We start from the raw sequence: 131,981 nt of genomic DNA on the forward strand, positions 1-131,981 counted from the left end.
CCCTGTGGTTAGGGCAGCCATTCAAGGAAATGGAGTCTTCCAGACATAGCTGCTGTGTATGCTGCAATCCAGCTCACCCACCAGGTGAGCTGGTCCTAGATGGATCTCCCAGACTGGCCCCAGTGCATCTCTCCCATTGGTCATTGCCATTACCTCTTCTTTGGGAAGCCTCAGCAAAAAGTGGCAAATGGCTCAGAGACTTGTGTCCCTACAGGGGTGGCAGGGGGTGAAGAGCCACTGCTGTACAGGAGATACCTCTGTCATACCTGGGTCCACTTCAAATTCGATGCTCACCTCTTGTTTCTGGAGGGGTGTCAAGGCCTTCAGCAGGTTGTCTGCTCAGGGGAATATTATCCTGGTAGGATTTCACCTGTGCACCTAAGTAAGTAAATCATTTTAGCATGCTTTAGCCTGTTAGGTTTGATACTGCCCTCCAAACACTGCTCTACTTTTGCTTTGCACAATGACAAATGAGGAAAAATTTTGCTATTTTTTTCCTATTTCACTGATAGCTTGTTTCTAATCCTCATACACTGTCAGTGTAACTTTCACACCAAGTCATATTTGTGTACTTACAACTTCACATTTTGGGACAGGGAAGCCTCTCTCAGGTTATTTTCCTGTTATTTTTCAGCCTTGATGCTGAATGTTCTGATCTGGAATCAACAAAACAGTTAAACATATGCTAAGATGGAGGAATAACTGTCTAGCAAACTAAGCTCTCTCATTTTATATATGTGCCATGTAAGAGCTAGATAAATATGCCTATAAATACGGTCAATAAATGCTCACACTAAGGTAAATAAGTCTCATATGGAAGGCAACTGGATGGAGTAAAATTATCACAGTATGCTGAAGAGCTTTATTGAATCAGGAGCAGGGTGCTCGTTACTTTGAAGGATCACATTGCTGAAGAGCCTGGGTGACGATTTCAAAGACAATCCATGACTTTTCCCCATGGATTCCTACTAAAATGCACGGTAACTGGGATTCCAATTCTTCACACTAGTATTGATGGTTGTGCCCTACATGCATCTTTCACTTTCTTCAAGATTCGAAACGTACTTTGATACTGAGAATGATTTTGACTTTGTTGAATCACATTCTCTTCTTAGCTGAAATACAGAGTCATTCACAAAGAATTAAACGGAATAAATAAGAAAAAGGATCTAATGCAAATAGCCAGCAGAAGGTAATACTGATTCATACAACATACTGTTAACCTGTAGAAATCATTGCCATAGGATGGAGTCAATCCCAAAAGCATGGCAAACCTTAAACCACAGATTGAAGAGCATTTGTGAAAGATTCTGAAAGGACTTTAGAAAGGCTATAAAACTCCCTGTTTCAAGATTAAATGAAGAATTAATTATTAGGGGTAAACAAAGGTCAACAAGGGGAGGGACAGATTCTCTCCTATCTGTAGTCCCTCCAATTCTTTTTGGCAGCATCCACGGCTAGGCACAGTAAAAGCCAGAATACGGTCAGACAGACTAGTCACAGAACTGGGAATGGTATTGTTATATATACCTGCCCCTGCAAAAATAAAAATTTAGAAATCCTTGCAGAACTTATCTTTCAAGGTCTTCCTACCTTCCTGCAGTTTTTTCAGCTCAGAAAATGAAAAGTGTGTTGAGACAAGGAAAGCTGTAAACTCTGCAGCTAGGTTTGGGAGTGTTTCAGCTTCCCCACTGCTTTCAGTGTCTCAGTCTCATGATAGAAATGTAGTGCAAATGAAAAACTGGCGCATACCCCGAAATAACATTTAAAAATGAGAAACAAATTATACTGTTATTCGTAAGTATTATTTTCTATGTTGACTGTGAAAAATCATTCTGAAGACATTTTTATTGATTTTAGCAATCAAAATACCAACTGTAGCTATCTGTAAGATACACTTCCTGTGAAGACAGGCACCTTACAGTTCCCAGGCACTCAGTTTTTAAAATTTCTTAAGACAGAATTTTTATTTTTATTGTTATATTGCCTGGACTTCACAATTTAGCACCATGTCTTCATGTTCTCTGCTGTGCAAACATACATGACAGTATTTCGAAAATGTCTGTCTCTAGAAGACCACTGAAGAAGAAAAACACAGAGGGAACAATTGCAAAGATTTATTTAGCGCATTCTGTGCTTGGCACTTAGAAACAGAGTTCCGTGCATAGGGCAAATCTTTATACACCTTTTTCTTCATACATATTTTACATATCATTTTTATTGCCCTCTTTTATATTCATAATATTGAATCCCTCACTAGGCATATAAATACATTTATCTACAACACCTCACAACAAATCTCAATAATATCTGTATTCTGTTAGTTGGTATTTGCATTTTCACACAACTTAAATGCATAGCTTGCCCCAAGCTACAATTGTTTTCTTATTTTAAAACAATTTGAAGGAAAGGAAAAAAAAAAAAAAAAAGAGAAAAAAAAAGAAAATAAAGATGTCAAAAGGCGATGATCTATTTGGTTAAACAGAGATCATGTGGCAGGCAGGAGGTTGGCAAATACTCGACCTCACTGTTACTGAAATGCTAATGGTTTTCTATGGCAACTCTTGCATGCAAGGTGAGGGAGGCCGGCTGCACTTCTGTAGAGCAGAGCTCTCTTTTCTCATTGTTCTTCCTTGTGAGCTCAGTCTGGACAGTTTCTCCCCATTGGGTTGAGAGCTATGGGACACATGTTCTCCACAAAGCCTGTCATCTGCTCGGTTTAGGTACATCACTTTGGGTCACGTCAACAGGAGCTGAGCCCCCCTCTCCCCCATGCATCTTTCCGAAGATCAGTCCCTGCTTATGTCTAAGGCTCACTTGTGGGTTAAAACTTTTGTCTCTCTTCTCTCTCTCCCATCTCCATCTGCAGGCTGGGTGCTGGTAAGCTTGACCCTTGCAAAGAAACCACCAGTCTGGCAGAGTTGTGGTGAAAATGCAGAAACCTGTTTGAGAGGAGAAGCTCCAGCTCAGCACTGCCATTCCTGTGCTACAGTGGGAGAAGAACCCAAGGGCACTGTTGGCTTCAGAAATGGGCTGAGGTGCTCCAGCAGTGAGGAACAGTCTGTGAAGGGGGAGGTTTTTAAAGCTGTGGGCAGTGCAGCTTCAGAGGACGAAGCCTTGGGAGACTGCCTTTCTTCAACACCTGGAGGAGACAGCACAGGGGCACAGGCCCGTCCACACTGAGAGCTCACACTAGCTGAGAGTTAATGCATAAACGGTGTATTCAGCTGCTTCTCTCCAGCTCCTCGCTAAAGTCATGCCCTTCTCTCTGCAATGTCCAGAAAGAGCAGACACTCCGCACCAGGTCTGGAGGCCCTGGGCTACAACAAGCTGCGATGGCTGTCAGTCAAAACTTTCCACAAGATTCTATGGCGCATACCTAGATGACTTGTGTTCTTATTTATCATTACAATACTAGTTCCTATATAAGTTTGAAGGCAAAAAGGTACTGGGATGGGTTTACCCCTAGAAATGATGAAGGTCCAGCTGCCTTCGGTGCCAAGGAGAGGCACAGCTTGTTAGACCATGTGCACAGACATCTGTGAGGAGGAGCCCTGTACCGCACTGTACTGTCTGTTGTCACAGGCATTGGCCGTCTGCTGGTTGCTGGAGGGAGGGCTGATCATGTGCATCCCGTGATCCATCCCTGTGGAAAGATATTGCCTCTCTCCGAAGGCCCCACTGGACGGGGAAGAGCAGAGTAAAGTGCTTTGGGAGGTGGTGAGTTTCTCTGGGCTTGCTGCCAGCCTGGGGGAAGCAGGGAAATTGTATCCATAGAGGTTGTAGGGATTGTGCAGGGAGAAGGCATTGTAGGAGCTCTGCTGCATGTGGCCACCACCAAACATGTGTGAAGAAGAGGAGGTGGAGGCAGGGTTGCCTGCTTGCATAACATACTGAAATTGGGAGCTGGGGAAGGATCCCAGCTGGCCACTGTACGCCTCCATCTTGCTGTTGCTGGGCAGGGAGGAAGGAGTCGGCATTCCTGAGATCAAGGATGGAGTCCTCTGAGGCATGAAGGTTTCAGAGGGCTGCGAGGCAGAAGCAGTGCCACTCTGCAGCCGGTTGTAGCCGCTGTCACCCAGCCCTGGGTAGCTCTGCAAGGCGGCCATGTTGCTTCTGGCACACGGGGGATAATCAGACAGGTTGAGGTTGCAAAGCTGACTTTCCCGGCAGCCAACGTTGAAAGTGTTGGGAGCCAGATGAAAGGCTGGAGGGGAGCAGGATGGAGAGAGAAGGTGAGAGGAAGCAGAGGGCGACGGGGTCCCTGTGCTGGAGGTGGTTGGGGAGGTGCCTGTGCTGCCTCCTGCAAAACAAAACACAAGGTAGGATGTTCAGAGCCCAGGATCACATCTGCAAAATGAGATGGTCTCATTAAAAAACAGCTTAGTTTAATAAAGAAACAAGGGTGGTAAAATGGCCGCTGGAAAACTCAGCCTTTCTTGGCAAGGGCCTTCACTTTATTAATAGCATCCCTTGGTCTTTCCTGCTGCTTTTTTGTTATGACTTTGTTCTTCAGCAGAGGTTTTCTTCCCTTTTAAAATAGGAGAGAGAAGCAAGCCTTCCTGCAGTGGGAAAGCTGCAACAAAGCATCACTCCATCAGTCAAGAGATCTACCATTTTGAGCTATGTTTGTCTAGTCCGTTTTTTTGGAGGAAAAAAAAAAAGTCTTTTCTCCTCTCTCCTGATCTTCAGGAAGACTACCAGCCAGTGAGCTATACGGCCCCACTGCAAACATGCTTTATCTTTCACTCAGGGGGCTTGCGGCAGGAAGTGGCTGAAAGCATGTTAGGCTTCTGCACCATTCAACAGTTTTTTCGGACGGCTCGTGGTATAGTGGTACTGATTTAAGCCAGAAGTAACACTAAAATAAAGGAACACAGTTTCAAGCTATAGCCTGTTCCACTGAGCAGAGAAAGGGGATGTGTCAGGATTTTCAATCATGTGCTTTAACTTCAAAAGGGATATTCCATATGCTATATTACTGGCATTAACAAAATGTTGAGATATATGCACCTCAGTAATATCAATGTATTATACAATATTTATGCTATGAATGATAGCCTTGGGTAAGCACAGTGCGGAGCGGCTGCTGTCGACCCAGACAGCATCAAGAATATCATAGAATCACGGAATCATTTTGGTTGGAAAAGACCTTTAAGATCATCAGGTCCAACCATTATCCTAACACTGCCAAGCCCACCACTAAACCATGTCCCTAGGCACCAAATCTATACTTCTTTTGAACACCTCCGGGGATGGTGACTCCACCACCTCACTGGGCAGCCTGTTCCAATGTCTAACCACTCTTTCAGCAAAGAAATTTTTCCTAATATTCAATCTAAATCTCCCCTGGCACAACTTGAGGCCATTTCCTCTTGTCCTGTCATTAGTTACTTGGGAGAAGAGACCAACACCAGGCTCACTACATCTTCCTTTTAGGTAGTTGTAGAGAGCAATAACATCTCCTCTCAGCTTTCTCTTCAATATGCCTGTTTCTGTGTTGCTAAGTCAAAGCAGTTATACCCATTACCAGCTATGGGGAAGAATCTTATTGCTAAGCCACTGACTCCTTTTGTCATTCATTCAAAAGCGTCAAAGAGAAACATTGTGTCAGATCTCTATTAAAAATCAACGAGAAAATTTGAAGTTTCAAATGGCATCATGGACTTATATTCTCTTCCTGACAACACTGAAATGCTCAAACTTGCTAGTGCATTTTAGCTCCAGAGTTCAAAGACTTTTTGTGTAAATTTGTTATTTAGCATTTCTTTTAAAAGGTATGTTTCCCTGGTTCATTTAAAGCCTCTGACAGACAATCTCTGGCTGATTTTTTTGTGGTAAGTTAAGATGGTACCTCCTCCAGCCTTTCTCCCTGTCTCTGTCACAGGTTGTCAATATTGCAGCAGGGTCAGTAGAAGGGAACCTCTGCCTCTACATAAGTAGTTTCATTGCAATGTCTAAAATAGTAGCTGAAATTGCTGATAAAGGTGAGATTGAAATGAGGTACACAGCTACAGACACGCATTTTCCTGTTAGCCCTGCACTAAAGAGGGTGACCTCTGACAGAAAGGGCAGGCAGACAGCTGAGTTTGCACATCATCACTTATCTATTAAAGCCCAAAATACAGAGGTCACATAATCACAAAGCAAATACAGCATAAAGTGAGATGTATTTAACCCACAGTAATCCTGCATTTGATTCCTTACACCACATATTTCATGAACAAACTTCAGATGATGACTTACTTGCTGACAGTGTCTGGAGAATAAGTAAAAATACATATGTATATATGTATGAGCATTTAATGATCTGTTTGAAATAAAATACGTAGAATAAATTATTAACTGCAACGTCTTCATTTCAGCCTTCTTTTATCCCATAGTTAACTTTTAAAAACTACGCAGGAGAAGAGCAAACACACCAGTTACCTTGAGCATTAGGCTTTAAACATCTGCTAAGGAGTTATGATCTAGTCATACCCATAACTAAGGCTTTGGCTACACACAGTAAGAGTAAGTAAATATCTCTGACTAGCAATTGCCAGGGTCATTTAATGGTTCCAAAACTGAGAACTGCACATTTCAGGTTACCCCCAAAGAAGGACTGAAGTGATTCTGCTCTGAATTATTCCTATTTACAGGCAAACAGAAAAACCCTGAAGTGACAACACAGCAACTAGGAAACAAAGTGAAAAATATTTCTTTTTCTCTGTGACTTTAAAATGATGAGGAGGTGAGAGATCTATCAATGGGAGCAAACACCCAACCCAACGACTCTCAAGAGCGCTTTCTGCCAATGCCAGCCACAAGCATAGGACACACCATGCTTCTGCTACAACAGAGCGTAACGCAGAAGCCTGAAGTTCCTGATCATTTGTAGAATAATCCTTACACCTTTAAGCGCAACGGGAAACAATACAAAGCAAGGCCCATCTCAGCTCACTCTCTTTAGAAAGTAGACAGCTCCATTCTGCTCTGAACAATACTTCTTATCCATCTTTGCTGGCAGCACTAAGTATGGACCAAACACAACCTAGACTTTTCTGAAGTTATAACTTGGACTTTAGTTGTTACAATGTCAGCCAAATACCCCTAGAGATGGCAGCAAGCCCAGCAAGTGTATCCACACCACACTACAGTCTCAGATACACAGATGTGTATGTCGTTTAATGGAAGGCATGGATACAAACCAATCCAGTTAAACTGACACACAAGGCTATGTTTAGGTCTGGTTTAAGTCAATTGAAACCGCATTTAAGCAAGAACAAAATTAATCCCTCAATAATTCTCTTCTGTTGCTTTTCTCTACCCACTGTTCCGCCTGGAAACAGTTGCCAGCACCAACAGCATTTACCAGTAATGTCACAGTATCTCTCAGCGCCATACTTACCATGATTCCAAAGTGATTAATTGGTTTTGTGTCCGGTCTCCAGAAGATCATTTCTGGCCCTGCATACATCAGTCCCACATACGTGCGTTTAGCAAGTCACATTTTTATAAAATACAAGGTTCATAACTTCAAAGCCCTCTCCTTTGTATCTGAACCCTGCCCTGCATGGCAGATGAAAGTGTCCATCTTCACAGTATCCTGCCATTATGTCCAGGGCTTAGGGAAGCACTGGTGCCACCCTGGAAAGAGCCTGCTCTCTGTCTGGGCATACAAGTGATAACTAAATTGACCTTATCAAAGGGACAGGACCATTTCCAAAGAGGGGAAGTGGAGAATGATCTAGTGCAAGAAAGGTCAAAATTACAAACTAGGCCAAGAACTAAGAATTCGTTGGTAAGGAAGAATGAAAAAAGAAGAATGAAATCATGGTGGAAGACAGGGAAACCCTGTGAAGAGTGTGCGATGTAAAGGCAAACCTTCTTCCTCATGCCAGCGTTCCCTTTTGTGACACCATATAGAAACACTGGCTGTGCAACAGTGTCAAATATCTGCCCACAAAAATTAGGAAAGAAACTACAGTTTCTCATCTGGGTGCAAATAAGAACTGCCATTAAAATTTCACCTCGAGTAGCTTATGACTGGTCTTTCCTTCCTGTCACCTGTGTCCTTCTAAGCCTTGGTAACAGTGCCGTCTCTATGTTCCCAATAGACCCTTGCTTTTGCTTTTACTTAGACTGAACTTGTGTTAAGGACAATTTCAGATCAAACTGCAAGCCCAAACATACCCAGTCCATGGGTATGATGTGCCTTAAAACAAGGAGCTGGAGTATTCTTGAAATATTGAGCATGCCAGGGCATCTGAAAGGCAACGGGGACCTCTTCCACACAGGACAGATCACGCAGAGGATTTCTAACACTGCAATGTAAATGGAAAACACATCTGCCAGCAGCCAACGTTAGCCAAGGAAGCTTTCTGGCAACAGGCAGATAGAGGGGAGAGCATCAGTGCCAAGGGAGTCTGAAGCAATTGTGCATGGAAAATTTTCTGGGATGTCTCTTATGAATACCACCACATTAGTCAGTTGACCCACAACTTATCCCAACCTTTTTTATCTGAAAGGTGCACACAAATCACACTTTGGACTCCACTGGAGTATATTTTCCTTGCTAATGTTTCCAGACATCGTTGCTACTATCACCTGCAGTACCTCTGTACAAAACTCTCAGTCCTTGAAGACCTTGTTTAGTGCAGAGGAGGACATCAATTGCAAGATGAAGCTACAGTCAGCACAAGATATCCGAACATGAGTGCCATGCCCTGTGCAACATCAAAGTCTCATCAGACAGGCAAGAGTTTTATAGTAGTTTGGGCAACTTCTTTACTACCATTATCTGACCACATTAGCAGCCTGCAGCTCTTAGCATGGTTGGGCTCAGACAGTGATAACCTGATATTCACTGTCTCGTTAAGAACAGATGTGGCTGAGTTTCCTCGGAGGTTATGCCTCAGCTTTCTAACAAGGATGGGAATCTCAAGGTGATTTGTCTTAAGATTTTACATTTTGATGTGTCAGTCAGTACAAAGTTACTATTCTTTGAGTGCAAACACTTCTTAAACAGCTCAGCCCACTTCAACCTACAAGTTGAAGCTTAGCTTAGCTTAGTTTAGCTTATCATGGCCACAGATATGAGCTGCAGGTTCAGCATAGCCAGCTTATGGCCCAGAAGATGTACTCACCAGGACAGAATAGTCTCTGGCAATAGCCTCAGCCCAGTCACCTTCTCCTAGTTGTTCATCTGGCTAACGGCTCTCCTCCTGGCACTTAACTTGAGAAAATAAGCCCTCCTGAGAGGCAGTTTATGTTCACTTGGGCACAGAGCCATGCTAACGTAGCTTTCCAGCTTTTCAAAAGGAGCTGGCCAAGAGCTGGCATGTGTTTGGCCAGCACAGAGCACAGACAGAGGAGCCTGTCCATGCAGTTGTACTCTAAGTCACTCCTGAATGGTCTGTTTTTTGTGAAGACTCTACAGACATGTACATATATGTAAAGCTACTTTCTAAAGGATGGGAGAGACCAAGCCTTACCAGTTTTTTGCAGTGTTCTACCCTTTACAACAGTAAATAAAAAAATGTGACAGTGTGCATGCAGGAAAATTAATTAGAACAAAAAGCTGAAATCCCATTCCCGTTCTGTGCACTCATACGTGCATGAACCCTAAGTATGGCTTATGAAACTTACTCCCTGTCTTCCAAGTTACGGCACTTTTGGTCACAGAACAAAAATTAAATACTTGTCCAAAGATGGAAATCTGAGACAGTAACGAAGGAGGATTTGTGCAGATTCTCAAGTGATCCGACTGATAGATTATCAGGCCAGAGAGTGCCACCATAATCATCTGCTCTCATGTCCTTGAAGAGCCAGGCCTAGCACAAACCTGGATTCATTTCTGCTTCAAACACCACATGCTTCAGTCCAGGCATCTAAATGTCACAAAATCAAGTGTCATTCCTGCTCTCAGATATCATGACAACTTTTACCTCGCAAGTATAACTGACAGACCAAGGTCTCTCTTCCCATTCCTAGCTTCCAAAACTCAAGCCTAAAACCTTCAGAAGGACTGAAAGATTCTTCATCACATCCTTCTTGCACAATTACTACCCCTTTGAGTTCCCTTTTCACCACCTTGGAAAACTGAATAACTTTGATGCCTCTTCCTCGTCTTCTCACCAAGCAAGAGCAGGTCCGCCTGGTCTGTGATGTGCTGGACTCTCTCTTCATTCTCTCCTCATTTCTAGGAATGAAAACTTCCCACTTTCATGGGAATGAGAGACATTTCTGTCTTCACAGAGTGTAGCTGCCTGTTTTCTTCCTAGAGCCCTTGGTCAATTATCAAATTATGAATCCATTGGTAAAATGTTTAAAAGGCCCAAATCAGACCAGAAATCTACCACGTGCCAAATTGCTGAGTTGGTAGGGGAAACATAAAGAGTGCTTTGTAGTTCTTTGAGATACACCTCAAAGAGGGCAAAAAAGATGATCACAGCAACAGATTTAAGGGGAAAGCATGTACTGTATGGTATAAAAGTGAGGAATGAAAGGAAATTTTATTTAAGATTAGAAAATTATAGAGAAGGACCTTTTTTATAAGTTTGCCTCAAATTACAAGAACACTGGACTTAATGGTAAATCTAGAACAACTCAGAATTAGCACTCTACTTCCCTTTGGTGCTCACAGATTTCTGCAACATAAATGGAGCAGTCAGAAAGTTAGAAATAAAACTTGCCTCAGTCATCCTCCAAGATAAAATATTTGCAAGATCTAATGGTAAAAAACAACCCTCTTTTTCTAATGTGGACAAAAAGTACAATTCAGGATTTCTGATTTCCATTCCCACCTATATCCAGAGCACCAAGAGAACTTTCCCAAAAATACAAGACAACATCCCCTTCCCAGTCCCTCCAGACTGTCTTTAATACAAGGGTTTCTGCTCCTCATATAAACACACGATATTCTTGGGCCAGCTCCATGCTGTCTCAGGAGAAGGCCTGTTGGATGTGACTTTCTGTCTTGTGTGCAGATAGTTGTAACGTAACATACACAACAATTCCATGAGCTGTACATCAGCTCCTACAGAAATGTCTCCTCTTTCCCTACTTCAAGTACAGATAGATCAAATCAATTCATGCTTGAAGGATGATGAGCACTCCATTTTAGTGGAGAAACTTGCTCATCAGTGATAATTATGCACTGTCCCTCACATTTACAACTATCAGCTGGGCACAGACAAGGGAGTCACATAACGAAAGCTCCCGCAGGAGCTGACACTGAGTGAAAACAGGATGCATAAAAGGACTCCACGTGGCACAAATCCTTCAGAAAGTCGCAGCAGAAGGTGCTGCAACTTTGCAGCTGAGATTAACTGAAATTGTGGCAATTTTTTTGGCAGTGACAGGAGTAAACTGAATTGCAAACCTCTCCTGCCATTCTTGATGAAGACTGCTTTGGTCCAACACAGCCCCTGGAAGCTCCAGCACTTTAAACAATAAAAAACACGATAAGCAACTATAAACCACCAGAGGCACTGTGGTTCAAAATTTCTGAACTAAGGAAAAATGTCACAGTACTGTAGCAAGCTCAAAGCACATGCCACTTTCTACTTGGAAGAAAACAACGTACTGCTCTGAGGAAATTGTGCAAATCTTCGAAGTATCATTGCTCCCCTTAGTTCATTCATGTGAAATCTGATCACCACCCATGAGATAACAGAGATTTAGGCTTCAGTAATTAGACTTTGGGGTAAACACTTCTCTGGAGTAACAAAGTGCTTCAGGCTCCTTTCAGGTCGTCAGGGAGGGGCAGAGACTTTGACTCTCAGCCCCTCATATCACATCTGGGAGGGTATTTTAGATTTTCACTGTGAAAGATGAGACCTTGAAGCTCCAGAAATACACCTTCTCTAAAGAAAATCTGTCTGCGGCTCAACCAAGAAGAAGCCGGAACAATTTGTTCCCTGTTGCTTCGTTTAAATGAGGCGATCTATGAGCCATTTGAAGTATGCAGCAGAAACCATCGCTTGATCCCAATAACTCTGGCAACAGCTGCTCTGTTTCCAATCTCCCCTTCAAGGTCAAAAGAACCAAGAAGATAATTGAGACCAAACCCAGATATCTGACCTCTGCCAATAGCCTAGACTGTCCATAATTGATTTCAAAAGGGAAGCAGCACCCAGATTATTCTGGTGGCATTGCTGAGAGAAGCGATGGCTGCCATTGGGAGGCAAATGGCTAAGCAGATGTATTTGTAGGTTGTTCAGCCTCCTTTGACATAAGCAGCTCCACTCTTTTGGAGGACACTATTTTGGGGCTCTGGCATCTCAGATAAAGCCAAAAAGATCTTAATAGTTATTTGTTTCTATCTGCCTCAAAGCACCTGTGATGCCTTCAGATGAAGTTCTGGAGGGCTGTCTTCCCTCCACTTGATACCAATACACCTTTGTACATTCACAATACTGTTTTCAGATAGGTGCAGTAAGGGCTGCTCTCTGAGTATGACCCCCAACACAGAGAAGAGAAATATATCAAAGAAGAAATGAGGAGCAAGGAACAAGCAGTACAGACAAACTTTGACAAGACGGAGTTGATACCTGCCTGAAAAGGGTAATGTTTACAGACATGGAAGATGGAAAAGCAGCAACACCTCAGCTCAGAGTATCTGTCTCCCATCTGCTGATACATCATGCAGCCCTAGGGACTGTCTGGACTCATTGTTACTACAAGAAAACATTGTTCCTTTCCAGCAGTAAATGAGAAGATTGAACCACTTCCACACAGAGGAGAGGAAGCCTTTTGTGCATATCATTGTCAACACAAGACTGCAGGGTTGCGATGTTCCCTTTTAGAGGAAGACAGCAGGAGCTGTACTCAATCACCAGTTCATACATGCATGCTGCTCTAGAGATAGCAGCATACCTGCTGCTACCAGAGGTATCTGCTTATACTAGAGATAGCAACAGCACACCCTTCTTTGCCTCCAGTACCCTTTTGGACAAATTTCAAGCCCTTTTTGCTAATCTCAGCAACCATTAACAACTATTTTGCAGACTTTCTAATAGGTAGCCTCTCTACCTCAGTTCTCCAGTCCAAGATCACAGAATCACAGAATGTTAGCAGTTGGAAGGGACCTCAAAAGATCATCTAGCCCAACCTCTCTGCCAAAGCAGGACCACCTAAATCAGATCACACAGGAACGTGTCCAGGTGGGTTTTGAATGTCTCCAGAGAAGGAGACTCCACCACCTCTCTGGGCAGCCTGTTCCAGTGCTCTGTCATGCTCACAGGGAAAATGTTTTTCCTTATGGTAATGTGGAACTTCCTGTGCTCCCCTTGTCCTATCATGGGCCATCACCGAGAAGAGCCCAGCTCCATCCTTCTGACACTCACCCTTTACGTATTTATAAACATTAATGAGGTCACCCCTCAGTCTCCTCTTCTCCAGGCTAAAGAGACCCAGCTCCCTCAGCCTTTCATCATAAGGGAGATATTCCACCCCCTCAATCATCTCTGTGGCTCTGCACTGGACTCCTTCAAGCAGTTCCCTGTCCTTCTTGGACTGAGGAGCCTAGAACTGGACACACTATTCCAGAGGCGGTCTCACCAGGGCAGAGTAGAGAGGGACGAGAACCTCTCTTGACCTACTGACCACAACCCTTCTAACACACCCCAGGATGCCATTGGCCTTCTTGGCCACGAGGGCACACTGCTGGCTCATGGCCAACCTGCTGTCCCTTTCCCCTACACTACTCTCTAACAGCTCAATGCAGATGCTCAGGTTGATGGAGAATGCGTTTAATCTACTGAAAGCAATTGGTAGAATCCTCAGCAAAGGCATTTACTCAAGCAAAGAAACCCTATTTGAAAGGAAAGCTGCCTTGAGAACTCACCAGTCAAAGCTAAGACATTTGCCTCTTGCGGATTTGGTATGCATGTATCAAAACAGTAGTTTAATGGTGAAGTAAAATTTTATGTGCTGCAAATTTGCTGATATACCACATCATGTGACTTTCATACTGGTCCTCAAACTCTGCTTAGGAGGCAATGCTTTTTACCAGCTGCCAGGGTACCTTCAGTCTTACATCTTGCATAAGTCATCAGTTTTTGCAGGACAGATCAGATACTGATTACTATTCTAGTATTGTCATAGTGCCTTTCCAGTCTCTATGTCCTGGCAGAGCTTACAGTCACTGATAGTGATCCGTTCATCACAGTATCCTGTGGGAAACTATATATCACATAGGAGCCACCAATGGCTCTTTTTACTCTTGGAAAGCGACAAAATCCAGAGTTACTGGAACTCTTATTTTCTTTTTCCTCTTTTTTTTTTTTTTTTTTTTTTAATGTTCCCTGTTAAAATCAAGAAACTGAGCCACATATTTTTAATAATGAGAATCTGGATGAGGTTCAATCTAAATTTTGAAAATATATTCCAATTAAAGACTTTAATAGATTCTTGGCTTTCCCCACATCTCATTGCCATGTGCTTTCAATAATCCCAAGCTCCCTTTTTCACTAGTAATAAGTAGAATGCAGAGCATGTGACATTCTCCAGAAGGTCAGCCTCTTCTGGACTGCTGTTTTCTGAGCATTTCTTGCAAAGGGTTTGTTCAGCGGGGACTTCTTTTTTCCAAACTTGCTGCAGATCTGCTGTGATTGTATCAAACATGGTGCTTGCCCTTGTAAAGCTGCAATGACTTTTGGATTGTGTGCTCCAAAATAGAGGTTTTATTCTCAGGCCAGAGGGTTTCACTGACAGAAATGGCGTGTTCTTCTCCTTGGTAAGACAAAATGACGACCACTCAGGTCACAGACCTGCAGAGACTTACTGATGTGCTTTACTTCAGCAGCAACACGTGCAAATAAAGCTCATGGACTGCTAGAGTCAGTTGCACCAGGCATCTGTGTGACTGGTCATGATATCAGGCTCTCCCATTTGTGTGGCAGCTGAAACCTATCATTGTGTAGATTAGAAAGTTATTTAATCCTTGTATGAAACAGCTGCATCCAGCGCACTGAGTATTAATTTGATGTGTCACTGTGGCCCCTGCTCAACATACAGCTTGGGCCAAACAAATGAGCAAAGCACTAGGATGTATGTTGAATGGCAGAATAGATAATGTGGAAAAAAATTATAATACCTTTAGAGAATTGTGTTATGTGGATGCATCTGGAATACTCCGTGCAGAATTGTTTTTAAAGAAACAATTAAGGACCTGGGAAACTTCCCACTTGAAGAGAAATTAAATGACTGACGCGATTCACTGTAAGAAGCATAGAAGAGGGACATAAAAACCTGTAAAACAATTAAATGTATGAAGGTGGATGAGGGGGAACTTCTGTTCTCCTTATCTCTTATCCCACAAAAAATGATGAACATTCAGTTAGAGTAGAAATATCAGAGCCACTTGAATGAAGCGTATTCCACATGATTGTCTCATAAAAACATGGAAATTGCAGTCACAAGAGCCTGTTGAGGATGGATGACACAAAGCTACTGTGTATTCTTCTCTCTGCAAGATAGTATAGGCTGTAAAGATGTGGTACTTGGTCTTTTTGTTTAACTATGCAAACTAAGTTTTCATTCTCAGGCACCTTCTCCATCCAACAAAACATTCTACTTTTTTTTCCCTGAATCTTCTTCAGTCTCTTTAAAAATACATACGATAGAAGACCATATTGTAATGTCAGTTTGCAGATAGGAAATTGTCTCCCCATTGCTTACCACTATTTTTTTTTCTACACCAGATATTGCATGTCTTTTTATCACAGTATTACGTACATTGTCCCTTGCCTGTGCAGTGGCTTATCCACTGAGACCTCCAAATTCTTGTCAGTGCCAACACTTTCCAGCACACTTGGTGTTTATGTGTGTCCTAATTTTTTTTTCTAGACACATGGTATTGTATCTGGCTGAAGTAAAACTCACACTTCATTTGAATGCATGTAGGTTACCAAGCAATCTCTATTGCTCTTCATACCTTTGTCCCCATCATTACTGACCACTTTGCAGTCTTTATGAGATTTATACCTTTTGGTAACTGCACTGTTTCATTTAGTTCTGGGCAAGTACTGGAACCAGTCTCTACAGAGCAGCACTGGAACTGTCCTCACTGGATTGTGTATTCACGGTTATCATGTCATCTTTGAGACAGTCAGCTACTCATTTCTTAATACATGCTAATCCTAACTTTTCCAAGCTGGCACATGTGGCAATAAGTTAAATGGTCTCCAAAAATCCATCACACCTATATAGTTATTTCTATCAGTCAAATCGCTAACCTAACCAAATCATTCAGTTGGATTTGTTTGACAAAACTGTTTTGGAAAAGGCAGATAACACTTTTATTTCATGAAAAGATTACTAAGTGATAAAAGAAAAGCTAGGAATCCATAGTAACCCATAGTACAGAAAAGTCTAGCTGGAAAGCAGCAAAGGTGTCATATTTATGCTGCTGAAGCCCCAAGCTTATGCCCTCAAAAGCATCATTTTTCCTGCCACAGTAAGGGGGATTCATCTCTAGAAAATCAAGGCTGAATTCCACAGTACCTACAGGGAATCTATTCCAGCACTTCACTAGATTTCATATAACTGGACCCTATTGCTTTTTTCCTATCCACCACAGACAGCATCTTATTTCAGTACTATTACGTACTCTCTCCCTCACCAGGCTGAACAACCATAACTCGCTCATCAATGACATTTCTTCCTAGGCATGTGGCCACTTTTTCTGCACTCATCTTGTCTCTCTGCAGTAAATATGCACTCCTCTTAAGCTCCAGTGGACACATCTAATCCTAAAAGTCTCCTGTAGCACCAGTGCAGTTTCCCAGCTAACAATTCAAGGGATAAAATGGAGGCTTGCAATTCCTCAACTGTTTGTTCAGAAATGCCACATATTCACCCAGCTTTGGAGACAACAACAAGACCTAGAATCAAAGTGTCTGTTTATTAAAATAATACCCTGAAAACCTCTAATTCATAAATATGCAAGGATATGAAATAATAGCATGCAGCTCAGACAACTGAAGCTTCAAGTGAGAGAGAGGAGTAGAGTCCCAGGCATGTTACTTTCGTGAAAAGACTGGCTAAGGCTCAGAGGAGCTGATGTGTAATAACTTATGCTGAACTCAGCTGTTAAATACCAGTGATTTACTCACCTGTCATACAGTTCATGTGCTTGAAAGCAAGATGAAGAGGTATGGGCACTGTACATCCTGGTTATCTTAGGTTTGGAGGGAAGAATCATATGTGGCTTAAAGCCACCTGGGCATTCCTTGCTCTTTCTGACAGCAATTCCAAGGCCTCCAGACCAGCATATTTGTGCTGGCCCTTACGGGCTGGCCTAGCAGCCAGAAATTAAAACAGAGTGTGTGTGTACCTTGTCTTTGCACCTATTGCTGAAATCAGGGGTCAGCTTGTTACAGCAACCACTGGAGAGATGAGCACTATGATGGAGGGAGTATTTCTTATTATCTTGGGTTTGTTTCACATGGCTAAATGCAGAGCTCAAGAACACTGTTTTATAGTGAGTTTTAAGTTTTGAGACTGACTTGTGGACTTCAGTTAAGGGCTGCCCTAAACCTAGCAGTCTGTGATGCAGTGGTGGTGGTCTGCACAGAGCTAGCTGGTCATAGGGTACTGGCTTACTTCCTGATTTTTCAGCTGCCAAACTATATTAAAACAAGCTAAAAATATATTAAATATTTTCCTTTCCTAATATTACCTTACCACGTAAGCAATAGCTGGACTTGCCACTAGGATGTTATCTGATAACCGAGGGGAGGGGAGGGGAGGGGTGCAAGCCCAAATAGGGGCTGAGATGGAGGAGGGAGCCTGCTTCAGCAACCGTGACCAGGAGTCTGTTATGTTTCTATTTAGGTGGGTGATGAAAACGTTTCTGAGTTCCTGTTTTAACCCATCTCTGACCACCTGCCCCTCCACAAGTGCTCCTCAACACAAGCCCCTGAGTTTGTGCAAAATCTCTCCTGCTCTATGCTGCGCTGTTTAAGAAGGGTTGGGTGGTTGCGTAAAGACCACACATGGCGAGTCTAACAAAGCCGACAGGAGTGTGCTCTGTCCTCCTCTGGTGCCGTGCCATCAGAAAAATGGTTTAGCAGGTGACCTGGGCTCTGAGATGTTGCACAGAGAACTGGTGTGGGGGACGGATGGACAGAAGAAATTCCTGCACTACATCCCCTTCTGAGTCTGCCCTGGTGATGGACAGCCCTGGCAACCACTGCTGCTCCCCTCCCTCTGGAGGGAACCATGCCGTCCCCAGATGGATTGAAAGTCTAGAGGGAAGTTTTGGGTTGATGTCAAGCTCAAGTGTGAGAGTCTGGAGAATCTGCTACACATGGTATGCATTTGGTTTTGATTGTTTAACCTCATAGGTGTCGCATTTGAACATAGTTTTGAATTGTTTCTTTTCTTGCATGTATGTTGGAATAAAAAACGTACCAGGTTGCCCTGATACCTCTATTCCAAGTGATCACTGTGTTTTTTACCAGAAATAGTTGCAATGAAGTGAATGGGGAAGGCCTATCCCTGCAAAAAAAAAAATAGTAACACAGCCTGAAACTAGAGATGAAGCCCTACTTAACAAATGAGAGACGTAAAGGGCAGAAGCTATGAAAAGACACAGCATGAACAAGCAGAAAACACTTGGCCTGACCAATAATTCCTCCCAGACTCATACTAATGGAAAGTCTCTGCAGCAAAGCCACGAGGTTTTGAAAGCAAGGCAGCATGATCCTGGGGGGAGGCGCATTTCTGGTCTCCTAAAGCTTCCAGAGGACATACACCCCTTTCCCCTTGTGTTTTCACACAAATGACAAGCATTAACTGTAAATGGAGAACAATGTGTCTGATATGCTGGAGCATTTCTTCAGTCTCTCTGAGCTCTCTTCATGCTTAACTCATGCCATGTACTTAGGCTTGTTCACCTAACCCTGTGCTTCTTCCTGCTCCTCCTTATAGCTCTTAGGACGCTAGCTCTAGCACTGGGGACACCAGGGAGATGAGGCGGCTCCAATGCACCTCATAAGGCATGGCCTGTCCACTGTTTCCATCCATCCTCTCTGCTCTGTGTCCTTTCACAGCAGTCAAGACCTCAACAAGGTGTGTGACATCCACATCCCAGCTGCTGGATGCACAGCAAAGTGTGTTACTGCTCTTGCACCCTCTTCTCCTGCTCTTTCTACAGTTCTTTGCACGCCCTTTTTACACTCACCTTGCTGCTTCTGCATGGTAGTGAAGTCTTCAAAGGTGAGAGTGCGCACAGGGGGCCTCCAGAAGGCATAGGTCTCCATAATGGCCTCCAGCCCCGTCCTGTGCAACGAAAAAAAACAAGGAGAGAAGAATGTCAGTCAGCTGCCAAGAGTATCTGCACTGGGCGAAGAGGGCTCCGACCTCACTTGACAGGCTGCCAGCAGCCACCGAAAGGTCACCTTGGCATCTGTGAATTCCTCAAGCAAGCCTTCCCGCACAGGTGCTGGCCAATGCAGTAAAATTAAATTTCCCCAGCCCAGGATTACAAAAGCTCCTAACAGTCTCTCAGAGCCTTTTGCTTTTTTAACAAGGATCCCAAACTTTCTGACTGCTTTGCAGGGGACACATGACTGTCAGATCCTCAAGGCATGCTTTAGCATATAGCAGGCTTCCACACTTTGTGGATGCAAGCTGTTATGAGAATGAGGTAGGTCTGGGTTTCAGCCTACAGAATCAGAAAGATTTTGTGAACTGCTTTCCCTGCCACTTCGTAGTTTTGGACACTGTTCTGAAGTGCTTTGGGAAGCCATCAAAAATGGAATCTCCTTGGTTTTGGACTTCAACTAGAAATTCATAAGAGGCTTTTTATAAAATATCAGTGGCATCTCTGCTTTGAGTCCCTAACTCACCTCAAAGACAGTACCAAAGAGAAAAAGCCAAAAATGAAGTGAGAACTTTTCCTCTTGAAGGGCTGGGGTTTCACATTTGTTCTTATTTTCACCGCAGAATGCTAGCTCTGCTGAAAGCCTCTAACTCTACAGGCTCAGTGAGGACATAAGTACATTATCAGGAAAAGACCCTCATGTTCTTTATGGGACAACCCCCTGGAGTTTCTTCCCAGGAAAGGCTCTCCTCTGTGGAAGCTGCACATTGCTCTGTTCTCCACTCCTCACCTTCCCCTGACTCTTTTCCAGCAGTAGGTTATAGCTCACACTGACTGAACACGACTAGAGATGCTTCGTCAAAAGCGAGAACATATCCCCTTTCAATGCAAAAGGCTCTAACATCCCCAGAGCCTCTCATCAGATGTTGAGCTGATACTGGAGCTGCCCTTCACTTCTGAAAATGTCTTTCTGCACGTGCCTCCACTCACTCAGTTAACTTTCCAAAGTCTCCCCGGAAGCTCGGATGCTTTAAATACATTGGAGTTGGCAAACCAAACTCTGTATTTTAAGAGGAGGTTTAGAAGAGAGGTTGTTGCATGGTGTTTATTAGCTGCTAAGCTGTTAGAAGTAGAAACAGAAGACATCTCTGCATAGCAGTCTCACACTAGTGCTGAGCACATTACAACGAAACTATTTGGTTAATACAGTGGCCTCTGCCAGCTCATGGAGCTCAGAGACAACAAGGCAGCACAGAATGTGAACCCATCTGCTAAGCTAGGCTCTATATGCAAAAGTAGCACTCTGACTACCAGTACCACCCCGAGGATTTCCTCCACTCCTCGTGTAAGAAAGCCACATATGTTCAGATTCCATCTGCTTCTTGACATACGCAGCCAGGAAGGGAACAATACCTTTTTGCAGCCTCGTTAAATGATCCCCAAGACCAACACTGATGGAGGACTTTCTGGTACCCTATATCCAAGGGGCATAAAATGCCCTGAGCAAGTTGCAATGCAACAAGACCTCCTGTTGAAAGGACCTGCCTTGGTGATTAAAACCAGGTAATACATCCATCCAGAAATGCAGACTGAAAGTTCCAGCTGTGCTAATCCAGCTGCTCTGCATCTGCCACAAGGATCATGTGGGGAAATAGGGAGGCCAGCTCACTAAAACCAGTGTTCACACACTCTGGCTCAGTCATTAGTTCCTCGTGCATAGAACCCCATTCTGCACCAGCACTTGACTTCTAGTTCTGCTCTTATTACTCCCTTCCAGTAAAATCCAACCCCTAATGGGAAGTGGTTCAGGTAAAGAGTAAAGGCGGGTTAAATCTATTACCCCTGCCTCTGCCTGGAGCCTGCATCATTCTTGGCTCAGCTTGACTCATAGTTCAAAGTTTCTAGCTCTCTGTGTACCTCTTTCCACTGTATCAACACAGTTCTCACAAGTATTGTATAATATGTACTTCTAAAAGAAAAGGAAAAATAGAATAGTTGGGAGATCATAAAAAGAGTAAAAGAGTAAATCAGGAATAATATACTGCTTTCAAGGGTTGGACTCCACTGTGCCTGAGTTGACAGATGGTAAATGGCAGCACTGAGTGTACCAGGGCATCTTGCAAAGTTGTTCTACTCCTGCCCTGTATGCCAGGGAAAGGAGGGATGCCACCAGGGACCCGCCTCCTCCTGCTCCAGGGAAATAGGTCTAGAACAGCCCCTTTGCTGTGGACACGGCTCCTCTCACTCTCCCCTTTCCACACTGCAACTGCCGGCAGCAACACTGTGGCTTCACCAGATTCACAGATTGCCCTGTAATGCTGAAGGCAGCACTGCAGCTACAAGTACCTGAAGAATGGATGCCGAACTCCACAGCTGGCTTAAAGCCACCTCTTTCCTCTTTCTGCCCGAGATGAAAGTCCTTTACTCCCTGAGAGGTTTGGACATGTTTAACATGCATTATAAAATGCCCTCTCTAAGCATGTGGGTGACAGATCTCAAAGCTATGTCCAGTTCTCTTCTGCACAGATTTAGGTCCCTATATACGAAATCATCCTTTTTTCCCATTTTTTTTTTCCTTTGTGCAGAACAAGTGTTGTGGGTGTTTTTGAAATAGCGTCTAGGCAGAACACTGAATTTTCACATCCTTCCATGCATCAGACAAGATCCAGGAGATAGCCGTCTCATGTGCTAACCTGCTAGGCACCTACCACCCCACATATGGAGTCTTGCAGAAAAAGAATGTGCATCCATGGAAAAAACAGCTTTGGTGAGAATCACAGAATGGTAGGGGTCAGAAAGGACCTCTGGAAATCATTTAGTCCAACCACCCTGCTAAAGCAGGTTCGCCTACAACAGATTGCACTGGACTGTGTCCAGGTGGGTTTTTAATATCTCCAGGGAAGGAGACTCCACAACCTCCCTGGGAAGCCTGTTCCAGTGCTCTGACACCCTTAATGTAAAGAAGCTTTCCCTCACATTCAGGTGGAACTTCCTGTGCTTCAGTTTGTGCCCGTTGCCCCTTGACCTGTCACTGGGCACCACTGAAAAGAGTCTGGCCCCATCCTCTTGACACTCGCCCTTTAGATATTTATAAACGTTGATAAGGTCCCCTCTCAGTCTTCTCTTCTCCAGGCTAAAGAGTCCCAGGTCTCTCAGCCTTTCCTCATAGAAGAGATGCAACAGTCCCCTAATCATCTTCATATGATGAGCCCTCTGCTAGAGTCTCTCCAGTATTTCCCTGTCCCGCTTGAACTGGGAGGCCCAGAAGTGGACACAGTACTCCAGATGTGGCCTCACCAGGGTAAAGTAGAGGTCGGGGGAGAACCTCCATCGACCTGCTGGCCACAGTCTGCTTAATGCACCCCAGGATACCATTTGCCTTCTTGGTCACAAGGGCACATTGCTGGCTCATAGTTACCTTGCTGTCCACCAGAACTCCCAGGTTCTCTCTGGGAGACCAGCAGGAGTAGGGAAGGGATTTTACTCCTGTACTCAGCACTGATGAGACCACACCTTGAGTACTGTGTCCAGTTTTGGGTGCCACAGTATAGGAAAGATGTTGGGGTCCTGGAGCAGGTCCAGAGAAGGGCAACGAAGCTGGTGAGGGGTCTGGAAAACATGTCTTATGAGGAGCGCCTGAGGGAACAGGGATTGTTTAGCCTAGAGAAGAGGAGGCTGAGAGGAGACCTTACTGCTCTCTAAAAGGAAGATGTAGTGAGGCCGGTGTTGGTCTCTTCTCCCGAGTAACTAATGACAAGACAAGATGTAATGGCCTTCAGTTATGCCAGGGGAGATTTAGATTGGATATTTGGAAAAATTTCTTTGCTGAAAGAGTGGTTAGGCATTGGAACAGGCTGCCCAGGGAGGTGGTGGAGTCACCATCCCCGGAGGTGTTCAAAAGAGGTATAGATGTGGTTCTTACAGACATGGTTTAGTGGTGGGCTTGGTAGTGTTAGGATAATGGTTGGACCTGATGATCTTAAAGGTTTTTTCCAACCAAAATGATTCTATGGTTCTCTGCAGGGCTGCTCTCCAGGAAGTCAACCTCTAACCTGTATTGGTGCATGGGGTTATTCCTCCCCAGATGCAGGACCCTACACTTGCCTTTATTGAACATCATTATGTTCCTCTCCGCCCAGCTCTCCAGCCTGTCTAGGTCTCTCTGAATGGCAGCACAGCCTTCTGGTGTGTCAGCCACTCCTCACAGTTTTGTATTAGCAAACTTGCTGAGGGTGCACTCTGTCCCTTCATTCAGGTCGTTGATGAATGTGTTGAACAAGACTGGAGCCGGTACTGATCCCTGGAGAACACCACTAGTCACAGGCCTCCAACTAGACTCAGCACCACTGATCACAACGCTCTGAGCTCTGTCCTTCAGTCAGTTCTCAATCCACCTCACTATCCTCTCACCTATCATACACTTCCTAAGCTTACCCATGAGGATGTGTTGGGAGACAGTGTCAAAAGCCTTGCTGAAGTCAAGGCAGACAACATCCACTGTTTCCCCCTCATCAACCCAGGCAGTCAGGCCATCATAGAAGGCTATCAGGTTGTTCAGGCATGATTCCCCGTTGAGAAATCCATGCTGACTACTCATGAGAAGGCACACCACCTTTGTGTGACTGATTTTACAACTCTATCCCCAGCTCTTCAATATATTTTTTCTTCTGTCTGATGTATTCCTATTTTTGAAAGAAAATGTTGAGGTAAAGAGGTGGGAATCAAGAAACTCCATTGCTGTTCCAACTCTTTCTCCCATAGCAGTTTATGACATTTGTGTGGTATCAAGATGTCCAGAGCCACATCACAGACCTCCAGCACAGGGCAGAAAGGTAGTGCTCTCCTAGTCAGCAAAAATACTGTAGTGCTATTCTGTGTGTGTTCCAGCCCCTAACAGGGAAAAAAAAAAAAACACCTGGCCAATGAAGAGACATTTTGGGACAGCAATAAATGCTGACAAAGGAAAAGAATTGTTTTCAGCATTTCTGGAATCTCAGCAACTTCTTTTGGTCTTTGGTAAGGGCTGCTGGTACCAAGTGTGCTGAACATTATCCATGTGGCATCCACTTTCTCTTCCAAAGAGCTGCACAGAAAAATTGACTTCAAACTGTCTATCAGGCCATAAACCCTCCCCTCTCACACCATCTTTATAAGGAAGTAAAAAAAAAAAAAGTATCAGAAAAGGACTGACTGCCAGCTTTATTTTAATAAGGTCAGTCCTTTAAAAGGTATCCAAAATTCACTCTCTCTTTTTCATTCATTCTTTTATTTTTAGTGCTATAAAGTTTTAATAATAGGCAATAAACTAAACAGTTCTATTGTCTGAAAAATGAAAAAAGATGTACAAGCTATCTGTGCACCTCCATAATCCATGCCATATGGCTGACCTTGCCATTCCCACTGCACACAGGATTCAGGTCATTGTTTCATTGTTCACTGGGGAAGCCAAACTATTGCCTCCAAGCACCCTCCTGACTTTCTTACCCTAGACAAGAGCTCAAAGAGCATTTCCAACACAAACAATTTTTATTCACCTCAGCTGCCCACATCTGAAAGGAAAGTGCTGTTGCTTGCCTTCAGCTTGGGGTTTTTTTCCTTCCGTCACCCTGCTGGGTTTCCTGACTGTTGTCCCTTCTGGCTTCCTCCTGGATAAGCAGCTCCCATAAGCATCCCACTGTCAAATGAACTTTACTCAGTCTCCAAAAATAGGCTCTGTGGCATTAAACCTGCACCCTCACTATCCAAACATTTGGCTAGCTGAGCTCCATATGTCCAAAATTCTGGTTCTCAATTTCTTGAAGTTCAGGAAAGCAACAGAGTAGTACCTGCCTTGTATATACATTACATAGGTACCCTTTCACCACCAGCACCGAATTTTGTTTCTCTTGCTCTTGCAGATAAAGCAAAGAGGGACCAAAAATCATGTAGAGGGAATCTCTAATAAGCAGGAACTAAGACTCAGCCTTCTAACAGAGGCTAACTCCCTAATCCATCAAGGCTAATGGCTAGATTTCTGAACACTATTAGTTAACACGGTTTGAGCGCTCCAAGACTACAAAACAATGTCCAGCTGCTGAGCTGTTTGCATCCTTCCCTCTGAAATACCTCATTGCTCCTTCTCCCAGTGAAAGGACTGAGGCAGCTGTAAAGGAAGACAACCATGAAAGCAACTGAAGGAGATCCAAGAAGGGATCCATGAAAAGATTGCTCCCCAGATGGATATAGGCAGTTATATGGTCATGGGGTGTCCCCAGGGCAGCAGGATTTTAACAGTCTGTTGTACTAACGAAGGCAGAGCACACTCATAAGGAAACATATGGGAAGGTTGTGAGCTGATGGAAGTGAAAGATTTAAAAGGGAAACTAGTTATAAAAACAAGTCAACCCCATAATTTCTGCAGGAGGCAACAACGGTGAAACAATAACAGAATAAGAAATAAATGAAGGAAAAACATCCATCTCCATTTCATAGAAAAGCCTCAACACAAAGCAAAAAGGAAACGTCCTAGGGAAGAAGTGGCCTGAGAGTTCCTCTTCTCCCACCATGCTCTGGTTTTTTCCAGTGGGTTTTCTTTACCTCCATCATTTGCTGGGAAACTCTAACCAAGGATCTGATTCGGTATCCCAATGTCACTGGGATATGATGCCCTGGAGCAGCATCAAATATTCTGTGGGCCCTGCTGCTGCCACACTATTTTTATTTTCTTTTTCCAGAAAACCTCTTGGACATATACTACACTTGCCTGCTTCACAAATGGCCCCTTTTTCAAATTACTCTGTTTCTTTTTCAAAGGAGGCTTGCATTTTCAGTGGGACACTCTCCAGCTACAGCCTGATGCACTGTACCTGACCAAAGTTGTTGTGGGGATGTGGGAAGCTACAGAGCATCACAATCGTCACTCCAGTTGACCAGTGACCCTGATGAGGTTAGAAAGTCACAAGGGGAAGGGGAGCCAACCAGCACAGTTAAGTCCCATTTGGAGAGTCCTTTCCACACACAGCTTGGACCTTAATGCTTTAGTCCCTCCTATATGTACATCTATGTACGTGCCCTCTTTAAAGGGAGCAGCTGAGCACTTGAGAGTCCTCCACTAGTTGACAACAGCAGTGCAACCTTAGCCAGACCACTGCTTGTGAGGCAGGCGTCTGACTGCTATATATGCTTGCAAATACCTTTGCCTGTTTTTTCTTCCTAAAGCCTCAGGCTGATCTCTTTGATGTGTAATACCTTAAAGATTTTAATTCCTCTTTACATCAGCAGAGAGCCTTACTGAGCTCTCCCCACAGCTGCAGCAGTGTAGCAATTTCCTGCCCTTTCTTAAATCAACGAGCTACAAAGATCAGTAATTCCCAACCTTTTCAGGAAACTGTCCAAATTCACTGGGCTAGGACCTTATTAATGCCTTCCACATTAATCTGGCCCACCATGTACCTGGAACTGCATCAGTCCCTATTCTAAGCCCAGACTCCAGTGCAGCTGTATCTTTGCACACAGGGAAGATGTTGTACTCTGGTCACATACTACTTCCCCTAAGCAGGAGAAAAGAGCAGAGTAAAAGTCACACATGCCTCAAGTACTAGAACTGATGCTCACAGTGGGAATTAAATAAGGAAGGTAAAATCTTTTCACATAGCTACATTAAGATGAGAACAGAGGAGCTGAGCTAGGAAGCCACTAGGTCAGTAAGATGTCTTCTTTATGGTCATGGAGACTGTAGCATTTACAGGGGTGATGGGAAACACGGGCAGTTGTCCATTTACTGAATGCCTCCCATACCAAACCATGAATGAGGTCCTGGTGAACACACAAGAGGAGCATGCAAGTAAAAACTGAATTATAGTGCCCATGGGGACAATGAGGGCCGTGCACATGAATTTCACTCTGTTCTGCACACTCAGAGCCTTGCTTTACAACCCTAGGGTTCTTGTAACGTGGTCATATATGTCTAATTCTGTAATTAATTTAGTGTTTAAAGCCTTTGTCAAGCTGATTTAAAGGTTACCCTCATCATTTAGATCTGAAAAATTTAGATCTGCTGCACACTCTGCTGGATTCATGGATGGCAGAAAAAGTTGACTTTTGTCAAAAAACTTTTTGTTTGGACTTTCTTATTCTTTTTTGATAACTCTGTAACACTTTTTACTAATAGAAAGGGGAGTTTAACTAAAGTTCCTGATTTACTATTACATTATTCTGAATAATATTTAAGATGTTCTACTTAATCCTTTCGTTAAAACCCTGACAAAATTAAGCAGCACGGTCAAAGTGAAACAATTTGACATCACTAGAGAAAAAATGAAATTCTTTGAAACTAGAACACTTTTGAACTTTTATCCTGCAAACCTCTCTGAAACTCAATTTTTTCTTCCAATGTAAAGCAAGCGTTTGTGCTCCAAGTTTGGGAATTTCCTGTGAAAATTAAAATTTAAAAATGCCCCTCAGCCAGCTCTACATTGTGTCCAGTTCTGGGTTCCCCAGTTCAAGAGAGACAGGGAAATACTGGAGAGACTCTAGCAGAGGTCTACTAAGATGATGAGGGGACAGGAGCATCTCTCCTATGAGGAAAGGCTGAGAGACCTGGGGCTCTTTAGCCTCGAGAAGGGCAGACTGAGAGGGGACCTTATCAACACTTACAAATGTCTAAAGGGCAGGTGTCAAGAGCATGGGGCCAGGCTCTTCTCAGTGGTGCCCAGTGCCAGGACAAGGGACAATGGGCACAAACTGGAGCACAGGAAGTTCCGCATGAACATGAGGAAAAACTTTATGTTAAGGGTGTCAGAGCACTGGAACAGGCTTCCCAGGGAGGTTATGGAGTCTCCTACTCTGGAGATATTAAAAACCCACCTGGATGTGATCCTGTGTGACCTGCTCTAGGTGAACCTGCTTTAGCAGGGGGAGTTGGACTAGATGATCTCCAGAGGTCCCTTCCAACCTCTACCATTCTGTGATGTAATAATGAACAAACAAAAGCATCTAGATCCCCTTTCTTAGAACTTTCATTATTTTGCAGAGTGTTAGCCTGTGACCTACTTGTCTGTTTCACAACCTGCAATCCTCCGTTTTTCTATCTCTCTTCTTCATTCTAGGTGAAAAAAAAAATTTAAGAAACTCTGCAGTATCTTTACAAGTTCATTTATTTTACCAAATTCTTTGATATGGTGGCATCATATCAGCAATACACGAACAGTTTACTGATAACTTATCAGAGATGTTAAAGAACATATCAATTGTGTTTCTCAACAATAAACTGAGAAGCTCAAAAGAATACAAAAATAGTAGAAATGAGCATAAATAAATTAATAATGCAGCAGGAAAAAAAAAAAAAAAAACAGCAAAGCACACGTACAGAAGAAAACAACCTTGAAAGTAATGCTAACAGAATGGGTACTGAGGTAGCAGTGAATGGGGAATTAAACATATGACAGCAAAAACATACGGCCATAGAAAAAAAATGTTGTTGAGGAGGAAAGTGATAAGCTGCATTTACAGGTATGTTGTTTAAGAATATCTAAACCCCTCTGTAAGGGTTTAACACTGCATGATCCAGGCAGAGGTAGGAGCATCACTGGAGAAGACTTCTGAAAAGAAATGGGGTCAGTCTAGCTGGCTAACCTGGAAAGTATTTTCTAAGGAAACCATCATTATACATTGGATCTGTTTAGGCAAAGTAAAACAGTCTTCCTAATTCCTCTAAGAACTAGTCTACAGCAAACTTCTCCTATAAAAAATAATTAGGATCACAAACCATCTTCCTCAGCCTTAGACACATGCCCTGTGCACATATCAGGGGAAGGAGACAGGAGATCAGAGAAGGAAATGCAAACAAGCTCTGCTTACCTGTTTCTCCCGGAATCTCTGAAACCTTTGGCAAAGGGGTTTCTGTCAATTTTTAATCTGGTGATCTACAAAGGAAGAAAAAGAGAATTAGTTGATCTCTCAAAATTTTTTTTCTTTCAACAAACGAAAATGGCTGACGATAACCACTCTTGCCCAAACCGCCTGTACAATGATCTTTCATACTTATTTCCCCGGACTTATATTAAAGTTGCCCTTATGTTGTCCATGAACAGATTATCTGCTTAGCAAATGAACGGTGCCGGAGGCAGAAACTTGGCAGCATTGAAAAACCAGGCACAATGCTGGGGCTGAGAAGCTGTTCCCAAAGGAGAAGAACGCCTTGGATGCAAGTGCAAAACCCCAAGAGCTATAATTCATCAGTGGCAGTGTGGTTCAGGACGCAGGCATACTGCTCACCTTGGGCTGGTGTCTAGGTTATCCCAGCCTCAACACTCTAGATATCCAGCAGCTGGATGCACTCATGGACCTTCAAACAATGCTGAGGAGAAAAAGCCAAGCCAAGCACAGGCTGCAACCTCCAAAGACAGCAGCTGGCCACCCAGTCATGTGCACAAGGTGCTGTTGTTCTGGTCAGCACCTGGGTGGCCCTTGAAGGGTTTTCTGGTATGGAAACCATTTGGGTTTTTTGGATTTTTTTTTTTCTTTTTTTTCCTCCTCTAAACAAAGAAGATGACATCCAGACTGAGTGCTTTGGGGGAGTCTTCCTTCCTGCTTTATTTTTAGGCATGAATTCCATGTTGGTAAATATGGAAAAGAATACTGGGATTTTGACCTTGCAGCCCATGGTATCATACTCCCTGTCAGCTATTCCCCAGCCTGGTGCAGCACAAGAGCTTCCCTCTGTCAGCCTTACCTTATCCCTGTCTCTGGAGTGAAAAGAGAGCAAGATCTCCAGATCTTATAGAATTTGAAGTGTTTTTTCTGAAACTGCTCAAAAGGGACTAGTTTAATATAGACTGATCTGAAGCGGATTTGCAGGTCTTTTGCTTCTGTCAGAACCAAGCCCTCACTCTGGATATTAACCTCAGATATGGAATGCAGCTCCTATTTTTGCAGAAGCTTAATTTGTGAACTTAATTTCCGCTAGCCTGACTTTGCAGCTGTCCTGGGACTTGTGTGTACAGAGACAGATATGTTCTGTGGAGGATGGAATTACAGCAGAGGGAATCCCTGTGGTGGGTTTGCTAACATTTTACAATTGTTTCCAGAGACGCTTCTCCCAGTAAGGCAAAGTTTTACAGCCACTGGAGGGCATGAAGGCAGATTCAGGGTTTTTAAAATTATTTTTCATGAGAAGATTTCTCCAACCCATCAAAAATCTCCTTTACTTGTATTATAAAAAAACACCCTCCAATTTTTCTGGGGGAAAAAATGCCCAAATGTTTGGAATTCAGAGAGACGAGGAAATTTCAGTGCCTCTTTACAGGGAGGAGACTTATAGAGCTACTGTCTGATAGACATCCCTCCCTTAGCACCTCCCTTACCTGCAAAATTATGACTTATAAGTGGTCATTAGGGAAGAACGATAGGCTTCTTTCCAGTCATTTCTTCTCCTTTCTCTATCCTCTTTCCACATCTGGTCTACACTTAAAAGTTTGTGGAGTACATGTATTTGGACAAGGGTGGCAGGAAATTTCAAATACTGCAGTGACAGCAAACCCACAATTGTGTTGCAGTATTTTTTTCTGCTGGAATAGTTAATCCGTTCTGGGTCCTGATTTAAGTCAATTCAAGGGGACCAGACAGAGAAAAAGTTAGGAGTGGGCATCCAGCAGCAGTCCTGGGAGCACTGTAAGCAGGTATGCTCTCCCTTATATGTTGCAAAATATAAACTCTAACAATTCACTGAATTGTTACAATTCACAGTTGTTACAAATTGGCTAAATATTACAGTCTTCCTTGAGCTGACTTCACATGGGTCTGTCTTTCAAGTCCAAGAATAGTAAATATAATGACGTCCACTGAGTCCATGAAATCATTCTCCAGAAGCACAGATGTTGTCATGGTAAAAATAGTTACTTCACCGTTTCTGATTCAAGACTCCTCTGCAATTTGTGGCAGAAGATTGTATAACTTATTTCCCTAACAGGCTTGATAACAGATTATTTTTCTTCCAAGCCTGTTTGTACCTTCATTCTAGCTTATAACAGTACCTTGCGCTAAGTGGCCACACTATTAACACAGCGAAAGGGTTCATCAACTAAGATTCTGTTTCACGTGGCTGGGAAAAAATTACCTTACGCAGATGTTTTAATGACATCAAAATCCCCACCCCAGTAGGGAGGAGAATGGCAGGAAAGGGAAATGGGATGTGCCCAGTACCACTCACCCGAGAATAAAATAGGGATTATGTGTACATGAACAACAGAAAGAGCACACTAACCCCAAAGCATGACAGAAGTGGTATGAAGGCTAATGGGAATCCCCGAGGCAGAGGTACCTGACAGATGGGAGATGCATAAGGAGCTGGAAGATGAGCAATACATAGGAGACTACAAAGGGAATTAGTAGATATAAGGAGCTCTCAATATGTGCAATGAACATGCCTGCAGAAGCAATGAAGCAGGCCACCTCCTCAAAGACCAGGACACTGTCTTTCACTGGCCACTGAAGGAGAAGGGGGAGCAAATGTTTGTAATACACAGCAAGGCCTTTCCAAATCTTCCTTTTTTGCTGCTGTCTCATATGCTTACATTCTCAAATGCTCACATTTTCCTAGTAATTAATTTGCTCTTAAAGATATCATATCTTTGGGGAAAATAAGGATAGACGGGGAAATGTGTATTCAAACGCTAGTGTGCACGGAGATTACATTTCTTAGTGTCGTGAAGTCTAGTTTAAGAAAAAGGGCAGATGAGTAACAAAGCTCAGTAGTCAAGGTCTCTACGGATAGAATCCCACTGTGGCAACATCTTTTCTTTATGATTTCTGGAGTCAATGGCAGCACTCTTCACTGGGAACTGTGCATGATCTGAATCAAACATGAATTATGCATGAGAATTTCAGTTCATATGCAATACATGGACTGCTGCTGCTTATGTTCAAAGGCTTCTTTTGTCAGCAAATTGATGACATTGTCCTTCTCTAAAACTTCTCCCTTCACTGCTAAAAAAAGAAAAACAACTATGTGTTTTATCTGAGAGATAACAGATCCGGACTAGTTGTACTGTCTTAAAATTACAGTGCAGACAGAACACTATAGTTTGCACAATGAGACAGCAAGGAAATATGAACACAATACATCTCTTTATAGTTGATCTCATCTACTTACTTTACAATAAAAACTGCAGGCACCTTATCTGCAAGGTGGTTTTCTGCCTAGATACTTCATGTCCACACACCACTCTATTGCAAGAACTCTCTTTTTGTGCCGAAAAAAAAAACAGTGAGCCTGTAAAGCATACACTCCTCTTGAGCTATGTTTCTTAGCTAAGTTAATGTCTCAGACATGAAGAGCACACTGATATTTTTATGAACATCAAACACAAAAGGAGCCTGAAGGCACTCAGCTTTACCTGTTGATTTTGGTAGGCTGTCACTGTGGTGAAAACTGTCTCAGGGAAGTTGAAGGTTTTCACCCCATCTCCTGAAGGAACTGGCTTTGTAGGAGAAAGATCACTGCTGAAATCCTTGCGGATGACATGAACACGGGGCTGGTACTTATGCATTGAATGTAAGATTATCTGAAGAGAAAATAAAAGGAGAAGGAAAAGGATTATTTTCTTCCCCAAATATTCTACATTACAATCACATGCACAAGGAAGCAGGGATGGAGTAAGGGCTAACATGAAGAAAATTACTCTTTTCTTACAAGCACATATGAGACAAAGTTTGTGCTACGTGAGGAGAGAAAGGGGCTTTATTGCTTCATAGTGTCAACATCAGGCAACATTTTGAGGAAAAGCACTGAAGTAGGGAAAAAATGCTTCCTAACTCTGGAGAGTGACTACAGACACATGTGCCTGGCAGGACATAGGAGCATCAAAGCAGCAGCAGCAGCACTCTTTTGAGTCTGAGAGGAGCAAAGCTAGGGCAGCAGGCACCAGGTCTAGCTTTTAACTTACATGGCCTTGATCATCAAGCTCGTTGTTGGTCAGCTTGAGCTTGTCAAAACTGACAACCTGCCTCATCCAGGTGTCTCCAGAAGCCAGGGAGTCAGGGTGGATGTAAACCCTCGGGGGCACTGGGGAGTCAGCATTACCAGCCACCATCCACTTGGAGCTGTGATACACATACCTGAAAAGGAATGGGAGATGACTAAGGGAAGTCATCACTCACTCACTCACACTCACACTCACTCTCACTCTCTCACTCACTGGAGAAACATTTGCAGGGTTCCTCCTCCCCTGCAACCCTACCACACACACCCCAAGCTCTCATTTGCAGTCAGGGGAGAATGTGCTTTATTGCAACCTCCTACCTTCTAAATGAAAGCCAGATTACCCCTAAGCCACTTGTTCAGACTTGATTCCTTATTAAAACCACCTTTGCAGTTATTTTCTCTGTAAAACTCTGCCACATGTGCCTTCTCAACTCCTTAACCCTCTCTGAGCCAGAGTAAGAGGCTAGAAAATATGGGTAAATAAAGCCCTCTGAAAATACTAACAAACGCCCTGTAATTTCTGGAAATCTGCACTGGCTCCCATGCTAGATTGTGCAAAACACATGTCTCTTCACCCAGAAAGGGCAAAATCTAATGGACACCACTAGAAAAATTAATAAAACAGAATTTCTGGTTTGAAATATTGTAAAATAGGAAATTCCATATAGTATTACGAATGTTGGGATTAAAAGGAAAAAATAATTTTTTGTGTTCCTGATCTTTTGTGTTCCTGATCTAGTCATCCTATATCTGCCATAAATTTCTCCACAACAGCTTTGCCTAGACACTTTTTTCTTTCTGTCCTGTGGCTTCTTCAGCCTAAGGCATTTCACACACAGTCCTGCTAACACCTCTGAGTTCTGCCCTGTGCTGCCCCTCACTGGGTCTCTACTTAGCTCTGTTAAGCTGTTTCAGTCCTTACCTACAAACAGTGATTCATTTCCTGTATTTTCACAAGAAATGCAAAAAAAATGAAACTGTTCCTTTCGCTGCTAGTTTACTCTATGTAGCTGCACAAGCTAACAAGGACAGAAACAACGTGTAAGACAATATATTTATTGCGGTCAGAACCACACTCAAAGAAAGGGGAAAAACCTCTAGCTGAGTATCAAACACTACCTTGATGCTTCCCAGGAAAAGCATTTTCCTGAGAAACACTCTCCACAATGTGAGAGCAAAAACGTAGAATTTAGCATTTGAAAGAGAGGATCAGTTCTAATCCTTGAAATGTGGTGCAGTCAAAACTATTTGGGAAAAAGACTTGGTCCAGGGGTCTTTTAATGAATATTAATAAATCAGCTCTGTCTGGATAGTTTTCTGGGATGCAGAGGACCATGAGTTTTCCAGACTACTTTCTAAGATCAGAAGACCTTTAATATCAGAGGAATCTCTTCCTGTCTCTCAGGTCAGTGGTGGAGATTCACCAGAGTGTTTCTCAATGGCTCCAGGCTTTAGGTCAGGGCCCATATCCCCTGTGGCTGCTATGCTGGACAGTGAACGCTTTTAAAACAAAAGTCGTCCAATTCAGTTCAGGCCAGACCTGAGGTGCCCATCTTAGTTCAGCTGCTGTTTGTCCATTCCTTTCTTGCTGAAGTAGTTCTAGAGGCTCCAGAGTCCTCATTGATAACTCCAGTTATTGGTTCCCTCAGACAGTCGCTGCTAGTCGTGTCAATTGTGAAATGCATGCTAGGGATCTCCCTAGTTAAAAACTGTTATTTGGAAAGAGCAAGACTTCAATCCAGAAGTGCAAGAGAGTATGTTAAACCTCTGGGTTTGTGTCTCATGATTCTGATCAAATCAACTATGTTGGTGTAAATCAAAATGGTCTCCTCCAGCATATGTTTGCAATGGTGTATAATGGCATCTGTCTTTCCTAGGCTGTTACTGACAGTAAATTATCACAAAGTTCCTACCTCTGCACCTAAAAAGCTTACCTGTATCTCTTGTTATCCACAGGCACAATGTCCATGGCAATATAATATTGCTGGTGGGGATCCAAGCCTGTAATTTTCACTCTCATGGCTGGAAACATTCTCCTGAGAATATAAGAGTAGAAATGAGGAAGAAAATGGTGAATAAGGAAGCTGATGGGGCTCCTTAGACCTCTCTCTGACACTAGGAGCATGCTACTTTACATAGCCAATTTCTTGGCATGACTTCTCTGGGCTTGGCATGGGTAGCAAAGACTGTGCTGGCAGTGGTTTGAATTTTCAAATTGTTCCCACTTAAGAAAAGGGAGAACAGGATAACAATCTGTGGGTAACAATAAAACACTCTCAGCTGAGCACTCTATCTGTTCCAGCTCCTAGCAGACACTTCTCCTATGCTCCACACAAATTGTGCTCCCTAGGCTTTTCCAGGGTGTGCAGTGTACCTCCTTGCAGATGACAGCAAGCTGGGTGGAAGTGTCAATCTGCTTGAGGGTAGAGAAGCTCTACAGCAGGATCTAGACAGGCTGGATTGCTGGGCCAAGGCCAATCCCATGAGTTTCAACAGGGCCAAGTGCCGGGTCCTGCACTTCAGCCACAACAACCCCCAACAGCGCTACAGGCTTGGGGAGGAGTGGCTGGAGAGCTGCCAGGCAGAGAGGGACCTGGGAGCGTTGATTGACAGCCGGCTGAACACGAGCCAGCAGTGTGCTCAGGTGGCCAAGAAGGCCAATGGCATCCTGGTCTGTGTTGTCAGCAGGAGCAGGGAGGTGATCATTCCCCTGTACTTGGCTTTGATGAGGCCACACCTCGAGTGCTGTGTCCAGTTTTGGGCCCCTCTCTACAAGAAGGACATTGAGATGCTGGAGAGGGTACAGAGCCGGGCTACCAAGCTAGTAAAGGATTTGGAGCATGTCTTGTATAAGGAACGACTGAGGGATCTGGGGCTGTTTAGTCTGGAGAAGAGAAGGCTGAGGGGAGACCTTATTGCTCTGTACAACTACCTGAGAGGAAGTTGTAGTGAGGCGGGGGTCGGTCTCTTCTCCCTAGTAACAAGTGATGGTACAAGGGGAAATGGCCTTAAGCTGCACCAGGGGAGGTTCAGGCTGGATATTAGGAAGAATTTCTTTACCGAAAGGGTTGTCAGGCATTGGAACAGCCTGCGCAGGAAGGTGATGGAGTCACCATTCCTGGAGGTGTTTAAGAGACAGGTAGATGTTGTACTTAGGGACATGGTTTGGTGGTGTTGACAGAATTAGGACAAAGGTTGAACTCGTTAATCTTGAAGATTTCTTCCAGCTGAAACTGTTCTATGATTCTATGATTCTGTGATTCTTGGTACTGCTTTTCCTGCTGGCCGTCCATCTATAATTATTCTCTCATATTCCATTAAATGCAGGATCACTTCAGTTCTCTTTTTTGAGAAAATCATATTTCAGTATAGAGTTTGATAGTACTGCAGTAATATTTAAAGCAGATCCATCATCCTGAAAGATCCTCTTACCCTTATGCTTGTAGTTATTTAAGAAAAAATGTCCCTCAGTCTACTTATTAAGCATGTATTTCACATTTAACAGAAACACTGGCATTGTCATCATGGTTTCCTTGAAGTCCTGGTAGTATTTTGTGCAATCTTTTTCATAAGTGTTGTCTTTTCTACATCGTATGATCCAGATCTGTCTTATGCGTTTTCTCTTGATAGGCAAGTTAGGAAACTCTACACCAGCAAGAATCAATTCCCAGCCTTTGTTTTCTTGTCTGATCACAAGTTTAGCTCTGCCGTGCACTAGTCACTGTTCTGGAGGTGTTGGTAGCTAGACAATTATTTCATAAAAGAACAGCTCAGTACAATTTTAACCTCAAAGCATGTCAGTGTTAGTATGGCTATGGTGTAATTACTCCTGAAAAAATTTCTGATTGCCAGCAGTCCAGTTGCCATTCTACGCTTCCTTCAAACAGCATGCTGAGTGAATTGTTTATGCCATATTATATTTGCAACTAACGTGGTATTTTAATATCTTCATAAAATCTGAGGAGCAGAACTGGGTGAAGCGCAAAAGGAAACGAGCAGCAGAGCAGAGCACTGAAAGAAATCCTGTGTTTTGCTGTTAACTCAAACCTGAGCTTTACTTGAGTGGCTTCTCAACCCTTATCTGAGAAAACCTTGAGCTGAGGTCCTACGAGATGGTGTTACTCTATTGCATGACTTCTGCCCAGAAGATACAGAGCTTTGGTAGGACACACTCTGAAAGTACTGGATGCTCACATGGAATTACATTCTGCTTCTCTGAGAAGTAAACATATACTTATGGAATGAGTCTAGTTTGGATGGGACAATATTAAAGGGGAATTTAAAACCACAACGACAAAATCATGGAAAAGTGTACAAGAAATGTTTGCCTGCTGTTTCTAGGGGCCATCCCTAGAAACTATCATGAAACTTTGCTTTCTATTTAGTGAGGAGCAGTCAAATGTCAGAGAAGATTTAGATGTCCTCCCAAAATTTCTGTATCTCAAAATATCACCAGTGGACACAACCTGGAGGAGGAAGAAAACAGGAATGTTTATGTCAACATCTCCAAACATGTAGCTCAAACTTTGCACTGAAGGGACACAACCACAAGAAGCTATTTTATTCTTTCTCATCCAGGCCACATATATCCACTTGCAGAAAAGCATGGGAAGGAAGAGGTTGGTGCTCAGCCTTTGTCCTACCTGCAGCTCTTCCGTTTCAGGTCACTGAGAAGGAAAGCTCTGACAACTGCATCTACCTCAGAAAAGGACATTTGTCGTGGGGGGCGGGGTCAGCACCACCCCACAGCTGCAGGAGCGCAGCTAACCCAAGTTACGAGAGATATAAAACTATCAGAAAAATTGTCTGCAGAAACCCTTCAAGGAGAGAGCAGATTTGTCCAACTGATGGTGTAAGTTTGCTAGCTGAACGACTGGGGGGGGGGGGGGGGGCGGGGGGGGGGGGAATAATGGGTTAGTCTTTAGTGGCTTGAGAGCATTGCCTTTTTTCTACCACAATGGCTCATTAAATCTGCCAAGCCAAATGGGTACAGGATGTGGCATTTTACACTCCAGCTCTCCTTAATTGGAGAGAGGTGGCTTGGGAGCAGCTTAAGAAGTAGATCATGTTTCAGAGGGTGGATGAGAAACCCAGGATTAAATCTGAGTCCCTTTGTGTCTAAATCTGCACCCTGTATTGGGAAAATTGAATGCTGTGTGTCCCAAGAAGCTCTGTCCACATCTGCAGCCCCATGTAAAGTTGCCGTATAGCCTGTGGGGTTGTTTGCTTATGAAATACCTTGTAAAAGATTACCGCAGACCATTCAACAGGCTTAGAGGCTAATCTCTAAAATGATCGGAGAGAGCTCGGCTGATCCCACTGCTTTCTCTAAGGTTTAAGTGTACTTTTAAAGTTTTGTAAATTATTACTGGTTTTCTTTTTCTGTGGGTGTAAAAGTAACTCAGATTTCTTTGGCATAAGAATGTGGCCTGGAACTATCACAGCAGGTCTCCAGCAGCACTGCTGTTTGGAAAGGGGAAAATGGAAAAGTCAGAGACAAACAGTGCTGACTTAGGGATGTATTCAGTGTAATCCTGGTTAAGTCCCTGTGCTCTGTGTTTCCTCTCAGCTGGCTCTTGGCCCCACAGAGACACCAGCCCTATAGAAAATGTGAGACTCGAAAGTTTGGAAGGAATTCAGGCTATTTGAATATGGCTGTATTAATAAACAGGCAAGAACCTTTCATCCAGAAAGATATCAGCTAGCCTTATAGTCAACAGCTACAGACACAAAAGCAGTCTGTTTTCATAGGAAACATGATGACATCTGATATATTTTAGGAGGAGGTTTCATATCAGCAGCAGTTTGGGATGATCAAGTTATTTATATGTTAGCTTTACCACTCCACAAGAAAACAGTCTCCCTAAACTTAGACTGTGAACTTACACACAGAACCCTTTTAGGGGAAATATGATGCTACAAGAAATAAGTTATTACAGTTATTTTAGGACCACTTAAAAGTGTTTCAAAATGCGTGTTTGTAACAACTATGTGCCTCAGTCTACTCAATTCCTGTCTCCTTCCATAAGGAGAATGAGGATTATGAAACTCTGAATGTGAAGAAAGTTTATCATATACAAAGATCTATAAAATGTGATTAAAATATTATTTGCCAGCATAGTAGTGTACTGATATTAAGAACCACGTTTGGGAACTTTCAGCAACAGAAAGAAGTAGTTGGATTGTGGTAGCCAGGATTATTTTGTTGTTGTTTAAAATTTTTATTTAACATAAAATCTAGCTCAATTTTCCTTTGTGAAAACTGTTCAAAGAAGGAGGATCACAAGTATATTCACAAACTGGACTTTTTTTCCAATAGCATAAAGCTTCAGGTTCTAACCCTTAGGAGTCCTAAGGTGCCAACTCTTATCCCTGCCCTTTGAACTAGCTTGTGTCAAGTTGCATCTGTCTTCAAAGTTGTCGTGCTCTGAGTGGAGACATGGGCCAGATGACCCCAAAAGATCCCTTCCAACATAAATTTGGTCTCTGTTTCACAGCTTAGTTTTAGAGAGGGCAATTCCCCATTAGGGGATAGGAAATTAAAAGGTACCTGGCAGCTTGTCTCAAAACACAAATGCAATTCCTTGAAGCTCTTCAGACATTGGAAATACTCCTGTACAGACAGCTTAGCGAGCAGAAGTCTGATGAGAGTTTAAAAGGATTGACACAATTTACTGTACAATTTTCATGACTGTTTAGTGTGATGATTTATACACTGCGTAAACAACAAATTAATTTAAACAAGATTAAACTTGCTTAAGGATGACATCTGCTAAATGTAAACCCCAAAATGAAGGGGTGTGCTCTTCAATTGTAGCAAAAGACAATTTGTCTATTGACAGTAACAGATAGAGTAGTCATTTCTCAGTCATAAAAAAATCTGATTGAGTAACTCCACAAAGTAATCTGGTTTAGGTGTGCAGATTAAGTGTGCTCAATATTTACAATGTGCATGAGTTTACATCGCTATTTTATACTTCATATTTCCTTTCATTTAAGACTGGTGCCAAATGTGTATTTCATTTAAAAAAAAAAAATCCTGTGGGGAGTGAAAGTGAGGCAAGGCAAGAGAAGGCAAGGCAAGAGAAGGCAAGGCAAGAGAAGGCAAGGCAAGAGAAGGCAAGGCAAGGGAGGAATGTCTTTCTGTTTGCCTCTGCAGCACAGGATCATGTAGAGATGTTTGTGCTGAGAGGAAAGGCTGAGGGCAGGATTTGGGAGCAAAAGGGTTTATTACTTATGAGGGAGAAGTAGCCCAACAGATCTTCTCAGCAGCTCCCAAAGTGGTCATTTTTCTGGAAACTGGAGAAAGTTTATCTGTCCCACTGGACCAGGACCTCTGGGCAGCAGTTTGGTAGTTGTAGCCTGCCAGCCCTCACTCTGAGAAGTCCTCTCCGTGGGTCCCTTCAGCATCAACAGAGCTTTGCAACAAAATCCCTGCTACTGTCTCTAACTGAAGAGCACTCTAGGGCCTTTCCTTCCTTCCACTGGAAATAAAATAAAAAAAAACCAACAACCAAAAAAAAAAAAAAAAAAGACCCAGAACCATTTGGTGATGTAACAAACAGCCCGAAGTACATGTTTCAAACAACTCAGACTCATGGTTTCAGGGAGGCAAACCCCAGACAAAACACCATTTAACCTATCAGGAGTCACAGAGGAGTCAGGAGAGGACAAGGTCACTTGTTACACTCACTGCTGGCTTTTTCCACTCCTACAGCTGAGCCCAGCCTCAGCACTTAGGTTTGAGCCATCCCACAGTACAGATATGATGACTATGATATGACAGATGAGATCATTTCCCTCATTGTTGAGATGAGATCCTGGATCTGTGACAGGTAGAACCTCAGTCCTCAGAGGAATACCTCCTGGCTGTGCTTATGTGTGTGATCACACTCATATAACCACCTCCATAAACAGTATGCAGCACTTCCCTTCCAGAGCAGGACTCCAAGCATTCTTCGTAGTATATTCCCCCAGCAATAAGTGCACATCACTTTCGCCTTTGGGCAGTGTTTCTATGCAGCATTTAACTAATAGTTATCCCTGCAACTCAGGTGACCATGGACTTTATCTAGTGATTGTAGGCATGTGGGAAGAGATTCAAATTCCTTGGCTGATGTCGCCTGGGTACATGTGTGAAGGAGAGTAGAGAAAAAGAGTTAAAGAAGTTTTTAGGACTAGGTGCTTAAATCAGTATGGGCCTTAAGCTGAATTTATTTTACTTTGTACGGAGTCTAAATTTACCTTTCAAACAAAAAAGAGATAAAGGTGATCGCAGATTTGAATGCACTACAGCTGACAGAAAGCTATTTACATCTTTTGCGCAACAAACAAAGAAGTCTTGTTATAAGCATCTTATTAAATTCTGAAGATCAACATTCTGATGGAAAGGAAGAAAGGAAAAGTTCTAAGAGGACTGAAGTAGGTTTATGGAAACAGACGAAAAAAGACATCTATAAATACAGCATGAAGAAAAGAAAAAACAAAGCAGAATTAAATGTGAGTGGGAGTGGAAGCCTGAAAGCTAAAAAGTGTAGTAGGCCTGACGTAGGCAGGATATAGCTCCAGAAATATGCTTGAAATGAGAATGTAGGTTAGAAACTAGCATTACACGGTAAAAGCAGAAAGACATTGTGGGGTCAGGCAGGAACTAAGCAGTGCCTTAAGAGCCATAGAAAATTAAGGAGCAGCTGTAGTTATAGGCAACTGAGTATGTAATTATAAGGGCTTTCAAAACAAGAAGGCCTTACAGGACCCAAACAGGGTTTCCAAAGAGAAAGCAACAGGAAGAGCAAAATCTTCCCTGGGGAAGGAAGAAGCTGCAAATTGCACTCTGCATCTCTCACAATTTCAATAAGTAGTAGGAAATCTTCAGGAAATAACATCAGTTCTGCTATTTTTGCCAGAAATTATATAAACTAATCTACAGGATGCATCATTTATCATGCATCCCATCTGGAGAAACACAACTGCTAGACTCAGCTCTCACATCACAGACACATCCTGATTGAAAGAAAGATGTTTAATCTGAGAGGTTACACTCTTAATTTGTGAATTTTATCATGTCTGTAAGGACCATCCCAAATAAACAGATGTACCACCTAAAGAAACTGCCCGACTCTTCATTATGCTTTGCAATGGTTAACCTACAAATGTAGTCAGCAGAAAAAAAAATCCCTCCAATATTGTTAACACCTCTTTGGGAGAAGAACATCATCAAGTGGAAAAACTACATGTATCTAGTAGCTACATAGATTTTGTGTAGGCAGCCAGTGATGAGCCAGTTGGCCATCAGGACTCAAGTAATGATTAACATCTACTTTCAGGGAGAAAGAATATTATTTAGGATTGTAAAAAATACATGATTTGCACAGTAAGTTATGACTCTGTATTGTGCTACATGGTCTTTCATAAGTGGAAAAATTATCAACATTGGAGCTTGCAAAGGCACTTGAGAATGCTAATAGTGGTGTTACAGAAAAAAAATCTTGGAAATAGAAATATTCTTTACAGTCCTTACAGGTTTCCCTACATCTATTCCATACTAAAAATTACCAAAATACATATTGTTTTGGACTCCTTAAAATAAAGTTGTGGTGTCTGCCTTTCTTAACACATGCTGTTAAACACTTCTGATAGCTGCAGAAATAGGGAAAGAGAGATTTCACCAGAAAATGCAGGCCAAAGTTTTGCCAAGAGTATAGAGGCCTCTCCTCCAAAACATTAAAACCAGAATCTTTGAGCTAAAATCTAAGATAGTCGAAACATTTTTTTTTTTTTTTTTAATTTGGGGCCAGGTTGGAACAAAGAGAAAAAAATCAGATAGGGGAAGTGAATCTGAATGTTTTGGTTCAGGCTGCTTCTTCATAAAATGGGTCTCATTCTTCCTGGCATGGGGCGTCACTGGAATTGTAGTTCAGCTGCATCATGTACCAACATGGAAGGACCAATGTAGATCTCACAATAATTCTGAATCAGCTTCCTCTTATTACTGTGTAATTGGGGATATGTATCTACTGCTTGTTACGATGCTATGTGATGTGGGAAGCCATATTTGTCAGAAAGGCAACATGAATGGCAAGTTCCATGAACCATTGCTGACATGAAACCTTTCAATTCATAAATGTCGGAACAATAGTTTTATATCAAAAATGTCAAAATACAGAGTTCCAATCAACAAATAAGCGTTTCTAGCCTGAAGACAGCAGATGACAAATTTCAAGAAAAAGTTGTTTTTTAAAAAAAATACAGCAATGTATTCAATATTGTGATTTTCTAAAAAGTTTCAAGGAAATACAGAATCTTTTTTGTATAACTGCATCAGTCTGACCCAATAGAAAATTTTAGTTTTGTTAACTAATCCAAAGTATTTCATTTTGTTGTGTTGTATCTTCCCAGAATATTTCACTGTGGTTTTTTCCATGAACCCTTCCTTCCCCAAGACCTCTGCCAATGCTGTCAAGGCTTTTATGAGGAGTTGCATTGAACTTTTTGCAAAATTGCCATGGCATTGATGTTGCAACCTTTTTGGTGACTTTTTTTAAAAAAAACAACTGTGTAATCAGGGTATTCCTTTTTAAGATTCCGGAAAAGTCAGCTACTTCATTCAGAAATGTGTGAGCTACTGAGATCAAATTCATACTACTAAGCTCTGGGCACTTTAGTGTGCACTGGTGTTGGTAGGCTTTGACTGTTAAGTCTATCTACTCCATGTATCATAAGAGAATTAATCATAGTTAATCCAACAGATAGCAATATATTATTTTAATTTGCTGAGACAACATGGCGCAGGCACCAGGACAAAAAGGTCAGAAGCAAGGAACTTTGTTCTGCCGGTGTCGTGTCTAATGATACTGGACAGATCACTTAATAAGACTGTTTAGGTCTCCATTTTGCCCACTATGAAAAGAGGATAATAATAATTTTCTCTGTATCTGCTTTGACATCTACAGAGAAAATGTGTTGCATAATAGCAAGTATTGTAATTCCTGTTACTTTGCCTCTTCCATTTGAGGCAGAAGGGCAAAACCAGCAGCCCACTCTGTACTCATGCAAGATGCTTCCTGTGCCAATGAGATCGCATATCTAAAACGGGAGCTAATCTGGTTCTGATAATCTTCTTCAGGGATTATCTGGCTTGTTTGTCAGATAAAACTTTCCCCAAATTATCTGTACCTCCTGGAGCTACAGGAAAATAATGCTCACTTCCCAAGAACATAAAACAACAAGTCTAGCTGTTCTGGCAAAATCTGAGAGCACAGACGTGAAACAAAGTTATAAACAACGGAGCACCGTGGTTTTTTCCGCGGATTTGGGGGAAATTCCCCGCTGCATGCCCGCGGCAGGGGCAGAACAGCTCCTGGGACGGTCACGTGGTTTGGTCGCGTTAACCGGCGCTGTCCGTGGTGCTGACCCCCGACTCCACTGCATTCGTCGGAATTAAAACGTCATTAGGTGGAAGTAAGGAACATTATGTTAACGCAAACATGGCTAAAAATCCTAGTTTGAGGCATCTAGAGATTTACAACTGGCTTCAGGTTGCGTTTTGGCAAACAGACTTCTAGCCATTTTTTAACAGTAGGCAGCAATGAAGATCTCACTCTTGGCCTAGAGCATGGCAGGGTGAGATTTTCTTTTTTAAAGAAATCTGGCTTTCTAGTGGCTCTTCCTAACCTCAGCTGACGTGGTATCAGTTGCAATAGCTGAGAGAAACCTTAAGCCTGCATGGTTTTTATACAGGAAGTCATTAACATTTTATCTGTTTAGAATTGCAGGAAGACATTCATGTGGTGCAGAGGTGAGTTTGAATTTCACCATATATGAGATTAAATCAACTGGTTTCTGAAGTGCTATGGGAACTTGAAAGGAAATTCAGATGATTTACCCCCAAAATCATAATTCATCTTAAATTCAGAACAGCCAACAGTATGATGATAATTTCCTGATTTATTTGCTCAAAGGAAAGACTACACTGAACGGTTTCCTGCAGCTGCTAGGTCTCCTTTGGAGTCACTGATTCAAGCATAATATGAAACAACATTACCTGGCTTAAGAAAGCTCATAGGAGATACAGCTGTAAAACTCTGGCAGCCATTTAGTTTTTCCTGCATACTTATTCCTTTGCTTATCAAGAAGAAAAAAGGGTTTCTTTCTTCAAAAAAAAAAAAAGTATTTTTTAATTTGTTTTATTAGGATCCTTTTTTTTTAACTAGACAGAAATTCAGAGATATCTTACCTGCCTGCTTTCGTGATGATCATCTCTGTCCCAATGTCATGAAATCTTTTCCAGAGGTCAGCACACTGCAGCTCTACCTGAATCTCTTCCATGGATGAAGGTGGAGGAGGCTGAGGGCCTGAGCCACCAGATGTAAGGTCAGAATGGGAGCCAAATGAGCAGGACGTCCTTTCTGCCAGCACCTCTGTGTCTGACCCAGTGCTCTGCTCTGAGTCTGAAAAGTAAACACACCAGGTAAGACATTTTAATTCTACCTGTTGTGAGTGTTAAACGGAGGGAAGAGGAAAGTCAACAAGCAAAGTGCTAAAGAACAGTACAATGGACTTTTTCATATCTATAAACACATATATATTTATGGTTTGTTGTGATTTATGGCCTGATTTGGGGCTTTGGGTTGCCAACGTGACATCTGGCATTTTTGTAAAATTTTAGAAACAGCTGAAAAAAAGGACCCTCAACAGAAAATATAAATAGTAGCAAACAATGCTGGGAATGGAGTACAAAATATAGATTTAAAATTTTTAAAAAAAAAATAGAAATTAAAAAAAAATTAATTCAACCTATAGTTTCAACCCAAAATTAGATGGGGTCACTGGAAAACTATATTCCATTTAATCGAATATCCTCCTGCACTACTATTGAAGAGTTGGTTATTTTTAAACAACACATTTTTTTCCATTTAATATCCCTGTCATCAAAAATAATGAGCACTTTTTTTTTTGCTATTTGGCAGCACCATTATGAAAATGTGTTTTATTTTCTCCTACAATATATCTTTTGGAACAATGATATGTCCTGGGAAAATAACCATGCAGCTTTTGGTGAGGAAAATGGTCTGGGCTACTGAAAGACAAAAAGGGAGATAATAAACATATGGAATATGTTACCAAGGAAAGCAATTGAAGCAAACTGCAGAAAGAGCACATGATACAACCACCTTTCTTTATGGGGGAGAAGAAGAAGAAGAAGGCTTGCTCAAAAAATAAACAAACAAAAAAAAGTGACAATATGTGTTAAAAATCTGATGAAATCACCCCAGCTAAGATTTCTTCCATTTCAAGCAAGTGCCAGAAACTCTTTAATAACCCTGAGGTCATGAAGGCTGAGTTCCAGATTTACAGTGTTTCTGAGAGACATTGTCTCCTGGAGCAGCTTTGCACATCAGTGCAAAGTTAAGAAAAGGCTGAGGGTGAAGATGCCACCTGCAGAACCACCAGCCCCACCTCCTGCCACATAGAATATTTTGGAAAATTCATATTGCTGTTGTGGCATGGACATAAACTGTTTGGCTTATAGTATATGAGAAGCTTCCAGCCCAAGTGGATCAGGAAGCATTTATCTTTTATGAGAACCCTGGGTGATATGTCATTTTGCTTGAAGGTTGTTTTCAGTAAACCTTGCCTGTGATTTAGACAATCTGCCAGTACAATATAGAAATTCTGTAGGACATTAGAAAAGTTTCGTATATATTGCTCCCAATACATTTTGAATATGGAGTCTTTTATGTCTCCCACTGAATTCCAAGCTCGGCTGAAACAGTAACAGGTCCATCCTTCTAAAGGAGTAGCACAAACCCACCAACAGAGGATTGTTACAGGGAGACCAGTAACTGATATCCCAGAACTGATATCCTAGACACAAGCTGATTCAGGATAATATGATATGGGGTTCTGTGACCATAGAACAGAGAATCAGTCTAAGAGTACAGAGAGGCTGAGACATTTGCTCCCTGCTTCAGGAGCCCAGTGATGCAGCAGCAAAGTGATATATGTCTGCTTCCTCTAGCTCAAATTATTCCACATCAAAGGGTTGAAGTGTAAGCTTGATAGGAGTCACTACGCTTAGGACATTTGTTTTCCTGGTGATGGTTAATCACTTTATCCTTCAAGAAAAAGCAAAAGTATGCTTCACAAATCACAGTAGAGTCTTTTTGTATATCTACTCAAGTGCTGAACCATTAACCAGAAGTCTTACATCTTCTCTGAGGTCCTAAGGAATTAAAGGTAAACTACACTGGGAGTCTGAAGAGGCTGGACCTAGGGAAAAGCTTCCGTTATAGAGTCCTCCTTCCAAAACGAGGTACTAAACTGCAGGTTTGAACCTAAAGAGACCTGTTTAGGCCACCTCACCAGTGCTTAGTTCAGGCACTCTGAAACTCTGCATCCCCTGAAGCAGTATGGTAAACGGCCAACAGATGGCATTTGGCTAGATGCTGTCCCCACATCATTCCAGCATTTCCTGGACAGCCTTTCAAACTGGGCATGTGGCTGGAGTCTTGGGGATCCTTGGGAATTGACTGGAATTGCTGCAGAAAAGTAAGTATCAGGGGCTTAAGACCCCTCTCTCTGATTTTATGCTGATATCACTCCACTGACTTTACAGATTTTTGGAGGGTTTTTTTGACAATAATGGAAGTGGAAGGAGAGCCACAACCTTGGATATAATTTGCCATGCTGGCACAAATCAAAAATTGCAAAAGGAATTCACTAATTACTGATAAGTTGGTATCTACCTAACCATGCAGTACCACACAAAGGAGAAAAGAACTTTTTTTCTTTCACGGACTATTTTTTGTGTGTCTTGAATTATGATCTGTAATTACCCCCAAATTAGTGCACAGAACAGCAAGTACCTCTCCTTCCTCCAATTTTGGAAATGGGAGAGGGAGAGTCACTAGTGTTGCTGCTCTTAGTTCAGTCTCAGTAGGCACTGAGATGGGTTTTGTGTTTTCTTCAGCCTTTCCTGAGCTCCTCCTTGCCCTCCTGAATGGTGTCATCCAGTTGGAGACACCGATTTCATTCTAGACCCAGGGAATTCAGGAGAAGTTAAGTGCATCTGACGTACAAAAATCGTCCCTAATGACACCCAGCTTTATAAGACTCTGTGACTCCTAACTAGAGTTCTGTATATGCGTTAGGATTCTGGATTAATCAAGAGTCAGGTGTCAACATATGTAAGTGAGCAACATACAGAGGGGTGCAGGATGAACCAGTCTCAATATGTAGTAATCACTTGCGGCAGCTGGCAGCTAGCACAGATCAAGCCACTCTGCTGTGCATACTCACTCACAATGAAACAAGACAGGAAGATCTGAGTTTTATTCTGGCATTCGAACTGGGAGCTTGGTTTTGTTCATGTGCAAGCTTCGGTGAGGTGCAACTTCACTAAAGTCAGAGAATTTCTTCTACTTTATATTGGTGTAAGGGAACAGCTCCTGAAGATCCAACAAAACAGCATGCCTGTGAACACCCTAAGGCGCAGATTGTGGCTGGTACTACATATTGTGTCTGACTGAAGTACAAACAGAAGGATTTCTGAGGAAGATAAGCTTCCTATAATTTCTTCTAGCTCCAAAGTGAACAATATAAGGTTATTTGCCTTTCCTTGAAGAGATGCCTTGTACAAAAGACCACGTGCTGAATTCAAGGTCCAGCCACAGGGAAATGCAGACTACCCATGCAGTGGCTTCCTTTCAGAGTTGAGACCTTCTCAGACTACTACCATAAGAATGCTGGCTCTCTGGTGCCATGTTAGGTTGCAATCTGTGCCACTTTTGGCATACATTAGGCAAGAAGCAATTAAAATAGTTTTATGGTTTTTGTTTGCTAGGGTAGAGTACAGTCCTTGAGAAAGGATACTTCCAAAACAAGCTCATCCATTGCTGGCAAATAGCAAAAGTGGGAGCAGATACAACTGAGGTTTGTAAATCTACAGTATTACACTGGACTTTCAGTTGAGGCAGTCTCAGGTCAAAATGTTCCTCATTGCTTTTACAGGTACCCATGAACTTGCGCTTTCTGATCTTACCTAATTTTCTGTACAGGGTCCTTGCCCTCACTTGTCTGCTTGAAAAAGGGCCCTTCCTGCTACACCATAGCTATTGAGGTGAGCATCTCCAAAGTTCCTGCTCACAGCACAGTTCATATCACTCTGCCTCTTTCATTTCCTCCTTGCAAATTTCTTCTAAACCCATCCGTTTCCACTCTTGCTCATTCCTTATGTTCTTTTTTTCTGCTCTTTCCACTGATTATTTCTGCTTTTCTAAGGAGTGACGTGTAGCCAGACGAAAACACAGCCATTTTGGTCTATGTGGAGAAGGACCCAATGACCACAGGGAAACGCCAATGCTTAACTCCTCCAGATTAATACGTTCTCCCCAGACACAATCCACAGAAAAGTTCCTAAAATACTGGCCCTTGTCACAGGCAGCTTGCTGGATAAACAGGCTGACCAAGTGTTTTTGACCATGGGGCTTGGCCTTATCTGTCAAAAACAGGCTCTTGCAAGCATTGTATTTCAAGGAGCTTGAAACTGTCTAATGTGACACTACTGAAAAGTTCAATGTACAAAAAAATTCTCTGAGCCCTGAAGATAGCTCTCTCTCATTGCTACTGTGCAAAAAGGCTGTTTCCTTTCCACTACCCTGTTGGATAACTTTCTATCATCTCTTCTTACCACACTGACCATATATCCAGCTCTTGTAGTTTAACAGTGTTGGACCTGGAGGAGATGAAATTTCTCAGCACTTTCAGCAATGTTTGAGCTTACTAACAAGACCACAGGGGCAATTTCAGAGCTCCCAGGGATACCATGGCTGTTGCTGAGATTACAGAGGAACATTAAACTAGTTCAGATTTTTTCTTTCTTAATCCCTTTCCCATTTCTACTATCTCAGATCACCCTGGAAATCCTCAGCTCATAATTTCTTTATATCCACAAATTCCCAGGCTTCTTGTTGGCAGGTTGGAAGGAAAACACCATTCTCACAAGCATGGTGACTCTGAGGTCAGCATCCCCACTGAGTGCCCCAAGATGATGGAAAATAACCCCAACCAGCTTCCTGAACCAACAGTGTGTCCTGGGATCAGAGCCCTCTTACTCAAAAGAGCAAGCTGCTGCTGCCTGACTTATTTCTAACTCAGCTGCCTAGTATTCCTCATGTACATTCCCCGCTTTTTCATCAGTCTGGTACAAGAAGCAAACTGGTATGTGAGACATTAAAAGACATTAATTTTCTATGCAACTTCATACATGGTTCTTCAGTAGAATTTTCCCTGCAGCTGGAGCACAGCAGGGTTACTGCTCCCTTTATATAACCAATAAAACAAAAAGAGCGCAGTTTAGTACTTGGCCATATCATGCAGCTCATGCACTCAACAAATGTTTTACTCCAAGGTATCAAAGAATGTAAACTACAGGAGTGAGAACAATGACAAATCTCTTATATACATAAAACACGACCTACCCAGAGGAGCCCAAAAGACCTATTCTCTTTCTCTTTTTTCCTCTCTTTTTTCCGTTCTTCTTTCTTTTTTTTTTTTTTTTTTTTTTTATTTGCATACATGTAGATATCTAACGTAGATCCTGTCAGATTCTATTAGCATAAAGATTTCTCTTGGGTGGAATGTGGCAGCTGTTACAAGCTGTTAGGTTGGAGGGTTTTAACTGTTTATTTTTGTTTGCAGGGTTTGTGAACATTTAGTGCAACAGACTGTCCTTCTCTCTCCCCTGCAGTCGTTTTGCTGGCAATCAGAACCTGCAGACTACAAAGGAGGTAAATATCCTGGACACACGTGGCCAGAGGAAATTTGGGGGATGTCCATTTTTTTTTCTGTGAACTCAGCTGAAATTAATAGCGCAGACATCTCGCTTCTGCTGCTTGTTGCAGATGGATCTCAAGAAGTACAACTGTGGCAAAGACAGCGAAAGCAGCAGAGGTGAAACAGGCTGGTGTTCAACAAAGCCCTTCAGATTACCATGATGGCATTTTATGCAGCTGATCCAGCAGTTGCTCTTGCTGTAGGCAAAGGTTTCTAAACATGCACATGCTGCACACAACAAATAACATGGATCATTCTGCAGGTGTTCTTATATATTGTCTTGTCCCCCTGAACTGTTTTCTATTCATTCACATACCCTACCACATTAATCATGCCTTCTTCTAGCATTAGGCCCATGATCAACTACATAGAGCTAGAATTTGTAACCTGTTTATTACTGATAATAAAGTCATGGAATGGTTGGGGTTGGAAGGGACCTTGTAACGATCATCTAGTCTATCCCCCAATAATATTTATTATTATTATACTAGTGACTACAAGTTGCATCCAGTATCAGGATTTACTGATCTGGAGAGAGTACAAGCTTGTCCAAACCAAGAACTTCATCTATACTCATGCTACGTTGAAAACTCAGACAGCCAAAAGAAGCATTAAAGCCTAAGACCTTTTTATGGAACCACAGCAGGACCAAACAACATTAATAGCAGCAAGACTCAAAAAGACAAAACTAGAAGACATTGTATAGATGGGAAAATGTGGCATAGACAAATAAAGAGACCTGATACGGTCACAAGTTAAATCAATGAGAGACAAGCTGATTCTGAAGTGAAGAATTACTCTGGTACTTTAACCGCAAAGACTTCTTCATCCTCCTGAATTATAGTTTTATAAGGTGTTTTTGTAAGATTACTTGAGCCAACAAAGCTTGTAAAATACACTCAAGGTGATGGCTGCCTTTACCAAAACAAAGACTGAGTATAAGGCCACTATGACACTAATTATTACACATCTATATGCCCATGGCAAACACAACTAGTAGGAGAATATAAAAGCAAACACAAAGATGAAAAAACACAGTGGCTTTGGTTCTAAACGCAAGTCTTGCATCAACTTGACTGTGCACTGCCAAGAACTGACTGCCTCTGCCTTGGCTTATTCCATGTACAACTCAAAGGGACTCAAGACCCAGCAAAGAAAAAAAATCACCCTTATTCACTGGTATGCTCCAGCTGCTCTGCTCTACTCCAGCAATGCAAAACAGCTGTAAACCTGGTTTAACCGGGAAGTTAAATTTGGTTTATGGCTTCTCAGTATCGGCAAAGAAGTACAAAGCAGCTGGAGTTTACTAGTATACTTAGCCCTGGGGGTTTGCCCTCAAAAGTTAACTCTTGCTCCAGCCAGGAGATAGAATATCGGTCACAGTTAAACTTTAAAGCGATTATTTATCTCACAATCTATTGTATTTTTTAAGAATGCTGAGAAAAAGAAAACTTACAAGTGTTGCCAACATACAGTTTAGGACCAGACATTCAAGAGACTAGCTCCAGTTTTGAGCTCCACCAGCTAAAAACGGAGATGCTGGCTACTGGACTTTGAAGTCATCCTTGGCAAATACAAATTCTCGTTAGAGAAGCATAATCTAGGTGACCAAGAGTGTTCTGAGTACTGTCACAGCATAGAATTTCTTTGTAGACTTAATACCGAATCCCACGATATTCTCTCAGGAAAACTGCCTGCAACCCATCAGTCTGTGCTTTAGATTATCCATCACAACTAAAAATATCCAATCAAATGGAAGTCAACCAAAAATCTGTTCTATAAACTCTCCCGTCTCTGGATTGAGGTAACTTGTTTGCTTAAAAATACTTTATAAGCAGAGGCTTCTGGCAATCATATTTCAGGAGAACAAACCCCACTGAAGTAGCAGAACTTGGACTCAGTGTTTGATTTTGCATTATTGTCTTCTGGAAAGCAAAAAATAACTTGGGTCTTCAGTATCTCAGACGAGCTTTGAGGAAAATGCAATTTGAAATTTCAATATAGACAAAACCAACAGATTTCTAAAATTCCCTAAGGAGATTCTCTGCAGCTGTCAATCAGCATTGCCTTAGGACAAGAAATCACCAGCACAGCCTCACAAAAAGACTGGTCAGTAGCAAATATTCAGAAAGCCTGTACTTAAAATGGAAAAGGGCTTAAAAAGAGCATGCAGAAAAATGACATTCAGTTAAATCGGGAGATAAAATAAAAGAGTGTAGTATTGAAGAAAATGCAGAAGAACACAGAGAATGGCAACCTTTAAAAACATGAGAAAGTGGGATGTTATTAAAAGAAGAGGGAGGTGAAATTGATGACAACAGATAATAATCTGGCCGAGATCCTGAACTGTATAGACTACAAAGAATTTGTCTGGCCAATGTCCAAGAGTTTGTGTAAAATTAAAGAGTGGAAACACACTTGAAAGTTAGGAAAAGCTAAAAAAAATAGGAGACAAGGCATCACATGCATTATATGCTGTAGCCTGTAAACATAGAGTCACTTATTCTTATAAATAAAACCACACAACAAATATTTAGAGACCAGCCTAAACCAAAATGTTAGCTCTAAATAACCACAAATTGTGCAGGAGTTTGAAACTAGATCCCAGCTCTGTGGCAGGCCCTTCCCTGATGGGAGCAGGCACAAGCTCTGGGACAGTATGTTTCTGGATTCTGTGGCTTGGACTGCTCTCTGCCAGCCAGGAAAAAAAAATCTTTTGTAAAAAAGGGAAACATGACACAAGATTAATGCTGCGGAGGTATCTATCCTCTCTGAGACCAATGTGAAATTGCCGAGAAATTTTAAATTACTCTGAAGTCCAGAAAATATTACTGTCTTGTTGTAGGTATGAATACAGCTCAAACAAATGAAGATTAACATTTTAAATATTTGTGAGCTGATATTTGGTGGCCTACAAACCAGAGGAAAAGAGACATTACATGTATTTCCCTATACCATGGTGGTTATTAAGACAGCAGTATCAGGCAGCCGGCTGGCATCTTAGTAACCAGAAATTGTCCAACCCTTTCCTGAGTCCTACTGAGCTCTCAGGACTGCTATCACACAGCAGTGAGTTCCACTGTGTAACTTTGCACACAAGAAGTGGAAGAGTCCTTTTTCAGTTTAAAATGCGTTGCCTTTTTAGTATAAGTGTTCATTTGCTGCAGTGTTATAATGAGATAAATACCACTCTACGTATTGCTTGTATTTCCTTTCTAAACAAAACCATTTCAAAAGGAAATCATTAGGATATTTCCATGTGAATGGTTTTACAAGAAAAACACAGCACCATTAAGCTGAAGTTTCAAGTTTAAATTGTTCGTTTTGTTCATGATCTGCAATTATCTTTTGGGAAAGCAGTAATTATAAGGCTAGTCCTGTTGAACTGATGTTTAGGTTTGTAATAGTTCAACAAATCATTACTTTTTTTTCATCCACATGCTACGTTAGCCAAGCTGTCCTTCAGACCCCCCCTCACCCCCTTCTGAACCAGGCTTTGGAAGACCATCTGACCTAGTACAATTTTGATTGCCCTCTATCTAACTTTCTGACTCTAATCCAAATCCTTTCAGATTTTATTCATAACAAAGCTTCTCCTTGACTCTAAACATTTAATTGCTTACTCTCTGAATCAGTTGTATTTTTATTACATACATGTGCACGCACACACAAAGACACATAAGTGTATGTATGGGACTAGATTCTTAAAACTTTATTTGGCTTTTAAATCAATGCTCTGCCACTGGCTCACACAGCAGAAATCATAGTATTTTCAATGGCACTTTCCATCAGGAAGTTTCTTGCAACCTAACGTTCTGTTTGCTGTTTTGATCACCTCTGCAGAGTGACCAGATGTTTTTACTAAACAGTGAGCCTGGGGCATTTTTCACAAGTGATAAACATATTCTTCCTTTCATTTGCTTCACATACAACTGACTTGCATCCAAACCAGCCAATTTTCCTGCCTCTGACTACGTAGCCATGCAGGTAGGTTTGAGAAAGAAGATTCTTCAGAAGCATCTGAGCACAGTGCTGATATTTTTAAATTCTAGTGTTTCAAGACAGAGCCAGGAACATAAATAATTACTTTTAAATGTGACAAAACAGGGAGATAGAGTTTGTGTGAGTTCACAGGGGACAGAAACATAAGAGACTGAATAGGTTACAGCGCTGCGTTACGAGAGTATGATGCATGGACCTGAAAAGGATGCATCAGGAACTTCAATCAAGCCTGTGCTGAGAGGCAATTGTGTCATATAAAAAAAATTTAATATGAAATCTGAAATATCAGACACGTATGCCAAGCCATAAATGGAATCTCCCCTTCAACTACAATGAAGAATGTACCTTATATCAATTTGAAACAATTATCTTAACAACTTTAAAATAATTGGGCAACTTGCAAAAGTGAGTGATGCTTAGGATGAGGTTATTCACAAAAAGTGTTAAAACTGTAAAAGTCTTCAAAGTGGCAAAAGCTGATGCTTAACTCCACATCCAGGGAGTGGTACCAGGCGTTGATGTTTAAGAACATCTTAATCATTAAACCACTGCCCAGATGAGCTGAAAAATTGGTGCAGGCAGCACATCAACAGCGGCTGTAATTGATGGAAGACAGGGAAGGGGAATCTGAAAGAGACATAGGGCTAAGAAAAAAGCAGATGAATGGACTTCCATTTTATGTCATTTAACCAAGCAAAGTAACCCTGTGCAATTCTGGGCAGTGCTTACAGAGACAATGCCTCAATGAGAGGCAGGCTGTGGCTGTGTTTAGTAACCAGGGCATGAGGAAGCCCTGTAGCTAGAGACTCCCGTTTCACAGACAGCAGAGGAATGCTGAGCTACATTTCTCCTCAATCCAGGCAGGATGAGGAAAGCACAGGGCACAGAGGAGCATAAGCTCCTTGCCCATGCTCAGAGGAGGCACAACAGCAAGTATAAGCTGTTCCCCTATGGAGCAGCAGTGCAATAAGGAATGAGGTCATGGCTGAGAGAGACTCCAGTCCCTCCCCAGCTCCACCACAGCAATTAAATTAAATTAACCCTACTCAAAATTAGACAGTCTGGACAGTCTGAACGTCAGATCTTGAACACCCACCTCTTCACTCTGCAGGTCCGCTTCTATTGGGCTGCATAACTTGTTAATACAGAAGTTGCCAGCAACTGAATTATGTAAAAGATCAGTATTCTAAAATCCCACAGCTTCCATGTACTTCCACAGAGAAATAGCAGCACAAAACTGGTGGCTTAGCCTAGAGGGTGAGTCTCAGTACACATACTCTTTCCTTTTCCCTTAATATCCGTGCTCCTTGAATGTGTATTTGTGGCTTGGCTTTTTCTCTTTTCTTTTACTACCTGTCTTCAGCTCAGGCTCCCAAAGTCACATCCTAACACACTCTGCCAACCGCAATTCCACATGTCAAAATCCCTACATGTAGTCACACGTACTGATTCCAGGAAACGCACACTGCTGGATTTTGCTGCCTTCCACTGAGCCACCCTGATTTACGCCTGCTGAAGCTATGGTCCCGAGTGTGATAACAAACACCTACACTGCACAGTTGTCCCACATGTGTATATCCTGTTATCCAAACAACAGATGCACCAGCATGCATGCACACACGTATTCCAACACCTGGCAATCACAAGCCAACTGTAATAACTCCATGAACTTCATTCATCTTTACAAAACTCACAAACACGTCATTTGTACATCCACTGAAGAGGTGCATAACCTTTTCCACCTCACTGAAGGAAGTATGTGCTCTTAACCTGGTGTTCATGGTGGAAGACAGAGAAATACAAACCAAGCACTTGCACCTACTCTTAAAGCACACATTTAGTCCCTTCTGAATAACAGGGCATGAACAGCTCTTGACATAAACACTTCACAAGTGTTACACATAATGTGCATACAGATATACACCTCTTTTTCTCAGTCATACCTGTATGTGTCCCTACATGCCCTTGCCTGCTATGAGGCTCACTTTTCCACTTTCTGGCTAGAAGTCATGGTAGAATAAAACTGATAAGAGAAAATGAAAAATCACATCCAAATATCCTGATATCTGTTAACTTAAAAACATCCCACTGCTTAACACTGAAAGACACTTGCATAATTCAGCATTTCTGAATACTGGAAATTTCCAGTCTGTTTTCCTTTGTTTCTCTCATCCACATCTAATCTAAAAGAAGAATGTGGGCAAAAACTTCTGATAGTTTGTGTTTGGCATTTTGTGAAAAATACTTTAATTCAGAATGCTTGTGCCTGCCTGGCTCTCAGTTCAGCGCATGGGAAACAACGCAATTCCCCACTGTGATGTTCTCAGCAAACTCTACCTTACAGAAAAATATTCTGAAAAGTGCACAGTCTGGAAGCATTAAAGTTGCAAAGGTCTCAGGTTTGCCTGGTTCCCTCACCAACAATGTCAATGCATCAGTGTTGGCCTCAGAAACCTGTTGGTTTCTGTGACCTCAGATAGCATCCTTTATGAGTGTCAAAAACAGGGCTAGTAATTTTCTGTGTGTATGAATACTCACACATTTTCAACCACGCAGAACTAAACTATTTCATAACCCATTCTTTTAAAAATCTTTTAAAGCACGTACTACATTTGGAGAATTACGTGCATATTTTGAGTTTATTGAGGTTTTTTCCCCAAATGTCTTTCTTCTAAAAAAATCGGGGGGGTTGACAGCAGGAAGAATGGCTTGCTGTATCTTACTGCAGATGACAAGAAGAAATGTGTTGCATTGTACTGAATTACTTTAGAACTTCTAGTTAGAAAATGGGGACGAAAATATTCATATGGAAATGAAACCTCCAAAATTATCAAAATTTTCCATCTCAACTACAGGTAAGAATGCAAATTTTCCATGTATTTTTGAAGTAGAAAACAACAAGAATTTACATCACCACTAACTTCTACTTTAGTCTTCAGCATATGAGTTTAACCAAGTTTCCAGATCTCAAGTGTGCAAAAATCCCTGACAGCTAAATGAGTATCCTCTAATCTAACAGCAACTTCTCAGGGTTCTGGGCATCTTGGAGTATCAGCTCTGAATGATGTGATTTGTTCCACAGATGCTGCTAACTATGACATTGAAGGGTAAATGTAGTGATAATATCATTAACCATTTCATTAATAAACAGATACACAGATAATGCATTGAATATGCGATCTCCTTGTGCCTCTCAAAAAGCCCTGTTCAACTTCACTCAGTTGTCCAGCATAAGAGCTTGCACACTGAGACGCTTCTCCCACACTTAGGAGTTTCTGTCACAAACAACTGTGGCACAGAGAAAACTGATAGTGTGCTACTGCAGAAAATACACAGAATGGAAAGTCAAAATCATTGACACTAGAGCCCAGAGATGGAGAGACACCCACGGACACCAACACACCAAGAATCCAGTATCTGTCAGTCCTACCAGTGCTTGTTACCATTTAGCGTATTCCACGCGAAAGGTCTTAATTTAAAAGCACATGACTTCTCTGATATACAGATGATACCTCATATCCTTCCCAGACACTGCTGTAGATTTATCTTACTGGTCAGCTCAGGAAGTGCAGAGAGGTAAAGCAGAATTTAACTGTCACTAGTATTTCATTATGAGTGGGTTATAAGTGCACAAGCAGCCAATTAGCACATCCCTTATTGCACGTCTAAACATATTATTTCATCACTTAGTTTATTATCTCCGGTGCTTTTGTGCATCCTCCCATGACCTCCTTATTGCTGAAATGTTGCCATCTGTGGCTTAGAAGTTCCTTTCAGCCCTTCCCATCCTACAGCGTGAAGTGGTTGGAGAAAAGCACTAAACTAGTAAGAGATATACCAGGTCTCATGGGGGAAAACAGAAGAAAAAGATTGTTTCAAAACGATGTGCTTTCCTCCCCCTCTCTCCCCCTTCCCTTCAATCATATTTCTGTCACTTTCTTCTTGTGTGGTAAAATTTGATGTGAAAAGCAGCCCAAGCTTGTCTCTAATGCTGCTGAGCTTGACCATGTGGCTACAGGAGGCGGCAGCAATTTCCTCTCCTAGGACAGTTACAGAGCCCCACAGTGATGCTTCAAAGCAAAACTGTGACCCACCCCTTCCAGCCTGGAGCCCAGCAGGGTCTGAGAAGCAGCTGGGCTGCTCTTCAGTGAGATCTGTTGTGGAAGGCAGAGAAGGAGAGGAAGGGAAAGGAAGAAAACAAGGATAAAACAGAAGTTAAACAAATGTACGAAGTAAGAAAACAGAAGGAAGAGGCTGAGGATTAGGACAGCTTATTAGAATTGACTTCTTGACACCGAATGCTGTAAAGAGGGGTGAGTCCAGGAAGCATTACAACTCCATACCTTGTACATTCTCACAAAACACCTCAGAGTTGAGGCAGCTGAACGAACCACAGTGAACTGGGCTAATGTCCTCAATGCCGCGAAATTCTTTCCCTGCCTTTCCACACAGCTCGTGTTAGACATACTTGCTTTCTACTGCTTGCTGCAGGTCTGATCTCTCAAGCAGATCAGATTATTTCCTCCTGTGTGTGCCAGGTAAGTAGGGACCTCTTAACCCATCTCAGCAGCTTGCTTGCCCCCTTCCATTTCATGTCAGAGAAAAATACTAACATAATAGAGAAATGTGGGGCTGCTTCAACAGGATACATTTGTTGCATAAGGCGCCCAAAATGTTGACTGGAGAGTCTGTTCTTTAAATCTTATGGTGTTTAGGTATAAAGAAACCAGTACCAAAAGGCCTTTCACCGATCTGCAGACCCTTTCTTCTCCCAGCTCTGAGCAGACAACATGTCTCACAACGCTCCTCGTAACAACACGGTACAGTTGCAGGTAAGTTCCATTGAGGGATAGAAGAAAAAAATAAAGAAAATAAAGTAAAAGTGGCTGGCTGAAATTAAATTACTATTTCCATGGCTGAATCTCAAGGTGTCTCTGCAAAATGCCAGTTTTGCAGCCACAGGTATCTTTTTACTGCTAAAACAAGTCAGGATATTTACAGAAAGGTAAACTAATGCACTTTGGCGGCCTCACTGGAAAATAGGAGCAACATATTTCCCCCAGAAGGCAGCAAAGTAAATCCAACACTACATCTATTACATCCCCTGCCTCTCTACTACTTTCTCTGCAGCTGGGGCAAACCCCTCACAAGCTCATTATAACAAGTATTTGAGAGAAAGACAGCTAACTTCCTTTTATGTATCTTACTGTTAAAAAGGTACTTTTTTTGCAGGGAAGACATAGTTAGAGAATAACTGATTCCACTGTTTACTGAGTGGGAGGAATGGAGAAGGTCACATCTGTGAGACATGCTTTGTGTAATAACTGGTGTTTCTAAATCCGGCAAAGCATCTCCACATGGACTTATAGGCCATGGATAATTTTTGGTTACTTCAACAGCAAGCATCATGCTGGGTTTGTTTTTTTCTTGAGTAAACGATACCTTACACTGATTGGCAATCACAAAAATTCAGTAAGAACCTCCCATGCAGAGAAGCCCTCGGAGCACAGAACAAGTGTCCTGTGCAGGATATTGCTAGGGCAAACTAGGGTGTTCCACTCATCTCCATCCCACCCACCACTGCCACACTCATCCACCCTCACACCCCCAAAACTTGTACTGCTCAGGTCCCTTGTGTTTCAAGCAGCAAGTGACCATGCAGCACTCCCTGGAGGGACAGGTGGCAGAGCACTCCCCACTCCACAGCAGAACCAGGAGGCACGTGCTCTCTCCATCGCCGTTGAAACCTGACGCACAGCAATCCCCTCCTTCGGTAAAGGCTGTGACAAAGAGCGAGCGTTCCCTCACCCCAGGCTCTCTCTTGCATGTTGCATGGGGCACATGCACCAGCACACACCTCCTGCAACCAGCCTGTTGCACTCCACCTTCATGCTGTTCCCTTGCTACCCTACACCTAACGCATTATACAGCAGTAAGTGTTGTCAGCTATACATCCAGAAAGAAAGGGAAAATATATTCCAGAAATTGCTACAAGACAGCTGCTCCTGACATTCATTAAATGCACCATTTACTTGGGTTTTTGCAAGTCTCTTCCCTCCTTTGTGAAACTCATGCAACTCAAATTTCAAAGTCTTTCTTAACAGACTTCAATAAGTCCACACAAAGCTTTGTTTGGAAGTCCACCACAAGCCTTCTCCTCTGCAACAGCAAACCTCCACCCTGACAACCAGTAAGTGTCCCAATCCTACCCGTGAGGTACCACAGGAACATACCATCTGACTAGGAGAAAAATACTTTAAAAATTCGTCCATAGAATTCACCCTCCAAAGCTTTTCCCTGACATAGTTTACCTAGCCTTTCACAAAAAATGTTCATTGTTTACCAGGCCAGAGATTCAAATGGCAGGTGCAAATACCTTTCTGTATCATCACATCCGCTCCCTGATAGGAGCTCTTATATGAGGGTCTACCTGGACCCCAGCAATGATTATGTTAAACACTCGAAAAGCACACAGAAAAAGAGCATCTCTGCTGCAGAGGACAAGACTGAGCAGCCAGTTTGTGCAGTAGGAGAAGGAACTGAGACTCATCAAACCCACCTTAAAGAGGCACTATTGTGCATCCATGAAGTTGTGGATAAATATCATACACCCCTGACTAGGCTTGATCCAGAGTCTGATCTGATGCTGAAAGACTGTGCAACCCACTAGCTATGTTCTAAACACCTTCTGGTGCTAGTGTTACATTTCAAAAATGGATACTGTATTTTTGGAAAGAAATGGACTGAATCAAAGCTGAGATTTTAAAAGCCTACCCAACATAGTCTCCCATTATCTCTGCATAACAGACAGCATCATCTTTAGGTCCAAATACTGTTTGCCACCCCCTTAACCTTAAGTGGAAACTGCGTGCATGCAAATAAAACACCCAGCACAACGTTCAAAAGTTTATGACATAAAAACATACTAATAATTGCTGTAGGAACATTACACTTTTTTTTTCCCGTGAACATATGTTTTTATCAAACTCAGGAGGACAGAAAGAGTAGCAAGGCTTAAAACAAAAATGTTCATACTTACACCCATTTTTATCTAACTCTTAGGAAAAAACAGACAGGAGAGCAAGTAATAAGTAAGAAGTATGTTGCCACTCTTTACATGAACAGGCCAATACTACATTTTGCAATGACCGAAGCATAAATCTACTGGTAGAAAATTGTGGGCATCAAATTTTTAGTTTCTACCCCCAGCCTAGCAATTAACATCAAAATGAGCAAGCATAATAAAGTCCTATTAAGACAGACAGTCAAGAGTTCAAAGGAAGCCTCTAGGTGTAAAAAAAGTGTTGTGTCTATATCTGAGCTAAAGAATCAGTTGCTTTTCATGTAACCGTGACAGAAGCATCAAAAAAAGCCATTTGTAGCTTAGTTTGCAAAGGGTGGTACACAGTACTAATGGCTATTAGACAGGAAGATAATTAAACAAAAGGAAATGTCTTCTCTGAAATGCTCCTTCTGCAGGACTGCATGAAAAAAGAATGAGACTGAACTTCGCTGGGAGAGATACCTCACTTTATTTCCAACTCTGCAAGATGCCCACCCTGTCTGAGATCTGTGATTAGCCATTACCAAAGACTACCCATGCCTAGAGGTGTGAGACCTGGGCTCATAAAGAAAGCTGGAGCTTCCTCTGGGTTTCCTGCATAACACATTTCACTACAAGGCTCTGAGAAGTCCTTTCTCTTCGACTTGGTTTCTTAAAAACCACGTACAGCCAGTAGCCTGCCTCTGCATTGTGAAACTAACGCAGCATGAGAAAACCTGCGCCTTTTTATGACAAATATATACGGTTTGTCAGCACCAGTATTGATAAGATTTGTCAGTGCTGGCATATTATTCACTGCATAATCATTTTTTCTGTGACTTAACACAGTCTTTCCACAGTTGCATTTGTGTAAAACACCATTGCAAGGATAAACTTCCCACCTTGTCACCCAGCCCCTCTGTGGTATCACATCCCTCTACTCTCTTCCTGTTTTCTAGTACATCATACAAAAATGAAAAATCTTCTCCTTTCAAGGACCTGTTCAACATTTTCTGTCCCCTCACCCCCATACTCACAGAAGATATTGAAAGTCTCTCAGTGCCAGCAGTTGTTCCCAGCATGCTACAGACCCCAGCAAGCATCTCTGTGACTTCTCCTATGGCACCTTTCACACACAGGAGAAACGTTTACGCAGCCAGGTCATTATTCTACCTCCAACCCTTTCTTCAGACTTACCCCCACCAGACCCATATGAAAGCCCTGAGAACAGTTACAGTACAGCTGAGCTCACCACTGTCACCCACTGAACTGATCAATGTCACCTGATGGGGAAAAACCTCTGGCATAATGAAGCCCTTATAATCAAACTCCTACACTCTAGTTTAAGCATAATTTCCATAAACACACATGCAGACCAGCAATTGTAAGTAAAGGACATCAGCTGCAAATAATATGTCACTTTGTCTCATTAATTAACGAATTAAGTACAGTGGTGTGGGGGCCCCTCTGTAATGCACAGACACCAGCAGGCAGAGCTAAGGTCAACCTTATAAACTTTCCCCCTAAGTTTTTTGCCTTTAATGCCTCGTTTCCTATGACATTCCACTAATGCATGAAAACCCGTATTTGCTTGCAGGAGGTACTGTATCTAGAAGATAAGAATAACTTCCCCTTTGCCTCAATTAAGTCAGGAGATTGTCCACAGACTTCAGCATCCCTTTGTGATTCTCCACTTTTGCTGTATACAGGACTGGGCAGAGGAGCTTGGGAACTAAGCAGGAACTCCGAACATGAAAACCTTAATGCGGTGAATACTGTTTCTGTCCCATCCCCACACACTGACCCACTGAATGAGTCCTGCAGACTGACAGTGCAAGGACTGTGTGCCGCTATTTCACCCTCACAGCGAGAGTGGCACAGCACTCGGCTTCAGACGAACTAGAGTATGTGTACCTCCAGCTATAAAATGTTTGTTTAACTGCTATATTGAGCTGCTGGAGTGGAGCAAAGCAGCCTTCAGGCTGCTTAGCACCTGACCCACTGTTTTTTCTGGTTATATTGTATCTCTTTTACAGAATCACTGCTATTTCACACTTTATTTCTTTCACAATCCTTAGACTGTCTGTGCACTCCTGGTGATTTACTGCATGTGATTTCCTCCCATCTATTTAGCCACTCAAATACTCCACAGCTTTTTGTTTCAAAGGTTTGCAAAGCACTCAAAAGAATCTGCCAGAAACTTGCAGCTCTTGAGGAAAAAGCGTATTACAGTTCATACAAATCAGTCAGACAGGCCAGCACAGTCTACCTAAGAATGAACAGAGCTTTCAAACTTTATGAGGCAGCATGGTTGCCTTGATAGTACAAACCAGCAGGAAGCAAAAACCTCTGTGGTAGCACAGACTGGTTTAGTACAGATCCAAACATCCCAATAAATGCTTTAATTTCTGCATAAAATTTAAGTAATTATATGCAGAATTTCTCACAGAAAACAATTGTATTCCAGCTTCTTTAATGAGCTTGATCAATTTCTTACTTATTTTAGGCCAAGGTTGTTTTGAGGGGGTTTACACAAGGGTTACACATATGCAATAGCAAAGATACATCTATGTACATACAATGCCCTCAAACCCCTGCCAGAAATATTTCCCTGTGCTTGTGTTCAGCTGTGTTAGAAGCACACTGGGGAAGTCCAAGCTGAATCACACTTACCAGAATTGCTCAAGTCTGAGCCCTTCACTCATAGGAGCTATGATTAATTCACAGTTGCTACCTCAAAGTAGCAGTAAATCCGTTGACATTCACCATCAGCCAGACTGCCTTCATGTACAAACATGAAACTCTCGCTCGGAAGGCAGAGTTGGGCTTGCTGACAGTGCCTGAGGACTTGCACAAACCACCTCAAGTTATGGCTTACAGCACCACTATAGGCTTTACAGTAGATAGATCCACCATATAGTCTCAAAACAATTTCACCTTGTTAAAGCTAGCAGCAGTTCCATAGCTTTTGCATCCACACATTTCACTGAGAAATGTTGTCCCACCTTGCACAGGGCTACCCCAGGGGTGGAAGGAAGAAGCCAGGCTCTAAGGGAAAAGAGATCTGAAAGCTGCTGTGGACCAGAGGAGCCTGAGCAGCAAATCCCTTCTCCCAGCCTGTATCCCTTCACACTCTTATCCATTTCTTTGCCATAAGCAATGGTAAGCGGCAGCCACTAACGCTCTTCCAGGCTGGATGTTACCTGAGCACTTAGCAAAGAAAACAGACACATCAGGCAGTTTCCTTGCTCTGCTCTTAAAGTCAGAGCATCCACGAGGGACCAACACAGGAGAAATACAGGTGAATTTAGGTCTAATTAAGTTACTGTCTCAGGAAGGGTAATCATCAGACCTCCTAAGCTGAACACTCCAAATTTTAATTTTTGATATTATAAAAACCTGTTCCTTAGAGGCATAGGGCTCTCTGCCCTCAGTAATTTTAAATGGGGCAAGCAAAGTATAATAGAGGCAATATGAGCAAGACGAATACAAGGAGAAAAAGGGTAGAAGAAGCAAGACTTAAAGGACATGGAAGGATGTAGTGGATGGAAACAGATGATGTGGTGGTGTTATGGGGAGAAAAATAATTTAAGAGAGGAGAAAAGAAAAATAAAAACAAAAAGCTGAAGACATATAGGAATAAGGAAAGGAATAAGGAAAAAATAAAGCAAAAAGAGAAAATTTGCCCACACATACAGAAAATAATTCAATGACTGCAGACAAACTAACCAACAAACTGAAACACAGAAAACATTCTCAAGAATTTCCTATGTGGCTTGGAAGCCAACACAAACACTCAGAAGCCACCTTTCCTGCCACAGAGAATGTTACAACACTTTTTATTTACTAAAATTAAGCCTTCGACTGTAGGATTTCCTAAAAGATCTGTTGGCTCATAGTCTCCCCCAAAACTCTTAAGACAATTCTGAGCCCAGATGTGTTCAGAGGAAACATGTAGAAACACTTCAGGTTGCACAGCAGTAAGAAAGGGGAGAAAACATAGGAGAAGGAGAATGGGAAAAAGCTAAAGAGATCAGTGGGAGAAGAGATCTGGGGAAGAAAAGACAGTAAAGAAATACAACAGCACAGCTTTAAAAACACAGAGGAAATAATAAAGCAAAATAAACATAGAGACATTAAAAGTATGTTAGAAAGACATAAAAACAGAAAAGACCAGTGTAATATACTGGAGAAAACATTTCTACATCTCCTTCTCAAATTAGAAAGTTCTTCTTGCAGAGGACCTTGGAATGGACCAACTCAGATAGCCAAAGCCAGGACTTCCCCTATCATCCTGTGGAAGCTCAGGTAGAAGTGATTATGGATATATTTGGAAAACATGCAAAGATAATGTGCAAGACAACAGATGACAGCATGAAACCACTGCTATATCTTTTGGCCCCAAACTGAGGTATGACCTCTTTTCCACCAACAGAAGCTGTCAATACCAGAAAGCACTCACAGGAACCCAGGGATTAAAACTGCTCAGCTGCTTCAGCTTTTGCAGCTGTTAATCCAGCAGAGGAACAGGAGAAAACATTTTGCACAGCCTTCAGAATTCTCCTGATAGTAGGGAAAGGGTGAATCAAGATGCCTTACACAAACTGAATATTAGTAACAGAATTTATTGCAGTCCATGTTGTTTCTCCCCTGTTTCCTCATCCACCAATACCTCTTGAACAAAGGAAGTTGAGGGACTTCCAGCAGAAGGCTTGGCTGGGTCCCATGGGCCCTTGACGTCAGTCTCTTGAGAAGAAGCCTATGACCACAATACCTTATCAGGCTACAGGGCAACCATGACCCCTCCACACATGCCTTCCCTTCGCAACATATGGGGACTCTCAGTAGAAATATTTAGGAGCATTTGTAAAATAGGGATTGGGACAGAAAAATCCAGGATGCCCGAAATGATCTTTCTATCTGTGCACCTTCAGCACAGTGCTGAAGCATGTAACTGTGAACTGCAACGACCCTGCTCACCCTGCATAGCCACCGTAACCCACAGTACCAAACTAACTTTGGAAGTCCTGCCCTGGCCCCAAGGGGAAAATGTGGGATAAATACTTGACATGCAGTTTCTTCTTTGGCTTTTTTTTCAACCTGGAGAAGAATTCTGCATGGAGAGGGAGGTGGAGGTGGGAGTAGATGGACCATGTGTTATGCGTTGACCCTGACTGGACACCGGGTGCCCACCAAAGCCGTTTTATCACTCCCCTCCTCAATTGAACAGGGGAGAGAAAATATAACAAAAGGTTTGTGGGTCGAGATAAGGACAGGGAGAGGTCACTCAGCAATTACTGTCATGAGCAAAACTGATTCAACTTGGGGAAATTAGTTTAATTTATTACCAACCAAGTCGGAGTAGGATAACGAGAAATAAAACCAAATCCTAAAAAAACCTTCCCCCCACCCCTCCCTTCTTCCCAGGCCTAACTTTACTCCAGATTTCTCTACCTCCTCCCACTGGGCAGTGCAGGGGGACAGCGAATGGGGGTTGTGGTCAGTTCATCACAGATTGTCTCTAGCACTCATTCTTCCTCAGGGAGAGGACTCCTCACACCCTTCCTCTGCTCCAGCATGAGGTTCCTCCCACAGGAGACAGTCCTCCACAAACTTCTCTAACATGGGTCCTTCCCGTGGACTGCAGTTCTTCACAATCTGCTCCAGTGTGCGTCCCTTTCACAGGGTGCAGTCCTTCAGGAACAGACTGTTCCAGCGTCGGTGCCCTGTGCGGTCACAAGTCCTGCCAGCAAACCTGTTCCAACGTGGGCTCCTTTCTCCACAGGTCTTGCCAGGAGCCTGCTCCAGTGTGGGCTTCCCACAGGGTCACCCATGCATCTGCCTGTTCTGGCGTGGGGTCCTGCATGGGCTGCAGGTGGGTATCTGCTCCACTGTGGACCTCCATAGGCTGAAGGGGACAGCCTGCCTCACCATGGTCTTCACCACAGGCTGCAGGGGAATCTCCGCTCCTGTGCCTGGAACACCTCCTCTGCCTCCTTCTTCACTGACCTTGGTGTCTGCAGAATGTTTCTCTCACCTATTCTCTCTCCTCTCTCTGGGTTCAATTGCTCTTGCGCAGTAACTATTTCCCCTTCTTAAATATGTTCTCACAGAGGTGCTACCACCATCACTGACGGGCTTGGCCTTGGTCAGCAGTGAGTCCATCTTGGAGCCAGATGGAACTGGATCTGTTGTACATGGGGGAAGAGTCTAGCAGCTTCTCAGAGAAGCCACCCCTGTAGCCCCTCTATTACCAAAACCTTGCCATGCACCCCAAATACACCATAACACAGAGATCATGTCAAGATAAACAAGACCAAAAAGCTGGCTGGTTGCCCACTGCCCAGCCATGGGGATGAGAGTGTGGGTGCATGTGCATTTGCACCTGCAGCAAAGGATCCACTGAAAGAAGGAAGGCAGCAAGGAGGCTGGACATTTATGAACACTAATTTAGTAATTCAACATACCAGCATTTTTCTTGAATCTTTGTTGTACTAGTCCACCTGAGAAAGTGATAGTAAAATGAAATTGTGACTAAAGCTGGTCAAAACATGCTGATGGAATAGTTTTTCTTCAGAAAATACCATTTTGTAAAAGTAGAAGTGTATCAAAGAGGTATTAGTTTTGTTTCATAATTGAAACTATGCCTAATTTCCTGTTTCATATTGGTGATTTAAACTCTTTTTGTACTGACATTTGTAAAAATGTCAATATTAAAATGCCCTTATGTTTTTCTGAAATGTCTTGCATATTCTCATTTACTAAAATAATTTACTCTATACTATATATAGTGATACAGGAACCAGAAAAATAGATAGCGGGCAGAGCTGTGGAGTAGGAACAGGGGCTGGAATGATCCAGCCAATAGAAAGAAGGGTGAGCAGCTCTTGTTCCCTTTCCACTGTAACACCTGATTTTGCAGGTGCCCTGCTCTGCTGCAGGTTCCATCTGGTGTGGGAAGGCTGTACAGCCACATGCCTGTTACAGTGTAAAATGTCCTGAAAGAGCACAACTGCTCTGAAAAACTGGAGTGTCAGCAAGGACACCTGTGTTCCCCACTCTTCAATCATTCCTGCGTTAAATCCATCCAATTTCTCAGATTACAAGCAAAGCAAGTTTGGGGGGCGACTTTTGTTTGTTATGTTTTCTCTTGGTTTTGGATGGGTATAACCTTGCAAGCTGGCTTGGGATTTGAGACCCAAGCTGAGCTCCTTCCAAGAGGCTCCCCTCCACTGAAATAGTTTTTACTCTTGCAACTACAGCAACACCTTTCCTGATGGAAAGCAATCTCACTTCTCATGCTATTCTGGCTCTACTGCAGCAGAACTAGGAAGTTGTAAAAATACATATTTAAAAAAAAAAAAAAAAGCGGAAATTACTCTAAGAGCAGCCCTCCACAAAATAGAGGTATTCACACACATTGCTCCTTAGATTACAAGATATTCTTAATTTTAGCACAGGGTTTTGTTTATTTGTTTGTTTATTTGTGGAGGTACAATTTATAAGCAGCAAGTCTGCCCTCTGACTAAGAATCACTCTTAAATGGCCTTCAGGACATAACCACAGAAGTAAACAACGTTTTAGAAAGTACTAACTCGTTACTCCCCAATTCCTCTAAAAACCTGGCTGCAGCATAATCTTAAAACAAGCAGACAGTATCCTCTGTAAGTGTACCCTAATGTAATGCAGAGTTTAAAGAGAAGCACTTTCTTTGCAATTAAAAGTGAAAATCAATGTTTCAGTGTCATTCACTGTCATTTCTTCCCTAAGTGGTGAATCCAGCTCCTTAAAACTCCTCCTATAGAGCAGGCAGACATGAGCCAGCTGAAAGTCATCTGCAGCGATCTTCTGTCCTGCTGCCTTATTTTTGTTCAAGTTTAGTGAGGGTGCTTTTTTTTTAGCATGAGATTTCGACGGAACTGAAAATATCTCATAGCACAAACTCTGCAGCATGCTGTGAGTAATTTACAGCTGCCAAAACCATCTAAATCAAATCCCATGAGGGATTCATCTTTCTTCAACCCATGCACATTAGAAAACAAAAATGGCCAGCAGCCATCCTGCTTCTCCTCCTCCTCTTTTGCCAAGCAGATTCCTACAGCTGGAGCAATGTCATTAGAAGCTGCACTTACAGACTCCAGGGCAGAAGCACGGCGCAGTTTAGATATACAACACAAGCAGTTCAATTCATAACTACAACTTCACTTTTTCTTTTCTTTCTTTTCTGTCTTACCAAAAAATGGGAAGTGGGAGAATTTCAGAGGTTCACCTGTGGTCTGAATTCTCAGCATTGCACAGTGCGCTCGCTGTACAATTATTTGTAATTGCCATTCATCTGACTGCATGCAAAGGCAGTTCAGACATAAATTAGGATTTAAAGTCTAACTGGTGTTCTGCCTGTACAGTTTTTGTGAATGTATTCAATTAAAACAGTTTTTTTTAAGGAGAACACTGATAAAGCTATAAAACACCGTGCAAACCAAATACTCATACACAGTGATTCAGTATTTTCCTCAAAAAAAAACCCACAGGCAGTTTTGAAAAATGTGTGCCTTGATTTATTGATTGAGGAAGTTGTTTTTAAAGATTTTTTTTGCCTCATTTTTCAATTTTCACTCCAAAGAGAAGCCTCAGGACTATGCTAGTGTGTGCAAGGTAGGGAGTTCACCTTCCATAAAATGCTGGAAAACACCTGGATTAAGTGGGGCCCTGCAGAAAAGCAGACAAAGGTGGCCAGGAGGATAAAAAGAGATGCTGCTGCCAGCAGGGTCTGCTCAGCTGCTGTCTGGTACAAAAGAGACTGTGGGGACTCTGTGGAGAAGGTTCAAAGCAGTTCCCAGGGTTTCCTTCCCTCCACTCCTCCCGCCCCACTTCCCTGCCCACCACTTGGCCAAACAGCTTGGGCCAGGTGCTGAAGTCTGGACATAAGCTTCTGCACATTCAGTTTCTGTACAGTAGTTACTCCAAATAACTTTTGCTCCTTATTAAAGACCAATAATAGTTGTTTTGTGAACACTGGCAAAAAAATATTCTGTTCTGAAAATCTGTATCAGCAATATACTCTGCAGAGTATAGAAAACTGCTAGTTTTCTGGGTTTTTTCCAGCATCACACTCTTTTCCCCAGCTCTAGCATAGCAGGCAGGATTCCCTTGAGGTTTTCCTCTTCTAGAGGACAGAAAGATTCCAGCCTTTTATGTTGTTTTGGAAAGCTGAAGCAGTGAAGCTGTCCTCCTTTTGTAGAGCAGTATGTGACAGTTTGTTCAGTTATACTTCTGGTTCCCCACCAGCGCCACAGACAATATCAGTTCATCTTCCACTGCACAACGCAAATCGACAGTGAGAGGTTGGGTTTCTGTGTGGGATGATTCCCACAACCAGGTCCTGTGGTCCGATGCATAACAAAATGCAAACTAAATTGGTTTTTTTTAAAGAAGCTTCTCATTGTCTTCTGTGTCCCTCGAGCCAAAAGCAATTTTCTCCAGCATTCTTCGTACCAATGCTTGCATGGGTTGTGGTAAAAGTTCATATATTTGTAAGGTCCTATTCAGGGATATTTTCAGCACAGCAGAAAACGAAAAACATTTTAACAGAGGAGGAAAAAATTAGCAACATATTAGCTAAAACTGACTTACAATTTAGAGCCATCAGCAACCACCGGTATAGTTAGTCCAGAAAACCTTTCTAGTTCATGTTTGGTTTTGCTCTGTAATTCACTCTTACATAGTCAAAGTGATCTGAATTATGCCTTCCTGATGTTTTCCTTATGCAGAAGTAGCTTTGTTCTTCAGTCTTCCCAAGCCCCTGTTTTCCATTATTTTTATGATGATGTTATTTTTCATATCACTTTCCTTTCCACAATGACTTTTTTTTTTCATCATGAAAACTTCTGTATGTGTTAATTTTAGTGATTTTCGTGCCTCACCTCCTTTATCAGGACAGTAAACTGCACTTCCAAAAGATGGGCTTTCAAACATCTCATTTAGCCTCCTCCTTCTAACACCATGCAGTCTGAGTAAATAGCTTTCTTGTTTATATTAGCCCCTCTTTTATCATCAGAAACCTGCCTGGATGTAGTCTGCATTTGAAGACCTCCTTCCTGGGCTTTAGAAAAGTTCTATTAGAATTATTTAAGCAATGTTACTAAGCAAGCCAACACTAAACCTTACAGGGAACTCTCCAAGCTAGGTAAAGAGTAAATTATTTCACTTTACCTTATGTCATCTCCTTATTTTTTAAAGTAGTCTCAAGAAAACTGGAAAAAAATACTCATGCTGCTTTAAAACTTACCACCTTTACAGAAATTCTTCTTCGAGGGACTATCTACACAGAGACATTCAGAAAAACTACAATAAACCAAGCTGATAATTTAATGTGGATTTGTTAAACTGCATTGAGCCACTCAAGTGGAAATCCCTACCAAGAATTAAGATGACACTGATCTGATTTCACTTTTTTCATCTTTAAAAATAGATACCCGTGATTTCCATGTAGATTAGCTAATATATTAAAAGTGAATTTGTATTAAATTTCCAGCATATCCTTCTGTAGCAAAGTCCTCAGTTAATGTACTTCCAGAATTACCATTAAAGTTCAAAAGGTTTCAGGAGCTCCTGAGTAACTATTTGAGTACCTAGTAACTGTGTCAATGAAGAGAAGCTGTAAGAGACTAAAGATGCTGCTTTAACCATGACTGTTTAAAAGAGTCCTTAAACCCCGACATCTGTGGTGGTGACTATATATACTCACAATTTATTTCAGAAGATCAGAAGCCCATTCATCACATGAGCTAAATGCACAGGATGGAGGCAGTAGGAAGACAGGTCCAACAAGACTGCAAGTGATAAGCTGCCAAAACAGCTCATTCCATCTGCAACCCGCTCACTGTTCAGTTCATAAGGGTTGGAATGTTGAAAAAGCAACAGCAGAGGAGGATTTTCATACAGAATCCTTAATGGTTCTGATGGTCCAGATACATACTCTATAAACTAGGCTACCACTTCTGCACTCCCTCTCACATACCTCTAGTCCACTTGGGAATGCTCTGTGCCTGCATGTTTTCTGCAGGGAAGGCTTCAGACCAGTCCAGCCGCCCATCGCTGTAAATCCATGTCTACATTTTTGCTCCTGCTGACCCACACTCCTGACATTTGGGTATCTGACATTTTTCCTGATTTGCCTTTTAATAGTTTTTGCTTTATTTTCACTATCTCCCACATAGTCCCTGCATACCAAGTCTTTTGTATACCGGTGGTTTACATGGAAGGAATTGGGATAATATTGAAGTTCTGAATGCTTTGGAGATGGCAGATCTATGTTTGCTTGTGCAAAACTTCAATCCTTTTCCTGCTGTCCTCTGCCTCATTCATTGTCCACTGTTACTCACTCTGTCAGATACAGGAACCCTTACAATTTTCTTGATAATATAAGGATTTTCAGCCTCTTACACTGTAAGTACCTCTAATGGCTAAGGGTGATGAGAAAATATCTTAGTTGTGCTGCACTTCATGATTTATGAGGTAATGCTGATGTGTGTTGTGAAAAACTTACATTTTGGATCAGTTTTAGGGTATTTGTTTTCTTAAGTGAAATGCGTGATTTTAAGCAGAACATATGCCTGTTTCTAAAGACAATGAAGGGTTTGGGGATGTATTTTACATGGATGATTGGGAAGTGTTTGCTTTTTAATGAAGCAAAGGAAACAATCTCAGAAAAACCACTTGTTTCCCTATATTTTGGTGTTCCATGCAAACGCAAACGTATGTACATTCGTATGCAGTGACACACATCCAGTTCAAAACAAAGAAAGCAAGACAAGCTCTGGTACCACCCATTTTCCTCTTCTCTAATTCTTGCCTTCTCCTAGGAAAAAGGAGAAACAGCAGTAGTTATCCCTGCTGCTGCTGCATTTTCCCAAGCTCCTTCCCGTGGCAGGGCAAAGGAGTTGTTTTATGGCTGGAGTCTGCCCACCAAAGCAGGGTGCTCATGGAACAAGCCTAGAGAAACCTTAAATGAACATGAACTGGCAGTAATCTGTATGAAATCTGAGTGGAATGGTAATATCCCTCTGCAAAGTGTCCAGTTCTTGTTCCAACTTAAAGGCCTGCAGGAAAGGAGACAGATTTCTAATTTAGGATGTGTAAACTGCTCACTGGACCCTCACCTTGTCTCTACAAACAGCTGAACCATTTTTAGGTCAGTTTTGAAAAGTAAAGACAATCATGCCTGAGCAGAGAGCAAGTACAGTATATTTCAGAACAGCTCTCTAGGATTACAATAGAGACCATGGTGCTACCTATTTAAGTGTTTATATAATATGATATTTCACACAGTCACATGCCAACATTTGAGCCTGTATTCTGTGTTTTACATGTTTTGCATTTTTTGCTGCAGACATATCTGAGGCCCTCAGTTCAGTTGTGATCTCTACTACATGCACCAGGCATTTTGCTCTTAAATCTGTCTCTCTGTTTACTAGAACCAAAAATTTACCTTCGGTCTCCAAATCATTTGTTGGTAATTATCTTTTCTCTGCACTGAGTGGTTGCAATCTCAGTCTCTCAGCTTCTGAAGGCTTAAATGTCAGAAATAATTTCTGTTCACCAACTTTTTTTGTGGGGGACTAAGCAGAAATTAACACACACCCCCAAGTTGTTGCCAGTTGTAAGTGAATGTTTGCCCCTATTTCTTCCTTTCCCCTGTCGTTTTCTTCTAACACTGACTTGAAGAAAAATGGTTCCCTCTCATAAATGTTTCAATGTATGCAATTATAGCAGCACTCAGTTTCTGAATTGTGGGTGGGAAGAGCACACTCAGGAAGAATTCAAGCCTATGGAAACACCATTTTATTCCTGGCGCGGAGCAAACAGGATCTCCTCCAGAGCTTGAAGATGGAGGCAGCACCCCACCATACAATGGGGCTGACTTAGTAGCCACCGAACCCAGGCCGCAGGACCAAAGAATGAAAGCCCAGTGTCCACATGAATGGCAGCAGAACTGAGAGCCTCCAGTCCAAAAGCAGCTGCAATTCTAATGTTACAGCAAACTATTAGCACACACCAAGGCTTCCTGACAGCAGATGTGAGTGCTTCCGTCAAGATAATCACTTCCATAAAAATAGTTTGTTTGAGGGAAGAGGTAGAAGATTAACACTATTTGTTGGTAACAGTTTAAGAGTCAAACTATGTTCTCAAGCCTGACCCTAAAGTTGATTAAAAGTGCACGGGTGTTTGTATTTGGAAGCGACTCATTTCAGTGTCCCACTACAATTTTGAAGGAAGAGGAACCCATAGGATGAGGGAAGAAATGGGCAAAGGAGGCAATCTTGGCTAGAGCTTGAAATTAGCTGAATGAGTCAAGGGTAAATTAGCCAAAACCAGCAAGGAAGTCTGCGTTACTAAGTATTAAATGTATCAGAGAATTTACAGGCATAACATTCTTCATCAGAAAACAGCAAAAAATATCATCTTGTAGCCTATAAAACTAAGAATGCTGAGTTAGTAAGACCAATGCACTCAGATACATTAATATAAATACAAAGTAACAATTACTTATGCCTGGGACTCAGAAGTAAGACAGCACCATGTAAGAATGATAAAGAACATATATATTTATTAGCAACAGAGGAGGATGATACATAAATTCAGATCAGTCCCCTAGGAGTAAGCATATTCAACTTGGCAGGCTGAGACCACTAGTGCACAACAATTCTAAGATATTTGGCTGAAGAGATCTCTGGCCTGCTGTGATGGTCTTGAACGTATCTTGGAAATGCAGGGGAATGCTGAAAGACTAGAATAGTGACAGTATGAAGTGAATGGGACGAGCCTAATATTCTTTCTGGGCAAGAAAAACACGAAAGCCAGGAAGGGATCCCATTCATAAAATAATAAAGATATAAATAAAGCTATATCATGTAATTCTATGGAACATAAATCTTGTTAAACAGGGCATGCTGAAGCAAGCAAATGCAAAGCTGTATATTTAGGAACAAAGAATGGGAGACAAACCTACAAACTGAGGATTGGGTTTGAATGGTAGTGTGTCTGAAAAGCCACCGGTGGGGGAGTCACAGTGACAATCAACACTTTATGAACTCCCAGAATAATCACTGGAAAAACAAGTAACTGTGTTTAAACTGGGGAGTATTAAGAGGGATTTGAGGTATTTTTAATCAAATTTTTTTTAAGTTTTTTAAAGTAGCAGTACTATTACTTGAATACTATATACAGTCCTGTGCACATATTTTCTAAAGGATGTGTAAAAGTTCAATGGGATAGAGAAAAGAAACAGCAAAATTACTTCTGGTCTGGAGAAAAATGTGTTACAGAGAAAGATGTAAGAAGCTCTGCGTGCTTCATATACCAAAGGAAGACAGGGTGAGTTTATTACAATGCAAGAATATGCTTAGAGTATAAAACATGAAATATAAGAGAATTCTTTGATTTCCTGAAGAAAGGAATGACAAGAACCAATGCAGGAAGGTAGAGCCCTTTTCTGAGGGAAAGAAGACACGTGTTCTTAGCAGTGGGGTGCTATCTTCTGCTGCAGGCGGTGCTGAATTTCCAGCTTCTGAAACTTTCAGATGGCATCAAGCTCTGCCAGGGGAGATTTAGATTGGATATCAGGAAAAGTTTCTTTACTGAAGGCGTGGTTAGCCATTGGAACAGACTGGCCAGTGAGGTGGTGGAGTGACTGTCCCTGGAGGTGTTCAAAAGATGTACAGATGTGGTGCTTAGATACATGGTTTAGTGGTGGGCTTGGCAGTGCTAGGATAATGGTTGGACCTGATGATCTTAAAGGTCTTTTCCAACCAAAATTGTTCTATGATTCTATGATATTCTGTAGCCAAATAAACAGGTGACTGGGTAAGGTTTGCTATCCATGATAGATAGAAAGGTAATGAGACAATCTAATGGTCTCTTTGTTCCTTAAACTCCATATATCTAAACTGCTGTTACTTATCAAGATTAGAAGGTTGGTAGGTCTCCATGGATTTTCTTCAAAGTAACCTATGGTGTTGTTAGGGCTAAAGATCATTCCTTACTCCACACAAGGATACCATAAAGCTACAGGCATCTCAGATGATAATTTCATTAAGAAGAAATAATTCTTTTAGTTCTTGTGCTCATTGAACTTAGAAGCTTTTGTGATAAAGCATTGAACAATGAAGAAACTGTTGCCTTTGGATAATGATGATGACTTCAAGGGAGTTTCACAGCCCGTTCTCTATGTGAGGCTTTGACCCTCTTAATATTAAAAGAAAAAACAGATTAAATAGTTCAACTTGTGCATTTTCCCTAACACCATATGATAGCAAACATAGAAAAGGTGAATATCGCTTTGCATTGAAAAAGAAACGTAGAAGCTACTAATGTCATTTATTGGTAGAAAACAGAAAAATACTATACCTAATCAGAATAACACCAAGAAAATCCTACAAAGTCCACTAGGAGCCATCAGTTGGTTATTCAGTCTGTGCTTCTTGTGGTCTGCAGCATATTCCTGTTAGCAGAAAAGTTTTGATCTGCAGTGTTGAAGTACATAACGTCCTTGTGTTTACTTGTATTTGAAAATAAAAAGCCACTACTGTGAAAGAATGTTATTAAAGCTAGAAAGCCAGAAGTTCTTTCTGAGTTTCACTACAAAGAGGATGCAGATATCACAGGAGTGATCAGTTGTCTACCCTATTCAGCTGCTCTGAGCTTCAAAACCAGTAGGAGTTTGAATCAGAAATAAAGTTGAAAAAAACCTGAGAGGCAAAGCAACTTCCTTTTCCTCTGATGCAGATGGACCAAATTCCATAATGCCCTTCACCTTCCCCTGCCTGTGGCATGAATCCAGAGGATCTCTGTGACAGGAGAGGCATTATTAGGAGTGCACGCCTGCACCACCCTCCCTGCTAAAGACAGCTCTTGAATAGATGAATGTAACGGTAAATCTGCAGCAAAGCCTGAAAGGGTTATTTAATGTTTGTGTTAGGTACTGAATTAGGTTGCTTTGCTACTCCCTTTTGCATCCTGGAGCATTTACTGTTCTAGCTTATCCTATACTCTCCTCTGTAGGCTCAGATGGAAAGAACAGGAGGAGGTATTTTTCTGCTTACACATTTGTCATGCTTTACATCTTGCAATGTTTATGGCTTTGATGTGAATTTTTAAGGAAAAGCTTACACTGGGCTTTGCGTGGGCAAATTTGCCACATTCTCCCACTTCATGATTTCATCCAAACCATACTCCAGAAGCTCTGGTTTTAATATCCCAGTGCATTTTTTTGGTTCAGAATCACAGAAAAATCAATACAAAGAAAAGCAACACCCTCAGACTCTATAGAGTTCCCCTGTTAAATTACCATCTTCAAGCTCTCTTGATCAGGTCTGATTTCCTTTTAAAGTCCTTTAAAATATCTTATGAACCCTGGATATCACTGTAGAGCATATCCTGCTTTCAAACATGCTTTCACAACCACTCGGTTTCAAGACACTTAATAACAAGCAGCACTTCCCCCGTCTGGGCAGCAGAAATCTCTCTAGCGAGGCAGGGTGCCTTCCTTGCCTTGACTTTCAAAGAGAGCAAAAGCTTTGGGGACACCCAAAGTCTTCTGCATTGCCAAGTTACCCTGGATGGTGAGGCCCCCTCCATACATACAAAATAAAATTCCTAGCGGACATCCTCCTCTTGGCACTGGGTGCATAGTGTGCAGAGACACCATCTTGAACAGGGCACGCTGCTGCTCAGGTTCAGGCAGTGTTTTCAACCTTGTCTTTCATTTGATTTGAATGATTTGCCACAGATCAGTAGGCAAACAGCTTCTTTTTGTGTAGGCTATCAGGCAGGCTAGCAATCGACCCCACTGGCCAGGCCAGCAGGGCTTTTAAAATAGTGGTGTCCTTCCTCCCTCACTCTCTCAGCATCTCTCTCCATTTTGCAAGCACCTTCCTTCAGTGGTCAGTACCTTCTGTTAACAAGTAATTTCTGGTCACTTGAATTTGCAGTTGTGCTCCAAAGGTCACAGGACACACCAGTGCTTGGAGACCCAGAATCACAGAATCATAGAATGGGTTGAGTTGGAAGGGACCTTAAAGATCATCTATTCCAATCTCCCACCATGGGCAGGGACACCTTCCACCAGACCAGGTTGCTCAAAGCCCCATCCAGCCTGACCTTGGACACTGCCAGGGCGGGGGCAGCCACAGCTTCTCTGGGCAACTTGTTCTGGTGTCTCACCACCCTCAAAGTAAATAATTTCTTCCTAATATCTAATCTAAATCTACCCTCTTTTGGTGTGAAACCATTACCCCTCATCCTATCACTACATGCCCTGATAGAGTCCCTTTATGGGGGACTTGTGCATTTTCCTGTAGGTCCCCTTTAAGAACTGGAAGGCCACTAGAAGGTCTCCCCAGAGCCTTCTCTTCTCCAGGCGGCACAACCCCAACTCTCTCAGCCTGTCCTCATAGGAGAGGTGCTTCAGCCCCCTGATCATCTTTGCGGCCCTCCCCTGGACCCGCATAAGCAGATCCATGTCTTTCTTATGCTGGAAGCCCCGGAGCTGGACACAGCACTCCAGGTGGGGTCTCATGAGAGCTGAGAAGAGGGGGAGAATCACCTCCCTTGACCTGTTGGCCAGACTTGATGCAGCTCAGGCTGCAATCGGCTTGCTGGGCTGTGAGCACACATTGCTGGGTCATATCCAGTTTTCCATGCACCAGCACCCCCAAGTCCTTCTCCACCTGGCTGTTCTCAATCCAGTCATCACCCGGCCTGTATCTGTGCTTATTAAGACAGGAGAAATTCAGAATGTCTAACATTAACTCAATGAATGTTAGGGCAGGGATACAGAGTATGAAATACAGAAAGCAAGGCAGTAAACAAAGTGTAGTAAGAAGCCTGAAAATTTCTGAAGATTTGTCATCTCCTCTATCAATAAAAGAGGATACTTGCTACTGCAACAGGCAGCATTGAATTGTTTATAAAAGTACCAGCTAAAAGGAGGAGAATAACAGTCTTTAAGTTTAAATGTTAGAAAAGCAACAGGTAGAAAGCCAGTAGAACAGATTAACTAATTCAAATGATGCCTTTAAATGTTAAATGGTTGACCAGCTTAGGTCAACAAGTTTTACAAACATTTTTAAAATATATATTATGATAATATATAATTAATAAAATTATAATAATAATTATACAACTGTACAATTACCAGAAGCTCCTTTGCAGACCAACAATGAAAGCTGCTTAAGATGCAATATGAGAACAGACAACATACTGTTTTTCAGGCCATGAGAAGGAAAAGGGGTTTTATTAGTCAAATACCTTGTTTTCATCCTAAAAGACTGGTGTTTGAAGATGGCAGATATATTCTGATCAAAGACCTCTAAAAGGGTGACTTAAGAGTGTATACTCTGTACTGTTCCATCCAGGGACAAGCCTCTTTCTTTTCACTTTCTTTTTTTTTTTTGAGAATTATTAATAAAATTTAGGACAGGAAAGAGAACTGTAGTCAGTTCATGAATGCAGCTCTTGACAGACCAAGGTGATCAGGATTTGCAGATAAGAAGGTAACTTAAAGCTAGTTACCTTGTTAGATGCTGGTAATGTTCAAAAGGCAGTAAGCTCTCAACTCAGGGGATGCTCTTACTGTTGTCAATTACGTGATCCGTATTCAGGCACTGATGTGCTCCCTGTCACTAGTAGCTTGTAAAATCACATTACTTTGATCTCTCTGGATCTGATCAGTCAGTAGCCTCATCCCCCATGCCTAATTTTAAGACTGACATTTTTTAAAAATTATATTGATGGATGACAATCTACTTATAACTTAGGGCAAAAGAAATATCTGTCGTTTTTTCAGAGTTTACAGAAAGAAAACAGTAAGCCTACCGAGTTAAGAAAACTCTGTGGGATCCTTGTATGGCAAGAATAAATGATGAAATTACCAGTAAAGCTTTCCATCTTAAAAAATCAAGAAGCAGTGAAGAAAAAGGCCTAGTGGATCCTTTTCAGTACCAGATAAACAGAAAGGTACTAAAAGGTTTTGTTAAAAAATGCATAAATCCACAGGGATTGGAGGGACTGGATTTCCTGAAAATCTGTTAAACAGAACCAGCCTAAAAATGCATAAACCAAAACATTATATGAGGTAAAGATGGTGGACAGGTTTTAAAAAAAAGCAGATAATATGGCAGTCTCTTCAAAAGGGACAACAAGGGACATCTAATAACACGTTGAGAAGAAATGCTGAGTGATTTGAGACCAAAAGGTTTTATTGATCACAGATCAACTCTCCAAAAGCCAACAACTTTTAAATTGTTTTAAGGACTTCTTTCCCACAGAATCACAAGAAAAATGAAGAATTCCTGGATAGCCCATTTAAAAGGAGGAAGTGAGTACTATCATCGAAAGTCTGAATGCAAATAAGGCAGCAGGAACAGATGGGTTTATGACTAAATATGGTGTCCTTAGACCTATTTATCAAGATCATGCAAAGAAGAGGCAGTTTCTCTTCTAGAAGAAACAAATAAACTAGAATTTTATAACCCAGATAGTTGCAAAGCTTGAAAATTATACGGGTTGGACTTCTTGTCTTTGGATGTAGGAATTTGATTAAAAAACAGAAATTTATAGTCACGGCACTAGAAGTATGATTTTGAAGATTCATTGAGGACTTGCACTTACTCTCTATAAAGATCCTACAGCTCACATGTTAGTGGATTGAATGTCTTCAAGGAGAAGACAGTTGACAAGGCCCTGCTGACAGCTGACTGCTGTTCGTTTTGGCCACAAGGAATTAAGCAGAATTCTCAAAATAAAGCAACTGGGGGACAGACCAGAGGCAGGACCTGCGATAACTCCCTGTGAAACCTTCAGTACAGGATGCCTTATAAGCAGTGGTCTTCTAAACATGCAGATACATCTTGGCTTGTATACATAAAATTTTAGTCAAGACAAAAAGAAAGTGTCGTGTTTCTGCATTTCCCAGAAAAAGCTCAGATACAAAACTATTGTGGATTAAAGATTCAGTGAGATACCTGGATATCTCAGGTCTTTTTAATATGTCATGGTGTATTAATCTGGTCTAAAATACAAAATTTTTTTTTTTTAAAAAAAAGGAGCTTCAAGAAACAGAGTAAGAACAGAGATTTCTGAGATGGGCTGAAAAAATTTTGTGAAAATTAATATACTCCTTCACATTCTTCTGTTTCACTACTTATTTGTATGTGTACCAGACAGCACTTAAGACTTGAAAAGCTGTTGTCATTAATTTCATCTGGCGATAGACAGAGCCAAAACCAAACAGCTCCGTACAATTGAAGCATCCCACAATGGGAAAGCTTACAGGGCTGAAAGAGTGGCACGTTTTTATAGAGCTCATCTGAAAAAAGGAACTCAGCTGAAGGATGTTTTATACTTGTGAGCAAAGCCTTATTTGTAGACTGATACAGAGCAAGAATGGTGTGAGGAAATTTCTGATATGACTGCTGCATAAGAAAGAGATTAAGGACAAAAAAAAATTAAAGCTACCTCTTTACTTGGCCTTCCTTGATTAATACAGGTCATTAGGCAAAAACCCTTTTCCCTTCATCTTTCCCCATTTACCACCTTGGTTAAAAATAAAGAATTCTTCATTCAAGCTAATGTATGATTCTGTTTGCATTATGACAGCTGTCACCCATTTAGATTAACTCTTTCTGAGGAGGATATCAAATCTTACTAAAAGATTTGTGATAATTAAGTAAGAATTCCTCTCTTCTATCATCAGTAACAATCAGCAATTATCATATAAGAGCTCTCATTTGACCTTTTTGCCTTTTTGAGCAACTGAAGTAGATGAGCTCAAGGAAAAACAGAATAATTGCTAAAATACATATAGTTTTAAGGGAGAAATAGATACATCAGCATAGGGAATGAGAGAGAGAACATATAAGGTACTCATCTTCCAGGCATTATTTGCTCAAAACCAGCTTTAATAAAAAATAGTTCTAGTTGCAATTCAATGTATATTCTGTGGTCATGACTTTTCCCACTGGAGAACCTCTTGAGATGCAAGCTCCTTTTCTTTCATCCTGGGTTGTGCCAGGAATCCAAACATTCTGAGTGTACCTGACCAGCGCCCTAGCCCTTATAGCAAACAGAAATATCCCCTCAGACCTGCTGGGCTGCCTGCTGCCTGCTCCTCACATGGAGTTCACTTGGTGAAGAAGGAAGACAGGATATCCCTCTTGCTGTGAGACCCTAAGTGTGAAATGATCAAATGGGGAAGATACTAAGTCTCCTCCTTGAACCAACCCTCTCCTTTCCTCCTTAAAGATTCAGCCTGCTAATTCTAGGGTCCCTTGGTAACAGATGGAGAACCTCATCAAGTCACATCTCTAGGTATTAGTCAGAAGAGGAAAAAATGTTTGTAAATACAGATTCTCTTTTTCACTTACACAAAAGGCAGAAATTCATCAGGTAATAAGCCCAAGTCCCTAGCCATGATATTTTTTATGAATAATATTATTTACATATTGGGCATATATTATTCACATACTACTTTTCTTTCCATCTGTTAACAGGCATAATTCTTCCATTATGTGAATTGTATTATGTTAATGTCTTTGTGAATCTCGAATATCTTGTTTCTGCATGTTCTAGCTGTGTTTTGTTCTGGATTTTTTAGTTGTCTGAACAGAAAACTGTCTTTGTTTTTTTCTTTAACGGAAGGCAAATAGCTTAGGAAGGGCCTGGCCTGTTGATCATGTGCCAGACAACATCTGGATAGAATTATCAGCAATAATGTTGCTGTGGGCAAGATGGTCTAAGAGTATAAGCATGGTGAGTTTTCTGGGGAAAAGCAAAGAAAGAGGATTCTGAAACAAAAGGGGGAAGTTGGACAGTTGGGGAAGAGATGGTAAGAGGTGAGCTGAACAGAAATTAGCTTTAAAAAGCTAGCTTATTCTTGCAGGAATAAGCAAGAAAGAGCAGGGTTGATGTACACAAATAAACTATCTGGTTTAGTGATGGGTACTTCTCCCTAGCCAGGCAGGTACATACTCGACAGAAAAGGTGTATCTGGTCAGGAACCTTCTTCACTGCAAAACCCCAGAGTGAGTATGAGAGATCCCACAATGTCTTAATAGACCAAGGAAGTAAAAGGCAGTAGATGTACAAGATCAAATTAAAGCCTCAAACCCATGTCTCAAGCTCTTGTAGATTACTGACAGGCAGTCACAGGCACAGAGAAGAGATGCAGCCCAGTCTGACCTCATCTGCATGGCTTGCGCTGTGCAATTCTTACTTTTATTGAACAAAAATAGAAGGAATTTGTCTTAGATTACACAGATAATGCCTATCTCACTACTGTTCTGCCCAATCGGCTACTGTATTTGTACTTCTATCCTTTTGGGTCAGCCTCACATAGTATCAACAAGGGAAAATTCACTCAGGTCACTGGAACTGATTTATAGCCACAAGAATGTGGATTTTTCTTTGTTTTCCTTTATGCTACTTCCCCTTTTCTCTACGGTAATTTTCAAAAGACTTTTTTTCCCCTGATGTTCTTGGGCTTCATGTGCCTGTTGCTGCAAAGGCAGATACAACTAACTTCAAAGACCAGTTCAACTGCAATCGTGGTTTGCATGGCATGGGTCTGGCCTGCTGAGCTCATGAAAGCAAAGTTTCATCTGTTTTGTGGATCAGGCTCTTGACCTGCCATAAAAATAAATGCTATCTTCTACAGTTATTAAATGGTAGACTGTTTCTTGTTACGATGGCGGTATACGTGTCTCTTCCATATGTCTGTCATTAAAAATAATAAATTGGGTTCCCTTATCTTATGGAGATCTCTTATTTTCCCCTCCTGTTTGGTCTCCTGTTCAGTTCCACATAGTCTTGCCGACAGACTCACACAGTTTAGATGAAAACAAAATGTAGTCGCCTCTTTCCCTCTGACAGTAGAGACACTAACAGTTCACCCCTTCATCTGATGTTCCACTTAACCAACAGCACTCTCTGAATACGTAAGGGAAGCAAGGTAAAAAAACTTGCACAATATAAGAGGAAATAAAGTTGCATACAATATGGTATTCCAGCTACTCTTCACTATTGTTAAAACATTAACTGATTGTTTAATATACTGCCATTTCGTATTGCTCTGTGTTAATTAATTCTGTGTACATTCTTCCTGTGCCATAAACCTGCAAGTGCCTATTTGTAGCGTGCAATAGCTGAGCAGGATCTTGAGTATTTTGGAGACTGAACACCAATAACAATGTAACTGAAATGATCAGTAACCAGCTATCACTAATATTTTCCACACAATCACTTCATTGACATACAGCTGGTACTTAATAACACTCTAGGTTCTCCAGACTGTATGCCTTATGCTTCCTCCAGTGAGCATTACACTTCACAGTGATTGCACCACAAGACGGAGTTTTTTTTTCTGCCTAGTTATTCACCAATTAGTTGCATCAAAAGCAGCAAACTTCCTTCTACCACTTCTATATGTAAATCCATTGAAGTAAGTTTCTTTTTTGAAGGATGGGAATTCACAGGTTTTGTTGCACTAGAGAAGAAATCTTCAGCCCTATCCCACCCCGGGCACCTAAAACACCCCATTGATTTTACACCATTGATACCCATTGTAAATGATCATTTGTGCACTTTTCAGGATAAGAAATCAAACAAAGGCATTTTCTGTCTTGAGGATTTGTCCTTTTTACTCTTTTTTTTATGGTTAGCTTAGTTCCTCAGTCCTAAATTCTTCAGTGAAAAAGGCAATTTTCAAAGCCCTTAGTTTCTTTCTGTTTGAAAAAGCACGTAATGCTGCATTTCAGATTGTATCCTTAAAGTCTTACACTATTTTTTTATCTTACACTATTTTTTTATCAAAGCAGCATTAAGATATGAAAAGTAAAGCCTCTCAAGGTACATTACTGATCACTGTGATTATCTTTTTCTTTCACACTAGCCACCACAATCTTATTTTCATGTCAGGAATTACAGTGTCTCTGAAGTGCTACTGGTCAAACGTGTGAAAATATGCTGAATTGTGCTGCTGAATGTGATGTGAATTCTTTAGATGTGTGCATGTGTCGAGACGCTATCCAGGAACATTTCTCAACATTTTCTGTATATAGACCACCTAGACTGTTTGAAAAAAGAACAACTCATGGACCAAACCAGATGATGTTGCCACAACGGTTTTTACTTATGATCAAATAAAAATTTGCCAAACATTTAATGCTTGTTTATTACTTTCATTTTTACATCTTGTTTTCTTGCACACAACTGTGCTTGTGTTTTCAGGGTGTTTCACACATGACCCATAAGTTCAGTCCCACTGCTATCAGATATAAGAACTGCTCCCATTAATTGTAATCCTGCTACCATTAACTGTAATGTGTGTAGAAGCTGGCTCAGTCGCTATTACACGGAGAGTCATTTGAAAAACGTATCAGCGGTTTTAGCTCTGTTTATACAGAATTCATCTGCTGAGCATCTCTTTACGTTCCCTCCATGGCATTTCCATGCATTGTTCCAGTCTCTCCCCAGTGTTCAGCTAGAAGGACAATGGGAGAAAGTAGTTCCACATTTCCATCTATCTATACACAAACGGAGTCAGAACATGCATTCTTTTTTTTCTTATATTTTTCTCCCCCAAAAAGCTCCCAGGGCAGGAGAGGAATGCTGGATCAGGCCTGTCCATAGTCGTGTGCTCCCTAGCATCCCACAGAGGGATGTTGTTGCTATTATTTTAACAGCAGATCTCTGCTGTTGTTGCTATTTTAATGGCAGATTTTAAAGCTTCCGCTGACATTGGTACAGACTCTGAAGCTCAGCTAGAGAAACAGAGGTGGTGAGCAGATGGTGATACAAAGGAGGAATATTGTATCTATAAATATTCTGATGAAATTCATACCCGGTGTTCCACACAATAGACAACAAACTATACTAAACTCTTAATACAGGGTTTAAATTAATCTTATTTGGTAAATGGGTTCTTAATCTGGGTTTCCCTGCCAGGGCAAGTTTCACTCAAAGGATGTAACTTTATATCAAACCACTGAAAAAAATATGAAACATTAATTCTTTGATTATCATTAGATAAAAGTTAGATTTAAAAAAAAATCTTATTAATTATCATTAAAAAAATGATAACATTTACCAAATAAGGGGAAACATTTCCTTCTGAGTTGTCAGGGCTTCCAAAACAGCCCAAGGGAAAGGGCAGTGGCAAAGGCACAGTGCTCTCTGGGAAAATGCTCCTGAACAGTTTGTCAGAGTCAGCATTAAGGTAATGTTACAGTACATGAGTTGAATGTGTAACAACTCAAACCTCCTTCCGGAAAAAATCAAGCAAGTAAAATGACATTCATAAAACCCTAATGTGTTTTAATAATGCAGTTTAATACACTGAACTTCTCAAAACAAGGGTTAAGACTGAAGCTTTGCATTCAAATGGCAATCTTTATTTCACCATATTGGAGCGTACTTTAGATATCAGATAATGGGTTTATTTATCATTGACCGAATACTTAAATATCAGCTGAAACAAAACAAACAGGTACTGATATGGCCTTAAGTCCGGTTTAAGGTCAAGTAGCAGGTAAGTAGTAGGACTTGGGGCCAAGCTCGATTCCCCACTGTCCACACCCTTCTGCCTTCGCCATCAGAAAGCCCAATACCCTTTCAATCAAGTCCACAAATCACCTTATTATGTTTGTCTGTGTGAATCTGCAGATTCTCTAAACCAACAATCTTGAGTTTTGACGTTCTGGTTATATCTTCAGGTGCTAATTTGTTCATTAATCTTGATATACTGCTTTTTGTTAGCTATCTCTCTCCTTATCAAATATTGTGGGAAAGGACAGGAAATGTGTTTAAAAGACCTATGCCAGGAATGAAAGGGCACAGAGAACCAGTGCCTTTTAGCAGCATGTGCAAAAGCATTATGCAGTTGTTGTTTTTTCATAACTGGCACTCAGATCAGAATAATAAAGCTATACAAATGACAAAAAACTGTGTGAAAGTGTGGAATATTATTTATTCATCATCTTTTCATAAGTACATAAAATAACTCTAGCCTAAAGCATCTCATTTGAACACAGGAATATAAAATGTAAGGGGATAGATTGTCCACGTATCAAATATTTTAGCTATATTTCTTAGGAATTAGGCTCACAGGAGGCCATCAGCTTGTTAATTTTCCCTTTCACCTTAATATTCTGTACCCACTGATCCGAATCAACTCACTGGTCAGCTTCCACTGACTTTGACAGAGGGACAAAGGTCTCAAAGGAATTAAATTTCTACAAATTCTGTGAAAATCAACAGCTAAAAATTAGCACCCTCAACTAAGAGGCTTTCTTGGCTACTTGCCCTGTGTGCTCATCCAGGCAGAATATCACAAGACAGGAGCCAGGCTGAGAAAACACTACCCTGTGCCTGGCTGTAGTAGGAGAGTTGGGTCTGAAATTGGGATACTATGGGATATTCAGGAAAAAGTATATGGAGCTGAAAATGATGGTAAACAACGAGATACAGCCGTTGGAGAAGGGGCAGGAGTAATTAAAATGCAAGTCATTTGTCTGGCTGCTTGAAAGAAGCTTGCTTGTTTCACCCTTTAAAAGCCATGAAGTGTTCAGGGCCCAGAAGAAAAGTAAAACTAGGCCTTTGGAGTAGAAAGTGCTTACAAAATCTTCCTGAAGTTCATATTTTATTTTACAATATCTAAATACTAACATCTTGCCTATGTTCTGCAAATGGCTCTCAGTAAAGAGCTGCACCAGTGTGTGAGAAGAGAGAACAAGAAATAAAGATTGCCTCTTTTCATAACTTTCCTGCAACTGAAGTCCGAAAACTGAGTAATAATAAAACACTTTTCCCCAACTTTTATCTCAGGTTGATACCCAGAAAGAAAGAGAAACTCTCAGCTCGGTCTGCTATCCTTCCCATTCTTCTTGTTGGGTCTGATAGAGATTTGTGCAGCCACTTTACCTAGCTCTGTAAGATGACAGCAGGTTTGCAGTCTTTATCTCAACCACAAGTAAAGGCAGCACGCTATGGCTAGACTAGTTTTTCAATTATGATCATGCATACCAGTATGATACTTTAAGTCTTGATAGCATCTTTGAAAGCATGTAAATTATTTAAGCACCCTCTTTTTATTTTTTTCAATTTCAAATGCAGTTTAAGCTTTTAGGTTCAAGTAAATGTTTAACTTGCACCTGATGTATTTTCCAGCTCCCAGTGACTTCAGTGAGACTATTTTTCTTAATAAGAAGATACAAGGGGTCACAATTGCATTTTGTTTAACATTCTGTCTTGTGTTGCCACCATAAAAGGTGACTTAATAAATACTGCAGTTTCTGAATGGACTTATCTTAAGTTCCATCGTCAGAAGTGATAAAAATGCAAAACAAGTTCATGCAGCAGGGAAATAAAATCAAAGTCCCACTGGAGTTCAATGGCAAGCAACAAAAGGGCTTGACAGTTTTACATTGAAAGGAACATACAGAATGAAAATAAGGAACCTAATTCCTTACCTCACAACTACAATAATTTCAAAAAACGCTATTTTAATAGCTGTTTCTGCTTAAAACTATATACTTATAATATGAAAAAATACATTCCTCTCTGAAGGGTCTGTCCCTTGCTAGAGTTACCCATCACACCTAGTGTTTCTATAATTGAAGTATTAAAGAAATATATTTTACTTCATATTCTCTATTGTTTACTTTGTGCCACAGACAGAACTCTATGCAGTTTCCATTTCCTCTACAATTAGGCGCTGATCCTACAAACACATAAATGTGAGCTCACCTTTCCTGCTGGGAAAGATTTCGATGGGAGACCTATTGCAATAAAGGACATGAATACACTTTGGCAGGATCAGGGCCTCAGATAGCAAGAAGGAAACTGGCTAACAGAAACCACCTTTGCAAACACAAAAAGGGAAAGATCCCAGGAACAAAAATTAAAGTTTGAAATGCTAGCCAGAGAATTTAAAGGGAGTAGAAACTGCAGGACTTCAGAACTGATTTTTTTTTTTTTATCTGAGTTGAGAAAGTCCCTTTAAGGATTTATGGCACGGCCCAGGGTTTGCTTAGTTTGGCTTTCACTAAACTATTATTTTCTTTTGCTGAGAGATTCAGCAACTAAAAGCGCAGATTTTTCTTCCTCACGCTGTTTGCTCCCATGCTATCAAATATTTTCCCTCCAGCTTCTGCCCTTGCTTTGCTCACGGGATGTAAACGATGCAGGAATTTCAGCTGCTCTGCTTCAGTTTAGTGGAGTGATAATCTTAGGCAAATGCTTGCAATCTGTCTTTCATTAAAAGACGTTTTTGCACTTCTGTTTTACACGGAGAATTTTTTGAATTGCCCTTCTAAAAGAAGATTTCACCTCCACTTTTGCCTGGAGGAAAACGCTTGCTGTCATGAACATATCTACTGGATAAATTGGAATGCTCTTGTTGTCAAGAGGTTCTCACCAAAGACAACAGACAATTCTACCTTCAACTCCTGAACTTTAGGTACTTGCTGCAAACTTAATTGGATAAATCAATGCATAAAACAATCCTTCTCCCATTAAAAAGGAAAGCATTTTTTTGTTGCCCTATACAAAAAGAGGTCTTTAAATTCCATTGTAAAATGAAAGTAGCTTTCATTACCAAATGCCTGAAAACTCTTGCAGAGCACAATTCCTTATTTCTAACCATTCAAATGTTAACACTGATATCTAATACTTCTTGCAATAACAAACTGTAAGTGCAAAATAGGAACAGAAAAGATTGGTTTTTCTAAAATACTTAAAATATGTTAAATGCTTAAATTCAGGGGTGTAGTGGCCCTAGAAAAAATTCTACTAGAGTCATTAAAAAAAACCCAAAACATATCCTAAATATTATTAGTGTAATACATACATGTACATATGATAGATCTATCTATATAGAGAGGCTTACACATGCACACAACGTGGAGAAAGTATATAGCAAGCAGAAAGCGTTTTGAACCCAAATTCTTTGCTGTTCAATATTAGACAGTCACTTTTTCTGAACTGGTAAGAACAGCAGGAATTTCTTCCCTGCAAAAAAATCCCCAATTCTTAAACAAAAGAAATCCTAGAACAAAAACAAAAAAGGAGGGAGAATTAAATTCACTAAAAATCGTGAATATTATATGTTTGGTATAAGTCATTGTCACTGTTAAGCTTTTCTTTAAATACAGCGACAGGTTAGGGTTCTCACCTGCTTGCTGAATCTGGCTCCAAATAGGTATCTATAGAATCTTCTGAAGAGAAACAAAGAAATAAATATTTTAAAAGAACTTTTGAAAGTCATATCCTCATTAAAAAAAAAATGATCTTTATATCTGTGAGAGGGTAGCAAAAATTTAATTGAAGAAAATCGAACTGTTAGATCTCCAATTTTGCCAATCCCTCCTGGAAGTGACTCAATCACTGACTGATTCCTGTGCTTTCCTTACTAAATCAGGATGCATTTTGAGCCAACAATTTGAACTGGGAATCCTGTTATTTTTAATTGCTCTGCAAATTCTGCAAACTAAGCCTTCAGCTTCAGATTGCTCTCTGCATCCACACATGAGACATTACTGCTTTCTATTCCCTTGTTTATTTTTAAGATGTACAAGACGAAAGGGTTTTTCCCCCAAGCATCTTAGAGAGAGGAAAAGGAAACAAACCATAGGAATTTCTGATTTTTTTTTTTTTTTTCACAAAATAATCCTTTATAAAATGGAGATTTCCCCTGTAATTCACTGTGCACTGAAACAACTCTGTCCTACTTCACAAATCTCTGCTTTCATTATTTCTTCATTCTTCACTTAGGGTTTCCACTGTATTGAGATTTTTACTTCCTACTCAAATATCGTTGAGCATCCCTTTAAATTTATTATTAAATTATGTCAAACTCACACCACAAGTAAAATAATGACAAACACTGTTTGACGTTCATGTTTTCCTAATGATAGAGATACCAAGGAAGAGTTAAAGAGCATTTGACCTGCTGTGCTCAAAGAAGCAAAGTCTGGCATACAAAATGAAGATCACATCTTACTAGGTACATGGGAAAAAATTTAGCCAACCACAGTGTAAACGGTCGATGTGAATGTTGTCTCATTAAAGGAAGGTGACTAACCAGCAACACCTTCAAAATATTATTCTTTGTACAACTGTAATGTCCCGAAGTATTAGATGTGGATTGCACTCCGCTGTACTGTTAAACATAAACAAAGGAGATCATCGGGCTGTCCCAAAGAGTCAACAGTCTGTATGTGCAACAGCCCAAGTGTTAACAATGAATCATCTCTTGCTTCAGAAGTAAAGCTAGATAATCATCCTGATTTACAGGAGAAAAATCATGATTCAGACAAGTCAAAAATACTACAACTGTGAATCTGGAGTAATGAAAAAAGGAAGAAGAAATAGAGAAATAAGACTAAAAAAAGAAACTTATTTTTCAGGAAAGAAATACAAAGTAACTAGTATACGCTTCATTAAATAATGATAATAATAATAAGCTTTTTCCTTCCATTTATCTGCACAGTTAACATCACTACATCAATGCTACAGTGCATAGCGACTATCTGAGACATAATTATTTATATTTAATTCAGGACATGCCTGAATATTCATAAATAAAATTATTACAGGTTGGTTCAAAAATAAATATTTTCATTCAGCTACAAATAATTGTAATAAAAAAACTATTACTATTATTTGTAGGTCTTCATTTAAACCATGTGGCCGTAGCCAGAGTGACATTTCAAAAAAAATTTTTGCTCTGCAGAAAAGCTGCCTGCCTCTTCCCTCCATGCCCAGGAGAAACACACAAGTAAACAAAATAGCCAGTAGACATTTCAAGTAGAGGGGGAAGACTGAATTATCTGTAGTAGCTGACTACCAGTCAAGTTTCATTACTTCCTTAACAATATGAAATGTGCTATGCGTAATTTAATTAGCAATTAGAAATTGCCTCTAGGTATACCTATATAATAAATAGCTACACTCATTCCAATAATGGCTACCATGTTCTCTCAGGCACATAAATACTTCTGTATACTGACAATTTAAATATTAATAATACAAAACACCGAAACATCTGATTTTTATACACAATGGAAATCAATAATGTACAGCCAATGCCAACTGCATAATAAAATAGACTTAAAACAACTCCATGTGTAACATCTATTGATTATAAAAAGGCTGGAGGCCTGAATAAAAGCAGCAAAAGTAGCAAATAGGATTTTAAGTATTATTCTAAAAAATCCTATGGAGTTCACTGTAAAAGAAATATTTCATTCAGAAGAGTCTTAATAGTTTTTCCTAAAATTCCTGATTTTTTCACAACAAACCATGAAGAACAAAGACTATGCAAAGAAACCTTGTTCTTTTCCTGAAAGCTTCTGCTTATTTGGGAGGTTTTCCTTTCTTTCCCTCAGGCTTCTTACATATCAAAGCTACACCAAATGATTACGTTTGTCTAGTATAACATACTAAGTTGCTTTCATAAACTTCATAAACTATTTTGCACAGTATATTTCATTTATAGGAACCACGCCATTCATTATTTGGGAAACAAAAACAAAACAAAACAGAACAGAAGGGTACCCAGATGCAGGGAGAAAGTCTGAAAGTAGTTTCTAATTCCTCCTTGCGCTGCAAGCAGCCAGTGAAAATGAAGCCCTGAACTGCTCCCTTTCCTGCCTCATTCTCTTCTTCCCTTCCCAACTGTGATCCCCCTTTCTGTCTGGTTTTCTACTCCTCTGCCCCTATTAACTCAACTCTTCCTGATTTCACCATCATTTCATCCCCAGGAGGATAGTGTACACATGCGAATCGACATTAAGAGGAAGCTAACACAACGGTGACCCAGTCCATTCACTGGTGTGTTATGGCACTTGAACCTGCCAAGTGAGCCCCACAGAGCAGTATGGGGCACCCAGTCCTCATCCAAACTGAGCTACGGCACTCTTGTTCTTGATTTGCTATTCCTCTGCTGCTTCTCAGCCCAAGGACAAGTCACCACCAGCCCAGCGGTTGTCTGAGAGCACAGCCAGGGGCAGGGCATCTGACATGGCAAAAGGACAGAGGCAACAAATGCCCCAGACATCTTCCGTACCCTTTTGCGGCTGAACATCTTGTCTGTTACAGGCTGTAACCATACTGGATTTCTCGCTCATGTGCCCTGTATGTACTCAGTCAAGCCTCTCTCCATTTTCCTAAATAGATTATTCATTAATTACCCTGGATAAATGATGCTCAGCACCTTAATGTGACTCAAACAGCCAGTCTTGAAACACTCTTAATAAGCGGCTGCTTCACATTCGAATCTTTCATTTCAAGAAGCAGAATAAGGTGGGGTTTTTTCCTGAAGCTGCATTATATGATTGTATTTTCACAAAAGCTATTAATTATTGTTCATTTGTAACTGCACACTGCCAGGCACTTCGACAGCCGCCTTCCCTTTCCCCAGCCCAGGCGCAATTTCCTGAGTTATGGAGTAAACTGAATTCCTATGTACAGAATAATCTGAGCAGTCTGTAATGGGGCAGTGTAGGCTTTCTGCCACTCTGTCGTCGTTGCAGGGACCTGCATAACAGAACTGTGGTGTTACAGTCTTATGTGAGTAACACTCCCAAGCATTGAAGTGAATAGTGTGACTGGCTTGCCACTAGGCAGATGGAGACTTTGCTAGGATTGTTTGATGGTAAATGAGGACTTTTTTATTTGCTCCAAGGACCCTGGCACAGGAAACTCCCAAATCCTACAATAAAAACTTCTATTTATCTTTTAAGTTCTGGAGCAAAATAAAAACCATTAGGCACCCACGGCTATGTACTGTATTCTATATTTTCCCAGCTTCCTACAACCTTCTGGCATAAAAAGATTAAGTTTTCTGAAGTAAAACAACAACTTCTCAGTTTAAAAATAACAGCCTCCTTGCCTTGTATGGAGCGCTGTTTTATTGTATTACACAATAAAAAGGCAGGAGCACTTAGAAATCACGAAGATGGGCATAATCTAGAAACCTGTATCTGTTCCAACTGATAATTTTCACAGTATCAGGCGTTTGCAGGAAAACTGAAGAGCAGAGGGAAACAGGATCCTTCCAGAGCATAAAAGTGATCACCCAGGCATTAACCTCACTGTCATGATTATTTTACTCGTACAGACTGACAGGGTATTCCAGAAGACGAAAAAGAAATCCCTGTACATAAGTCAAAATCATTCCAATCCTGACAGTTGTGCTGAGGGGGAGGCTACTTTCCAGCTATCACTGTCTGTTTAGGGTATCTCAGAGTAGAAATCAAGTGAGAGGTCAAGATCTCCATGGTGATTAAACATTCTTAACGCCACTGAAAATAAGGTCACAAAACCTGCACCATAAAGTGCTTTGAAATGCAGATTCTCGGCATCTTGGAAAATCAGGCCCTCCTTTAGCAGCTGTCTCCTAAGTGTGCTTCCATACAGCCTTCGTGTCACTGTATTTTGCAGTGTCATAGGACACTTCCAATGCCTTCGTTTTCTCATTTTGCAGATACAAACTCAGGGGCAATACACATCTTTGCAAGAGGATATGTCAACTAAAAATTTAGGATTGCAAATCCCAATTATTGCATTTATTACAAGTTAAGGCAGCAGCAGAGACTAGTACAACCTCAAGGCTGAAGTCTGCTTTTAAAAAAGCCGGTCACAGCATTTCTGTTGAGGTCTGAGAAGGTACAGGAGAATTCTCAAGAGGTCATCTTCTACTATTTTTTCACCTTGATAAGAAAGACTGCTTTAAGCACAATAAACATGCATTTTTTCTATGCAAAAGTACATCTACATGCAAAGCTGAAAGAGAGATGACAGGGCAGCGCTGGGATAATTTCTTCATCAAACTAAGTGATGCTTGTAGAAGCAACAGCAATAACACCTATGAATATTTAATAACTGACCTTTTAATAGGATCCTCTGAGCAGGACTGAGGACAATCCAGTGCTGCCACTAGATTAAAAAAAGTCTACCCGTGAATCTCTCTGTCTGTTCCCAAGATCCCTTTTTCCTCAGCAAACTCAAACTTACAGAACTGGTCTGCAGGCATTTCAGGGATAAAACAACAAAAAGCTATTTTTCAAGACTCCTTAACCCACTCATTGTACACCCCACACATTTCTAAATGTTATGACGTGTTCTCCTTAGAATTATTTTTTGTCTGTAAGCATCCACACAGTCAGTCAGCACTTTCGGTATGTTATTTAGGAATTCTGCTATTAACTGGTGCAGCTCCTCAAAAAGTCTACGATGCACAGCTCTTCACTCTCGTTAAAAGCAAAGACACGCTGGTGTCTTCAGTTTTCCCCTTTTGTTTTGGGGTAGATTTTTTGATCAGGTAGCTCTCTATCACCCGAAGCTCCTAAAAGTAGAGGCTTGGTTTTGTTCATTCGTTGGTCATGGGAAAAATGTTAATGCTAGCCAAGAGTACACCCAGTCCCTGAGTGAAGAACTGTAAGTCATTCATATTATTCTGTGTGCTCTGGCCCGCTGATTTTCAAACAATTTTTGCTGTGACTGCATTAAAATAAATGTGCTGATTATTAATATGATTTGTGTCAGTTCTTAACCAGTTGGTTCAGTACCCTTTACAAACTGTAAATCAGTTCTTTTAAAGGCAGTTGGCAATAATTTCTTCCCAAGCTCTTTTCCAAGAGCTACGTGTGTGTACATTGCTGAAAAAGTCCATTTAACAATACTGGAAGATTTCCTTCCCAAAAAGAAAAAGCCTTAAGAAGAATGAGCAGGTGTAGATGCAGTGCAGTGAAACTACCCACTATGACAGAGACTGAATTCTACTGTGCAAGAATTTAGCTGAACTTATTTTTTTATTATTCTATATATGGTGAATTGACCAAGAAAATACAGCTCTGGAGAAATGAAAACTTATTTAGGAAATTCTTCAGAATTTGACAAATAACTTTAAATGCCAGAAGAAAAATTGGGAAGCAGTTTTGAATGTCCAAATGCTTGATTTCTTTTTTATCTAAATCAAAATGCCCTATTTTTTAATTGCAAATTCATTTTGCAATTTATTTTTTTAAATATTTTTAAATTAATTTAAACAAAGAGATTTGGGGATCCATTTTTAAAATGGTTGTGTAATGGAAAAAGGTGAGGTAGTTTGATGATACAAAAATAAATATTTAAAAGTTGGCCAAAACCTAAGTTTTTCTGCTTCTCCATAAAGGAAAAAAACAAAAACAAAAACAAAAACAAAAAAACACCACCCAAAAAATAAACCCAAACAACCAAACAAAAAAAACACTTAACACTTCTATTCAAGCAAACCTGAATGTCTCCTCACCATCTTCACTTTTTTCTGCTCAGTCCCCGAATGAAAAATACTCCTCTGAATTCTTCTGTTGCTGTAAATCAGTATGTGCTGGCCTAAGACATTTGCTAGGTGCAGCCTTCCCTCTAGCAGCTGTAAGTTTACATTTGCAAATATACAGCAAATATTGGACAACCCCCTGTCACAGGGTTTGGACTCAGACAATCCTTTCACCATCTGCACAATACTGTCAGATCGATAGCTCAACCGAGCAAATAGCATATGGAAATATTATTGTAAATATTATTGTAACAAGCGCTTTTGTTACTTATTGCATTGATGTACTGATTCGTTGTGTTCTGATCTTGCAGAACACGCAATTAAAAGATGCCTCTGGCAAGAATATTGTTGCTAGAACTTGAACTGGCACTACAAACCCTCAGAGTTTTAACCTCTCAGAGTTCTAAAATTTCTTAATCTGCTTTCAAAGATATTTCAATTCAGTTCTACCATAATGCCTAGCTCTTCTCACCAAAGCACACTACAGCTTTTACAAGAGATGTAGTGGCATTGTATTTTGAGACAGCAGATGCTTCACAGGAAGAAAGGTTGGAAGCGTAACCTATTTTAACCAGTACTGGAAATAAGCAGCAAAAATTACATTCCTTTTTTTGCTGAAAATAAAATTGTCTCAACATTGCTGCACAGTACTGTCTACCTGTGGAAACTCTAGTTCAAACAATAAACCAGAAAATCCGAATCTTTCGATCTCCTGCTCTGCAGAGCTGCCCTGGGCAGGATTAGGCACTGAAGTGCTGGGAAGTCCCCAGTTGCCTGCATTTCCCTGTACACCCGGGCGCCTGCTGCTGCTCTTCCTAACGGAGCCACGCAGCTCCCAGGCTGACAGATACAGACCGTTTGCCTGTATACCCCCCCTGCTTTTGCTGTCAGGATTTAAATGTAACTTCCCATCCCACTACTGCAAAGTAATTGTATTGTTCAGGAGAATGTCAGAGAGCTAAGAGCTAGCATAAAATCCTGTAATTCCATCAACAAGCGCTAGCAAGCTCAGCCTCTCTGGGAAGATGTGTTGATCTCTGAAATACTGTCCATTTTAGAAAACTTAAGCTTCTTTCATTGAATTTGATTTTACATCAACGGTGTAAACTACAGATCTCAATATGGACGCCTGGGGTGATTTAAATGACACTTGAATAGATTTTATTTGCAACAGGAACTGATGTAAATGCCATATGAGCCAGTCTCAATATATCCAGGAATTTTCCAAGTGCTCTCAGACTGATTTTAGTGCATTTTTTAAACTAGTGTAAGCCTATTAATCCAGATCAGAAGGCAGGAAAAAAGAAAAGTTAAAAAACCCTATGCTTTGGACTTGGGAGACATAAGACTGCAAGCAGAGTCATACAGGAATCCAACTGATTAAAATAGGAACAATGATCCGTGTGAATAGGGTGACTTAAGTGGCACCAACTGTGTTGTAAAACAATGCATATGCTCTTTCCTGAACATAGTATTCTTGGAAGACATCTTCAAATTTTCCATCTGAAAAAAGCATCAGTTTTCCTTAAAGGCAGATACAGATAAAGCAGGACACTTCTGCCTGAGGAGAGGCTAGCTGGGCTGATATTTGATATAAGCGCTCAGTCCCAAGTGGGAGGAGGGAGAAGTGATTGATGGTTTGTAAGGAATTACTTGACTTTTGCTTGTAACAGAAGCTTTTTGGATTCTCCCAAAGTTCTTGTCAAAGACAAGAAACGTCTTTTGAAATAGCAGCTTTCCCCTTCCCAGCAGATGGAATAAACCTGTGTAAAAACCACTGCAGATTTAAAATACATGTAAAAGAAAGGAAGACATTGTTTGACACGCTGCCTTTTTTCTAATGCTCTGCTCTGTAAGGTTTGTCTCTATTATTCTGTTACCTGCCCTCTTAATACAGCATAAGCAATTCACCTCTCTGCAGGAAGAGTTTCACAAACCTAGCAGCAGGAGTTCCCCAATTCAGTAAGATGCATATTACCACAGAGACAAATCCTTCTCACTCCCTGTCTCCTCCAGCTCCAAGGTCAGAGTTGTATGAACTTGACCAAGGCAACCCTTTCCCGAGCCCCCCAGGGCTCTGCTGGCTCTCATCTGGACAGCTCCATCTGCCTCCTGCAACTGTCTCCTCTGGGAAGGGGGAAAGCATTAGCTCCGCGGCCAGAGTGCAGGGGGAGCAGAGGCATTACGAGGGTCAGATTTTTGCATTTCCTTCCATTGTATACACAAGGGAGCAATGGATCTGAGCTCAGTATCCCGTCTTTAGGAGGCAAACTGATGATCCAACAGGTGGAATAAATTCATACAATCCCAGTCACACACACATTTGTTAGAAAGACATTGCATCAATAAATCCCAGTCCCAAGCACTTCTGCCAAAGGCAAAGCTGACGCTCTCTGTCTTACACCTCATTGTTACAAAGCATTGCTCATCGGCGAGCCTCAAGGACCATGCAAAGGATAATGTACACCAATTCACCCTACCTCAGGAAAGAGATGAGAAAAAGTTCTCTACCAGTTCTTGAAATCCTAGTCCAACCCACCGAGCACTCAAACAAAAGCTCAAGTGAGAAACTATGTCTGGAACAAAATTAAGTCACTCCCTACTCATGGGTTGAACAGCCACTGCTCAAAAAATTGGACTTCATCAAAATGAGCGTTCAGAAGCAGTGGTAGGAAAAATATCAGGTATTATCAATCACATTTCTTCCACTCTTAAAATTTGTTTGCATCTCTAGAGAGTTGGCGGACTGCATGACTCCTGCACCCCCGTCGGGGGCGGGGGTTTGCCCAGGGGGCAAGGAGAAGCAGGTACCCTTCGGCGAAGTGGAATTGGGATGGACATGTGTGCCACCTCCCAGGATAGGCAGAAGAACACATGCTACGGTAAAAGAGATGGAGGTTTTATTCTTGCCACAGAAGGCTTTGTCAAGGTATGGGATCTTAATCTTATGGATAAGCAGCTGTAGTAAGCACGTTGTAGGGCTCAAAATGTGTGCCGTGTTGTCTTCTCTTGTTGCAAAGCGTCACAGTAGTTCGTTAATGTTGCTTTAGAAAAACATACGGAGCAAAAACCAATTTGCAATGCAGCGTCTTCGCAGACTGACAAAAATAAAACTCTCGAAAATGTTTTTGTTTACTTTTTTAACCAACGCATGCATTTAATATATGCAATCAAAAATACCGATGGGATGTGTGATATGAAGACTGCACTGGCGAAATTCGTTTACAAACTCGCTAGCGTGCTCTTTTGCGAGGAACAGGACGGTCCCAAAGCCAAAAAATTACACATTTTTAGCCGCACCATTTTGCCCTGAAGCGCGTGTGGAGCGTCTCTCCGTGCAGCGACCCAGACCGCCTAAGGGAACAGACGTGTTTCAGGGGCCAAACGCGTCCGCGGGGAGACGTGTCTCCCCCTTCCGAAAAATAACTTTCGTAAACTTTCGTAAACTTTCAACGAGCGAAAGGAGCGCGCCCGGCTCTGCCTCTGTCTGTCCCTGTGGCCCTGGGGTGGCAGAGGGAAGGGCCGACGAAAGCCACCGCTGTAAACGATGGTAAATAATACATACATCAAGGGAGGCAACGCCTGCCTCCCCCCGTGACCTTTCCGCTGCTCAGGTTTAATCTATAAATACCCAGAAGACATCCGAGCCCATTGTTTTGTTGCCCTCTGAAACCAAACCTGCCAAGGGGACGGAGGGGCGGCCGCCGCCGCCTGCGCCCCGCCACACTCCTGCTCCCGTCCGCAACGGCGGCGAGAGCCCAGGGCCGGCGCAGGATGCGGGGCGGCCCGGCCCGGCGGTGGGGCAGCAGCGGGGGAGTCTCCACCGAGACCGGCGGCGAGCCCTGCCTCCCGCCGGCTGGTGGAGGATGAGTGAGAGCCGCTATAATCCTGAATTCCTTTTCACAGCTCCGTGATTAAAACACGCACGTGATTAAAATCCGGGTTTATCCCCCTTTTAAATGAGCCTCGTAAAACAGCACATTAACTCTGGTGACAAGATTCATGGCTGAGACATAAATAACTCGGATGCTCGGGAGATATTTTGTACAAACCTGGGAGATTTATCCGTTGGCTTTTCTCACCTTTCCCCACGCCACTCCCTGACCCGGCACCTCCCAGCCTGCTACCTCGCCTCTCCCTAGAAGATGCGGCCTCGGGGAGAGTCTCTCGGGCACTCGAGCCCGCCCGGCATCGCCAATATCGTCACCGAAGGGTCTGGGAACGACTGGATAAATCGCGCGTAAGGGCTGAGGGATTTCGCCAAAACGGGCAAAAGAGGAGCGCTGTCTCCCACGTCCCCACCCCCCACCCCCGCCCCCGAAGCCTGCATTTTGTACGTGTCCAGCACCGAGGGCGGCGGAGCCCCCACGCCGGGAGCGGAGCGGGGCCGCCCCTCCGACACCTCCCTTCCCGGGGCGCCGAGAGCCGCTCCCGGGGGAGGGGGGGGGGGGGGAGGGCGCGACGGAGAGGAAAATCCCCACGAGAGGTGGCCAACGCGTGGATGAGAAATCCCCATACCCGTCCACACGGAAACGAGCTGCACAAAGGAGGGCGAAGCCTTACTGTTCTCTTGGCGGTGTTTGGTTCCCCGCGGCTAACGGTTTTCATCCTTTCAGACCCTCTTGCGCTGAAATTGGGGTGGTTTATGCGAAAAGATCGATAAATCGGGCTAGGCCGATTTACGTTATCGCACGCAAAATCAACTCATACTTTCCCAGCGCATACTGTAATATTTGGGGCCTCCAATATATCTCGAGCAGAAGGAACTGCCCTGTGTTATTGCCTACACTATTCGGGGGGCAACGACTTTGAGTTTTGAACCTTTGGGAGGCTATAAAAACTCCCTTTTCTAATTTTTATGCTATATCGCTGGAGATTTGGCAAGTTTAAAATACTTTAAGTTTAAAGTTTGTTCTTAATTGGGTCTTGTAAAGATGGAATTTGGTGGCTATTATAGAGCCGCTAATCAATTTTCACCCAGCAGCAAAGGTACACCGCGGAGGATTTAGATTTAATGAAGTGACTGTGCAAATTACAGACGCGGACTTTATTTAAAGTCTATCAACCTCCTAAAAAATGATTTCTCAAACTGTTCTTGATTTCCGTTGCTTTATGAAAAACATCACGTTTGCTTTCTAAGGTTTCAGGCTTTAGCAGCCATTCTCTCCCGCTCTCCAGCCTGGCGCAGGGGGAGTTTTACAGGATTTTTATTTCGGGTTCATAGAGAGATGGAAAATTAAACTTCTGGACCACCCAAAAATATACCCTATTGTGACTAAAAATTAATGAGAAACGGTTATTTAAAAAAAAAAAAAAAAACAAACAAACCAAAAAAAAAAAAAAAAAAAAAAAACCTGGTACATATATCTGCTCTGTTATTGGAAAGCGGATTTTTGTCATTTCGTTCGCATATTCACTATTTTGAAAGGGAAAGACTCGGAAAGCATGAGCTTTTTAGTGTTAATATTTTAATGGCTTATGTCCCCTCTTTTTTAAGCCCGTCGCTTCGCTGAGAGAGAGTCCCTGGCAGGGGATTTTACCTCCTTTTCATTAGGATCCGCACCGGGAAGGGCTGCTGTTGTTACAAGCAAATTGAAACGCCGTTCCTTGACAGCGGAGCGGGACGAGGTCTCCGGAGTTCCCGGTCTTTCTCTCCCTTCAAAAACACTTAACAGAATTTTTTTTTTTTTTATAGCAGGTATTTTTTACACCTCGATCTCTATTCTCCTTTTTTTTGTTTGTTTGTTTAGGAGTTTTATGCTGCGTTTTTGGCAGTTGATGCTTATTGATAGCGCAGGGAACGTCACGAAAAAAAAAAAAAAAAAGTTTTCTTCTGTAAGTGCAGCGGAGTGGACTCGGAGCGAGTGGAGGAAATTTCTGCCCTTTCTCTTACGCGGTCGCGCACAGAAATCGCTTGACCTTTTTCCTCCACCCGAATATTAAAACAAAAAGTAAGATTACCTAAAATTCTCTTTTTCGCACACTAAATCGTGAGAGCCGGGCCGCTCCCGCTGTCCCATTTCAAGGCACTGGGGAGCGGGGCGGGAGGACGGCGAGAAGGGCGCGGCAGTGGCGGGGGCCGCGCGGGTGCGGAGGCGGCGGCGGCACCGCGGAGGCAGCGCGGAGCGAAGACCGAGGGCTTCGCTTGAGCCAAATGATCTCTCCGAGCTACCGGCTCCCTTTTAAATAAAAACGAATAAACAAATAGAAGTTTAAAATTAAAAGTACAAATACCACGAGGGAAGTCTCGTGCTCTCTCTCCCCAAATACCGTGCGACCGACCGAGGGGCCGGGGCTCCGGCGCTGCTCCATACACCTCTCTTCCCTGGAGGCGCCAGTCTCGGTAGCGGGGACCGGACTCCTCGGAGCCCCCCTCGCCCGCTACCCCTGCTCCCGGCTGAGGCCCTTTTCCCTGCCGGGAGCCGTGTCCCTGCGAAAGGGGACACCTCCCTCCGCCGTCCCTCCGCGTCGCCACCGGGGTTTGCGCGCTCCGTCCCGGGCATGGAGCGCCACCGCACCGCTAAGCCCTGGCGGGTCCAACCCCGGGGGAAGGATCAGGCCCCCCCAGCCCCTCGCCGGGCTCAGCCCGGCCCGTGGAGGTCTGGAGTGGGAGCTCCCCGCTGGGCGTGGGCGCCTGTGCAGAGGGTCCGGCGCCTCTCGCCTCGGCACAACGCTGATCTGGGGCGCCCGCCTGCTCATCCTTCTCCACCGAAACCTCCGGCTAAGGCGGCACGGTCTCCGCCTGGCAGTGTCCGGGATGGCGGACGGTGTCTCGGAAAGGCACACGGAAGAGGAGAAGGGGTGATCCCTTCCGCGGGGCTGCGAGTGTCGTGCCCCACTCCTTTGCCCCCGATCCACACGGCACCCCCGCGATGGTCGGGAAGCTCCGGGGCAAGGCGAAACGCGTGTCCCGAGACACCCGGGAAGGACTACCGCGACCGGCAGGCACAGAGAGGGAGGAGAGAGGGAGAAGGAGGAAGCGGGGGGGACACGCCGTTCCCTCCCGGGACATCATGGAGTTCTGGAGGGGGGGGGGGGGGGGCGGGATATGGAAAGAGCCGCAGTGAGCAGGAGAAAAGTCCCCGTAAACCGAACAAAAATTAAAATACAAGCAATCTCGGTAAAATCTGCCCCCCTTTTCCTCTACCCCCAGTCCCGGATGTTTTCCCGGAGGCGCTGCCTGCCCTGGCCGGCGCCGCTCTCCCGGCGGGCAGCTCCCGGCAGGGCTCAGCGGCGAGCGGTGGGGAGGCAGCGGGCTGGGGCGGGGGTCCCGAAGAGAAAGGAGTTGCACTAACCGGGGTTGAGGTCCAGGCACTGAGTCGGGTCTTCATTATCCCCTAGCTGGCCATTGGGGCTGAGGCTTTCCATGGACAAATCCAGCCCCTTGTCCTCCCAGTCTCGCAGTTTCCTCTTTTTATTTGTCCCGATCAAGGCTTCTACCGAGAAAGCGTGTGCTCGGGAGCTGAGGGCCACCGCCGATCTTCGCCTCTCACTCATCTTATCCCCCAGCCCAGACCCTTGGGCAGATGAGCGACCAGTGGCTGGGAGCGCAGAGCTCGGGGACCAGAGGCAGAGCCTCTCGCCTCTTTCTCCCCCCACCCCTCCCCAGCTGCACCCCCAGAAGAACCAGCCCTCAGTCTCCTGAAGGCACTACATGAGGCTGCAGATACTCCGTAGGCAGAGCCGGGAGGGTGTGCTCAGCCCAGGTCCCCAGCACTTGCTCAGAGGGGCTGCAGGCTGGATTTCATCTTTTTTTTTTTTTTTTTTTTTTTTTTTTTCCTTCTTCTTCTCCCCTTTCCTTCTGTCTCTCTCTGATTGATCCAAACTTCTGGGAATTTTTTTTTTTTCTCCAAGAGTTAGGCAGCCTGCGTGCGCCTGTCAAGGAAAAAAAAAAAAAAAGAAAAAAAAAAAAAAAAAGAAAAAACCCAACCACAAACTGTCCCCGGCCAATAAGGAGGGAGAGATCGGGAGAGACCCAAAAGCTGCCACCCAATGGGGAGGGGAGGGAGACTCGGGCTTCAGGGCGAGGAATTTTGGCCATCTGAGTCCTGGAGCACCGGCTGGGAGAATTAACTGTTTGAAGAACGGGGAGCAGTAGGAAACCCATAGCTCTAAATGCAGAGAGGTAATAACTCCCGCACTTCTCTCCGCCGCACCCAAGTTTCCCAGGGGCTGCTGCTAGCTAATCCCCACGCAAAGTACCCGAGAGGGGGTTTACCACCCGGGGGTGCCGGACGAAGGGGTGTTTTTAAAACGTCATTCATGCCATGTATTACTTGCACTTGCCGGCGGAATCGGTGTTTGGCCTGTCAACAGCAACGTCTCGGGACGGGGAGGGTGAAGTTTCGCTTCAAAACGATGCGTGTCCGTGGAGCGGCGGGGCTGGGCGGGCGGCGTGGGCTGGCGCCGGCAGCGACACAGATAGATCCAGATACCCTCGGGCAGTGTGAGCGCCTTCTCTTTGGGAAGGGGGGTTTTATTTTTTATAAATATTTTTATTCCCCGTTTCTCGCTACTTTTTGCCTCTTTAGCACAAACCCGCCAGGACAGACCCCGGCCGGGTGCCTGGGTGATAATCCAGCGGTTTATTTCTGCCCCTCTGTGCCCTCTGCCCTGAAATCCTCCAGCCTGAGGCCGGTCCACAACTGCTCCCACGCTCCGCGGTCGCGCGCGGCGCGGGGGGCTCGCAGTGGAAAGGAGCAAGGGCCGCATTTGAGACGGCGAAGGAAACACCGTGTGTTTTCAGTAGCTGATGGGACCACGGAAAAATAGGTGAAGTCAAGCGAAACACCGCCTAGGGAAAACACAGCGGGTGAAGCCTCCGGGGATTAATTCGATACCGAGGATTGAATATAGGCTCAAAATAAAAAATAAATAAGTAAGGGAGGGAATTAATATGAATCGAGCCACGGTGGAAAAAGCGGGCGAGGATACACACCAAATTTCAGGAAGGGATTATTTTTGGCTGGTGTTTCTCCGATGCTCCCCGAAGGCGCAGAGCTGTGTCGAGCAGCGCCGGGGGAGAACGAGATTTTTCTTAGTCGAGGTTTTTCGACGGGGCTGGACGCAAGTGAAGAGGGCAGAGCGCGGGGGTGGGGGATGGAACACGACACGCTTCGTTTAGAGTGACCCCACGGTGCCCATATCTGCATGGTACGGCGGAGCCCTTCAGCCCCCTCTCCCTGACCTAAAGCGCTGGCTCTCGCCTGCGTGACAACAGCCCGCCGGGGTTCACACGCACGGAAAGGGATTTCGGACAAAAACCGAGAGAGAAGCCGTTTCTTCGGGAAATCCCGGAAAAGCTAAACCCTGTGATCTAGGCCGAGGAGCATGTTTTGTGCATCCCCATCACCGCCCTGCACCCCCTCACGCCCCCTCCCCGCCGCTCCTTTCCTCTTTCCTCCTGTACAACGCCTTTGACAGCTCACTTGCCGAGGGCTCAGCGCCGGGCACAGCGGCACTGCCACACGGGGTGTCGTGTCCCCCCGCCCCGGCACTGACCGGGGCGGAAGCAGCGGGAAGAGGGGAGCGGCAGAGGCAAGAGTTTGGAGGGAGCCGGCAGCGGGACTGACCGAGGAGCGGGGACCCGAGGGGGGGTACATGCGTTTCCAGCAGGTCCCCGGCTGTGTGGCCTTCCCCCGACGAAGGAATGTCTTCCAAATAAAAATAAAAAAATAAAAAATAAAATAAAATAAAAAACACAACAACCCACGTTTCCCTATTTCCGCAAGCCTCGGAAACACTCGTCTGGGAGAGAGACACCCAGGAAGGTTTTTAAAGAAGCTGGAGGAAGATTTTAGAAAGAGACACCAAGAAAATAGGGGATTATTTATAGCGTTTTAGTGAGAGGAAATTGTGTTGGAAAAAGGCAGGGCGACTTAAACAAAACGTGGGGGCTGATGTAAGAGTTCAGAAATACGTTTTTCACAGCATTAAGTGTGGTTTCACGGGTCGGCAGTTGAAAGCAGCCCCGACTCCTTTTGAGTCTCTTACCTAGGGGCTCTCGGTGCTGCTGCTCGAGGTCTGTAAGCCTTGTCAGAGCCCCCGCGCCCGGCCCTGGCAGCTGCACACAGCCTCCACAGCAGCAAGCAGAAACACAGCGGGGTTTCCATGCCAATAGGGTCACTAATTGACAGACCTCAGGGAGCAGACCCTTTTGTGGGGGACGGGAGAGCAGCTCCCCGGAGCTGTGTCCGGGAACGCGGGGGGACACAGCCGCCGCTGGCCGCTCCTCTCCCTCCTCCCTGACGCTACGCTGGTGCCCGGGAAATTTAGCGCAGCTCTCCCTCCCTCTGCCCGTCTGTGCCGGGCGGTGCAAAAGCGATAAACACAAAGGCATCGCTGCTTCTCAGTGCGAGCGGAGGGAAAGGGCAGCCCCTGCAGCGACCTTGCGGCCCCGCGAACACGAGGATGTGCCGGGGGGAAAGGGGAAGGATGGGGCTGGCGGGCGTGGGGGGGGCAAAACTGCCCCCTCTCAGGGATCTCTGCCTCCTTCTCTGAGAGAGCTCGCCCCGAGAAACACGCACTTCTCGAGCCGGGGGATGAGATTTCGATCCAGCCTTTGCACCAAAATCTCGCTGAGCAAAACGCACCCGCTCTGCGCCGCCGGCACCCGGTGCCCGGGCTCTTCTCAGCCGGAGCCGTGTGAGGCACCGGGTGCCCGCTCCCCGCGGCAAGCGGCGTAAATCTGGAGTCGGCCTGAGCTTAATCTGGATTCAGATCCGACTCTGACCCCCGGCCGCCAGAGATGAATGCGTCCCTTCGCCTGGTCTTTATTCCAGACCCTTTCTCGCAGGGGTAGCTTCCATTAAATCCAGGAAACTGCTCCCTGGAATAAAGTGGCAGGAGCAAGGGTCGCAGGGCCAGGCCCCGGGGTTTATAAAGAAATCATTCACTCCTGCTTTCCAGTTGTCGCAGAGCGAGCCTGAAAATATTTGTTTATATATGGAAATATTTGGAAAAAGAAAGAAATAAGGGGAGCCGGCTGCGGGGTGGGAGTGCTGTCCAGATGTGCTGCTAGCAGGGGCTGAGCCCAGCCGGTTTTAGACCCTGTTCCACAGCAAAGAAAACCTTACCGAGTCTTTTAGCCAGACCTAGCCCGGGGATTTATTATTATCATTATTTTTAAGTTAGTAATTGAAAAACAATGTTAAAACTAGTCAGTGGGTGCGGGCTGAAGGCTGTCTGATAACGTGAGCGAGTGATTTACTGGACTTTAACGCAACGTCGATTATCTTTTAAAACGGACCGGAGGATTTCGAGGCTGGAGCTCTCCTAAGATGCGGGTTTAAAGCGAACACAAGTCGCCGCTTGGAAACTTGAGCGAGGTGATGTTCCCGGGCTGCGCGGGGTCAGTTATTGTGACTGCGGAAAAAAATATGCCTGCAATTTATTTTTATGGTCTGCACAAACGGTATTGTTGCGTATTATTAACTAATTCATAATTAGACCCCTATTATGCCATCGATTCTTTCCCCCCCGCTTCGCCCTCCCCCGGTTTTCTCAGGCTTTGAGAATTGAACCACCGCAAAATATTTACAGTCTCAAGTGTTTTTAAATGGGCTTTGTTTGTGTTTTACAGAATAAAAATTTCTACTAGTGTTTAAACAAACACCATGCCAGTCTCTTAAGCCTTCCAGATGTTTGCAATAAAATGTCAGGTTTTGCCTTTGGGACTCGAAATAAAATTTAACTACCTTCACCCTGTAATTATTCTCTTAGCTCTCCCTTCATAAATTTATCTGCTTTCTATCAGGAGAGAAAAAAAAAATCCGATTATACACTTGGACTATAAAAAACAGCCACTACTTTCCCTCCATTTTACCAGGACTTCTCTCCCGCTTGTTGCGGCACCGCAGACGAGGGTGCGTGCATCATTTCTGTCTCTCCTCTTTTCGGGGCGGTAGAAGGAGAACAGGCAGAGCAGAAATGCATCGTCAGGTTTCCTGGGCTCAAGGCAACATAATACCCTCTGTCCTTAGGCCTGTCCCCCAGCCTCAGCCCCATCCCGGCCCCAGTGTTCCCAGAGGGAAGGCGAATCGGGAACCTAAATTGTCCCTGAACTTCTTCCAGCTCCGGGTTTCGCTTCTTCGCAGGCACTAATCAGACCTGACTGCATTTCGGAGCCTCCCCGCGGAGCTGTTTAGAAATAGGCAATTATGACGAATAATTCAAACAAAGCAGGTTCCCCTCGCAAACAAAGACGAAAGTCCCGACTAGAGACCCTTCTGCCTTATTAGCTACTAACTTGGAACAACACAGGCAGGGTTAAAAGCCATGCTTTTTGTATTTACCACGCCAAACTTCAAAACAACCCGAGACGATAAGCTGGGGTCTAGATGGTCTCTTTGTTCATTTGCCGCCTACAAACCCACTTCGCCTGGCTGTCAGCAAGGTCGCCGAGTTTCTGCAGCTTTCAGCTTTCGTTGTTTGCATAAAAACCCGCAGGTACACACGGGCGCGCTGGGTCTGCTCCTCGCTCCCTGTGCCCTGCAGTCCCCGGGCACAGCCTGGGGGCACGCCCGCCGGGACACCCCGCTTCACATCCACTCCCACTCCCGGCTGCTTCTGCCACCCGCTTTTTTATAATATATTTGTTTTCTTTCCCCTCCTCCTCGGGGAGAAACGATCCTCTGAGGATTTTCGCCCTGCCTTGTGCTCGGGGCTCTGCTGACAGGTGAATTGGCGTGGCTGCAGCTCTCGGGTGGCGAAAAGCAGGAGGCAGCTCCACGGAGGGCAGAGGCCGGTACGCCCGCTGGAGAGGAGAAATCTCCCCAAAAAGGCTGCGCTCCGCTCGGCTCTTCCGAGCAGGAGAGGGACGCGAAGGAAAATAGGTGTCTAATCAGCCATGCCAGCCTGTCCACAGCTCGTCACTCGCCACGTTACATTTCTGACAGCCATATCTGCCCACCACTCGCCCCCCACCCCCACCCCCCCCCCCGAAAAGAGATGGCAAAGCGAGACGAGGGGACTCACACGGCGAGGCTGGTGCCGAGGGGAAGGGGGGAAGGGGGGGCCTGGGCTCCGCCGCCCCCTTGCGCGCTCCCCCGACCCCATCTGCAGTGGGTCGCTGAGGTTTCCCCGGGGCCTCCTTTTTCCTTCCCCTGCCCTCGTTTTCAGGTGGGCTCGGGGGTGGCGTTGGCTGGCGGGAAGGGACTGAGAAATGTCAAAGTGTCTTGTCAAAGTCATCTTGGGTGTGGGCTGGTTTTGCTTCCCCCCCCACCCCCCCCCCAAGAAATAAACAGCCCCTTACGTGACTCCGGAGGAGATCTGGGGCGTTAGGGGAAAGAGGGTAAAAGCCGGCAGCGTAGCTGTATCTAGACAAGCTCTAGGACAAGAGCTTTAACCAGACTCGCTCTTAGATCCAAGGCCGGTCCCGGGGAGGTTGCCCGCAAGACGACAAGCATCTCCCGGAGCCCGAGGGGCTCATCCCTGCCGTGCTTGGGCTCAGCAACGCTATTCGTCCGAGCCCGGACCGGGCCGCGGATGCCTCCTTTTTCTCCCCACACCTCGCCGCGGCGCGGCCAGAGGGATGCGAGAAGCACTGGGAAAGCCGGGCCAGGGCCAGGCGTGGGGCAGCCCACGCGGGAGTCCCAGCGGGGAGATTTTAATCTAAAAGGTCACTGTTCTCAGATGGGCGCCCGACTCTACTTTTTCGCCGAGAAAGAAAAATAAATAAGTTTCACACCGGTATCAAACATAATTTACACGGCAGCGCGTTGAATAGCTACCTCGCAGATTATTGCCGCTGTTACAATTTTGGGTAAATTGAGGGTTTTGAAGTTTGGGGGAGGTTTTTTGCTTTGTTTTATTTTGTTTTGATTTTTTTCCCAACTTCAGTGCAACCCTCGGCTCCCAAACCCGCAGGATTGAGTGTGATGGGTGGGGTGATCAGGGTCTTCACCCACACACGGAGCCCACGCTACCTTGCAGCTGCCCCAGCTGAGGCTGCCGGGCTGGAAGAATGAACGGGAGCACCCAAGCCTGCTTTCACCTCCCCCCGGTCCAGGCCGGACTCACCTGGCAGTCACGCTTTCCCCTTGTCCCCCGCCTTTCCCCACACCTCGCACACGCCGAAAAAGCGGCGTTCCCCAGAAAACGCTGCGCGTCTTGCACACAATGGTTCTCGTATGGGGCGCTGCAGGCGGACAACCGGCCCCTTGTTACCGAGACGGGATCCGAAGTCCGCTTTTCTAGGGAAGAAAGCAGAGCTGCTCACAGCATTTCAATGTGTGTTCAGTGAAAAAAATAAATATGAGGGATTTTTTTTTTCTCTTCAAGGCACAGCTCTTTGAATCAAGAGAGGTCTGTGCGCTCCCCTACCCCATACATGATGTGTTATACTGTAAACAATCCCGTTTAAGGCCGATCCTAAAACGCAGCGGACTTTAATGGGACTATTCAAAAGAGTGGTGGCTGCGGGATGTGATCAGTTTGCTATCGAAAACAGGCGTTTATCGAGCCGTCCTGTCAGCTCTGGGTGCCACCACAAAAGCAGGAGAGCGGTGCCCGGCCTCCACGACGGGCAATGTCCGTGGCACAACCCCGGGAACTTCAAACACGATTTACTTCGCCCCACATGATACGCGACTGCTGGGTAAAGCCGGCACGCCAGAAACCCGGCTCCTGTCACCACAAAATGACAATGATCCGTCGGGTCCCGGCCCGGGCTCCCTTTCTGCACCAGAAACCTTGCCCGCTCTTGCTCCGTGCCCGGAATTTGCCCAGATTTATTATTAAGAGAGCTTTTATTATTTTTAATACTGTTTTTCCTTAGTTTCTAGTAACCAAAAAGCTGCCGGGGACTGAGCTGTCTCAGGACGAAAGTTGGGACTGTCCCGGAAGGATTTGCTCCTAGTGCCTGCGGTCCCTGTTCGCCATGCGCCCCGACCATCTCGCAGGGTTTTTTCCTAGCTGGAAGATAGAAACCTTGGAAGAGAACGCAGGGAGAGAGGAGATGCCGCAGTGGGGCACCCCGTGACCCAGCTGGACCTTTATCCCTCCCTCAGCGCAGCCTTCTCGGCTCCCTACAGCCCATCCCGGTAATGCCCAGCAAAGGCGCGGAAACCTACAAAAATCCTCCCCGCTCTCGCTTAGGTCTGGCTGCTTTCTTTCCTGTCGGGGTCAATTTCTATCACGGTATTGATACTACGAGTGAGTTTTTCTTCTCTCTCCGTGCCCCGGAGTAGAGGTGGCCACGCAGCCGCAATCCCTCGCCCCCGGCAGCGTGTGCGATGCTCCCCCCGCCGTAAGGCCTCTCCCCGCTCCCGTGCCCGCCCCCCACCCCCGGCGCGTCCCTGTCGGAGGGGGCACGGAGTCGCCCAGGGTCAAGCGAGTGGCGTGTGGCATCTCTGGAGGAGGAGCCCGAGAGCCCAGCTTGCAGCCCACCCCCGGGGGACCGAGAGCCCACTCCCCAGCGCTTTCGGGGCTGGGGCTGCGAGGCCGGGTGTCGGGTTCGGCAGCCGCAGCGAAGCTAGACCGGGACGGTGGGGGGTCGGAGGCCGGTGGGGAGCCGGTGGCAGCGGGACACCAGGGCTGAAAGGCGCTGGCCGGCCTGCCCAGCCCGCCGCGGGGGCCCCCGCCTCGTCCTCTCCCGCTATGCCGCCTTTCAGGCTGTCGCAGAGCAACGCTTTGCAGTGGGGGGGGGGGGGGGTCTTAGGGGTTGGGGGGTGTACAGCATCCAGCTCCTGTCAGCAGCGGCCGAATCGCAGGGACATCTCCGCAGCAGGGGACAGCGCAGCCCCCCGGCCGGCCGGGGCGAGGGCAGGCAGCGCGGCAGCGCTTCCCGAGGCTGCCCGCTGTGGGCGCAGAAACCGGGAGGGTTTTCGTGTGAAACGAACGCAGGCGGCTCAGCCGCAAGGGGCTCCGGCTTTGGGAAAGGCACTGCTGGCAGCAGGCGCCGGCCCTCGCCTGGCACGGCCGGCCAGCTGCGGTGGAGCTCGGGCGGGTGGGTGAGCTGGGAGAGCCGGCTGCAGAGGCTCGCCCATGGGAGAAGGGACAATAAGGCAAAATTTAGAGCCCATGGGAGAAGGGCCAACAAAGCAAAATTTAGAGCGGGATCTGGCAGTTCAGCACAGATCGGGGCGCAAAGCATCTTCTCGGGAGGTGAGCATCCAGCGAGGGAGGGAGACGCACTGCAGAGCTCGGGCCCGCTGCCCATGCAGGGGGGTCTTCAGCCGCCTGCATCCAGCGGTTCTTTCATGCGTGGGTGGCAGGCGGCTAAATAGGTACTCCCGACTTCGGGCTTCGGTCAGGCGGGACCAGCATGACGAGAGCGGCCGCACAGCAACCAGACAAAGCCAGCCTGTGCTACACTGCAGCCGCGCTCGGGGAATAGGGTTTCTGCCTTTGGAAAACAAAAACACAATAGCAATGAAGCGCTCATCCGAGCGTGACTGCTTGTTTGGCAGAGACCGACCGGAACCTAGAGGCTTTCCCTTCGCCAGCACACACATTTGCCCCCGTTCACTCTTTCCCCGTCGGTGCGAGAGGCATCCCGCACCGTGACACCCCGCTGCGGGAAAGCTCTCCAGCGATCGGGATGAGCCTCAGGCTGTGGGTGCCCCCAAATCCCCCCCAAAGGGCAGATGCGCAAGGGGGATAAGTGTGGCTTCTTTTAAAATAGCACGGCCGAGCAATAGCCTTAGAGTCAAAATTGCGCCTGGAGCAATCCTGATTGGAAGTTTTCTTTACAGATGTCTCGTTGCAGATCGGTCCATTTGTTAAGGTCCCCCTGTGCCTTGATAATCCTGCCGTGCCGCATTTGCTCGCTCTGCGTTGATGTGGTTTCTGCTCTTGCCTTTCAGGATTATAAACATCTCTTCCTCTCTTTTCCCTCTAAAGCCGGGTTTCAGAGGAATGTTGGCTAAACCTCCTCATCTGCTGCTTTCTTTCCCCTCTAATGGCAAATTCGGCGTCATTTGTGGACTTGCCCAATGCAAACATCGCATTAAGAAGTATTTCAAGGCATTTTATTGTCGCTCTGCAGTCCTTTGATGTGGTCTACAGGCACTAATTGCCGATGTCTCCCTGCGATTCCTCAGTGTCAGCATCTCGTTTCTGTCTCCCCCCCCACCCCCCCCCCCGCCATTTCTCCTCTTTTAAAAATACGCGTTTTGAACAGTCGCGGCAGATCCCGCCACCTCACCCACGGGTCACTGCGGTCCTATTTCCCAGGGGAGAGCCACTTCTAGCGGTACCGGGCTGCCTCCTCCCCTGGAGACCACAGATTTCCCCGTCCGCGGCTCCCGACCCGAGGCTGCGGTGGGTGGCGGACGTGTGCGCGGCCGCCAGCCAGCAGGTCTCCTTCCTGCAATTCGCCTTCCCGCTGGAGTGTGCTGCTCTCCCCGCAATCCTGCCCCGCCGCGCCCGGGCTGCGGGGCTCCTTGCGGGTGGAGGCAGAGAGCAGCCCTCACCGCGCGGGGGAGCGGGGGGCTGCGGCAGCGCCGGCGTCTTCGCTGCTGGGGCCGCCTGGGCGGTGACACGCCAACCCACGCGGGGACACGCCAGCCCACGCAGGGACCCAGTCTGCCTTGAGCTGCCTGGACGCCTTCGCCAGCGACCGGCGGCTGGAGCTTGGCAGCAGCGGGACCGGAGCAGAGTCTTTGTGATGCCGGTGGGTCCAGGCGGCCTTACACCGAAATCCTGCTCGCAGGCGGCTGCCGGGGGTCTGTCTCCACCCGTGCCGAGGGAGGAGGGCGCATCCTCCGCTCATCCCGAACTGGGCTCCCCCAGGCACCGCAGAAGCAGAGCCAGCCCGGGCCGAGCACTCAGGGGTGCAGGCTCTGGAAACATCCCCACAGGGGCACGACGGGGGCTCCCGAGATGCCCACTTCATTCACGCTCTGCGTGGGCTATAGGGACAGCGGGCTGATCCGAGTCGGTACCTTCGGGATGGAAAAGCCAGGCAGTGTCAGGTTCAACACAACCCACGCCGGGGACACGGCGCTGTTTGTTTTTCAGCGGGAGAGTGGTGGCGTTTGATGCCTCTCGGGTCCATGCCCCCCCCCCGCCCCGCATTTGATTTTCCTTAGCAAAATGAACTCCCGACTTCCGCACGCGTGGGTCTCTCCTGGGATTTAAGCTCTTGGGCAGGTGGCTGTGGCGTGGTAAGGGAGGGGGCGGCCCGAGAAGCCCCCTCAGGCCCTCCCTGGGAGGCAGCTGGAAGCCTGCTGCTCCCGTCCGGGCGCTCTTAGCACTGCCCCCGCCGTCCCCGCGGGCCTGGCCGTGGCCCTGGCTGTAGGGACCTGGATGCCGGTCCAGGCTCCTCCGGGCAGGAGGACGCAGACAAAAGTGAGCTGCCCCCACCCCGGTGGGCACAGGCACCGGGTCGGCTTGTCTTTGGTAATGCCACCCCACGCATCCCTGAGCTGGAAGCGCTGCAAGAGACGCGAGGGTCGTGTTTTTTTTCTGGGGCGACCCGTTTTAGGGAAGCGCTCAAACAGGGTTGCCCATGCATCAGCGAAAGCAGAGGGCTCCCCCACATCTCCCATTTGCTCTGACGAAGAGGGGTCGGGACCCCCTGCCACGCCAGGTCCTGGCCTTCCCCATGTCCCCAGCCGCGCTTTTAACAGCTCCTGGGCTCCTCGCAACCCGACGTGTGCGCGCCTCTCTCCATCGGGCAGGCGCAGGGAAGGGCAGGTCCCCTCGCACGCTCCAGCCAGTCCCGTGTGCACTGGCAGAGACTTTTCCCTTGTGAATGAGCGGGGATGTAAAACTAGCCCCGAGCAGATGTTCCGGCAACCAGGCTCGTTTGGAGAGAAAGCCCCTTCCTTCCCCGCCGCTTAATTCCTGCGCTCTCGGCGTTTGCTCTCCGCCTACCCGGGCCCTCCCCGCGCTGCCCGATGACCTCATTCTCGGCATGTTTGCCATTACGCTCCGAGTTACCCGACCATTTAAAAAAAAAAAAAATTAAAAATATAAATTGCTGCTTTGTGAGATCAAAGTAACGATTTCTGGTGCATCTGGAAACTGGAGGGGAAAAAAATGGAGCAGCAACAGTTGCACGACTTCAAAGTGGTTTTTAACAATGATTTTTCTCCTTCCTCTCCTCCCCAATCTTTCGAGCATCCGATAAAGACAATGGACTCCGTGGCTGTTTTCCAGAGAAATAACCTGCCTAAAGGGCCGTACAAAATCTCAAGTAGACAGGAAACACCTTACACGGCTTTCTTCTTTCGATCAAATAGAAATAATACGAGACTCGTCTTTCTACTAGCCCAAATCCCGTCGCTACTAAGCGGCGTCTGCGGACTGTGTTATAACGTGTAGGGAAACGAGTTTCAGGCTCGGGCTGCCACTAAGGCTTTATTCTTTTACAGAGGCTTCTAACAACCCAGCACATGCCCCGTATAACACAGCAGCCGAGTGTAACCCAATAACTTGTAGGGAAGGAGGAGAGGGGAAGATTTCCCCAGCAGCCGCTGGCTGACAGGGGATGCAGGGGACGGAGGGAGGCAGGTCCCGGGAGAGGCAGAGAAATGTTCATTCCGTTCATTAGGAGGGATATGCCTGGCCCGGGACCCGCGGGATCATGGCTCCCAAGAAGGAAGAAGAGAACGGGTGGAGAAACCGCCCTCTTCCTCAAGCCCCACTCCACGCCGGGGTCATTTCTTCGGGAGCTCGGTGGCCGTCAGTGCCATCTCTTTAGTGTTTCCAAAAAGAAGTACCGCGACATTTCCCTCCCCCACAGTGTCTCTTAAGCCCTTGGGTCCTCAGGACGGGACGATGTCCGCAGCGAAATGCTGAGGTCGCAAAGGGTGAGCCCGCAGAGGCAGCGACTCTAATGGCTTCGACCCTGCACTCCTGACCCTGCGCCTCCCCCGCACTTGTCCCTTTTGCCCCCTTAACGACTTCAGGACCGTGCCTTTGAACTTGGAGCAGAGAAGGAGAAAGCCCCGTGGGCTTGGCGGCTTCCTGCGAAAGGGAAAAAGCCGATGGCGACTCTTCAGTGTCAGGAGGCGTTATTTGGAGCCCCGGGAACAGAAACCTTCACGAAGTTTTTAAAGTTAATGGGCAAGGGTATAAAAGCAGAGGGAGAAGGAATCACCCAGCGAGCCGCGGAGGAGAAATCGCAGTGGTTTGCGCTCTGCTCGGTTAAACAAGGGCAGCTCCAAGTCTCTCCTGCAGCACTGAAAAAGGCCGAGCTGGGTCACCAGGAGCAAAAAAGGAGTTCACACCCGAGGCTGGGCCTCTGGGCCTTCAGTTGCGGGTCTGCCCCCGAGGCGATCCTTTTCCCCTCTCAACGCCTGTGACACCGGCGGTGGAGCTGCGCGATCCTCAGCTCCGCTTCGTGGCAGCGGCCTCGCCCGTCGCCTCCCCCCGCCGGCCCGGGGGACCCAGGCAAAGGCCCCGCGGGCAGATGCGACAAGACTGGGTCACACCTTACTCCCTCCGCTCTGACACCGGGCATGCGGGTCGGCCTGTGCGGTGCAGGTTTTACATGACCCGCTTTTATTGCAGCTGCATCTTCTCTGGGTTTCGCACTGTGTTTTTCCCCCCTGCGCTGATTTTTAAACGTACGGCTCGGACGGACGCCGTCTAGCCGCTGTTGTGCGATTAATTCTCTTTGCTGCTGCAAAGATTTCCAGGCTCCCCATACCCTCTTTAGGTTTCACAACCTATCCCCGGAGACTTGGTTTCCAGGTTTGCGCGGCGCGTCTCATAAGCGACGCTTCAAAGGCCGCCTTTTCGTTTTAACCTCGGCATTGGAAAACGATTGAGCCAACACTTCCCTGCCCCGATCTGAGACCCAGACCGGCAGCGCGCACAAGCCCCAAAGCCTCGCTGGACAGAAGACACCTCGGCGGCACTCCACGAATCGTAATGTCCCACCAGCTCTCGGGGTGCTTCCCTGCCGAAAGCGGAGGCTCTCAAGACTTCGGCTTTACAGCACCGTCCCCTTATTACGGTTCGCGACCGTAAACCCGAGCAGGGTTGAAGTAGGAGTTCGACCCCGCGCCTTCGCGCACTCGGGACAAATAATCATCCTATATGGCTACAGAGCAAACGTTTCGGGGTCGGGATCAAGGCAGCCGCAGAGCTTCCCTCCTTCCCAATTTCGCGGCTAAACGCCGAGCGGCTCGTCCTTTCGGAGAGCACCTTTTCTTCAGCGTATTGCCATTTTCCAACATACGCCTGTCTAGAAAGAGAGCTGGGTTGGCGGCATTAACTCTTCTCTAACCGTGACCGAGATTCCGAGTTTGTTCATCTCCCGTTCGCAACAGCATCTACATCACAGAAGAGGGGGAAATACGCGGGGGGGGGGGGGGGACGGGACGGGACGGGACGGGACGACGGGGGGGACCGGAACGATTCCAGAAATCAGCTAACGTTTATTTCTGGAGGAAAAAAACCCAACAACAATAAACTGGTAACCTATTTCAAATGCGCTTTGGAGAAGATGAATCTTACCTCTTTTCACACAACACAAGGGTTGACACCTCGTTTACACGCTGGCGCAGTTTGGGAGCTTTCTACGGGTCTATGTTCTTATATATAAATATAAAACCAAATCATTGCCTCCAAAGAAGCCCTCTGAATTTTGACTGGTGTGATTGGGTTTTGATTTGGGGGCCTTAGCTGTTCAGGTCTTCATTTGTCTCACTACTCAAATAAGAACGAATTCGGTACGGCCTGGGGGGAAACCCACCCAAAACAAACTGGTAAAGGACTAGGTTTGACCTAGGTTGCCTCTCCCAGAACGCCCAACCCCAAAGGTAGATAGACGAACAGACAGATGGACAGACCGGCGTGCAGGGACATGGACAGATTTTGCAAGTTAGAAAAGGAACTTGAGTTCAGCCTGGAAAGGGGTGGTACAGTTCAAAGACTGGAGTTGACTCAGATTTATTTATTTGGATGGAAGCATATATCGCTTTTGCAGGCACTGCCTTGCACGAAATAAAACCGCATCGACACTTCCCTGTCAAGTTCAGAGGAAGAACGAGAACGCGGAGTAGACTCTTCCTGAGCAGCTGAAGATAAAAATCACACCTCAGACAAGATGGCCTGGCAGCTCAGACACAGCACAAAGGGGGGTCACAACCAGGGGCTGCATCACTCATACTCACCCCCTCTGCTTTGCCAGTGGGTCGTGTGGAGACCAGAGACAACACTTCTAGATGCCTTCAAACAGAAACCAGACACGGACACGGAAGCCTAACGCATCCACACACCCACAGGACGCTCCCTCCCCCCCACCCCCCCCACCCCCCCCCCCACCCCCCCCGCGCACGCACACACACACAGCGACACACGCGGCGTGAGGCAAGGCGAGCCCCTGGGTGCAGGCTCCGTGCTGGGATGAGTTTCGGGACCAGCGGCGGGGAGAGTTCGCAGCCCCCCTGCTCGCCCGGGCCTGGGGTGGGGAGGGGGGAGATTTGCGGGGACACGGCGGCGTGATTTTGTGCCGGCTGCGGTGTTCCCAAAACGCCTCCCCAGGCGGGGAGGCCCCGGTTCCATCAGGGCGGCGGGGAAAGGCAGCGTGGGCCGGCCTGCCGGCTCCGGGGAGGCCGTACCTGAGCGCGGCGGCGAGCAGGCTGCCTCACACCTTCTTCCCCCCAACATCCCCCCCATCCCCCCATCCCCGCCCTCTGCCTTCGCCCCTGCGGGTTACGCCCGCACGGCCCGCCAGACCTCGCCTTAGCGGCCCCTGCCTGCACCCACATCCCACAGCCTTCCCGGCTTTGCACCACCCTCTTTTATCTGCGGCTTTACACGTACCTTCCTTCTCTTTTTGTTCCCTTTCTGTGCATATTTTTTTTTCCACACGGGATCTTAACTCTTATTCTTGATCTGTTTGCCATGGCAATTGATCGCTCCGTGCTTAGCCTATTTTCAGCAACAGAAATAACGATTTTCCAGGGCATTTTTAGCTTTGCCTTAAGGATAGACAGGCTTCCTCGGAATCAGCTTTAAAGTGCCCGAGATTTAGTTTAATCTCTCTGCCCAAACGGATCTCCCAAACCACCCTATACCACTGCAGCGTCTTAGAATGTGGAAGGAGTAAAATATGTTTAAATATGCCTTTTCCGGCTCAAAGCTGCCCAGATCGCAAGAATTAGGGGGAAAAAAACTAAACCATATGTGTACAACGCCACATTCCGTATCGCACTGTAAGATAAAGAGCTTTGCAGCATCCATTCAATGGAAGTCATTAAAAAGAAAGCCCAAGAAGATTATATCCGTATTTGGGAGGCAAATCCTTGGTTAGAAAACTTACTTCGGACACAACAACGCTTGGGGAAAGTTTGCGAGGCACAACGCGAAGCGCTGATGTAGCTGCCTGAAGCGCCTGAAATAAAAGCGGCAGAAAAGATACTCGGCGGGGCTGACTCATTAGCACCGGGAGGGGCAGGGGGGAGAGACCCGCTGCTCAGAGCCGCAGGAGCGATGCGCTTACTCGCCCTGGGCACCGCGGGCTCCAGCACCCGGAGCCTCCTCTGAAACATCGGGGGGACCAGCAGGACTCTCCAGGCTTTGCCGAGAGAAGAATAAGAGGGATCAGCGGGATTTAGCCAAGGAGACAAACGCTGTACCCTGCACGGAATGGTGCCGGGCGCTCAAGGCTTCATTTCTCGAAGCGTATCAACTATCTAATTGTTTTCTGTTTTCCTTTTCCCCCCCTAAGTTGGTTTTCGTCGTAAGGAAGTTGCTGCAATTTTCCCAGCTGAGATGCTTGAAAAGAAAGAGCACCGCAGTCCGCCGCTGCTGCCTCTCCCCCTCCTGCCCCACGCACGTTGCCTCCGGGGTACTTTCACGTGAACCTGGGACTTTTAACCTCTCGCTCCTCCCAAAGAGCTCGGACTGCGGGAATGTTATATGACGGGGTGCTCGGCAACTCGCAGATTTCCCGCCTCAGCAAAACCCGCTCGCTTTGGCCGAAATGGGATGAAGGCAATCATTGCCTTGCTTTAAGATCCAGCTCCCCCCCCCCCCCCCCCCCCCCCCCCGCCCCTGAATGGGGACACAGGCGCCTGCAGTTGTGCCCACCCACGAGTTTGGGGCCCGAGGCAGGCGGCAGAGGTGAAGGGCTCCGTATCAGCCCCTCTCCTCCACCACCTCTCCCGCCCCGCCGGGGCTCGGAGACTTGCAATCCTCCGGCCCGGCGGAGACGAGAAGATGCAGGGCCACGAGAGATTTAGCATCACATTGCAAGTCTGAAAGAGGCTCAAGGTTGGGATACGCGGCCAGGATCGGGCATGGCTTTCCAAATCCCGCGTCTCTGCTTTTCTGTCGAAGGCATATTTAGCCAGCCACAGCAGGGGCAGCGGGTAACGAATAAAGCCAAGAGGAAAGGGTCACGTATAGGAGCTCGTACAGCAACAAAAGAAGGCGGGCGTTTTTAGCTGCCGATACATTCATTCTGTCCTCGCTGCAATTAGGAGGATCAGGTGTATGTTGCCCTGTCAATCCTATTGCCCTCTCTTGAAAAGTAATGAAAGCTTTCCCGGGCAGTGTAGCTTCTCCCTCTTTCCCCACGTTACGGAGGCTCGGGTCAATCTTCGTCTCATCTCGTATTTTTCGTGTTTAGGGAAGCGGGGCGGGCTTAGCAAATAACTCCCGATGAGCAGATCTGATCGCGCCTGCACAGTCCCCTCCCGTATGCTTTCAAACCCCCTCGGCCACTGAAATCACCCCCAGCCTGCGGCTCGCTTGAGGGAAAGCGCTGGGTAATAATCGTCGGGAGAGGGACGGACCGAGAGGGGCTGGAGTCACCCTCGTTTCCCCTGCAGGATTTCTCAGATTTTCTGCTCTGAAATCTACGGGAGGGAGAGGAAAAAACGCTTCGGGATGCCAAGATCTCGGGATGGCCTTCAGCGCTGGGGCTCTGCTCCGTGCAGTAAGCAAGCATCGTCCCAGAGGGAGGGAGGAAGAGGACAAGGGGCTCGGAAAGGCGACGCGCAACTCGAGCGCTAAGACGCCTCCCATTTGTTTTTGACGTTTGGGAAGGCTCGGTGGGTGCCCAGAGGCCACAGGGGAGCCCGGGGACACGGCCCAGCCCCTGTGCGGAGCCGCGCAGCACCGCGGCACGGAGCTGACGCGGAGACCTCCTGTACTCACCCCGCAAACAACGGGCTGAGCCGGGCTCCCTGCCCGTGGGAACTAGTTTGAATTGGGAAGGCTGAGCTGCATCTCCTTGTACCCGTGGAGCTCGGAGTCCGCCCCCTCGCCCTGGACAGAGCAGCGGGACACATGCAAAAGCAGCCCCCGGCTCCGTCGTGCCGCGGGAAACCACGGCTGCGGGCTGTGGGGACTTTCTGGCGGCACACACACACACACACACACACACACACGGGACTGGGGTGGGTAGGGGGCGGTGGAGGGGGCGCTGCCCTCCCCGCAGCCCCCGCCCTGAGCCCGCAGCTGCCCCCTGGCGCCCGCTGCCGCGCACCGCGACCCCCGGCCGCCCGATGGGTGACCCCCGCGGGACGCCGTTCCCCCCGCAGCGGGGAAGCTTCTTCCCGGCCACGGAGGCTGAGCAACGCTCCCCACCTTTGGGTAATCCCCGTGACATTTTCCCCGTCAAACCTGTTTTCTCCCTTGGCTGCTATTTTCGGGGTGGGGAGAGGCTTGTAACAACGGCAGGCAGGGGCACCCCACCCCAGAGACACCCACCAGCAAAGCAGATGGATCAGCTCCTTAAAAACACCCCAACAACCCAAACTGTTTTCTGTTCAAGAAATTTAGGAATTATTTTTCCTCTCCCTGTAGTGGCATTACCCTTCTTTTGATATTAGATCCCTGCCAGAGGCCCTTGCTTTCAGGCTGCAGGGAGGAGACAAAGATTAAGGAGCTGCAGTACAGACCGCAGCGTAAGTTTCTTTCGGGACATTTCCAGGCATTCTGCAGCAGAACAAAAAGTATCAAGTTAGAAAGCAATAGCCTACAGGTCTCTCTGCGAGGCAGACAACTTTGACGCTTTCATTGGATCCGTTATTTATTACTCTGGATTGAACTGTCTGCCCTCCAGCACATTTCACTATGTTTATTCATGCCACAAGCACCACTAATAGAGCATCTCAGGAAGAAAAACTGTAACTCAGCACCAAGTAAGAGCATCTTCAACTGGAAGGCTCAAAATGCTCAGCAAATATTAGTTTAGCCTCCCAATACATGCGTAATGAAGCCTCCTATGCCTCATTTTATAGCAAAGGAAGCTAAGGCAAAGCACAGTTAAGCAACTTGCTTAAAGCTTCAAAGAAATAGTAGGTAAAACATGTTTTTAGGTTTTCTTTGTTTAGCCAAAGAGCAAAACTCTTCCTGCAGAAATGATACTAAAGAAACAGAAAACTGCAAGGCAGACAACAAAGACCCAAAGCAGATTAAAAACAACAGACCAAAATGGCCTTGCTGACACACATTTCTTTGTCTTCTACGAAGCTGTGGCAAAACATTCTACAAAGTCGATAGGAAATCTTCGCTATTTATTTTAATTCTCAGCTGCTGATCCTCAGTGGCAGATACATTACACTTTTTTTTTTTTTTTTTTTTTTTAAAAAAAAACAACTAAAGAGAACTAAAATACATATTATCCCCCCCTCCTCCCCCAACCTTCCAGGATCCATTAAATCTTCTCAGGCCACCCAGAGATCTCCCTTGACAACCCACTCATCATCTACTGAAACATCCTCATAAACCACAAAGATGACATTCACACTTCAGCTAATCCATCTCCTTGAAGGCAAGCAGAGAGTAGAGTGAAGCCCTTTGAGTCAGGGCTTTGCCGGCTTAAAGAAGGAAAAAAGTGGAGTTGCTATCCCTGCCAGCATGTGATGCTGGTAAGCAAAATGGATTAAAACAGCAGTGATGCTCACTGCCTCATAAGCCCATTAGAAATAAGCCCCCCCCCCCAAGCACATTTCATCTTCAGTGGAGCCAGAACAACCTGCTCCCACATAGAAGTCAACAATGCACCTGAGTCCAAGATTTTTAGAATCCCAGCACACCCCTGAGCCATTTCTGCAATGGTTATTAAGCACCAGAACAATATTTTTGCAACAAGTCACACCAACACTATGCAACCTGCAGCCTTCATGCAGCCTACACAGTAAATTCATTCACTTCACAGCTTTCTTTTAGGGGGTTCATGTTACTAACATAAGCCAGGAGTGTCACAGCTTGGATCAGTTGTCTCAATGGCAGCAGTAATCCTCTCTCAACCAATGCTTTCCCAAGGTCCATCAAGGCCTTTCTGCTTCATGTGTCAATGCACGTGCCTAGCGAACACACTAGCTCTGGGAAAGAAATGGGTTTAGTCGTTCACATCCAGTGCTGGTGACCAGACAGTAACTCCAGTGCTTCTTGTGAAGCGTTCTTGGTATGATGGGGAGGAGCATTCTGTGCATCAAAACTGTAGTTGAACTGTGGTCCTTTGAGATGCCTGTCCACATGGACTCCACATACGCCCCAGGAATGTAGGACTGCACTTTTTAAAAAGAGATACAGCCATTAAAGCCCAGAATTCACTCTGCACACCTTGCTCCCTGTTGCAAGAAAAAAGTATAACCTATATTTAAAAGCAAGAATCTCAGGATTAACTTTTGATCAGAACAGATGGAAGGCAGGACACGCAGCACATGTGGAGTGGATAACAAGTCTGGAAGAACCATAGCTACCGTAAGGTAAGTACTCACCCTTCTTCCCCCTAAATATCCATACAACTTCAGTTTTGGGGGTTTGCAAGCACTTACATCAGTAACAGAAAGTTGATGAGGGTTGCCTAAAAAGAACGGATGCCACACTGACACTCACAGCCTACATTTGGCCCAGAAGCCTAAACAGAAAATTGCTTTCCCCTATTCTTGCTGCAGGAACATCTGCCAGACAGGCCATGAAGGAATAAATGTGGGCAGAGAAAGCCCCAACCCACTCAGAAAGATCTTTCTTGGCTTGAGTACTCAAGAGGCACTTATTGCGATCTTTGTTATTCATTCAGCAAACATGAACAGAGTTTTGAAATACAGTTGAACAACTGTTCCCAGTCACAATAAAAAGTCAGCCTCACAACATTCAAAATTTTACTTTACTCCAAGAGGAATATGGTTTAGGGAAGGAAACACAAAGGTAAACAGCATGAATGAAGCCAGAGACCACCTACACCGGAAACTCTGGGTAATGCCAGAGAATAGCCTTGTTTGTAAGTTCCATCTGTATTTAGCTTAACAATATGTTTCTATAAATGCTGGGGCATCAGGAAAGAAGTTCTCACCAAAGACAGCAGAGAACATACATCCAATGTTTCCAACAGAACTTTCACTAGTTTTATTAGCACACGACCATCATTTCATGTTGATGGATGACAATAAAGTCACACCAAAAATGAAGACATGCCTCAGAAATCAGACTGATCAGAGAGTCATAGATATAACAGCATGTGGGACAAGTGACACTGTCCATGAAGGATCCTGCCTGTGCTTTGTAGGACCTGAAATCCCCACCTGAACTGCAAGCATGTTGTTTCAGACCAGTTTAAGAGAGCAAGAGAGATCTGGTACCACCTTGCTCTGCCATAACATGTTGTTTCCCACCTGTATGGGTTAATCCAGTAACCCTTCACATTAGACTCATACCGTCTTTACATTGATTGTATTGAGGAAGCAGATGGCTTTACTCCACCATCACATCCAGCCATGTGACTTCCTGTGTCAGCCATACGAATGAGGCTATGACCATACTATCATACCCAGGCTTTTACAAGCACGCTGTTACTACCAAACATTTAATAACTTTTAAATATTTCGGTGCTGGAACTCTTGTCCTGACATTTCATCTTGCAGATACACCAAATATAGCACATCTGGAACAGATTGAGCCTTCTGGTGTGGCATAGATTTTGCTGTTCCTGTCTCACAGCCATGTTGGAGTGCTGAGAGCACGACAGCACAACAGATATTAAGCTCAATGCTTAGTTTCACGTCCACAGGCAGCACGAGACCACTCATGTAGGGGATAATCTCATCTTCAGTCATGGTGTTCTGTGACAGCAATTTACCACAGTAGCAAAATATCTTCCCAGATGTTAAACTGCTTATTGTAACTGGGCACATGTGCTCATCCCTCAGTGCAGGAGGTTGGCATTTGGTTTTATATAAAGTAATTGTGAAACCAAAGCTGCTGCCTAAAAGCAAAATGATCAATGAATCTTCCATTTGCATAATACGGGGGGCTGTTGCACGTAGAATGATTTTTCATCGGCACAAAACAAAATAATCACTTTTCTGTCAAAGCTTCCGCAATATGACCATTAGCACAAGCAAAAAAACTGACAGAAAGGACAGTGGGAATCAGCACAGAATCTTTTGTGACAATAAAGAGAATTTTCCATTACTTCAGCTGTCATCTGGTCACCAAAGGACTACGCAATAGAAAGTTTGTTGGAAATTCAAAGTTTAACAAAAGTCTTCTCTCACAACCTAGTGAGGCAAAAAAACCCCAAACAAAACCACAAAAGCTTTAATTAGATCAATGAATGTCACATAAGATCACAGTTTTGCTTCATTATTTTTCCTGAAGCTAGCTCATGCAATTAGTAAAGTCGCACGATGTAAGTGACTTCTGAAACGATGAGAGGAGATGTGTGGGTCCTTCCAAGATTTTTGATTACACAATAAAGTGATATTATTCTCGCAGCTATTATTGACAAGTTTACCCAGAAAGAAGGAACAGATCAAATAATTTTAAGAAAATGAAATAGTCCAATATAGCAGAAAGAGGGTTTTTGTTTTCCTGGTAAGAACAGGTAACATCTTCCCTGAACAGAAAACCTTTTCCACTAGAATCCCTACCCTATCATGCTAGACTCTTTCTGTGAAGGAATCGGTCATAAACAAACAGGTAGGCAGCATCCAGTAACTCAAATGCCATCAGTGAAAGATCTGTTGTTCTGAACATCTAACCAAGCTGGACCACTGAAAGAGCATGCTCAGCAGGTTCAAGACTCAAACCCACCTGGGTCCGTATTGCAGCTATTGCTAGAACCACACACAGATCCTCTCTGAGTTTTGTCATGATCCTTGAGCTGTAACGATAAGTAGAACATACATCAAAGCAGTAATGAAAAATGAGTCATTCAGAATGGACCTCTGGCTGTCACTGATCCTACAGCAACTACTGAAATTGGTATTGTAGCTTCTCAAAACCAATTTGTTTCGGGAAATCCCCGTTTTGGGAAAACATCCAAAGGCTTCGCATCTGAAGATTAGAGTTGGCTTTGGCTAACAGTTTCCAAACGGATTTCTGCTGACACAACCATCTGGCAAACCATAGACACCCAAAAAGTTAATGTTTCATGTTATAGTAGAGTCCTCAACAAATCAGATGCAGAGTTCCTACATAAGCTGACATAAAGGCTTTCATCAGCAGTATTTACTGCTCTACTGTTGTCAGGATCAGGAAGGCCCTAACCAAGGATAAGAGAACACTTGCTCTGATGACCTATAGTCCCAAAATATTTAGATGCAGGTCAGTCTCCAAGGATCCCATTGCACTGTCCTTCCTTAAACTTTCAGTTCACTCATATGAACTCTGCTTCTTGAATGGAGGCAACCATAATCCTGCTAAGGAGTTTTGCTTGAATTGTTGGTAGATAAACACACACTGAATCAGAACAATGCACAAGGCCTTCTGTAGAAAGTAAGAACCCAGATCATGGTGTTTGAAAACTATGGATACTCCAACCACTTACATCTTTAAGAGTAACAAACAAATTCCAGTATAACGTACAATACATATACACTCCAGTTATCTGAAGCAGGGATACATGCTGATGCTGGAGCAGTGCCAGAGTTAATTTATGAGGCCAGGCATCATCTAGAGTCTCTGATAAACAAAACACTGATCCTGAATCTGAAGTTCCCAGTAAATTCTGTGCTCTAAATTGGCAGCACAGAACTGAGACCCACTATCAGTGTCTTCTTCTAAGTAATGACTTCCTAGAAACTATTGGCCGCAAAGATAAATGTCTCAAATGCATAAATATTTTACTTAATAAGTTATTCACTGTGGAGTTGATGTTCATCTCTAAATGTAAGTGAATATCTTCAATCACCTGGAGATGCTAGGTCTGAACTGCAGATCGCAACCACTATGTATGTACTTCCCATGCACTAAACATACAGGAATGGGAAGGGAGGAGATTTCAAGAATAAGACACAAATTATTGCAGATATTCGAGGAAAAGGATCATTGAAGAAAAGGAAGCTGAAACAAAGAGCAACACAGCAAGGGATAAAGATACCGGATACCTCTCCACCTTCAACTCTTCTTTCTTCAACTAGGAAAAAAGCAGTTGGATCTCTTTCCCATTCGGTTCTGGAATGTCATTCTTACAATAAATTCCACAGCACCACAGGGCACGTCTACACTAGCATTGCAGTTGGGATCAGGAGTGTGCTTCTGCAGAAATTCCCCACTGTCCCCACTAACTGCACTTCAGCAAGCATCACAGAGGAGTCTCAGGGAATATGAACTGGATGAAATTAAACATGAAAATGCATTTCAGAAGTGCACCTACTGCACTCCAGATGTAAACAAACAGTAAATCCCTGGCACACTGGACTAGAGTTAGTGTAAAACAAGCCCTTCTGAAATACATAGCATCAAACCTTCTCCACAACTGTTCTCTAAAAAGCTGCTCTAGCTCTTCTGCACTACTTTGCTAAAGTAAACACTGCCACAGCACACCACCTAGAATGGGTGCTTATGAAAATGTTCTGAAGAGGAAACAGGGAAGTAGAAGAGCAAAGAAATCAGAGTAGCTTGGTATCAAACATTTTTACTGATAGTAGTGAGCACACGTTGCTTCAAGCTCAGCTTCTGCCTGCCAAACTCTTCCCAGATGCCAAGTAAATGGCTCAAGGAATGCAAAGAGGCAGCCAGGCTAGGTCCAGATACAGTTTTAACCTGGATGCCAAGATGGCTAACTTCCAAGAAAAGCCACACTCTAAGAAAACTGAAATAGGCAGCAGATACCTGCAACCATCTACATTACAGTTGTCTCCTCTCAGAGGACTCTAATGGTCATGGTTGTTAGTGGAATTTGGATTATTTCATTGGGCAGACAGAGCTTTTATTTTGAGAATTGCTCCACAGGAACTACTAAAATAAAAAGGCTAAGTCAACAACCAGTAGGTGAACATACTCATCTCACACAAGTTTAACTTTCCTGAAGAAGCAAAACCAGGCATATTTCCTTACTTGAAAGTCAGGCAAGTAAGATTTGTTTGACTGACAGAGGAAAAGGAAGGGGAAAACCCCAATATATTCTTGAATGAAAAAGAGAGAAAATAGTAAACTGGATTGAAATACTGCTAAATATGTAATGCATTAAATCCTACCCCAAAGAAAGGGCTCTTTTGAAGCTTTTCTTCCTGCTTCACCTACACGATTTTCTGAAAGAAATCTAACATATTTGGAAAGACTGCTCAGAACAGTTTGGGTAACAAGCCATAATTGCCTGTTGATGCCATCCCCTCCCCCTTTTTTTAAAAATAAATTGCATTGAAGACTTATGAATACTACTATTTCTTCTTCAATGCAAAGGAGGTGTGTTGAATATCAACTTTATATATTGGGTGATTTGAGTATCAGGAAGTGTAAAGATACCTTGAAACTACGATTCATCTTTTGAATACATGCTCCTATCTTTGCTAGTGAAAAAAAGAGGAACAGGTAGAAACTAGATACATTGAAGATTTTCAGTATCTCTGTGAGCACTGTGTTAGCTTCTCTTAAGGCACCTATTGTGCGACCTTTGCACAAACCAACCCAAGTTAAAAAAGTGTCACAGCAAACACTTTATGCCAAGCCAGTAAGCAGTGGTAACTGTGCCTTACTTTTCTGTCTTAGTTCCCCTATAGACTAATGCTGCTGTTAAACACTGACAAAAGTTTTGTAAAATTACCTAAATGTGCACAGTTCTAACTGTGTCCTTTCCTAATCTGCTACAGCTAATTTGAAACCAGGGACTATTATTGAATACACTTATTCTTTCCAGAGGACATTACACTGAGTTTGGTTTCCCATCATCCTGTTTCCATCCACTCTGCTTCTCTAGCCTTGACTAACTTTAGAAACTCTGTCATCATCAAGTTCTTGCACAGCAGTTCTCTTCCTCAGATCCCTAACAAATAAACACAGGTCTCAGTACAGATCCGCAGACACTCAGTCCACAACTTCTTGTTTTGCAAAATTAAGTATTCTTTCTGAAGGACCTCACTATGATAATTAACTGAATTTAAAACCAAATAGGTTTTTCAAACAAACAAACAAACAAAAACTGCACTACATAGAAGCTCCCTCAGTTTTACTGAGTCATTTAAGACGGCAGTCCTTCATGACAAATGCCACAGGCATATAATGGTTATGAGCTGCTGGAGTATAGGATGAACTCAATTTACATTACACTATAGCAATTTCAAGCATAGCACCATTAAGTGCAATGATACACTTTAATATGCTGGCACAGGACCAGTAGGGCTTTCATTACCTTTTAACATGTACTACTACTCTGCCTTTGGAAAAGGGTGTCTCCTTTTGGCAATTCCCCTTTGCCACACATTCCCCAACAAATGCCATCGTCCATGGGTCCCAGTCTGTGGGCCTAAGATCAGCACAGGCTGACACCATTCTCCCATCACTGAGCTTTCCTGAGGCTCAGTAGTGAGAGTTCATAAAGATCTTTTTAATCCCATTTAGGCTCTGACCTCAGCACGATTTTCTAAACAAGTAATTTTGTAAATTTTACGGAAAGTTCTCAGATTTCTCAAGCTAAGATTTCTTTCACACAGGATTACATCTTTTCCCCTGCAACTTTTCTAAAGGAATCCTAGATTTCATGCTGAACTGAAAATCCTGGAGGTCCCTGCTAAACCGAACAGCAGGTGGAACAGGAGCAGCTGAAGCACATGTTGTTTCTCACTGAATTACCTTAGACCTGACCAGCAGGATGGCACATGTGGCAGAAGCGAAATTCAAGTCCACTCTCTGGATTCTTTGAAATGACTATCAAAAAGGCCCTCTAGCACAGTAGTCACAGGGAGTTTTAGAGTATGGATATCCGTATCCATAAGACACACTGACTCACTTCACACAAACTAGATGCAGATACAAAAATCACATTGAGTTTGAAGACATGTTAAGGAGAAGCAGTAAGTTCTCTCTTCATCACCCTGAGCATTTTGATTTGTAAACTGGTGCTTTTATTCTGGTAATCCAAGAACACATTCAACCACCGTATCAAAGCCGAATAACGACAATGGGATGAGTTGTCCATCTGTACATGCACAGCTAAGGATGATCTTCAGAAGGTTACAAATCTTTCTGCTAGATTCTGATCACTTCACCTGTACCTCAGCTTCTTGCATTGGTCAATGGAAAAACCCAAAACCTTATTTGGGCAACCTTACATTCTGCTTTTGCAGGATTTCTTTGTGAATTTTGATTGCTTCCACTC

The 131,981-nt window shown here is 44.0% G+C and overlaps 1 protein-coding gene across 1 annotated transcript; it reads right to left on the bottom strand.

The window, feature by feature from the left end:
* Nucleotides 1–3,518: 3,518 nt before the first annotated feature.
* On the bottom strand, nucleotides 3,519–105,025 carry TBX15 (T-box transcription factor 15). The gene is made up of 8 exons (XM_086464764.1): nucleotides 104,824–105,025; nucleotides 45,511–45,724; nucleotides 35,210–35,311; nucleotides 33,238–33,409; nucleotides 32,689–32,856; nucleotides 29,153–29,217; nucleotides 19,175–19,272; nucleotides 3,519–4,303 (listed from the first exon to the last, which is right to left on the bottom strand). Exons 1-8 carry the CDS (start codon nucleotides 105,023–105,025, stop codon nucleotides 3,519–3,521), a joined length of 1,806 nt encoding a protein of 601 aa, XP_086320890.1.
* Between the last annotated feature and the right edge of the window lie 26,956 nt (nucleotides 105,026–131,981).

The sequence above is a fragment of the Leptosomus discolor genome, chromosome 1 (assembly GCF_034619465.1).
Source record: "Leptosomus discolor isolate bLepDis1 chromosome 1, bLepDis1.hap2, whole genome shotgun sequence".
NCBI classification, from domain to species: Eukaryota; Metazoa; Chordata; class Aves; order Leptosomiformes; family Leptosomidae; genus Leptosomus; species Leptosomus discolor.

What these genes read in the sequence shown, in the direction of transcription:
- TBX15 (XM_086464764.1), bottom strand. Translation starts at nt 105,025, where the DNA reads ATGAGTGAGAGGCGAAGATCGGCGGTGGCCCTCAGCTCCCGAGCACAC. An exon ending in AGCTTGATGATCAAGGCCAT is followed by an intron (nt 32,857 to 33,237) that starts GTAAGTTAAAAG and finishes TTTTCTCTTCAG; the next exon opens with ATAATCTTACATTCAATGCA. An exon ending in CAGCCTACCAAAATCAACAG is followed by an intron (nt 29,218 to 32,688) that starts GTAAAGCTGAGT and finishes CTTCCTTTGTAG; the next exon opens with ATCACCAGATTAAAAATTGA.